General features: G+C 46.1%; 3 protein-coding genes and 3 long non-coding RNA genes across 14 annotated transcripts in view; 3 read left to right on the top strand and 3 right to left on the bottom strand.

Annotated features, from left to right (window-relative positions):
• The first annotated feature begins 14766 nt into the window (after positions 1–14766).
• LOC133107239 (uncharacterized) lies at positions 14767–16905 on the top strand. The gene is made up of 3 exons (XR_009704582.1): positions 14767–15140; positions 15700–15969; positions 16503–16905. It is a non-coding gene; the product is annotated as an uncharacterized LOC133107239 (long non-coding RNA).
• Positions 16906–18278: 1373 nt separating this feature from the next.
• fhdc4 (FH2 domain containing 4) lies at positions 18279–34729 on the bottom strand. Of its 4 annotated transcripts, none has more exons than XM_061217550.1 (12): positions 34514–34729; positions 32944–33371; positions 28283–28344; positions 26271–26373; positions 24409–24494; positions 23692–23792; positions 22420–22490; positions 21792–21899; positions 21390–21460; positions 21181–21298; positions 20751–20915; positions 18279–20361 (listed from the first exon to the last, which is right to left on the bottom strand). In XM_061217550.1, exons 2-12 carry the CDS (start codon positions 33154–33156, stop codon positions 19033–19035), a joined length of 2427 nt encoding a protein of 808 aa, XP_061073534.1. In that variant the 5' UTR covers positions 33157–33371; positions 34514–34729; the 3' UTR covers positions 18279–19032. The 4 variants fall into 4 exon arrangements, with proteins under 4 accessions (XP_061073534.1, XP_061073533.1, XP_061073532.1 ...); XM_061217549.1 differs by having other exon boundaries at positions 32944–33549; XM_061217548.1 differs by having other exon boundaries at positions 32944–33667.
• Positions 34730–37392: 2663 nt separating this feature from the next.
• LOC133107825 (arfaptin-2-like) lies at positions 37393–57831 on the bottom strand. Of its 6 annotated transcripts, none has more exons than XM_061217034.1 (10): positions 57662–57831; positions 55047–55154; positions 52303–52335; positions 50482–50590; positions 47916–48002; positions 47306–47421; positions 46684–46905; positions 45648–45805; positions 43123–43297; positions 37393–40474 (listed from the first exon to the last, which is right to left on the bottom strand). In XM_061217034.1, the coding sequence occupies exons 2-10, from the start codon at positions 55143–55145 to the stop codon at positions 40319–40321; spliced, it is 1155 nt and encodes a 384-aa protein (XP_061073018.1). In that variant the 5' UTR covers positions 55146–55154; positions 57662–57831; the 3' UTR covers positions 37393–40318. The 6 variants fall into 6 exon arrangements, with proteins under 6 accessions (XP_061073018.1, XP_061073017.1, XP_061073019.1 ...); XM_061217033.1 differs by having other exon boundaries at positions 52279–52335; XM_061217035.1 differs by lacking the exon at positions 52303–52335.
• On the top strand, positions 56456–104067 carry LOC133107826 (uncharacterized). Its single transcript, XR_009704628.1, has 4 exons — positions 56456–56775; positions 60445–60500; positions 87584–87648; positions 103949–104067. It is a non-coding gene; the product is annotated as an uncharacterized LOC133107826 (long non-coding RNA).
• Positions 56783–58340, top strand: LOC133107827 (uncharacterized). Its single transcript, XR_009704629.1, has 2 exons — positions 56783–56874; positions 57852–58340. It is a non-coding gene; the product is annotated as an uncharacterized LOC133107827 (long non-coding RNA).
• A 13558-nt stretch (positions 104068–117625) lies between the features above and the next one.
• Positions 117626–144179, bottom strand: part of dchs1a (dachsous cadherin-related 1a) — a 115292-nt gene continuing 88738 nt past the window's right edge. Inside the window, exons 2-20 of the mRNA XM_061217031.1 lie at positions 140535–140723; positions 138420–138651; positions 137883–138119; positions 136529–137554; positions 135172–135359; positions 134989–135085; positions 134572–134729; positions 130974–131823; positions 128413–128652; positions 127073–127198; positions 126548–126757; positions 124052–124918; positions 123546–123659; positions 123007–123218; positions 122490–122641; positions 121988–122118; positions 121397–121683; positions 120638–120779; positions 117626–120243 (exon numbers count right to left, since the gene is read on the bottom strand). Coding sequence (XP_061073015.1) covers positions 117626–120243; positions 120638–120779; positions 121397–121683; positions 121988–122118; positions 122490–122641; positions 123007–123218; positions 123546–123659; positions 124052–124918; positions 126548–126757; positions 127073–127198; positions 128413–128652; positions 130974–131823; positions 134572–134729; positions 134989–135085; positions 135172–135359; positions 136529–137554; positions 137883–138119; positions 138420–138651; positions 140535–140723 — 8076 coding nt within the window. The remainder of the gene's footprint in view (positions 120244–120637; positions 120780–121396; positions 121684–121987; positions 122119–122489; positions 122642–123006; positions 123219–123545; positions 123660–124051; positions 124919–126547; positions 126758–127072; positions 127199–128412; positions 128653–130973; positions 131824–134571; positions 134730–134988; positions 135086–135171; positions 135360–136528; positions 137555–137882; positions 138120–138419; positions 138652–140534; positions 140724–144179) is intronic.

Consider the following 144179-nt stretch of genomic DNA (forward strand, 5'->3'; position numbering starts at 1 on the left):
CGCTCGTGCATGATAGGCTGGGTGGTGTCTAACGGCTCATCACTCGTGTATGATAGGCTGGGTGGTGTCTAACCGCTCATCACATCACTCGTGCATGATAGGCTGGGTGGTGTCTAACGGCTCATCACTCGCACATGATAGGCTGGGTGGTGCCTTCATCTGCATTCCAGTCATTTAGTGTCTCTGAGCCTGTAATCCAACCACAGAGAGGTGGGAGTGTGTGCATGAGTATGCACACCTGTGTGTGTGTGTGTGTGTGTGTGTGTGTGTGTGTGTGTGTGTGTGTGTTTGCGCGTGTGTGTGTGTCTGTGTGTGTGTGTGTGTGTCTATGTGTGTGTGTTTAGGTTCGGAATAAGCATGACTGCACCAATATGTTCATCAGTTTGGACTCATACATTATTTAGGCATGTCCTCATTTTGGAATGAAAGGAGGGTGTGGTTGTTAGGCCCAGGGAAATGAGCCTATGAAAACAGCACATATTGTAAACTATTCCATACAGAAAAGCCAACAATGAACGGTAACCCCTATAAGCTCAAGACCTTGGCTGCAAATACATAAACATGCACACATCAACATGCATGCACACACACACACACACACACACCCACACACCTATACCAAGGTCTGTGTGGATGTACAAACAAGCCACTAGTCACAAACGCAGGGCTTTTTCACAAAGCTACGATTAAAACCACTTCATACCTCACTGCTCACGCGGTTGAAAGGCAGGGCACATACCGCGACATCTCCCACGGTTCCATTAGCCCGTGAATGAGGCCTATGAAAGGCTGTGCTTCTCACTCTGATTGGCCAGCACGGCCTGCTTCTCCATCACACCGACTGAAGGCCGTTCTAAGTGCTGTGCCCAGGGCTACAGGAGCGAGGGCCTGCTGGCTCCAGTGCCGAATGTGAGGTTTAATTCCCGACAAGCTGGCGAGAGGTGAGGAGGAGAGCCGGTGGAGCTGCAGTCGATATGTTCTGACGTCACCGGGAAACAGGGCGTCACGGAATTTGCAGGCATTGCAGATTTTTCCGTTGCAGCTGCATGGCATTAGTGTGAATCCTGATGGAGCTAAAGAGGGGCTTTCGGGGGCGGGACGGATCTGAATGGAGGCTCAGTGCTAAATTCACAGCTACGCGCACTCTTTTTGTTCTCGTTCTTGCAACACTGGAGAAATGAGAAACTGCAGGAGCCCTGCTCCAGCCTGAATACGGGAGGTTAACTCAGACAGCCTGCTCTCTCCCAGGCACGATGGGAAGCAGTACTATTTAGGGCTGTGAAGCTGGGGGTGTAAGTGAGCGGGTAGAGCACCAGATAGTGACGGATGCCGTTGTACTGTTTCTCCTCTGAAAGCTACATGTGTAGCACTTACTGTTCAGCACTTACTGTGTAGCATTCTCTGTGCAACACTCACTGTGCAGCATTTAATGTTTAACATTGACTGTGCAGCATTAACTGTGCGACATTCCCTGTGCTGCATTGGCTGTGCAGCATTCACTGTGCAACATTCCCTGTGCTTCACATCCTGTGCAACATTGACTGTGCAGGCAGTGCGCTGTGGGACAGCGCCCGTCTCATTGCCTGTCATGGAGGTGCTGGCTCTTCATTAATCCCCCTCTGCGCGGTGGGGCAGAAACGCTGAGCTGTCCGTGATCGCTGAAGGACGCTTCACTGTCACGTCACCGTAGATCACACGGATCTGGAGACGGGACGGTTCTTAATAACGGCAGCCTCTGCACCACCCCCCCCCCCCCCCCCCGGAATGAGTAAGCACTAGCGGACAGGCAGAGAGGAATGTGTGCAGACTGACTGATGGCTTCGCAGAACGCTCCCGTGCTCCATGGGCAGCTGCAATCCGAGGTGAACCCAGAAAATAGTGTGCGCCTAGTGATTAATAAATAAATAAATGGATAAGAAACTTTGGCTGGCCTCTTTAAAAAATAGTGTGCCAGAATATCTCATCCTGCTCCAAGCTGTGCAGAAAAACCTGCATTCTGCAGTCCAGAGCTTTCTCTTCTTCTGCAGAGAGAAGGATTGTTTTTTTTTAACTCTTAAGACATTAAGACACGGCTGCCAAACCCTGTTCCTGGAGATATACTGTCCTGTAGATTTTCACTCCGGCCCTCAATAAACCACTCCTCATTCAACGGCTAGAGATCTTGTTGAGCTGATAATTAGTAGAATCAGGCGTGCCAAACTAGGGTTGAAATAAAAACCTGCAGGATAGTAGATCTCCAGGAACAGGGTTGGGCAGCCCTACTTTTAGGTGTGAGGTTAATTAAACATTTTAATGCTGATGTAACAGTCACTGCTGAACATCATAATCTCTCCAGGAAATGAGCAACGTGATCTTAAAAAATGAGCACAAAATGTGGCTAACAACAGCAAAAACAGAAAATGAAAACTGCTTCTGCAACTTGATGTTAAAAGTGAAACTGACAGTTTATGATCAACTAAGTAGTCTGGTTAGTTACTTTAGTTAGTTAGTCATAAATGTAGTTGACCTTGGATTTAATAAGACACTCAGGGAGTGTCTTTAAATATAACGATTGAATGCAATATGCTGATCTTATAATTTATTAAAATAGTAAAATAGCAACAATCTATAATGGCTCGCTATTCAGAACAATAGCAGACGCGAGTTTGTTTCCCCCTCAGAAGGCTCCGCCCACATGACTATGATGCGTTGCCGACTGGATCTATTGAAGCCGTATGGTTCTAGAACAATGACGTGGAACTTTAGAAAACATTCCAGAACGCCCAGCAAGGGGAGAGGCGGTGCTATGCCTCGACAGACCCATTCATTCTCTCCCTGGATTACCGCCGAAAGGAGAACGACAGCCGTAAATATCGGAGGGAGGGTAAGGGAAGGTGAGGCAGCGGAGATGAAATGGAGCCTCGTGTTATAATCTCTGCCGTTAAGTCTGTCCAATGAAGCACATTTCTGAGACGTGAAAATAGCTGAAGTAATGCTCGTCAGGGTGAATTAGACACTGGCAGAAGAGTAGCATCTCCAGCCAGAAGATGTAGGCGTTTTTCATCAGACGGCAGTATGTGAGAATGTTATCTGTCAACATTTTGTGCACGATAATTGCAGACTACCCACAAGGAGAAAGAGAGACAGAGAGAGAGGGGGGGGGGGGCAGGTGGGGGTGGAGGGATGAGACCGGGAGAGGGAGAAAGAGAGGGAGGGGGAATAAAGAGAAAGAAAGGAGAGAGACGGTGGAGATGGAGAGAGGGGGAAGCAGGGTGGTGGAGATGGAAAGGAGAGAGTGTGGCAGAGAGAAGGAGGAGAGAGTTGGGAAGAAAGAGAGGGTGGGGATGGAGAGAGAGGGGAGGACAGAAACGGACAGCAGTGCCCATTGGAACGCACAGGGCGTCATGGTGCATGACAAATGTGTTTGCTCAGCAGGATGTGCGCTAACCTGACAACACATTCATTATTACAATACATTATTGGCATTCGGCAGATGCTCTTATCCAGAGCGACGTACAGTTGATTAGACTAAGCAGGGGACAATCCTCCCCTGGAGCAATGCAGGGTTAAGGGCCTTGCTCAAGGGCCCAACGGCTGTGCGGATCTTATTGTGGCCACACTGGGATTCGAACCACCGACCTTGTGTTTCCCAGTCATTTACCTTAACCACTAAGCTACAGGCCGCCCCTATTCACCAGTGTTTCCCGGGTTCACAGAGCACCAGCACACCCTGAGCTCCCGCGCCTGTTTGGGAAGGGAGTAACCCCTACACCCGGGATAGTCACGGTAGTCTCAGGTAATTAACTGGAGAATTACTGCTGCTGATTGGCCGCACTGTCTTCACACCTGCCTCCCAGGTGAGGGTGGGGTGGAAAAGCAGCAGTCAGCCCTGAGGAGCGTGATTTGAGGAACGGGGTCAACACGCCGAGTGCCAAACGGCCCGCGCTCCTCCAGCAGGCGGTAACGGCGTGCGTTTATCGACGCGGCAGAGATTGATGGCCCCGCCGGGCCTAGGTCTGCTGCTCAGATTCATATGGAGATGAGAGCAGCTTCTCTCTCCTTTCTGCGCTTTCACGAGGCCTGTCTTCCGCCTCCATGGCAAATAAATGACTGACAGCTTCAAATACGCTTCGAATACAATTTACGTTTTTTAAATTGCGGGACGGAAAAATGGCTCTGTCCAAAATGAACGATTTACGATTTAATATTTTGAATAAAAGCACTTTTGTTAAAAGACATGTCCAGCCTGTCCCATTTCATGATGGAATGGGTTTACATTAAGCCAACCCATCGGACAGAATATCTTAGATTCTTAAATACCTTGAGAATTGCTTTTGACAACCTATGGGTCACTGTCAGAACAATGTAATCACCATTATTATCACAATGTCCTTCTTAAGCGAATTACAAAATGGAAAGAAATGTCAGTTTTGAGCACTAAAGCTCCCGAGATTATTCTCTCCGTTCTTTCCTGTGCCAGCCATTGAGTTTAGTAGTCCATTTAAGATGTAAAACAAAGTACTTCCAGTAACGGATCTCTGGACTTAACGATGGCTGGCACATGCCCTTCGGGGTAGTCCACCATCTTGGTTTCATTATGCTATATTTGAGTCTTTCATTTGCTTGCATTGTTACCCAGTATTACCAGTGTCTTCAGAAAAGTGTCCAACAGTGTGTGTGTGTGTTTTACCCCTTTTTTAGGTGAGCTATACCACAGTTTGTGGAAAAAACTGGATAACCTTAGACTCATGATTATAAAATAAGGAAGATGAAGTAAAGATTAAATCGCTCATTTAACGGCTAGGCTAATAAAGCTGCTAATGCTAAAATCACCACTTTAAATATGGATCAAATTAAATCCCTTCTTTAAATAGCATTACTTATCCCAATATTCAATCTTTTTCATTATAATATTAAACGATGACAAAGAATAAATTTACCAGGAGGAAGAGGCTGGTCATAATCTCCCTTAAACTAAACCTTTGGTTGCAATGAAAGATGAGAAATGTGTTTTTGTTATCCATGGGTTAGGTAAGGTGCCATATGAGATGTGAGCAGGTTACTCATTGGTCACTCATTGGTGTCTTGAAGGCTGTTGTACTGGAGTTTGACTGCATTCACTGGAGTTTCACTGCATTCACTGGAGTTTGACTGCATTCACTGGAGTTTGACTGCATTCACTGGAGTTTGACATCTAAGCCATCAAAAGGAAGCGCAAATAGCAGAAGCGAATGCATTAAATCGGAATGCGCTGCCGATCAATCAGCTGTCGGCACGGTGATGTTGAACAAAGGCGGTCGATGAAGAGGATTGGCTGCTTGGCCAAAGGTTACGTTTCCTGTATGAAGTCAGCTGCATCGTGCAGCCTTTATTTGTCAGCTTTGAAGACGCAAACCCCATGACCTCACAACGCTTACGGCCATTTCATCCCATCAAGGTTGACCTCAGGGAGATACAAATCTCTTTTATCGGGTTGGACCTCAAAGACGGTAAATTATTTTCTGTTTCTCATTCTGCCCGAGATTGAAGCCATGCATTTAGACATCCAGGCCACGCTACTCAAGGTCTGCATCATTCTCACTCCGTGAAAGAAATGGCAATCTCTTCATGAATCTGTAATTTATGAAACTAGTGATTTTATCCATTTTCTGCAGCAGTTCAAATTGGACTGTGCAAACATTACTAATGCAGCCACCAGCATGGCACACAATTATCTGCTTTTTGTCAGCGAGCACACCGCTATGCTTGGGGATATGGTGTTTTGCAGGGATCAGCCTGTTCATTTATATGCTGTCCTATTCCAGAGCCATGGGATTTATGCCCCAACTATGAAATGTAAAATGGAGGGAAGAATTCCCATGGTCCCCATAGGCTCAGTGTCAGCGCCGACAGCGCTAAATGTCATCCTGTCATCCCGTGACATGTCCTACCGTGGGAGGAGGAGCCGCTTCCTGCCAGTCTGAGGCTGGCTGGGGATGATCAATGCCGCCATATTCACAGATCTCCGCCGTCAATAAAGAGCCGCCCCCCAGGCTAGCAACTCCCCATTACTGCCGCCCCATCTGCCGTCAGAGTGCCAGGAGGACACGCACAAGCACGGTCTGTGTGTGGAACGGGCGGGGTCGTGGTGAGGCACGTCTAGGCCGGGGGTTCAAAGGTCGAACGGGCTGCTCCTCCCCACTGCAGCATTCCAGCTGAGCCCGCCGAACATTCCACCCCCTGCATTCCGCTGCCCCTGGCAACCAGTTACCCTGCTCTTACATATACCTGGGCCATGTGCCAATCAGCACGTGCCTACGATTGGGTATGCTAGTTGAGTGTACTTTTTTTAAAAGGCTGTTATGTGATCAAAATTTCTGAAATTTGAAAAAGTACCCATATGAAATACTTACAGTATTTCTGCATCTTTGCCATACTACTCTGGAAGTACTGTAAGTGAACACCCTGGTCCCTTAAATACAAAAAAAAATTGTGTCCATCAATCGAACACAGATGGCAGTGATGCCGGGACTGCATTTAAGTCACAGTTCTGAGGTTTAAATGTATGTGGTTTACTTTTTATGGTTTCCTTGTTAAAACTGACCTCACTTTGCTTTGAAAGGGCTTAATGTTGCCCTTGGCTAAGTCAGAGTGTGAACTACACAGGTGCAGGATGATTTATGGCACTCCAAAAGTATAGCTAGAATAGTATGGTGGTATTTTCCACATACTGCTTAGTGGACAGTACGTACTTTAAGGACAGACCTTTTACTATGTGATTCAGTGATACGTTATTGGCTTCCTTTGTGCTGTTTGACACATACTGTTTGTCAAATTGCCCACTTTTTCCCCAGTAAGGTTTGGGTGCCATCAAGTTTGATACCCTGAGCAATCGCTTTCTTTCTTTCTGTCCTTCTTGCTTTCTTTTTTTCATAAAGTCCTTCTTTCTTAAAACAGGCTTCATAGAGCGCAGTGGTGGCGCAAGGCTAAGGCGTCACACTTTCGTGCGATGCAGTTGCACGCCGAGGCAGGCAGCGTTCACACGTGCGTGCACGCATTCGATGCAGTTGCCCCGGTCCTGCCCGATCCGAGAATGGCCAGCACATGAGGGTCACAGGGGTGATTGAAATAAACAGGGTACGATTGGCCACCAAAAGGGAGAAAATGGGAAAATTAATAAAATAAAATAAAAAAACAGGCTTCATAGATTAAATGTAGGGCAACCTGTAGCGTAGTGGTTACGGTGCATGACTGGGACCTGCGAGGTCGGTGGTTTGATCCCTGGTGCAGCCACAATAAGATCACAAGGCCCTTAACCCCCCCCATTGCTCCAGGGGAGGATTGTCTCCTGCTTAGTCTAATCATCTGTACGTCGCTCTGGATAAAGGCGTCAGCCGAATGACATTAATGTAATGTAATGGGAAGGGCACTCAGTAGAGTAGAGTGGGCGTGGCTGGCTGTAATTGCCTCTGAATGTGAACGTGGACACATTTCACTACTTACTGGCACCAGCGTGTCCATGCTATCGCTACAGTTGGCTTACAATGATGAGGGCACTGTCTGTTGAACATGAGCAATCGTCTCAGTCTTAAAATGATACCCATGAAAGTCACAGCTTGAATAGGCTGAATTTTTTCTAACAATTTTCATAATTTGCCCATATTAAAGTGCCATTTGTGCAGCTACACAGGTTTAATGTGATTTACACACCCACCTCAAGCCTACACACCATCCTATTAAGGTTGATTTCAAAAATCGCTCTGTCTCCTTTAATCTCTTTGTTTTAGCTACGGTGCAGATTTGTCATTTATTACCAGTGCCTGGTGACAGATCATTAGCCAATGGAAATATAATTTAGCAGCAAAAGAAAAAAAAAAAGCCTGGCCCTACTGCATCATTAACCTTCACAGCAGAATCTGCAGCAATCAGAGAGTTTCCGAGAGTTACAGTCCGGTTTCTCCTCCCCCGCCCGCCACGGATGTAATGAGCCGTTCGGGGTGAAACTCCCTTCACTTCAGCGATCGATCCGCCGTAGCCTGTGGCCGTGGCTGGATGCGCGTCCCTGATTAAGACCCTGCGTGCGTCTCCCGCGCCGTGCCCGGCCTGCGTGTGGCAGGGCCCCCCGGCCTGACGCAGTACAGATGGGCCCGACCGTCGCCACGGCGACCTACCCGTCGCCGCGGGGCTAGCCGCGCCGCTAACGACCTCACCCTGAGACGGGAGCGCTATGGCACGGGAGGCACACACCGCACAGGGCCCTCCTTCCACACAGACCAACACACCACACTGCAGTCTGACGGAGGCGATAACACGGTTTACAGCTTTAGCCTCGCCGTTGTTTTTTTTTTTTTTTTTTTTTTCGCAAACTAGCGATGCCAATTCGGACGTGGCGGGCTGCGGTTTGCGGGAAATGAATGCAAGCTGGTTTTCTATACATGGTTACTGACTGAGTGTGTGTGAATGTGTGTAAGTCTGTGTGTGTGTGCGTTTCTGTTTGGAAATGTGCATGCACTGACGAATCAAAGACAGCCAGAGCATGGCAAAGCACAACTGACCTAAATTATTTTCGAAACCGTAGCAGAGGACGGAGTGTCGTCCCAGGGAATGGAGGAGCACGTTGGCGGGACGTTACTCAGCCAGGAGTCCCAAAAAACGGGAGAACAGTCCCCCCTCGCCCCAGCCCCAGCCGCAGTGTGTCACACCCTCCTGAGCACGCACACACTCGCAGCGCACAGCTCCAGCACAGCCCAGAGCGGCCATGAGCCCACAGACAAAAGCAGAGGCTCTGTATTCCTCTATTCTCTCTCTCTCTCTCTCTCTCTTTTTCCTCCATTTATTAACACCACACTGTCTCTGCGGTGGGAGCTAGCTACAGTCACCCAGCACCCACCCCTCACACCACCCCCCCCCCCGAGCGCCCTCACTTCTGGGAATAACGGCTGTCTGTGCAGCACAGACCAGACCGACCGCGCCATGAATTATTCATCCTTCCCATAAAGCCGTGCCCCGCGCTCGCAGACGCGGCGGAGGAGAGGGGTGGGGGGACGGAGAGCTGTACTCACTGGAGCTTTTCCGTTAGGACGGAGTCAGCATCCCGCGCCGACGCCGCCAGAGCCCAGCATTCCCCGGAAAACGAGCAGAAATCCAGGCGGAAAAGGCAGGGAGCCGAGAGTGAGTGCGAGAGAAGGGAGAGGAGGTAAGCAGAGAGAGAGAGAGAGAGAAGAGGAGAGGAGAGCAAGCAGAGGGGGAGAGAGAGAGAGAGAGAGAGCCGGGGAGAGAGAGAGAGAAGCAGAAGGGAGCTTCGTGGTTATTGGCTGTGCAGCCAGTGGGAGGAGCGACGGTGTCCAATGGCGTGAGGAAGGAGCCGAACAAACGGCAGCAGGCCCCGCCCCGCAGGAGCATCCTCCAGCGCACGCCCGCCCTGCATGTGGACCTGCAGCCGGCCTACTGCCCCCCCCGCCAGTGTGACACGCGGCGTGGAGCGGACCGTCTCTCAACCCGTCTGCGGGCTTCAGCGAGCGGCGAGCTGGGGGAAGGAGAGGGGGGGTGGCGGGGGGGGGGGAATCACGAGGGCGTCCCGCAGGGAGGAGGAGACCCTGAGGCGTGAATGCCTGACGACTGCGGCTCGTCTGGGATGCCATGGAAAGTGCGGGCGAATCGCGCAGCTTCTGTCTCCCCGTGGCGCAGGGTAGGCGCCCCACTGTGACTATGATACCCCCCCCTCTCCCCCCCCCCCCCTTTTCTCTTGGAGAACAGTCCTAGAGAAGCACACTGCTTCTTTATGCGCCTAGTCAGTTCAGAGGGGGAACAAGGCAGGGAGTGAGAGAGTAATAGATGTAGATGAGGGAGAAATAAGAGAAGGGAGAGAGGTGTGTGTGTATGTGTGTGTGTGTGCATGTGAAAACAGTAAGGGAGTCATGGTCACATAAGCCAGCAGACATCAGGCGTGTGGGAGAGACAGAGGGTGGGGCCTTGGTGGGAGGGGGGAGGGGGGCCCTCAGAAAACCTATAAATACTCTATAAAAACCTGGAATCCTGTTGCATTTTAGCTCTTCCCTGTTGTCCACCAGCAATAGCCCAGCATTCATCATCCAGAACTGTCAGAATAAAAAGAGAAAGCACAGACAGAAAACCAAACAGGTATTTTGAATGGAGGTGAACATGCACACGGCTATGCTGACGAAGAGTTCGGGGGCTGGGGGTGGGGGGGGGCTGCAGACAGTCATCTCAGGATTGTATTGTGAGAGGCTGCGGTTGCCATGGAGACTGCATCCAGATGGCAGAGTGCGAGCCTCCGTCTCCAATGAGCAGCCTGTAGAGTAACCCACACGCACAGGTGTGTCACTGTGGGTCTAATCCTCTGACGCACTGCAATTAGTGTGCAGAAAGAAGGGGGTTTAATTTGCACTGTGCTGATATTGCCATTTTTCTTTACTGTAAAGCGGAACACGTGGGAACTTTGTTTTCAATTATTCCCCCCTAATAACCAGCTTTGGCTCATTTGCTGCGGTAATTTAAATGCCCTTTGTGGGCAATTAAGTCCAGTTTTAAATAAAAAGATGTTGATCATCTTGGGGTGAAAGGAAGCCAAAACCAATAAACTGGGCTTTTTCCAGTTGCTAATGAAAGTCATCAATCCTGCTAGTAGTTACTGGGTGTCATCGGATCATTTTCTATGGGAATGATCAATCTGGGTTAGCCGATAGAAGGGACATCACACAGTTGAAAGTAATTCTCTGCCTTTAGCCTATTCACTGGCTGAGTGAATTGATTTTTATCACATAGCACAGAGGCCCAGCTTGATCCTGTAGTTAGGACCACCCCTCATGATGTCACAAAGGAACAATAGCACTTGGATTTAATGATGCAATGTTCAAGTAATGTTCCTAAAACCCCTTCAATGCTTTTTTCCCCCCCCCCCTATGCTCCAATCAAATATGCACTTTGTTGTACGTCGCTCTGGATAAGAGCGTCTGCTAAATGCCACGTAATGTAATGTAATGTAATATGCCTCCTTATCAGTACGGTGGATGTAGGCTGAGCCCCATAGCCTCATTGTCACAGGTTTTAGCCTGGGCTATTACATTAGCTGACTATGACCAGGCATCACGTCAGCCAACCAGGATGTCACACTCCGTGACACACCCCCGGGGGCGGACAGAAGAGATGGATACAGGGAGGTCTCCTCCCTTCAAAATAACACACTGAAATAATAAAAGCCCTGGTCTCAGCCACCTACCGTGGAAAGAGCACACATTTAAAGGCTCCTGGAGTGATTTATGTCATGTAGTCCAGGTGTGTGCCTGCTGAACCAGTAGGCGTGGTCCTCAGACTGCCCTGCCTTCCCGCAAACCGAGCCCCACTTGCCACGCAGGCAACCACGGTTAACCATTTTCTTGGGGCACCACCACGTGACCTTTGGCCAATGAGCCACCAGGTCGCTACATCCTGCCTTTGTTCTACATGAGGTTGGTACAGCTCGGTAGGAACACCGTCATCGATAGAATAGTGACTAAGAATAGTGAATAGTGGCAAAACACGGCATGAGGCGTGACAACAGAAGCAGAAGGAAATCAGAGACAACACACAAAGTGAACCAGCCAGCCACTCTTCCATGGTTTCAGGGCCCTCTGCACCTCAACTGCTGATCAGACTGCACAACACGTCTCACGCCACAACCTACACATCAAGCAGAGACGAATTGTAAAAGCGTGGCCCCTTTTGAAACAGTTGTGTGCTTGCTTGTAACACTGTCAGAGCGTACCCTTTGTATGCTTGCTCTCTATTCCTATTCACAAACCTGGGGCACCAGCGCAGGTCAAACTGGCCTCTGCGCTAACGTTAACATTTTTTCCAAGGACAAACTTAAGAGCACACGAGTGCATCCCGATTAGTAGACGTGCTCCTGAATTATTTTTCCTGTTAGCACACATCAATTTTCAGGAGCAAATGCTCCTAAAATGGGAACACTGTGGAGCCCTTCTAAGGCCATCAGACCTATCCATCCATCCATTATCTGAACCCACTTATCCTGAACAGGGTCGCAGGGGGGCTGGAGCCTATCCCAGCATACATTGGGTGAGAGGCAGGAATACACCCTGGACAGGTCGCCAGTCCATCGCAGGGCACACACACCATTCACTCACACACTCATACCTATGGGCAATTTAGACTCTCCAATCAGCCTAACCCGCATGTCTTTGGACTGTGGGAGGAAACCGGAGTACCCGGAGGAAACCCACGCAGACACGGGGAGAACATGCAAACTCCGCACAGAGAGGCCCCGGCCGACGGGGAATCAAACCCAGGACCTCCTTGCTGTGAGGCAGCAGTGCTACCCACTGCACCATCCGTGCCACCCCATCAGACCTAAACATACCTAAAACAGCATTAGCGTTTGCACTCTGCTGCACGTGTTCCAGGAAATTCCGTCCTGTGTCCTCCTGCACCAGTGGCACCAGATAGAACAGTGTAATTACAAATTAATTTACATTTCAAATCAAATCTAAAACTTTATTTGAATAGCTCATTTGTTTTTCAAAAGTCCTCCAAAGCAGTCACAGCACTGGATGAATGAATGAAGGGAATGTGTTGAATGATGCAATGGCTTTGGCTGTATTCTCAGTGCCATTTACTGTAGGTGTAGGCAGACACAGAACCATTGAAACTGAGGTTTTCTTTTTTACACCCAGTAGCCAATATTGAGTTCCAAGATGCAATTGCTTTTTATGCTAAAATCAATGTGTTTTTTTCCTCTTTTTTTTTACACAATGATCTCTTCTCGGGGGGAAGAAAATTGATTTTGATGGTCCCATTTTGCAAGACAATGAGTTGAACCGTCTTTGGTTTTTACTGTATTGGAGCTTCTGTCTCAATGGCTTCAGCCCACAAAGAATATATTTAGAAGTAAACTATTCAACAATATTTTGAAGTGGTTGAATGTTCATTTACATTTTTTTCTTCTGGGCCGTCTTAGTGTTTTGATTATTCAGCCAGTAAGACGTATTTTGTTTTTGTCTACATATCACAGCTGTTCATGAAAACATTTTCCCTTTAGTGAAGTTTTTTAATTGTCTTTTTGAAATACAAGACTCTAACTTTATTATTAAGAATGTGTAATTTTCTGTATGCAAAGAAGAACATGAGTTCAAACATGGCCTTAAAAGTAACTACCTTGTTCTTTTGGATTACATACATCAAAGGTTATTTTGTTTTCTGATAGATGGTAGATAAGCATTATTATTTGGTGGCAGCATACAAAAACTGAGAGTCCATTTATGTTTTCAATTATTTTCTGTGTGTGGAAATATCGATTTGTGTATGGAAGCATTTCATTACATTAATGGCATTTGGCGGACGGTCTTATCCAGAGCGACATACAATTGGTTAGACTAAGCAGGAGACAATCCTCCCCTGGAGCGATGCAGGGTTAATGGTCTTGCTCAAGGGCCCAACGGTGTGGATCTTATTGTGGCTACACCGGGGGGATTGGACCGCCGACCTTGGGGGGATTGGACCGCCGACCTTGTGGGTCCCAGTCATGTACCTTAACCACTACGCTACTGGCCACCCTGTTCAATTTCCGCCCTGTTTCAATATAGAAATGCTGCCCAGTATATGCTTTTCCTTTCTTCCTGATGTCCAAACGGCTTGTGTTTAATGAGAAATGCACAGGAAGTGAAATATTAATCGATGTGGCCCCCTAGTGGTGTAGAATTGCATGTCAATACAAGGATGGGCAAGACAATAGTATCCAATGTGATTGAACATGCAGAAGTACAGAATATTGCTTATGCCATACAAATGATTATTAACATTTCCCACTTGAACAGCTGAAGGAAGGCCTAATTTAAATGAATCATGTGTAGGAAAGAAGTGCTATTATTTGGTGGAAACTGTAAAAAAAAATTGATTTATGAAGCATCATCCACATATACTTGTCTATGCTGTTAATAAAAAAATATTAATATACAAGATGCCTGTCTGTTAATAAGCTCAAATTTGAAATTACATTTAGTTTCATAACAGTTATTCTGATTTCTTCACTGTGTATGACTTGTTAAAAAAAATTTTTTTTCCAAGGCCAATACTGTGAAAACACTGAAATTGCCTACTCCCATTATCCCTTGGGTGTGCCCTGCACCAGAGAATAAGCATTGGAAGCATGCCTCATTTCATGGCATCTTGGTGCAGGCCGCATCTTGTTCTTCGACATGTTTAATCAAACCTCAGTAAACTCCAGATAATTTACCATCATTAAGATCTCACATGCAAGTCAAGCTTGCTTCATAGAGTTGGGGTCAATTTAAATTGAGCCAATTAGTTTCTTGAATTTAAACTCACTTTATGAATTTAAAATTATGTTTTATTTCCAAGAATTGTCACCAACCTGGTTTCGCCATTTAAAGTATTATATTTACTTACAACCTGAAAAGTCAGTATTCAGTAACTCAGTATTATTATTATAAGTCTGGACATGGTCTCACTGACCAGACTTTAGCAAATCTTTATCCTATTAAGCAGTATTATTTCAGCAGTATCCCACGAGAGCAAGTGCTGTTGTTGTACTGTATATCGTCATGGCTGTGGTTATCGTGACAATATGCAGTACAACAGCACCCTCTCTCTCGACAATCACAGCCGTGAACATATACAGTACAACAGCACTCCCTCTCGTGGGATATTGCTTAAATAATGCAGCTTAATAGAACAGCCATGTCAGTGAATTCATGTCCAGTTTAGAGTTTAGATTGTTTTCCTTCAAATCTTCTGATCAACACTCCAGTCCAGCTGGTGGCGGTAAGCTTGTTTCAAAGCGATATTAAACGTCAGAAGAAGATGCGATTTAGACTTAAACATAGCTATGTTGGAGTACAACTGTTCGTTTTTTCCTGAAAAATATTTTATTTAAATTCCAGTTCAGCAATAGTACGTATAAATACAGCGTTAATCCAGATTTATAATGGTTAGTTTTTGCGCAGTTGTTGGTTGTTCCAATCGAGCTGATAGGGAAAGAGACAAGTCGTTCTTTCGTTTGCCAAAGACCATTAGACACCAAGGAGAACAAACGCTGAGGTTTTCAGAGGAAAGAAGAGCTAAGTGGATATCCTGGATAAGCAGGCAAGATCTGACACCTAAAAAAATGGAACATATAAGAATTTGTTCGGATCATTTTGTCACTGGTAAGTTTACTTTTCATATTCAAGCTAACGAGCCGGCGAGCTTCAATTTAAATCCCAGGGGTCAGTTGCACCTGGTGTTCTGTTCAAACTAACTAGCTAGGCTTAGTGACAAACTACTGCGTTAGGCTAGTTAGTTAGCTAGCTAGTTTGTAACCAAACCAGCTAATAAACATTGTTGCGCCATGCTTACTCCGGGCATATTTTAGCGAACTAGCTAGCTAATTGAGTGGACAATCAAGGACCGAGAGTTCTCTCGTCATGGTTACCGAGCGCATCATCTTGCGGACTGCCACCTGCTTACTGTTGTGACTTTTATGATTTACCTGCCGAATGTAGGTGTAGGCGGTTTAGTTGTTAGTTACGTTTTAGGTTATTTCTATGGTGCGGCCTCTTTTTTTTTTCTATTTATTGTAATGCCGAAATCAGAATATAGTCTGAATTGAAGTTATATTAACTAGATTACGTTTGAATGTAAGTACGGTTGGTGCAACCCAGTCCTACAGAGGGCACAGAGTAGTGGAGTAGTAAAGTTAGATATGCGTTTTCTTGTGTGTTACAGGTCAACCATCAAAGCTTTATATGAAAACCGATATTGACTGGGTACCATCAAAGCTGCGTGGACATCAGAAGATTGACGTGAAAGGACTACAGGAGGGCAATACGAGAATTGGGGGGAGAAAAAGGAAAATGCCTTTGTTACCACTCAAGGATGAGATTTTTGAGATTGTGATAAAGGAGGAAAATGTAGAAGCGCCTTGTAGCGAGCAACAGTTTATTGAGGTTTATGAAGATACAACGTTCAAGAATGTTTCGGATCATTTTGTCTCTGGTAAGTTTCCTACTTTTAATACGTTCTATCCTATCTCTTCCTCATGTTCAAGCTAATATAACCGGCGAGCTACAATTTCAATCCCAGGGGTCAGTTGTACCTGGTGTTCTGTCCAAACTAGCTAGCTTGTAGGCTTAGTGACGAACTACTGCGTTAGGCTAGTTAGCTAGGTAGTTTGTAACGAAATACGCTGATAAACATTGTTGCGCCATGCTTACTCCGGGCATATCTTAACTAACTAACTAGCTTGCTAGTTTGAGCGTAAAGTCATTAAGACGAGTGGACAATCAATGATCGAGAGTTCTCACGTCATGATTACTGTGCGCATCGGCTGGCGGACTGCCACTTGCTGTTTTACTGTTAGTGATTTTTGTGATTTATTTATATTTATTGTAATGCAGTAATTTGAATATAGTAGGAATTGAAGTTATATTAACTAGATTACGTTTGAATGTAAGTACAGCTGGTGAAACCAAGTCCTACAGAGGCTTACTGGAGTAGAGAAGTTCGATATTTCTTTTCTTGTGTTACAGGTCAACCATCAAAGCTTTATATGAAAACCGATATTGACTGGCTACCATCAAAGCTGCTTGGACATCAGAAGATTGACGTGAAAGGACTACAGGAGGGCAATACGAGAATTGGGGGGAGAAAAAGGAAAATACCTTTGTTACCACTCAAGGATGAGATTTTTGAGATTGTGATAAAGGAGGAAAATGTAGAAGCGCCTTGTAGCGAGCAACAGTTTATTGAGGTTTATGAAGATACAACGTTCACGAATGTGTCCTGTCAGACTGAATTAACCTCCAGAGACATTTCAAGTATGGAGGACGATTTGTCCCTTTAAGCAACGTTTATGGAATTACTGTAAGTGCACATGAGGTATTTCATTTAAGCTAATATTTTTTTAATAAAACTACATTTGCTTTAAAAAAACACTTTCTTTTCATCCTTCTTTTTCCTTTTTTAAACGGGTCTCATTTTTAATAATCTGGGCAATAACATTACCACTGGGAATTCCTACACAGTCAAAGTGAAAACATGATGGTGGACAATAGTCAATCAGTGGTCTTCCTTCCTCATATGTACATATGTCCCCTTCTGTCCCATATTTTGCTTCACTGCAAACATTGAACTCTGAACTTGGTAATGGTATGCAGGATCTTTTGAAAGCTACATCTTGCCAAAAACAAAATGGGCATTTGACCTCAACACATCCCTGCACTGCAGCTACATTTAGCAACACCATCCTGAGAATCTCAAATCCAGACTCCCAACACAGCATCTGCATGCTTTTTTGCCAATCTTGATATGCACCAAGGCATGCTTTTCATGATCACCGCCAAATATTAATTGTCTTTAATGGACATTTGTAGTTATTTGGGTAACAATTTTCTGTAATCAACGATTGAGACCGCAGGTCAAGGTTATGACATAGATATTCTACCTGCTTTGTAAAGAAACCAGCTCCATGAATATGACGGTTTCATTTTCAATCATGCTCTTTTGTAAGTCTGCATTTCCTCACCATGTTTTGGCAAGTCACTGAAATTCAGGACAAGTGTTTCAGGATCAGTCAGTTCTGACAAACCTGTTTCCTCATCCTTTGTTAGCAGCAGTGGCCAATACTTGGCAGGATATAGTGGGACAATGTGTAAAATGGCAGGCTGGCAGTTATTGTGATTAAGTCTCGCGAAAAAACAAGAGTCACATCATCATAGGTTTGGGAACAATATCGTTTTGTTGCTAATAGTACTCTTTACCTGCTCCCCTCTGAACGTCAGCCAATCGCCTCCTACTTGTCACCTCTTCAAAGCCTCCGTAATCCCGGTAGATCCTTCAGCATCTCATGCCCCTTCCACCTTTTCTCTCTTCCCCCTTCCAACATGTCACTTCTCTTCCAGCTGTCTAAAGATGGACCCGCTTTTCTTCTACAGGTACACATACACACAGTCCTTCTCATTTAGCAGTGTGGTAAAGGTCCTCTTTACAGACATTCTGCTGAAGTGCTCTAGAGCAGTAAATGAAACATGCTGGTGTGATGATTTGAGGCACTGAATGCTATGCTCCGAACCCCTGGGTGCTGTAGACTTGTTATTCCAGGGTGATGTTCAGGATGTCATAAAAGCTATTGGCTGTCTTCAAGTATGGTACATTCAGTTACATACCCATGTTAAATGTTTACACGGTCCACCATCTTCTCATGGACTTATTCATTCAGCCAGACACAGTGCTTCCACAGCCCTACCATACATACCGGAAACATTTAAAAATGAAGACAAGGCTAGGGGAAGAATGTTTTTAATAAAAACAAAACCAGCAGCATATTTGTCACAGAATGCAGTTGTTTTTTTATTTATTTATTGCTAGTGAGTGACATCACACACTCGAAAAATGCAAAACATGAAGTGAGTAGATTCACAGATTTAGTGTCAAAATAATTGCATACATGTCAAACCACATTAACTAATTAAATGTCCTGTGCAAGTTGTGGGCTTTAAGGTGGGGATTTCCCAGTTCTCTGGTTCTGCAAGAAGCAAACTCAGCCAGAAGATAATAGAGAATTTATAAGTGCATTCCAGAGAGATGCGTCTCCTAGCTCTGCATTCTGTATCCAGTGCGGTCTCATCTACTCTGGCATTAGGATCTTTTTATGACACTGACAGTATCTGGAACATCTCAACTTGAGCTTTAATTACGCCTCATTCTGTCCCCCACATCATAAAAAAAAATATACATTTTGAATTTAAGTCAACACCCTGTTCAAAAATAACTTAATAAAAATAAGAACGGACTGGTAAAATAGCACATTTTATTTTAAATATAAAAACATTTACTCCTGGGAGTGGAACCTGTTTAACTTGCACTCTAATTCCTACTGTGAAATGGTTAATGAAGTTTGTCTCAACACAACATAATTGTGATTCCTTCATGGTGCCAAGGAGCCAAATTTTCCTTGGCTTCCTGAAATACTGCAGGTCATACAGAGAGAGATGATCTTTTATTTATCCGTTACTCCAGAAAACAAATGAAACCTAAAGGGCTGAAGCCGCAGGGCTCCTGTCAGCACTCAGTGCTCCGGGAGTCCATTTCCTTGTTGGGCCTGTTCTTCTCACTGAAGAGCTTGAACAAGGAGAAAAAGACTGAGGTCTCCTGCTTCTTGGGCTTGGCCTTCTCCTCGGGCGTGGCCTGTTCCTCGGCCTTCGCCTTTGCGGACTGTGAGTTGGAGCGTCTCTGGAAAAGGCTGCCAAACTGAAAGCTGGGGGCCAACTCCAGTGTCTTGCCCTCTTTCTGTGACTCCTCCTGCCCCTTTGCAGAGGTCTGCCTCCCTGGAGAGTTCTGCTTCCGGAAAGTGTCAGAGCGCGTGGTGGGGCTGGTGCGGTTGGCCAGGTCCGAGGGTCGGACGGAGAGGCCTCTCGGCTTTGAGGAGCCATCGGCTGGTGAGGGCGAGGTTTTCCTGCCGTGGATCTCCTCCACCTTGGAGAGCATATTGTCAGCGGACCTCAACTTTCCCAGTGCCCCTAGGTGAGGGTGATGGCCGGAGACTTTGGGCAGCATCCACAAGTCGTCCTCCTGACTGTCGCTCTTCGGAGGGATGGAGAGGGTGTGACGGCGGCTCAGGGAGGTGGAGGTCATTCTGGGAGTGAAGCGGGGGCTGAGAATGGTCCGGGGAACCCCGTTGGCAGGTAGGTCCATTGAGAACTTTTGGCTTCGAGGGGAACCGAGGGAGGAACCGCTTTTGGGTGTCCGCGGGTGGTCCCCGATGGAGTGGTCCCCAGATGAAATACTACCCCTGCTACCCTGGTACCGCAGGACCTTACGGGACACCTCCCGCATCTTCTGCGCCTCTTCCTCATTCTGTCCCTCCTCTTCCTCCTCACTCTTTACTGACTTATGTCTCTCTGTAGAAGAGACGCAGCTGTTCTTTCTAGAAGGCGTTTCCAGACACTTTTGGTTTAGGTTTTGAGGGGAATCCATAGTGACTAACGGCTCCTGCTCCTTCACAATGCTCTCCCTCTTCTCTGCCTTATCTGAAGGTGCAGGCTGCACCTCCTCCAGAATACAGCTTTTGGTTTGCTCCTTGGCCAAGTTACGTTCGTTCTTTTGCGCCTCCATGGCTGGACTGCCGTTAGCCACCTCTGGTTCCTCCCGAAGGCTGTTCTCCTTAATGGCAATCTTCGCCACATTGCTGCTGGTGGGTGAGGGTGTCCCCGCCCTCCTCTGTGACCCACGGTTGCTCACAAACCTCTGCAGGATGGACTCCAGAGCCCCACCCTCCATGTCCTTGTCCTGGATGGAGCAGGTGGCGGTTGATCGGCGCTTCACACTGCTGTGGACCCTCTCTCGTCGTCTCCTCTTTACCTCCTCCGCTATCTCCCGTTCACGGTTCTCCTGTAGGGGCCAAACGGCAGAGGTTAGAGTCCCAGACTGAGAACTAATGGCTAAGAGTACTGACTACTTCATACGTCCAGCCCCCTCCAACTGCTCTAAATGTTATATTAGGCAGGCATATTTTCCCTTTGCCCTACTTTCTCATATGAACTTTACCCCTGGCCAAAAACAGAAGAGCAATAAGAATACACAATGATGGGACCAGGCCACTGGGCTCAGCATGTACAAACTGCTGATTATCTAGCACTGTGTCAACCCTGGACTAAAGGACCCTGAGAAGCTTTTATACAGAATTTCCCACCCCGTTCCCACCCACGTCCTCGTGTTCTACTGATGTCAACCTGAACAACCTTTCCTAATGCACTTGAAAGGTCAAAGGTCATGCTCGCCTGGATGGCCCGTATAAACTTCTGGCAGAAGGAGTCAAAGATGGTGCAGCACTCCTCCAGTTTGAACTGGTTGGGGTCCTCGCAGAAGTATTCCGCCACCAAGAGGTTCACGGCATTGAGGGACTGAAAGGAGGCCTCCACCTCGGCCAGCTGCATCTCTGCTTCCTGCAGAAGAAGGGTCAGAGGTCACGTTCCACACCTTTATTACCCAGAGCTAATTATGGAGAATCTGCAGTGTTGACTGGTGTTCCTGATAGAGGCTGAACCACAAGGCTGAGCGACAGTGAACCGATGCTTTGAATGAATGATTTCCCTCCCTATTTCTGATGGTGCTCTTAGTCTCCAGAGAGCGGAAAATCTGCTGTATTATACTGCAGCAGGACTGATCCAAACATATGCCTCTGAGAAGAGCAAGACATGTACATCTCACCTCCAGGAACAACTTCATCTGAGCTTCCAGATCTGGCTGTTTCCTGGCGTTTTTCTGTGCCTCCTCCACTTTCCTCTTCTCTCTCTGGAAGTCTGCCTCCACCTCCTGTTTCTGGATCCTACACAAGTACAATTTCCGGGCATTTAAACTGGCAATACAGTGTGGATGCCATGATTTAATTAAAAGGGCAAAAACTCCACTTGAAATACCTGGCTGCTGTGCCGATGTGTTGCAGTTGATCAGGGAAGTTGAGCAGGTCTCCGTCGATCTTATGTGCTTGCTGTAATAAAAGGTGGAGAAGTTAAGTGAGGAGGATCCAGGATTGTATGGAGTATGAAATAAAGATGTTGCTGGGATGAGGGCGAGTAAAGGCAGCCTAGCCTTGTGTATTCTTTCACATTAATGAGACAGTGGGAAAGCTAAGGGTTACTTTAAGCATTTATTCCAAATAAGCTCAAATGAAACAAGTGTGCCAGTTCTCCTTTAAAAAGATAGAAACACAGTATAGAACAGTACTGATTCTTCACTGGAAATCAACCCCCCTGACCGAGCAGAGGGATGGTTTGAGAGTCTGCAGCCCTACGGACTGAGTCCAGCGGAAGGGGTCTCACCATCACCACGTAGTGCATGAGATTCATCCCAGGTTTGTTTGCCTTGGTGTCCACCAGCTTCAGGAGAGAAGCCATTTTGAAACCAATGGCGCTGCCAGCATAGCCACCCTGCAAAAACATGGGAGGATGTGATATTTAAAGGGCTTTCCTCCTGTTTAATGGCCTGGTTTTTAGGAGCTTTTTTGTTTTGTCCCCCCCCCCCCCAAAAAAAAATCCAAGTCAGTGCTTTCAATCACGAGTAGTGATTTGTTACATCACATATTTTTGATCCTACATACAAACAGGTTAACATTCTAATCACATTTATTTGATCCTACATACAAACGGGTTAACATTCTAATCACATATTTTTGATCCTACACATGAATGGGTTAACATTCTAATCACATTTATTTGATCCTACATACAAATGGGTTAACATTCTAATCGCATATTTTGATCCTACACACAAACGGGTTAACATTCTAATCACACATTTTTGATCGTACACACAAATGGGTTAACATTCTAATCACATATTTTGATGCTGGACACAAACGGGTCGACATTCTAATCACATATTTTAGATCCTATGCACAAACAGGTTAATGGCCTTCCCATGCCAGCCCTGCCTGACCCCTGTACTCACTGCGTTCATGTAGTTTCCAGTCTTCAGCACCAGTCGTATGATAGAATGAAGGTCATCACAGTCCAGCAGCTCTAGAAAGGTTAAGTCAGAAATACGTTTAGTGGGGCCTGCTGCTCACTAACAGTGGCTTCAGAAAGTATTCAGAACCTTTCACTTTTTGCACACTATTCTGTTGTATATTTTATTTTAAATGGATAAAATTGCCAATTTTGCCCATAAATTTACACTCAACCCATAATGACGAAGTGAAAACATGTTCTCAGACATTTTTTGCTCATGTATTAAAAATCTAAAACTGGGCCAGGAAGGGTGCAAAATTGGCCAGAGTCTGGTCAGGGGGTTGGAGATCTTTTGTCAGCAGGCTATTCCCCAACTCAAATATGCAACAGGCAGACTCCTCTGGTTAATCGGACAAAGAGTGCAGTTCTCAGGCTGAAGGCGGAGCTGTTAATGTGAGAAACGGCTTGCCAGGCCACGTAGTTGAGGCAGAGACCCTCAGTGTTCAAACTCAGACTCAATGATACGTGTTTGCCGTTGTATTTTATGGGTAAACGGTGAGGCCAGTTGAGCTGAATGGCACGTTATGGCTTTGAGAATAACTGTGTGTGCAGCATTGGAATGGGTTCAAAAACTGAACCAGTATAGCAGAGTCTAAAATGTGTTGTTTTCGGTTTTTTTCAGTTCCCCCTTTGTGAAAGAGATTTGAATCTTAATGGGGGTGTAACCAGTAAAATAATTGAAATGGTAAATAAATCAATTGGATCGAAGAATGCAGAGAGCTGAGAACTATTTTAGCATTAGCAATTTAGCATTACTGAGCTGGTTCTAAATGAGAATGGTGCTTGATGTTGCCATGGAGATGAGTTGGCAGAAGGAAGAAAGCAGGTGAGCTCTGATTCTTGTCGCGCGTGTGATTCATGCATTGCAGCACTCATAATTAACTGTCAACTGGTAGGCTAAGTAGTCTGCAAATTCTCAATTATTCGTTTTATTAGTGACAAATTACCTTCACATGCACTTCTCCCTTCCAGTTCCCTCAACTTGGACCATAAAAAATTCACACAATCACTGTTTACTGTTAAATATTAGAAACCGGTATCTAACAACCGGCGGACTGAGGTAATGGTGCTATGTATGGCTTTTTTCATAATGCGACAGTGTCAGTGCGACAGGGTACAGATTTGTTGTCACTGTCCTTTAAACTGTAAATACGGTTCGTCTTGTGATTTGTACGTGCAGTGCGTTCTGAGACAACATTGTTTACTACAGTACCTCTGGCAGCTGTGGTCATGGTGGCAATAGACTGCTTCATCTCATCCATGAAGGGGGAGAACTCCTCTCTGAGGACTAAACTTCTGAGTCGTTCTTCATATCTGGAGAGAGAGAGAGAGAGAGAGAGAGAGAGAGAGAGAGAGAGAGAGAGAGAGAGAGAGAGAGAGAGAGAGAGAGAGAGAGAGAGAGAGAGAGAGAGAGAGAGAGAGAGAGAGAGAGAGAGAGAGAGAGAGAGAGAGAGAGAGAGAGAGAGAGAGAGAGATGACTCCCTATACAGCCCTTTTGTTGTGGGAATTATTCGGTCCATTTAATTGAAGCAAATGTCACGTCCAACGCGGTCTGACATTCTGTTACAATTCAAAATGCCAAGTATTCTACGTTCATGACACAGGTGTGGGCTTTCGGGATTACGTCAGACGGTATTTCAGGAAACAAATGGGAACACAAAAACAAACAAATGCAAGTGTCATCAGGAAAGCTTGCATTCGTGACAGATTACACGCAGCTCAGATGAAAGGCACCAGCTCTCGTACAAGAGACCCCAGTCTTTAATGCATGTAGAACTCAAAAGAATCCTTAAAGCCTTTGAACAATTACTCCGTCAATGAGGAAGACTAACAATGCAACAATGCTAAACATAAGGGAACGCTGACCCCCCCATTGAGGGACTGAAATGGCTTGTGATGACATCACAGAGCCCCAGTAACGCATACTCACCCAGGTACCCTCACCAGCAGGGCCATGAACAGGTCGGCCTCCGATAGCAGGGAGAGGTCACCTTTGTAGGCGAGAAGCTGCTTCACCTGAACCAGATCCAGACACAAGACCCACACTTTAGACATCGTCTCCGTACGGCTGGCTATGCAACATCAGAGCACAGGCCAACCGTAACTGTCCAATATCAATTTTATTCCATCGTTGAAGTCATAGCCAGGTTTTGAACTGTGATGTGTCTATCCGCATATTTGGGAATTGCTGCCGATGTATTACTTTTAGTGAGCATTGTTATGTGGACATATCATTGCATATCAACTCAAATGAAGAGAGCCACAGCATCTCTTCAATTTCTTTCATTTTTGGTGTGATGGTAGGCAATGATGAGGAACTGAAATCCTGAAAATTTGAGTTTCATGCACTGCTTAAAATCTGATGTCAAAAAACCTTTTACTCTTTTCAGTAAGATATTGGGCCTGAAGTGATATTTTTTGTTCATAAGAAGCCATTTGAGGGATCATATCCCAAAAGGTAAACACATTTTTCTCCCATAAAAAAACAATGAACAATGAAGATAGAACCAATGAAAAATGCATTTAAAGTCAATTTATGCATAATTTTGACACCCCTGAAAAGCGCGTCAGAAGTTTATCATCATCCTGAACTTTGGATATGCTGAAGATTCAATCAAGATCACCTTTCATGAACAAAGTCATCATGGTGTCTTGATAGGTTTGGTTTCTATGGCAGCTTAAAAAACCCTAACCTCTTACATTAGTATGTTATTTTATTAGGTGACAATGTAACTTTCAAGTACATTGTATTTTTTAAGAAACTTGCAGATAAAAACTGTCTAAATTCATATAACCATGGACTTTTCAATCAATTATATTTATGTACCATGCAGTTTAGTCAATTATATACAAAAAGACCAGTTCCAGAATCTGATACATTTATAAACCGCAGGAAAATAAAGTAACAATGTTATGATTAATATGAATTACTGGTATCCATTTTATTCAAGCATGGAATTTCTGAGTCTACAGATTTTTAGTTAACTCCTAGAGCAAGAAATTAATTTCATGTGCCTGCCTTCTATTTTTTCATTTAGATTTATTGTTGCTTCATCAATCCGATAATCCCTCCCACTTCTCTGCATTAATGTGGAACAGGTACATGGTAAGACTTGCAAGAAGAGCATCCCTACAAGCAACAGTAGAGAACCATACCTTAACACCACAACAGCTGTACAACTGAACATCAGCAAACATCAATACTGTACACTTCTTCTACGTTCCAGCTGAAGAAATCCAAGCTCACAAGGGGAATAACCGGAAGCCCAAGTTTAATTTAATGCAGAGAAGTGGGAGGTATGATCAGCTACATAAAGCAACAACTGAAAAAAATAGAAAGCAGTCACGTGCATTTCATGTCTTGCTCCAGCAGTTGAATAAAATGGTGTCTGTGGGTATTTGGGATTTCCTTTCAATCAGCAGCCAGTTCAGGCCTTGAGAACACAGCGAGTGGACTTTCTAGCCCAGGGGTATCAAACTCCAGTCCTGGAGGGCCGCAGTGTCTGCTGGTATTTGTGGTTTCCTTTCAATCAGCAGCCAATGAAGGTTTTGAGAACAAGGTGTGTGGACTCTTTAGCCAATGAAAGTCTTAAAAATGTATCTCTCTGAAACACAACAAAAACCAGCAGACACTGCGGCCCTCCAGGACCGGAGTTTGACACCCCTGCTTTAGCCAATCGATGACTCAAATTAATCACTCGTGTTGAAACGCACCAAACGGCAACAGACCCTGTGCCTGGCCAGGACTGGAGTTTGACACCCTTTCGGTAAAGATTCTGCAGCATCACTGACCTCTCCATCTTCAGGCAGCAGTTTGAACATGTCCTTCAGTTTGCCTCTTCCAAACGACTCTCCGTTTCCTTGAGAAATATCCTCCACCATCTCTCTGACTGGCCTGTAGGGGGCAAACAGGGGCCATCAGCCAGCTATTCCAATGCTTAATGACTTCAGACAAGGTCATTAAAAAGACATGTGGCACAACAACCACAGCAAAAGTCATCACAGAATACAAGAAAATCAATCTTTTTTTTTGGCACAAGTTTGGAATCACCTTGTCTTTTTATGATTTAATATTTTATTTTCCTTGTTTGTAATTCACACATGGTCAAAGTGCAGACTCAGAGCTTAAACAATATTTTTTGGTAATTACAGCACTTTTTATATGTAGTCCGCCATTTCAATGTTGACAAAAGTTTTGTATTCAGTTGCTTATCCTTTGCATGTCGTGACTTCCTGATGTCTGTGACCCACCAACATCATCAGGACAACCTGGAAATAAGCTATCCAGGATGATGTTGATAGGCCACAGGAAGTCATGGCATGCAAAGGATATGCAGCCGAATACAAAACATGGGTTTTACTTTACGTTTTGTTAACTTGTCTCAAACATTGAAATCGGAGACTAGATATACACTCAGTGATCACTTTATTAGGTAAACCTGTACACCAGGTTGTTAATGCAAATATGTAATCAGGCAATCATGTGGCAGCAACTAAGTGCGTAAAAGCATGCAGACCTGGTCAAGAGTTTCAGCTGTTTTTCAGACCAAATGTCTGGGATTTTCACGCACTAGAGTTTGCAGAGAATGGTGCGAAAAACAAAAAACATCCAGTGAGCAGCAGTTTCGCGGGCAGAAACTGCCTTAATGAGAGAGAGAGTTAATGAGAGAGGTCAGTGGAGAAGGGCCAGACTGGTCAAAGCTGACAGGAAGGTGACAGTAACGCAAATAACCACACATTACAACAATGGTATGCAGAAGAGCATCTCTGAACACACAACACCAATAAGTCTTAAAAAAAAAAATAATTAAAAAATAATTTAAAAATCTAAAAATACCTATTAAAGTGCTAACATAGAAGTGCTGTAATTACTACATGGTGAAACCAAAATGTATAAAAATACCTTTTAATAAAAGAAAGAGAAAGGGATACACACTCCCATTTTTTCCAGTTTGACTCAGTTTCAGTTTGAATCCATAACAGATTCCTTACAGATGGAGGTAGAGGCCCTTGAAAAAACATGTTGGATTGTGCACACAGTTCACTACCTGTCATGTAACAGTTGCGGCAAGTGCGCACAGGAAGTTGGATTTCAGAAATATTCGTGCATTACTCATACTGCACAGTCCAACGTCCCTCCCTGGCAACAGCCCTGCTGTTAAACACACCCTAAACTCGGCGCAAACCACAGACAGCACTGCAGTGCAACCTGGGAAAGCCCCCATTTGCTGTAACCACACCAAAACACTGCTGCCTCTGATCTAAACGGCCTTAATTCCTAAATGAGACTTTGTTCCGACAGCGTACCGAACACTAAACTCAGTAAACTCACTAAAATCAGAGGAAATTGACTGGTCAATGTTATGGAGAAGTAAACTGATAAAAAAAAAAGGGAATATGGACCTTGGGACTATAGATCAGGTGAGGATTAAACCTCCAAGATCAATAAGCACAAGCTGTTGTAAAGAACGCCTGCCAATCCTCAACAGTAAGTCAGCGCTTTTTTGTTTTTGTTTTAATGCCCTACGGGGATTATGGCAGTTTGTGTTTAAATTAGACCTTCCCAACGAAGAAAACTTCCAGAAAAGCGGGGGAGGCGGGAGAGTAGAGAACGTCAGCGTGCCTCTCTTCACTGTTGATCTGCGGAGAGGGCTGACCTGTTTCTGCGCTCTGTCACACCTCGCGCTGGCGTGTACGGACACGCAGGAGAGGCAGCGCTCCGCGGACCGAGCTCCCCGTGCCTGCTCACCGTCTCCACCGCGCACCCCGACCACGCCCGCCACGGCACGCGGCAAAACGCTCACCTCTTGAACTGCTTCAGGAAGATCCCGATGTTCATGCTCTTCTTTGCCTGGAGAATGGACACCTGGACAGTGGCCGAGAAGAGAAAGGCACAGTCAGCAAAAACAGCCAATCGGGCGACGAGACGGCGTCACATCGGCAATAATGGCAAGTGGAAGGGTGACGCTGTGCAAGGCCCGTGCCCTTTGTCCCGCTGTATTGACCTGCGAAGGACACACACTATCCCTCTTCAGGAGTGCAGACTCCAGACTCCAGGCTGAATGACTCAGATCAGTGTATCTAAACCATTGTCACATCCATAAGGACAAAATTGATTCCAAAGAGTTAAAGATTGACAGAAACCCAATTTTGTTCAACAATATTTACATAGTTCATTGCAACAACAAACAAAAAAACAGTATTAAAGGCGTTGAGCCAATTATGTTATCAGTTATTATTATATTATTTGTATTATTACTATATTATCTAATACTGTGAGCATGTGCAACTTTCATTCATTATATAAATGTAAATATAAAATATATATCTTATCAAATGTACCAAACCCCACAGTACTCTAATTTAGGAGATTCAGAGATCACATTTCAATTGATCTGCCCTCAAATCCGATCAGATGCATGTTGATATTGGCATTTTTAATTTCACTTTTGGAAAGCCCTTTGATTGTGATGGATTTTTTATTTATTATTATTACTTTTATATTTCAAAAGAGAGCTCAAAAGTGGCATCTTGCCTGTAGGATCAGCACATGATGGAGATTTCTGATTTCATGAAGGAAGCTTTTCCTTGCCCTGGACTTCAGCTGATTATGAACCGCCTGGGCCATCCCAAAAAATGTGAAACATGGGAAAACTCAAGAGCTGTATTTGGGCTGTACACCTGCACACTGATATTGTTTCTCTACTAAAGTACTAAACTAAATTAAAATCAATATACTGAATCTGAATATGTAGCCCAATTTTATTCAGTGCACTGTTTTTGTTCACATTCGATATGCATTTGTACTGTGCTCATGGATCAAATTTAAGGCAACCCTGGTCCTGGAGCGCCATGGGGTGTGCTAGCTTTTGTTGTTACTCAGCACTTAATTGATCAATTAAAGCAGTTGATTACTCAGTTAACTGGCCTCACCTGGTTTCTTGGGTATGAATCAGTTGCTGGTATTAAGGCGAAAACAAAAACCAGCACACCCTGCGGCTCTCCAGGACAAGGGTTGCCGACCCCTGGCATAGATGAGCAAACATGATAAATCTATACTAGCCCTGAAACTCTCTCAGTTCACTCCTACTGAAACATTACATATTATTCTTAAGAACACACGCATGTTAGAAAGTTCTTCAGACACATATCTGTAAATAAATTAATAATAATCTTGACATTATACAGACATATCAAAAAACAAGCCTTTCGGATTAAATTGCCATTCGAAGTAAAATATAACTTCCTCTAACTGCTCAAATATTTCACGCACGCATATACCATCATACTACAGCATGAAGAGCGTGGAACACTCACGGCAGCCATTTCAATGGGGACCGAAAACAGCAGAGTCAAAAGAAACCTCCTTTCCAACCACAGCCTATGACACAAGGGTCACAACATTTGGGTAAACAAAGCGCGGAGGACAACTATGAAGACCCCACCCAAACACGCAGGCAAAACACCAATTAACAGCACTTTACCCCGACAATAAGACTGCAGATCAATGCACACCTTGTATCAATCTCCGCTTAAATGCATTGCACTTCACACTTCGGCTTCAGCGTCTTCATCTTTAGGGGGATGAAAACTAACATTAAACGACTGTAAACAGTACTTCATGGGTACAGCTATTCATTAGCGGGGGGGGGCAAACATTACAATCAACCTCTATGAAGAGCTCAGAAAACCACAGCTATACCACACACTGGAGGCCAAGGATAATTTGTCCAGAGAAATAACCAAAATATCCTCGCTTTAAGGAATCTGCATTCCCCTTTACACATATTTACAGTTCATCACATTTAGTAATACTGTAATTGCATCATTTAGCAATTATATAAACATTTACTAATGGCTCCACTATTCCTTGTGGTATGTTGAAATGTGTCGACTGTGTAATTGGGTTCAATGGGCAAAATGCCCTGAATGGAGAAAAAAAACAAAAACAAAGTCAAAATAAATTAACTGTTGGAAAGAGAAGGCCTTGATATCTTGGCACATTTCAAAGGGGAACAACTGACCATTCAATGACTTAAAACTCTTCCTCAGAGTCAAACCCTTTCAAAAGCAAATTTTTTTTTGCCTGCCTCTTGCCATCTGGGTGGCAATCTGGGTTTTAATTATTGATAAACAGCTAAGCCAGTTCCCCGTTTTCCGTTTGCAGTTTTCCGTGGTCAGGATCATTGGGGGGGCTATCACAGCATTCAGTGGGCTACACCTTGCCTCTGACTCACTGCATATTCAAGGATTTTTATACTTATTTTTTTAAATTCTGTATGTAAATACTTTGATTGATTGTATGCTGTTTATTGTTATTTGTAACGTTTGTCTGAACTGTACCTGTCGGTCTCTATGCCTGTATGTGTTTTTTTTACCTATGTACATAGGTCTCACTTGAAAAAGAGATTCCTATTCTCAATGTGACCACCGATAAAAATAAAGGATTAATGATAATCACAGGGACTCCACCAGATCTCATCCGGTATTTCGCTGGAACCAGAACATGTCATCCATAGAAAACTAAATTCCCTAAAAAGATGGGCCAGTTTTCACATGTCATTATTGACTTTTCTTGACGATTATCATTGCAAAAGCACCACCACTTCACAAGAAATTCAGGTCACTAGAAACTGAAGCGGGCGTTGATTCATTTTCTCCAAAATGAAATGCAGACTACATGGTATTTACATGCATCACCCTGATTACTAGCAGAAATATTGTGTCACCGTCGTCTTTCAAAATATCGGGAAATCTCTTGTGGTCTTTCACAAGGACAATAAATCAGCGGTGAAGCAGCATGGCCATGTACAACCTCATTTTACAAGTACAAAGGTAAGATTTTTGTGTTAAAATATTGTTACAAAACCATTGTAAATCCCTTCTTATCATTGAAAAAGGCTCACTGACATGTGACTCACCCTCTGCCTGTGTTTATAGTCCTTAAATTCGGGTTTCAACAGGCTGGCACTCTACCAAAGCATCGTATAAGCTGTACAATAATTCAAGCTCATCGGTTGAAAATTGGTTCTAATTGCCACAGCCAATGGCGTGTCAACTTCAGTGTGTTCACAGAGAAGGGGGAGGGATAAACAGTCTTGTGTGTTGAAGTTGTTTGTTGCTGCAATTCCTCTCCTGACCGTTAGAAGTCCAAAATTACCTATTGTACCTTTAAGAAGTGACAAAATAAGTAGTAAAATCAGACGACATGGCTCAGGCAGTAAGAGCAGTCGTCTGGCAGTCGGAGGGTTGCCGGTTCGATCCCCCGCGGTGTCGAAGTGTCCCTGAGCAAGACACCTAACCCCCAAATGCTCCTGACGAGCTGGTCAGGGCCTTGCATGGCAGCCAATCGCCATCGGTGTGCGAGCGTGTGTATGAATGGGTGAATGGAGAAGCATCAATTGTACAGCGCTTTGGATAAAGGCGCTATATAAATACCTGCCATTTACCATTTAGAAAAGAAAATGCAGTGACCCCGGAAGTTGAGTTTCTTTGAAGTTATATTCTCCATTCTGGAAACAGTAAACCAACACATACCATCTCCAAATATGCGAGTTATGCACATATTTCTACAGGAAAGCTAAACATGATGAGGCATGCCGCAATAGCAGGCCCTTCAGAATGAATGCAAATGCTGCCGGCTCCACTACCAGGCAGTCCTCGTCCTGAAGACGGGATCAACTTAGGGCTACATAGTACAGGGTGAATATCTGAAACCATCTCCCGATTGTCATCAACATGCCAAAAGAACTGAGCCCTCAGGCCTGGTCTCACACAGTACATTGCACTGTCATCCACCTGGACATCAAACTCTGTGCAGACACCAACCGTTAGGAATCGGTGGGTGTTGGCCAGGGGGCTCGAAGATTTCATGTGAAATCATGAAATGTTGCTTATGCCCAGTTTCCAAAGAAACTGGCAACTTCAAAAACTGGTGTTTCTTGTGCTTCCCAAGTAACTGCATTATGGGAATACAAGTACGTACGTCAGTACTTGTTGCAACAACAGGCTGCAGAGATTTCACCATTTGAACATGTATGTAACATGTATGCACATTTTTCTGGGATATGAGACTCTCAAGGATAGCCAAGGAATGGGTTCTCTAATATTAGGGCACATAGTTTAACCCACCATTATAATCAACTGAGTGCTTCCATACAGCGAACCACACAGATACTAGGTGATCACCTACCTATTCCAATACCACTGAAAGCTCGGTCTCCATTCTGCTGCTACAGAGACATCCGAATTCGATCCTTTAAAAATCATTGGCAGGCCTGGCCAAGTACAATACTGGGGCAATGGGTGTGTTTGGCACTGTATTACAGAAAGGCTGCTCTACAGGACAGGACAGAAGTACTGTATGTGAGCAGAGTATCTGCTGGGCCTATATAATCTGTGCTGATGGCCATAAAAGTACAGAGGGCTGTGGTTCCCTCCACGTCGGGCCGCGGGGCAAACTCACCGGCTCGCCTCCCTGCGCGGAGGAGGGCAGTCCCCTCACGCTGCTGCGCGAGGAGGCCTGTTTCTGCTGCTGGCCCGGCCCGCCCTGGCTGAACAGCTCCTCCATGCGCTTGGTGTCCAGCTGAAACTCCTCCGTGGACTTCTGCACCGTCCAGATGTTGCGCTTTCCGACGACACTCTGCTTGGGGATGGTGACCCAGTTGAAGTTGCGCATCCGGGAACGCCGCTGGGCGCTCCTACACAGGCCATGGCCTCCGCCGAGGGGGGGCGGAGGAGGAGGGAGGCCGGGGGGAGGTGGAGGTGGAGGAGGAGGAGGTGGAGGTGGAGGTGGAGGTGGAGGAGGAGGAGGAGGTGGAGGTGGAGGTGGAGGTGGAGGTGGTGCTGTGGTTACAGGAGGGGCTATGGGTTCTTGTCCATCAGGAGCAGAATCTGATGGGCCAAGGGAAGAGGGAGTTGGAGCTGTATCCATGGTTACGTCACCGTCCATCTTTCTTTTCTTTTTTTTAAAAAGTTTTTAGCCCGGACGTCCTGGGGATTTGGGATCAACCCCAAACTGAGCTGGGGCGGCGGGTGATGAGGTTGTGGCCAATACTAAACTAATTTCCACCTGTGGATTGACAATCCCAAATCGGGTTTTAATTCGTTTTAAAAATGGGTTTAAAAGTGACAAATGTTTTTCAATCTTCTACAGCCAGGGTCTGTGGTCCATCTTTTGTCTGTGATGGCTGCTTTTGAAAGAAAATAAATCACAGAAGTTGGCAATCAGTTGTATGATTCTGAAAGTTGTATCCATCTCTTTTACAAAGTAATGGACCGCAAAATTTTGGTAAAACAGAGGTTTTATTCAGATTAACTGCAACAAGTATTTTAGATAACGGATTCAGACTGCCAGGCAATAAACTCCATCAGGTCAGTAACACAGCACTGAAAGAAACACAACAGCTAGCTGCCAAATATGCGCATATGTAACCCCTACCATAAAATAATGTTTTATGAGAATGTCAGCAAAATATTCAATGAAAACGCATGTCGAAGTCAGGACAGCTGATAAGGAAGTCAATGGACAAAAAAAACAGACACAAAAGAGCGACTTTTTTACGCTTTGGACTGAGGTACGAACTGGTGGAATTATGCACTACGGTTACTGAAAGGCCTTTGATCCTTTTATAGTAGGAAAAAAAATAAGTTTAATTGAGACTAAACATATCACAAACGGCAACGAATAATATAAAAGTTTCCCAATCAGGAATCATTCATATGGGAAGTAAGCTTATGCGCCACTACCCTATTCACTACCATTAAAATTGCTCGATTAAATTGGCTACAGTTTATGGAACCATTTCACATCCTGTTCCTTATTTTACTCGTTCAGGTTTTACTACCAATTACCTAAATGATCTAGCCATTTTGACGAAATAAATAGGATACGTAATAAGTAATAAATAAACAATCAAGAGCTTGACCGTTTAGGAAGCATTTAAATGTGTATGTCGAAATAGGCAACATCTTGAAGGCATATCTCGTTCACTACAGCTACGGCTAGAGTAAAAAAAATAAAGTTTGCAAGTTACCACTTCGAAAATAGATCCGCTTGAATCACAAATCATCCGAACGTCTCGCTCCGTGGTTAAATAATATTCGCTAAAGAATGATCATTCCAGCGCAGCCTCCCGCAAATCAGACTCTTGTCCAGATAGTCCTCTTGCTGCCGTAGTGTCCGGACGATGTTGCAAACAAGCTTCACACCTGCGCCAAAGTCACACGCCCAACTGTTAACCCATGCACTTCCAGTCTGCAGACACAACGCACTTCATGGCGTGACCGCAGTTACCAAAAGAGGGGTGGAACGATCGGCTAGACCACTATAGCCCAATAACCTACATGATCTGCTCATCCCACGTAAGCTACCAACAAGGAGTAACTTTACTGAATTCAAAAGCAAAAAGTAGCATGCAGTCAGCTAACCTGTCAAATGGATAGAAAAATCGGTTGTTTATATGATATTGATTGATATAAATTACCCAGATTAGTACTAAAAGAAAATGTAGGCTATTGGCAAAATATAAACATATATTTTTCATAGATGTTATGGATATACTTACAAATATCTATTAAAAATATCTAAGTGGTAAAAAACGATTCACGTAGTCTACTAATCAGTAACGTTATTAGACGTAAACTGCTGGTATTTTCCCGACAGCAGCTCATGGTACCGTTTTCAGAAGCGTAACTACAAACTTTTGAATCCATTTACGTTATTAAATTATTAACATAACTAAAGTCAAATTTGCTGGGAAACATCATTTGATGACAGCAAGCTCCCTCTTGTGCTTATCCGTGGTATAACTGACCGACAAATACCTGGTGAGTTTTGGATTTTAAAGCACTTAAAATATTTCATATGTAAGATTCCTGAAATAAGACACTGGGCAGATTTTTGAAAACATGTTTTTATTTTGTGTGTCCTGGGAGCTCACACATTCCTGGCCAATGTGAGAATTCATGGAAAATATTGACATGAACCGGACTTTGGTTCCATTTTCAGCATCTTAAATATTAACATGAATATAATTCATACACTACAATATCACAGAGCAGCCTAAAAAAATAGATTGTACGCAAATCATATTTCATATAAACCTTCGGTTTCATCCAATAACTGAGACCACTGAGGAGTTACTTCAAATGTACCACATAATTAGATGGTAAAACAAAATCCTGATTCAGTAAGATTTTGAAAAGTAGAAACAATCAACTCAATCTATAATTACAATGGGATCAACCACTGATGGGACCTTAAAGTGTCTATACTGTATAACAACAGATAACCTGGGATACACCCACTCACAAAAAACAAACACAAATCCTTTCAAGTCTCGCTTGTCTTTCAAGTTGAGCCACTCTTATAGGTTATAGGGACTGGTTGCATAAATCTTACCAACACAATTTTTCTTTGCATTGCCCTCAATCAACGAGCATACTACTTCTACCTTTAATATAGTCCGTCTTGCTCAGGTCGGAGAGGCTGGACAGTTAGGTGACCTCTGCTGTGGGAAGTTTCAAGTAATTATATTTTTATAGTATTATATATTATAATATTTTCCATAGAAATGTAATTTTTTCTCCCCCGGGTTTTCCTTTCCATAGCCACAAAGCCCAGTGCAGAATCCACACAGACCACACACACATTGAAAAATACCAGTTCATAATCTCTGACTGTAAGACAGCACCTGAATAGATGGCAGACCTATTCTGAATATTCATAAGGAAAGCAGTCTGGGCAAAATAGAGGATGTCATTCAGCAATTTTATCGAATAATCTTCTGTATAATTAAGCAAAGCTTCCTTCCAATTTTGTTTCATGAATGAAAAAAGAATGAATTGCTCTGAACTTTGCAACTGCTAAGGCTGTTATTGGAAGGAAGTCAGACGACACTACAATTGTTCCACTACAGAAAGGACAGGGAAGCACTTTTCAAGAAATATCTTTTTTCTGGAGAGTTGGCCTGGCTGCAGTCTGCGGGAGACTATATTTGATCAAGCACGTACAGTTAGCAAACATTTTTCACACCGAAGCCTTCGGTAAACACCACCTATATTCTGGCCATGACAGCTACATTAACGCAACAGGATAGCGTGTCTATATCTGGTAAACAGTTTGTTTTGGAGTTGTGCCTTAGGTGCACATGTTTCAATGCTCGTGCTTTGGGTGGCAGTGTAGGGGAGAGGCTTGGGAGCTGGGCTTCCAACCCTGAGGTTGTGTATTCAGTTCCTGGGCGGGACACTGCTGATGTACCCTTGGGTAAGGTACTTAGTACTTAGATTTACTTCAGTAAACACAGCTCTATGAACGCAGAGTACGTGCAGAGTCTAGCTGTGTGACATGCTCTGGATAAAAGCATTTGCTTCAAGCCTAAAATATAAATACAAGTGCTGCAGAGAACACAAGGACAGAAGAGAAATGTTACACATTCAGAGACTTTCCACCATGGCCAAAAGGAGTCTTCTACAGGGCACAGTTAAATATTCAGTGTTACAGAGAACATATGGCCCCTATTAAGAGTCAAGTGTACTTTGTTAAGAGTTGAATTAATACTGGACATTTTGCTGGGTGTACAGATTTTTGCATAAGATCATATTGCGTATGATTTTGTACCATCCACATGAAATACTTTATCATCCAATCAAGAGCTGTAGAACAAGGTACATATACACTCAGTGAGCACTTTATTAGGTATTTATTAGATTTATTTTTTTAGACTTAAGTCTTCTGCTGCTGTAGCCTATCCACTTAGAGGTTTGACGTGTTGTGTGTTCAGAGATGCTCTTCTGCATACCACTGTTGTAATGCGTGGTTGTTTTGCGTTACTGTCACCTTCCTGTCAGCTTTGACCTCGCACATTAAGGATGAGTTTCTGCCCACAGAACTGCTGCTCACTGGATGTTTTTTGTTTTTGAGCCCGTCTGGCACCAACAATCATGCCACAGTCGAAATCACTGAGATCACATTTTTTCTTCATTCTGATGGTTGAACATTAACTGAAGCTTCTGACTCGTATCTGCACGACTTTATGCATTGCACTGCTGCCACACGATTGGCTGATTAGATAATCACATGAATAAGTAGGTGAGTGTACATAAGATTGCAACAACAACAAAAAACCAACATCACCACTCAGAAGGCATATTCGGAGTGAAGTGTACAGATTAGAACAGAACAAGTTTTTTTTTTAACCTTTTGTGAGTTTTGCGTTTTTGGATCTTGTTAACAAATGTGGTTCAATCAAGCAGCAAGACGATGGCCAGAAAATAGTGAACCTGACATCAGACAAGAGTGACCAAAGGGTAACCACGGATGATCAAGTCTCGATGGTCAGGACCGTGTGTTTGGTGAAGACAGTCTTAGATGTAGCATTCCATATGTAGGACGGCCTGTAGAGTAGTGGTTAAGGTAAAGGACACGCAAGGTCGGTGGTTCTAATCCCGGTGTAGCCACAATAAGATCCGCACAGCCGCTGGGCCCTTGAGCAAGGCCCTTAACCCTGCATTGCTGCTGCTTAGTGTAATCAACTGTACGCCAATAATGTAATGTATGGAAGCTGCGAGATGCTGTCAAAAGCCTTTCGGCAATATGCATCTTCTCAAACCGCAGTCGGAACAGTGAGTAGCGCACAAACAAACAAACAAACGGCTGACCGCCCAAGAGCAAACCAGAGCGCTAATGTACATATTCATCAAGGGTGAAACATTACGATTAGTCACACTGTGGTTCGAGCTGTTGTTCAGTTAAGAGCTCAGATATTTTGGCTGAATAACAATGCCTTCCTAAGCATGCCAGCTACTATGTTAAATAGAGTGAAAACAGACATGGAACAAGGACAGGATACAGTGAGACTAAACAGAACACAACAGATATGTCATTTTTGAAAACCCTTATTACCTCCCCTTGTGCAAAAAGGCTAAAAGCTCAGAACCATCCGGGTGTTCCATCAATCACATTTTTGGGGGCTTTTCTTCAAAAAAAATAAAAAATAAAAAAATAAAAAAATAAAATCGATCCTGCCTTGGGCCTGTGCAGCTTCTATGCTATATTTCAGGTTCTGAAACGAGTTGACTGATAATCAATCAAGAGGAGACATTGCTCGTATGCACTGCAAGCGATACGTTATCCAAATTGAAACATAGACCGACCGGATTCTCCCTTTGGGTTCTGATCGCTGCACTGTTTTTATGCACAGACCTTGGGTTAGTGCTCATCCGAGTCAGCACCCATTAAGACTTTATGACCCTGTGGTTAAACCAAGTTTAACTACTCTCATCCTCGATGCCGTGATGCTCAGCTAAACATTAGGCACAGGGGACAGGCGTCTGGGCAACTCCAATCAGACCCTGGAGACACAGGAGGTGGAGTGACACAATGGCCATGAACCAATAGGAGGACTGAATTCTCTACCATCCAACCGCACTGCGGTCGAAGACTTCCTGCCTTACCGTATATATGGTAAATGTCACATAAAGGATAGCCTCTCTGAATCCCAACAATGCTTAGAAATGGAACCAAGGACAGAGATGAAGGGTGTGTATTTTAGATTTATAAGAGAGGACTTTGAACCAAAAGTGCACTGAGCCTTTCAGCAGTTTTGACTGGACATGCTGTGTAATTTACTGTTCTATGTATTGTATATACTTAAAAAACTTTTGTCCCCATGTGTTTTAACCGAAGATTTTACCAAGTACTCATTTTCCATTTGAAATTGGATTTATCTCACAAATGCCTATAAATAACCTTACTGTATTTTTATATGTTTAATGTCTATGGAGTACTTTATGTTGAATATAGTGGATGCTTAGTTTTTCCATTATCAAAATAATTCCATCTAATACTCAGCTAAAATACCTCTGAATCTTTCTTGGGTTAATGCTTCATGTGTTAAAAATAAGGCTTTAATACCAAGCCTCAAACCCAAAAGGTATTTTATGGTGCTCACTGTATATCACCCAATTTATGGTTTGGGACGAGTTGCATTTATATTATTATTTATCTAAATATCATGTGGCAAAATATACACAGAGAAGACAGTCCCTTCCTCGTGCAGATAAAAAACAAACAAACATACAATATAGATTATATTATCATCTGTGGGTTAAAAAAAAAAACATGGAAAAAACAAATTAAAACATCCCGCATTACAAATAATTCCACTCTAGTAAGTCCATGTTTCCTCTTCCTGTCAAATACCATGCAGCTGCCACATTTAGTGCTCTAAAGTCTCCATTTCCTGTAGCGTTTTGACCTTTTTAAAACCTGTGAGGAACATGATGACAAGATGGCCGCTCACTGGCCCATTCCGAGACAACAGGAGGGGAACTGACTGGAGGAGGAGCGCAGTCCTACCGATCTTCTGGAGCCCCGTAGACCTCCAGCAACATCCACTACTTTACTACAACACAACAGAAGAAGCTGTAAGCGTCTGTTATTCACGTTTCATGAGATTGGGGACCCCTCTCCAAAAAAAAAAAAAAAAAAACGAAAACCCCAAAAGAAAACACCTTTCAGCACTGACACGTAGGGATGGAGTGTGCACTGTAAACAGAAAGATGGAGAGATCCCGGAGAAGGGAAGAGGAGAAGGGAGGCAGAGAAAAGGGGGGGGGGGGAGAGACGGACGGCGAGTCTCGTTCCCTCGTCGATGGCCTCCTCCCCCTGCGACTGCCGCTGTCTGTCGCTCTGTCCCGCGTTCATCTGTCCGTCTGTCCGTCCGTGCGTCCGTGCGCCCATCGTTCCGGTCCGTTAGCGTTCTCGGGTCCCGGGTCCGTCACTGCTCCTCGTTTCGGTCCGTATGCGTTTCCCGGGTCGGTCGGGGGGGGGCCTGAGGGTCACTGCTCCTCCAGCCAGGACGGCTTGTCCGATCCCGGCGGCCGCAGCTTCACGTTGAACTGCTTGAGGGTCTGCTCCAGCTGCTGCTGGTTGCCGGCGAAGTAGGCGGAGATGGCGTTGTGGAAGAGGAGGAGCTGCTTGTGCATGACCTTCACCTGAGGGTCAGAGTGCAGGAAACGCACAACTCCATTACATTACACTACACTACATGTCATTACATTACATTACACTACACTACATTACACTAAGTTACACTAAGTTACATTACACTACACTATATTACACTACATTACATTGCATGTCATTTGGCGGACGCTTTTATCCAAAGCGACTTACAGTTTATTAGACTAAGCAGGAGACAATCCTCCCCTGGAGCAATGCAGGGTTAAGGGCCTTGCTCAAGGGCCCAAGGGCTGTGCGGATCTTACTGTGGCTACACCGGGGACCGAGTCACTGACCTTGCGTGTCCCAGTGCCAGACATGTACCATGTACAGGTGTAGTGGTTAAGGTACCATTGCACTGGTATGCTCATCGAGCACTGTCACGTTCAACTTGTATCCTCATCTTGATGTTGTAGTTTTTACCATACCTCTTGTAATAATGCCTTGCTTCTAGCTTCACACGGCAAACTGACTTAGCCTAATATACTTACCGCGTGTACTAGATTTGACTTCCATTGCTATGGATAATTGATACTTGCGAATGCCTTACTGACCTGTGTTAGGTAGTTGTTCCAATGACCTTTGGTGTGCACTTACTGTATGTTGCTTTGGATAAACGTGCCCGCCAAATAAATGTGATGCAATGACTCAACACTGATAAACACTGATGCTGATATATCATCAAATTCAGTCCTGTATGATAACATTCAGAACAACCAAAGCTGTATTCACCTGTTCAACACTGAACACTGTCATTTCTATAAAAGAACAGCATTAGGAATATCAATTTTATATACATCACCAATAGCTATAATATAGTATGAAATATTAGTTTATGGAGAGAACATGGGCAATTGATAACAAATGTTAATTTATAAATGAAAAAATAAGGAAAGCATTAAATAGTTATCATCAGGGTAACTGTTTGGTTTTGCCCGTATATTTTTTTAGGATTTGACAACCCATGATATGGCCACTAGGGGTCAATCAAGAGCTATATTCCTCAGAGCAATCTGTGCCCCTTACCCTGTCCTCCAAACCTTGGGTTCCAGCTAAACTGTAATAGCCAAAGATAATTGTGAAATAATTATGGATGACTGACAAGATCAATTTAAAGGCTTCTCTTTTCAAAAATATATCTTGTGCATTGTCAAGCCTAGTCCATAGGCTGCATAGCAGCAATAAAAGCAGCTCTCACTCAATATTGACCAGTATATGTTCCAAGGAGGCTGCACACCTCAAGGCAAAACAAACCCGAACTGTCTGAGATTTGCAGCTTACCGACAGCATTCAGAGAGGTTTGTGCGTTTCCATAAAGCTGGAGGAAAGTAATGACCCAGCTACACAATTACAAACAAACGAGCAGGTATAGCGCTTGTGACGTCCATGCGCCCCCTGGTGGTAAAACATGGACATAACCAGAAACAAAAGTTCCAGAAAAGTATCTGCCCAGACTGGATGGATCAGGAATTGCAGATTCATATGTAAATCAAGGAAATTGCTAGGCTCTCTGTCAGCGGCATATTCTAAAGGCCCCATCTGTGCCTAACCGCCTCAGTATTTAGAAACAAGAGCTTTAATTATCATGTCTTCTCAGAGATTGTATCTCAGAATTAAGACAAGCCCAAATTAGCACATTTATTGGTCAATTGCTTTAAGTGTTCACTCAGTGCTCTGCCTCTGAGTAGCTTATTCTAAACTATTAAAGTAATCTGCAAAGTTTTATTACCAAACATTATTCGTTTTATTACTTAATAGTACGTAATTGCAACATTTATTGCTTTAATTACTTTTTTGCTTTTAAATAAACCTATTATTAGGCGTGTTACTGCACTATAACTGTTAATTGTTATTGCATGGGAAATTCACTTAGGAGAGGCTGAATTTTCATCCATGATTTAAAGCGATACGCGCTCGGTATTTATGGCTGCATTAGTCTCTGGAGATGGATGCCGGGATGCACAGATGAGCAGCCCTGTCTGGCTCAGGGGGAAGCGACCAGCGGGTTGCACACTGCAAAAAACACAGCCAGTGTTTTAGTTCTTTTTCCCTCTCAAGCAGGAAATACTTTTTGCTTGTCCAGTGAAATTGTCAACCCCATTAGCAAATCTTAAAATGAGTCAAACGGTCTCACCTCATTCGGCAATATTTTTGTCTTGTGTAACGAAAAGTAATACGGGTGAGACTTCTAGAGTAAATATCCATCCATCCATCCATCCATCCATCCATCCATCCATCCATCCATTATCCTAACCCGTTTATCCTGAACAGGGTCGCAGGGGGGGCTGGAGCCTATCCCAGCATACATTGGGCGAAAGGCAGGAATACACCTTGGACAGGTCGCCAGTCCATGGCAGGGCACACACACCATTCACTCACACACTCATACCTACGGGCAATTTAGACTCTCCAATCAGCCTAACCTGCATGTCTTTGGACTGTGGGAGGAAACCGGAGTACCCGGAGGAAACCCACGCAGACACGGGGAGAACATGCAGACTCCGCACAGAGAGGCCCCGGCCGACCGGGGATTCGAACCCAGGACCTCCTTGCTGTGAGGCGGCAGTGCTACCCGCTGCACCGTCCGTGTCCCCCCCGGGGTAAACGTAAGACGTGAACACGCGTCGTTTCGGCGGCGCACCTTGTTCTCGTCCAGGAACTTGAGCTTGATGGTGACGTCGCTGCGGAGCCTCTCGTACTTGTCCTTGTGGATCTGGTACTGCTGCTCCGCCGTGTCGATGCGCGCCAGCGTGGCGGCGTCCCGCGGCCCCATGTTCAGCTCCTCCAGGTCCGCGCGGTACGCGTCGAACTCCAGCCTGCGGACAGCACAGCCACACGCCCTCTCATTGTGGGGCTGCCCCTGAGAAACTCCACACACACCACACCACACCACACCTCACCACACCACACCACACCTCACCTCACCACACCACACCACACCACACCGCACCTCACCTCACCACACCACACCACACCACACCACACCACACCACACCACACCACACCTCACCACACCACACCACACCACACCACACCTCATCACACCACACCTCACCTCATCACACCACACCACACCTCACCACACCTCACCACACCTCATCACACCTCACCACACCTCATCACACCTCACCACACCTCATCACACCTCATCACACCACACCACACCACACCACACCACACCTGGGGCAAATCTTTTACATTACATTAATGGCATTCGGCGGACGCTCTTATCCAGAGCGACGTACAGTTGATTAGACTAAGCAGGAGACAATCCTCCCCTGGAGCAATGCAGGGTTAAGGGCCTTGCTCAAGGGCCCAACGGCTGTTGCGGATCTTATTGTGGCTACACCGGGATTAGAACCACCGACCTTGCGTATCCCAGTCATTTACCTTAACCACTACGCTACTGGCCGCCAAATACGTAACCGCTTTGGATTCAAATACTTTTCGAAGACTGATCTTGCCCGGTGGCAATTGAGCCAACCAAGAGGACCAGAACGTGGGATTTACAATTATTTGTGAGTATCGCATAGGTTCCAATACACCAGACAAGCTCAGTAACGTGAAGAAAAGGATTTGAATGGAAAACAAGGACACATTTGACCCAGGTCTGCAGACCACACCCATGTTTCGGGAGCTGAATTTCAATTCATTTCCTAAACTCGCTGAACTGAAATGGAGTTGAGCCCAACCCCGCTGTTCATATTGACAGAGCGCCATTTTAAAAACCACATATATTTGTTTTGTTCTGTTCTGTTGAACGCAGCTGAAGATGCAGTTTCCCCTCACCTGAAGTCTGTGCCTTACAAACATATCAGATCATAACCATGGTAACGATTCCTTCCTGTGTGCTAATCGGAACACACAGTACTACCAACTACCCACAGGAATGTGTAGACCACACCACACACTTATTTACATAAATATACAAAACATATAAGAGGAGGATGGAAATAGGCTGATTTACATAATCTGAGAGTAATCGTGCCTCATAGGTACACAGGTAAACAGACCCCATTAATGGCGGTGCTTCAGACAGATTTCCTAAATTAAAGACAATGGAAGAAGTTCACCCAGAATCAGTGCAAATACAGTCTCACGTTTGCCTACAGGCAGGCTGTTTGCACACACAAGCTGCTTTATGCCATCTTTGCTTCTCAGTTTTAATTAACAATGACTGCATCAGTACAGGGAACAGTTAATCACAGGAACAGACCTGGGGATATGTGATGGGTGTATGGGAATCCAGCCAGCTAATGACAGCGTACATTTAAACAAAAGCCACCGAAAGAGTAGTTTTCTGAATAAAACAAGAGTGTATTAGCCATATAGGGCTAGCTTCAAAGACACAGATTAAGCCTGGTCCTTGAGTAAATTAAATTTGAATCGAAATTATCCAGCAACAAAAAGAACAGACAAATACGTGATTAGAATGCTCTTAACTGAACCGCAGACTAATAGCTTGATATCAAGCGTCTCCCTCCATGGATTACAACACACTGCACACTGGATTTATGTTCTTCACGATGGCAGCATGTATCCACACTGTCCACACAAGCTCACCCCAGCAAAGTGACTGGATAATTAATAGTCATTGCAACTGAAAATGACAAGCTATACTCATATTCTCACACTAAACCCGCATTCCAGTGAACCGAATGCTCGCCGGAGCACCAGGAGATACCAGCCGCACTCCAGTCTGTAGGCCTGCAGTGTAACAGACTCGGGTTGGATCGATGGAGAACAATGCTCTACGAAGCAGCACAGGGAGGCTTCTCAGTCAGTTATAACAAATAGCTGCTCAACCAAATGCAATAAAACTTCCATTACAGGTCTCCCCGAGGTCTCCACTGAACCAGCGGCAGCATCTGCAGCAAGAATCGCGCTCAAGCGGTCGTGATGGAGATGGATGGGGCACAAAGCACAAATCGGCTTCATTTCTTTTTGAAAATTCATTAAGACCTTACAGACATTTTTAGTGTTCAACTGAAGATGATCTATTCATATTTTCACCTTTACTGTTAGATATTCAGAAGCAGTAAAAAAAAAAGTGAAGCTGCAAGTGATAACTTATCTACTGGTTACTCCAACAGCCTTCTTTGTCAGCTAAGGGGGAGTTCACGAGGGATTTCGAGCAGACCTAAAGAGAACCTGCTGGTTGGTTACCTTGCGTTCTCGTACATCTTGATGGTCATCAGGGTGTCCTCCATGGTCTTGTTGACCAGTGTGTTGATGCCGGACACGAAGAAGTTGATGGCGCCAAGCAGAGTCTCCCCGTTCTTACACAACAGCTTCTGTGTCTCTGCGTTGTACCCAAACTCATCCTGCCAATCACAGACACATTGCACAACCCACAAATCCAAACGCTTATACTGCATTTATTTATTTATTTGTTTTGAAATCCTACGGACTGGAAAAACTTTTGACAAAACTTTTGTAGGGGCGACATGGCTCAGGCAGTAAGAGCAGTTGTCTGGCAGTCGGAGGGTTGCCGGTTCAATCCCCCACCTGGGATGTGTCGAAGTGTCCCTGAGCAAGACACCTAACCCCAAAATGCTCCTGACGAGCTGGTCGGCACCTTGCATGGTTTCCAAACCCAGTCTTGAAGTACCCTTGTCCTACACATTTTCGTTCTAATTCACTGAAGGGCTTGATCCTGTTTGGTTGAGTGGTAAACAGCCTGTTTGGTTGAGTGGTGAACAGCCTGTTTGGTTGAGTGGTGAACAGCCTGTTTGGTTGAGTGGTGAACAGCCTGTTTGGTTGGGTGGTGAACAGCCTGTTTGGTTGGGTGGTGAACAGCCTGTTTGGTTGGATGGTGAACAGCCTGTTTGGTTGGGTGGTGAACAGCCTGTTTGGTTGGGTGGTGAACAGCCTGTTTGGTTGGGTGGTGAACAGCCTGTTTGGTTGGGTGGTGAACAGCCTGTTTGGTTGAGTGGTGAACAGCCTGTTTGGCTGAGTGATAAACAGCCTGTTTGGTTGAGTGATAACAGCCTGTTTGGTTGGGTGGTGAACAGCCTGTTTGGTTGGGTGGTGAACAGCATGTTTGGTTGGGTGATAAACAGCCTGTTTGGTTGGGTGGTGAACAGCCTGTTTGGTTGTGTTGGATTTGGGCGTGTGCGATCGGAGATGACACTAAAACGGGCAGGGCAGGGGGTGCTGGAGGACAGTGGATGGGGAAACGTTGCTCGAGTGGACACGGTACCTGCAGCTCTGGGGACTTCTGGCTGAGGTCGGCGAAGGTGTCCCCCAGTGCATGCTGGGTCTGCACCATGTTGTAGAAGTGGTTGGTCAGCGCCCGCGCCAGCCCCAGGATGCTCTCGTACTTGCACTTGGTGTCACGCAGGACGTCGATCTGGGCCTCCAGCTCCAGGTCCACCGTCCGCGAGCCCCGCCCAAACCGCTCAGAGATCATCTGCTTCGTACACTGAGAGAGGGAGGGGGAGAGGGAGAGAGAGGGAGGGAGAGGGGGAAGAGGGAGGGAGAGGGAGAGAGAGGGGGGAGAGGGAGGGAGAGGGGGGAGAGAGAGGGAGAGGGGGGGAGGGAGAGGGAGGGGGAAGAGAGGGAGAGGGGGAGAGAAAGAGAGAAAGAGAGAGGAGGAGAGGGAGAGAGAGAGAAAGAGAGAGAGGAGGAGAGGGAGAGAAAGAGAGAGAAAGAGAGAGAAAGAGAGAGGAAGAGAGGGAGAGAAAGAGAGAAAGAGAGAGAGGAGGAGAGGGAGAGAGGCGGGGGGTCACTGCTGCGTGCAGTCGGCTCTAAATGATTCATAAAGACAGAAGACGATACTCATAGGAATTGCCTGAACTTTGGGGTCACGGCATTATCGCTACCTTGTAGGTGTTGATGCCCCACTTCTTCATGATGTCGAACTTCTCCACGGCAACGCCGCGGGAGACCTCCTCGGCCGTCATCGATTGGCTGCTGCCGCTGTGATGCATGCTGGACCCTGGGTGAGCAGGGGGGAGAGTGGAGATATGGGTCTGTGTGCACTCTCTGAGTGAAGAACAGCAGCCAAATCAATCAATAAATACATCCATTAATACAAGGCAGCAAGAGCTTGAAAATAGTAAGGACTGTCTGTGTTCTTTAATTCTGCTTTTTTTTGTGCAGCAACTTCCATGTCTTCCGCAAACTTCTCTGTGTACCTACCCTTTTGTTCCTACCCTTTTTTTTTAAATGATCTTCCTCTGCATTCTGCAGCTCCAAATTCAAAATGAACATTGCCACGGAATCACCCCGTCTCATGAACACAAACGCAGTAATTACGCAGTAATTAAGCAGTAATTAAGCAGTAATTCCTGACTCTCAGAGCAATGTGTAAACACACTGGCGGGCCAGTAAGAAGCCCTCAGGTGTCCATTAAATCAAACTCCTTGTGCAGTGAGGTGCAATCAGAGATGGCAATGAGTGATGGGGCGGGGCTAGTGGGCCCAATGATACCTCGAGTGTCCTTTGATTGGCTGGCTATCCAACTGGCTGCGGACTGGCTGGGAGGGATGCTAAACCCCCGGGGCTTCATGCGCAGGTCTGGAATGGGCACGGACAGGGATGCAGAGCGGTTGGTACAGGTAATGATTATGGTTTGCAGTGGGGTGTGGCTGCTCAAGGGTGGGTTGGGTTGGGCAACGGAAGATGGTTGGAAAACTGCAGGGGTGGGTTAAAGGCTACTGCACAAGGGCTAACCAAATTCTTTAAAATTCTAATTCAGTGTTCTACAACTCCCTTGCTTTCAGTTACCAGCAGTACCAGTAGTGACTGTGACATCAGCATTAGAATACTACGCAAAGAACATCCCAATCACACATGTGTGTTCTTAAAGGGTTAAAGGTTGAGGGTGTTCCGCTGTGAACTGTGTTGATGATTCTACTATGCGATGGTGGCAATGCGGGTGAGAGTGATTTGGCCAATGAGTGGGGGGATGGAGTGAAGGGGTGAAGATATGGGGTAAAAGGTGGAGGAGGAGGAGGAGGATACAGGAGGAAGGAGGAGGAGGTACAGACAGTGGTGTCCACACAAGATCAGTACACTGAGGGCACATTCGACAAGTTAATGACAATGTTAATGATGAGAATTAGTGCACATGACTGGAATTTAACAGCAAGGAGGAGGAAATGGGGGGGAAATGGTGCCATGTTTTGATGCGACTGATGATTTCAAATTTAGTAAAAAAATAAATTGCCGTTACTGCTCCAAGAAGCAACATGCACTCAGACATGATGTGAAGGAAAAACAGACAAAACAAACATACAAACAGTAAGAACAGGCTCGTTCGAGGTTGAAAGTACAGGAAACAGCCCTTGCAGGTTCTGTTTCAGGCAAACGTGTTCCATCCCCTGAAAAAAGCCAAGACCAAATGTAAAAGCAGCTCAGGCTCTGTTAGAAAGGGAGGGAAAGAAGAATTGGGGAGGGCGGAGGGGAAAGGAGATTTAAAGGGAGTAAACAATTCCGCTGGGAGTGGGATACGGCCACCTTGTCCAACAGCGGGGCCCCGTCTTCTGTCCAGATACGCGGGGTTGAAACGGATGGCAGGCCCTGGGAAGAGGGGGTTTGTCAGGACAGCGAGAGAGAGGTGAGAGGTTCATGAGCTTCAGTCCAAAGCCAGAGACGAGCAGGACCTGCGCATGACTGCCTGACGGGTCCCAGCTGTACAATACTGTTTCCCCACAACACCTGCAGAAAGCAACTGCCGTTAGCCTTTAGCCTGAATTAGCCTGAAGGTCCAGAGAGGATGAAGCAGGTGCTCCAGGGGTTAAGAGAGACTACAGGAGTGCTAAGGGCGGGTGTACATCATACGACTTTATCACAGGTTACGCCATCGGGAGCACCGATGGCCTCCTACACTTCGCAAGGTCAGATTGAAGACCTGATCGGATGACAACATAGACTATATCAGGACTACCTCCTGATTGGTCAGCGGGACTCAAAACCCTGGATCCGCTCGCAAGACCTGATGAATTTGAGCTGACAGTGCCCAAATTTGTCAAATGACAATCGGGAGCCCATAAACCATCAGCTGGAAACGGTGTCTCATACCTAGCGAGTAGTGACATTAAGGCCTAAAGTTTTTTTTTTTACGCTTTGGTGACGATCTGTAAAAAAAACTAAAAACAAGTTGTATAATATACACCCACCTGAAGAGAAAAGGGGTGACACAAAAGTTTCATTGGTTTTGAGACGATCAAAAAGTCACTTTGCTGTAAACATACAATATAATATGTTAATCCATCCCGTCAGTACAGTAGGTATTCAGACTGAAAAGCTGTTCATTTATTTTTATATCTTGAGAAATTACATCTGTTTGCCAGCGACCATCCACACAAATCCCAGAGTACATTCCTCTTAAATGCCAAGAAAGAGCACCTGGTAGATCATGTTATTGCTCAAGAAACGATCTTGATCATGTAACAATCTGTTATTGATGTGGATAAAAGTCTGATTTATTGATACAGTAATACATTAATTAGCTAAGAAAGCTATTTCGGAGAGGAAGTAACGTGTAGATGCCAAGAGAACAAGAGTGCAGGCTCAGGTCTGAAGCTCCATTATGACAAGCCTGATCTTTGGTAGAGAGGAAGAGCACATGAAGTAGTTGGGTCAGTGGACCAGGTAATTATGTAAAGCCTCCTCTGACGATTTCCCATGGAACGGCCACCTTTGTCACGATAGCATCTGTTGTACCCATAGCCCTGACCGGACGCTGGACAAAGCAGCTCACGCAGAGTGCTAATACCCTGAACCCATCCTCTTCTTGCTCTTCCTCTTCTTCTATGACCTTTCATGACCGGGAAAACCCTTAAAACTGGTATATAATAACTGCCGACACAAAGAGTCGCTGGCACAAACACGTCAGTCGGCTCAAACCGGCTTCAACTGCCCCCTCTCCAAAATGTGCAGATCCTTGTTTAACAGGAAGAAAAAAAAAACCTCGATGTGTGAAGTGGATTTTTTTTCTTTGGCTGGTAATCTCGAGAGGCTGGGATCTGTAAGCAGGGGAAGGGGGAGGTACCTTTGATGGAGCTGGTGGCAATAATGCCCTCGGCCGTGCCTCCATAGCCCCCGGAAACTATGCTGGTCTCATTCAGGTTGGGACCGGACACCATCACCTGCTGGAGGTCCTGTGGCGAGCCGATCACATGACCGCACACAAGGGTGGAGAGAGAGAGAGAGAGAGAGAGAGAGAGAGAGAGGGAGAGAGAGCAGGGACTAATTCAGTCTCGCCCCGAGGGTGCTCCAAACTCCACACAGTAAAACCCCATGTTAATTAGTCCAACGCTAAATGCAGTGACTATATTTGAATGGGTTTGTTCCTTTGTTTCGATAATTAGAGATTCAAGTGTCCAATTTGCGTCATTCCCTGGAAAGAGAGAGAGAGGAGGAAAAAGAACACATTCCGGGCCTTCATTTGGCCATTTCACTTCAAATGATGTTTTCGAAGACATTAACAGCCTGATTTGCATCCAAATGCTTACGCCTTAAGAAAGCACTGCATGGGATTTTGAGTAGTGACAGGTGTCCCGCAGCGAGTGACAGAAACAGAATAAAGAGCTGACTTTCATTTGAACTTCTATTCAAGACACTTAAACGCACTCAATGTAAAAAAAGTTTTTTTTTTCCATTTAATGAATCAAACGCGAGTGAGAACAGCGAAGGAAAAAATAAGAGACTACAAAATCTAGCGCTGAGCTATTGATCTATTGAGTCTATTTATCACTGAACAGAAAAAAAAAAAATCATATAACAGGACTCTGGCAAAGGGATAAAAGAGTGTGTATAGTATGATCAAAGAATGATAATTTATGCAAATGCTTCCAAACAGTTTAAAAAGATAATATGGATACAGTGTATCTGACGAAAGAAAAGAAAGCAGGAAAAGTGGGTGTATTTTCCCATAAAGTTTACAGCCCATATTTTTTAAGAGACTTGCAGCTATTTTAAAGGCCAGCCTACAAAAAAGTAATCTACCGTGCTGAAACACAGTTTTGATAAACTCAGGCTGTGTAATAAGTTTAAAAACAACACTGAGAGATGCAAATATTTGTGTTGGGCTGTGGGCACACTGTCATTTCCTCCCTGGTGTGCATTTCCATTATGTTGTGTTTTCAGATACCAATCTATGCTCACAGTGATGTAAAACATACCAACACTAATAATGCTGCAGTCATTTCATCTTTTATAACGAAAAAGACAACTACACATGTGAGGAATGTTAAAACCACAAGGTGTGGCACCATAGTGTATATGGTAGTTTATGTGTATGTCTGTATACAACAAACGTGTATCTAGCAAAGGCACAGATGAGTGTTTACAGCCTGAACGGTCACACAATCACAAGCACACGTCTGCTTCACACAAGATTAAAAAAAAAAACATTTTTTTTTGTAGTAGGAACAACAGAGGTTTTTGTGAGTGTATAGCAAACGGTTAAAAGATACTAGTTTAATTAGGCTCTTTTGTCAGGATGCTTTTCAAATACTCTTATTTGGCATTTTCTGCCGGTCAGTGTAAACACTAAAACACTATACGCATTACAAATGTAGCGCTTTGGCAGAGCTTGCTAAACAGATCATAACAGTTTATTCAAGATGTTCTGCAGAATAAACTGTTAATATATACTGAAGCCAGGTCTCAGCTAAGAACTGGAGAATGTCAACTTAAAAATAGGGAGGGGGGGGGGGATTTGAAAGTCATCCTGAATCTGGAAAGGCGTTAGTGACAGGCCCATGCATGTCAGTGAGAGTCGGTGTGGGGACACACGCACGGTGTGCGCCCCGATTTCAGGCGATTCCCCAAACCCCAATCTCACCCTGGTCAACCTGGGCTGCCCTACCTTCTCATCTAAGCTCCATTTTATCTGTGCAGCCTGCGTAGGAAATGAGGAAACAGAAACAGAAAAAAAGGACAAACATAAATCTAAAAGAAAACAAATGAAATACTCAATTACAATGGATGGAAAAACAGGCTAATGGCAAAAAACAACTGGCAGATTACGGTACAGCGCTAACCTCACACAGCTACTCACGTAGCATAACGATATCCATCTACTCCTGATGGCACTGTTTAATTCACCATGACCGATACTTCATTCCTCACAACCCACAAACCACACATTTGATCTCCATGAAAATGAAATGGTTGAGTGACTGATACTCCGGAACGCTTGCGCACCGTTTTACTGCACCAGATCGTCTCCGGCAGGGAAGATGACATAATGCACATGTGTATTAAGCTCTCGTTACGGTTTTTACGCAGCATTGAAATTAAACAGCGTGTAAATCACTTTGTGTACACAAGGGATTAATGGCGGCAGCATCATTGTGCAACACTGAGTCCACAGTTTTGACTACCAGACAGCAGTTCTCCCATCAGCCACTGCTCAAACTGTGTTTCCCTGGTTATACCTGTCCACTACTTAGCGGTTTAGTTGGCCCCCTCACCTATATCAGCTTACACTCATAAAACACCATAGAAACACCGAAGTGATTTGGCAGCCTGTAGCGTAGTGGTTCAGGTAAATGACTGGGACCTGCAAGGTCGGTGGTTCGATCCCCCGTGTGTAGCCACAATAAGATCCGCACGGCCATTGGGCCCTTGAGCAAAAGGCCCTTAACCCTGCATTGCTCCAGGGGAGGATTGTCTCCTGTTTAAGTCTCATCAACTGTAAGTTGCTCTGGATAAGAGCGTCTGCCAAAAGCCATTAATGTAATGTAGTGTAATGTAATGTAATGTAATTCAGGTTCAGGACCTTACTCAGGGGTAATACAACGTCATCTCAAATAGATTTGAACTTTGAACTTTGACACTCAGGTCACAGTCAGGTCCATACAGCCTCCAGTATGCACCATATTTAAAGATGCCATACTCTCTATGGTCCCCTGCAGCAAGGCAAGTTCCTGCAGGCAGAGTCCACCATTAGCAGAGGGAACTAGAACATATTCATAAATGCCTTTGCTTGACGACCAATTGCACATGATGTTACAGAATTAAGGCCACAGTTTCAATTCCAATTCAGATTTGTTTAAATTTGGCAGTGAGTTTGATAGCCACTCAGGCTCAGTTGCTGAGCACTTATCTGCACCCGCAGATCAGCTCTGCGTTGCTAAAGGCGATGCAGGAACGGTCCCCCATGACGGTTTTAATTAAACTGGTTGCCAAACCGACGCGATGCAAAAAAAGCCCACCACCATCGCCCCTGAGCACACTTACAGGGAAAATAAAATGCTGTTTTACTTGAAAATATTTCTTTCGAGATCCACAGCACTAACAGCTTTTAGCACTGCCTCTAGGCCTCTTGGCTGGAACCACTGTTTCTTCTTTGGTTAAGTATTCATTTTGGTTTTCGAGGAAAGAGACACACACAAAAAAAAACAAGCAAACAAAAACAAAACTAAATGCACACGATGACGATGTGAAAAAACATAGACAATCCAATGGAGAAGGCTGGCAAGTGTTTAACAATAACCACAGGAAGCTACCCCTCCAAAATGCGATCATGAATGCAAACTGTTTGTAGATCTCCTCTATATTAAGTGGCAATTAATATTTGAAACAATATGTGCAATACACCAAAATAAATTAACATCTATGCCGTCTATCCCATCTGGACTGCAAAAATCTGTTGTCCCCACCCCTTCTTGTCAAAACTTCCTGGTGACGGACTGCCCTGCTGCTCAAATCAAAGAAACAAAGTAAACAAAACGTGTAGGCCTATGCTTGCAGTGAGCCCATTTGTCTTTTCAATGGTGCATCGCTTGTAATACTGTGAGGGTTCATTCCAATTTTACGCTCAATGAAAATACAACAATTCAAAACATAAAATAAAACAGCAACGTAAACAAGAGTAAAGAGCAGAGGCCAGATACAACATATTAAATCACAAAACTTTTTCAGAAACCTCTTGAGTATACCATCCTAGCATTCCACATTCAAATCAAGCAACATCTTTGCACTCAATAGTCTGAAGTTAGACCTTACTTTACCTTCACAATCCAACCACAATCCCAAATTTGAACAGTCCCTTTTTATTCTCCAAGGTGACCCTTTGGCCAAAGTCAACACATAATTCTTACCCACCTACCACTACAGCTCGAAGGCTGCAGGAAATGGCAGAAAGTAATTTCATGTCCAGTGTTCTTACTCACTCAAAGTAAGCATACATTCCCTCAGACAAAATGCTCCCATGGGCATCTTGCGGAGTCAAATCTACAGCATCAATTAACAGAACCAAAGAACACTTAAAGTGGTTTTATTATTGTAGTACTAAACCCTGCTGAAATATGGCTATGCATGCAATGACACATTGAACAGACCCCCCCCCCCCACACCCCCACCCCCCACCATGAAAAACAAGATAATCAATAAGAAATATGGCCTCTGCAAAGCAATATCTGACTTTCGTTCCGATCGGATATGGAGATACAAATGAAGTTCGTAAAGGAGGCTTCATGAAGGAAATTGCCTCTCAGGGATTAAGCCCATGAGCTGTCTATTAAGACACTAACAATCTCTAGACTAACCGAAAATGCAAGCGGCGAAGCTTCAGGCGGCAGCTAAAAAAAGAAAAAGCGAGAGAACCTGTTCCAGGCCGTCGTCCTCAGGCAGGGTCCCCGTGTCCCCGTTGCTGTTGATGGGGATCTCCATGGTGGCCGCTTTGCTCATGATGCTGTCCGTCATTCCGAGCGTCTGCGGAGGAGAGGGGGAGGGACACGGGGGTGGTGAACGGGACCTCAGCGCCGCGTGGGCAAGCGCGGGCACGCCGGCACCACACACACACACACACACACACACGTGACGATCGTCATCGAGGCGGGGAGAGTGCGCCCGTCAGCGTTCGGCCCATTTCGACGGGGGAAGCGGCTGACATCACACCGGCTTCAAGAGTAAAGCTGGCCAATCCAGATTTGGACGAAAGCAATGAAAAATGAAGGATGAAAATAGATTTCACAAAACAGCAAAGTAAGCCGCAATTGCGCTGGGCGTGCCAGCTTGAGCTTTCTGTGAAACGTCAGCAAACAGACGCTGAGTGCACCTGGCAGTGCCACAATCCTTATCACTAGAAATAGAACATACCTGCACACACTTTGCATCATGCCGGTTTTAATAAATTAAGCCATTTATTTAAGATAAGCAAGATTCACAGTGTGCAAATGCCTTTTCTATTTCTACCGAATTATTATTTTACCCCCAGCCCTAACCCAATCCATGACCTTTTACACTCTCACCCTCATAATCAACCTGCCTTGTATATAATAAAGGTTAAAAAAAATGTTTATTGAAATATCTATGCCATGAATCTTTGTCCAATGTATTCTTTAACTCCTACGAGGGACAGTGAGAGAACATATTTTTAAAAGATCACTTGCAACAGTTTGAGTCCAGAATGACTTGAATTAGCCTCACACTACACTAATGAAAAAGAAAATGCAAAGTTATTGGAGCAAACATACTGGCTACTTTTTCTAGTGAACAGAGTTACCGAGTTGTGGTGGAATGGATTGCTGCATGTAATTCATCTGCTAACAAGGGATCCCTCCTAAACGTACACTGGGATATAATTGCACATTTAACTATGTGCTTTGTCAATACTGCTTAGACTATGCAGACCCACTGACAATGGCAGTTACCTGTCATTGCACTGTAGTCTGGCTGCTATATAAATTCAACTTCTCATTTCTTACCCTTTTTACTTCCCAAAAAAACCCCATGAAACTTGCCATATGGAAACTGGGGCTTGGGAATACACTCTATATACTACCCTAAAAAGTGCCAAGCTCACAATGTTGGCAACCCATAAGACGCACGCATCTTATGCTACATCCAACATGCTCAAGGGAGGATTTCCCTCTATCCCATGTTTTGGCCAGCTCTGAAAGTTATTAAATATGTAATGATTACTACAATTTCATCCATTGGACGCTCACAAACTTATGTTTCTTGAAATAGAGTTTAGTCCTCCATTCACTTGTTAATGATGTGGACAGCGGACATGTGACCAGTTGATTATCTTCAGCTGTGAGTACTAATTCAGGGTGGTAGTAGGGATGCAGTTGTCGGGTGTATATGCAGGACTACATATTCTGAACATGAGAGAATATTAATTCGCAACATGTAAGGTCAGACAACCAAAAAGAGCAACAACAAAAAAAAGGTGGTCGATTAACTGCTGAACTTGGATAAAGAAGGTGGCTTGCACAAATCTACTTCAACGGGGGACTATTTGTCGCGCACCTTTCCATTCGTCTCAACTGCGAGCACGCGTACGGTCGGTTGCAGTGTCATCACACAGCCGTTTCCGTTTAAAACGGTGAGTACGCAGAACAGTGATGAAAACGAGATAATGCAGCAGTGGAAAGGCATGGAGTTACTGGTGACATTCCAACCACACTTGCTGGCGAATGCGATTGTAACAACTGCGTGTAGCCTACCACGAGCTACTGGGAACAACGTCTCCAGAACAGCATTGTTCGAGAATCTTTTCTCTAAAACAACAGCTGCAATTTATTGCACAGGTCCTATGTTTGGCAGCGCCAATTATAATCTAGCAGTGGTTGCTTTTGTGCCATCACCTGGGCAGCGGTAGGGCAGGTTAGTTAGACAGCGATATACCGATAGCATAGGATATTGTGGTAATTTGAACAATCGAAGGATGCATTGAATGGCATTCGAGTCAGCTAGTTTCATAAACGCTTATTTTTATTAGGCTCTTCTTGGTGACTGCGTGACACGTTTGCTAGACAATCTAGACAAGGTGGATTTCCGCCTACCGGGCGAGTTATACATTTATGCAGCATTATCTGTTTAGCAAGTGTATGCGACGCCGTTATCTCTCTCCGTTAACTGAGGATGGGGTGCATTGCCCACATAGGGTCAGCTTGCAAGTGCCATCACGGTGTCAACTGTCGTACTGAACCAAAAGGCCCACACGTCATTATCCCGTTGTGCAGAACTCGCAGCCAGCACTGCTGCGCTTAAAATCACTTGGGAATGTGGGCAATGGATCAAATTATGTAGCTGCAAGCTACCGACAAACGAAAATATTTTTGGTCCACCGTGGCACGTACGGAACGCATAGATGATCGGCTAGATGTATTTGCTAAAACAGCTAAGGTTAGTTGACAACTGACAGCTATTGTATTGCAGCTAGCAAGACCGCTAGCTGACTGTATTACCTAGAAAGATGACAGTCTTACCTGTGAGAGCGTCCAGTATTCATGCACTGTAGCTAGTTTACTAAATAGTCTGTCAGTGCAATTTTTTTTAAACAAAATGCCAGCGCAGTGTGATGCTGTAATATTTATTGCATGGCTAGCCAACCGTCCTCAGTTCCCAGCTCCCGTTAGCTGCTGCTAGCCACCAATTGGTGTCTCCTCCCCCTTTCAGATGGAAATGTCGAGCGGATCTGACGACATACCGACCTCAAGAGCAAAGAACCGCACAGCCTAGTTATTGTTTGTTGGATCGCGCAAGAATGCAACGGAATTCAATGACTCAAAAGGCTCATTCATATTTATCAGATTTTCAAACTGAATAACTTGCAACCTTTGCAACGTGTATGGTTTATCTTCCTGAAATTCCTGTATTATTCCTGTATTTAAGATGACTTAATGAAGCGGTCATCACTTAGCAAGACTATGGTTATTGATTATCACTATCGGAAAAAAAACAGTTGTTGATTAAATGGCTTTGGTGGCAATCTGGTTAAGTGGTCATTTGTGGCTGCCCTACTTCCTGGTTGGTGATGCTGTTTTTGTGCCTGATTGATTATATTTTGGTGATGTGATTGGCTACTGTCCTGCACTGTGCATCTCAAGCCTGGTGAAAAAAAAAATGTAAAAAAAATAAACCGTCTGTCGAGTGGTCGCAAATTGATCAGTTACAGTGAGTGATGTTTTCTTTGAAGCTCATACTATGAGCGAACATTAAAGCAGCGTGAAGTAAAACAATTGAAACCATCAATACAAATGTCCAGTCCCAAGATTATTCGTATAGCCAGTAATGTAATCAGCGGTCCCACGATACGCAATATTGTTGCCCCGTGGTAACTGCGCTGTTCTCTTGCAGGCATTGGGGTGTTGAGTCCTCTTGTGGTCAGACGGTGTCAGTATAATTCAAGGGAAAATGGGGGTCAGTCATACAATTCATGTGGAAGACTGTAAGCCTACTGAATTCAGTCCCACTGTATCCTCCTGAGACCGGGCAGAAAATGCAATTTTGGTTTTAGAATAAAAAATAAAATGTGTTGCATGATTTAAGTGTCTTGGATGGCACAAATTAGTTGAAGTGAAAATACGTTCTAAAATGTTATTTTCTTTTCTTTTTATCGAATGGCCATTGTACTCTAGGTTTCAGCAGAGTAGAATAATATTTGCATATGGTTCTTCAGATTAAGACCAGAGATCTATACCCCATACCGGAGAAGTGCCGGGTCTTAGGCGGATATACCATTCTTTTCAGCTCCTTTCACGTTTTATTTTGTCTGTCGTGTTGCAATATATCTAGACAGCATGGACCAATGGAGCACGTCTTGTAATCCACCACGCTTATTAATAATTGTTTGGGAATGCAGATAAAATATTTGATTTATGTCATACATTACACAATGCAGCCACCAAAACCTAAAACGTCAAAATAAAGGAAGATCATCATACAACGGATACTGCTTCCAGAGTCAATTAAGCAATTAGCATCCTAGCTCCGGTTTATGCATACAAATTTTGGGCAGGCTGAATTGCACATTATTCTGGCTAACTCGGTTAAGGCTCGGACCGTGCCAGTGCCGACTGTGGCTGGTAGCCCCGTCGGACGACGCGCAATTGCGATTGCGCCCAGGGTGTGGGAGTCTTCAGTTGGATACGGGTCAGCATTTTTATTGCTCTCTAGCGACCCCCGCTGGTCAACCGGGCGCCTGTCGACTACTAGTCAAATGCCGCACATGAAATGCCTTCCTCCATCTCCACTCGAAGCAAGCTTGACTGTGGTCTTCAATCTGAAAAGAAGCGGCTGAGTGGCTCCACGGTTCGGATGAGAACTGGAGATGTCTACACTCCTCCTAATCGGCGGTGGGGTTTGAATAGGACTGTGCAGATGCAGAAAATTGGACGTTCCAAATTAGGAAGGGAATTGGAGAGGTTCAGCCTGTGTTAGGTGCCAAAAAAAAAGAAAAAGAAAAAAATAGTGGTTATTGGGGTACATGTGCCAGAAGCTTCTCTGACTAAGACTGCTAAATTTGCTGATGTTCCATGAGTAACGATGGCCATTGAAGTTTCTGGGAAAGACATTAACTATGGGCAACTGTAGCCAAAAGTGCATACTCCTCAACTCCGATGTGCATGTATTGGTTCAAGATCTGGGGAAAAACAGATGAGCAACTATGAATCAGTTGACAGCAAATATCAATCTAGAGTGTGAGTGGGCAGTTTCATCGTGAATATGTCCACCAAGAATATTAGAGAAAGCTGGTGTTTTTTTGGGTTTTTTTTTTTTTTGGCAGTTTCCTGTATCATCCTTTTCTCATTATGGCCATACTTTTGACAACATTCACTTGTCCACTTCAGATTATGGGTATTGTTGCAAACAACTGGTCACTGCCTTATGTCATTGTTGCCAGCGTTACCAACCAGGGACTGATCCAGCATAATAAACTGCCATTGTCCCCAGATTTGTGTAATTTGATTATCAAATCAAGATTTTGTAGAAGTAAGGATAAGGATTCAGTCATACGGCCAATACTTGGCAGATTTCTCAAGCATTGTCTTTCGATGTACTTTTCACCATAGCAAAAAAAAAAAATCACCAGCCATTCAGCTTAAGAGCTTTATTATTGTCTGCAACCTCTAAGTGTCTGTTGTGTTCTTCCATGTGACCTTTTGGCCTCTGGTACTTTTGTTTTCCTACAGGCTCTCTAAGCCCCATTTTTCATGTTTGTGCGTTCTCAGGGGGTCGTGATTGTTTAATCTTTTCCTCCTCTTTATAGGTACAGCATGCAGCTGAACTGCAGTCACCCCTGGGCTATGGAGTGAGACTGGAACTGTAAGTGAACACTCCTTTTGGGAATACATTTAAGCGGGGCCTGTGTGGTACTTACTTTTAAGCTTTAAAGTCTGAAAGATTTAAGAATTTACAGTGAATTACAGTTCATAAGTCCTGTAGCAAAGTCTACATACATTCTGTCTCATATTTACTCTACACTTTACATGCCTCTCTCTCTCTCTCTACCTCTCTCTCTCTCTACCTCTCTTTCTCTCTCTCTCTCTACCTCTCTCTCTACCTCTCTCTCTTTCTCTCTCTACCCCTCTCTACCTCTCTCTCTCTCTATCTCTCTCTCTACCTCTCAGCACATGCCTAGACACAGGCACACATACATTCACATGTATTTCACCTCTCTGAGTAGGTCGGATACGTCGTAATGCACCTCTGCTGGGTCTGGGTGATTTTAAAATATAGAAATGGGAGGATAGTATAAAGTGTAGCCCTCTACCCAAAGTAGAGCTAACTGGGTATAGCTTGATTATGCCTTTTAAGCCTATTATGAAAACAAAGCCCAAGGCTAATACTTTCTATTACTCATGTGGTGTTCGGTGGGTCATATTGGGCTTTGGAGGTGATTCAGTGTGTTATGTAATTTGACCTGATAACTTTCATACCAACTGTCCTGCTGGCACTCCATTGCACATCACAGGCAATCATTTTGGATCCTTCAAATGCAAACCATTTTGTCTCCGCTTACATGGAAAAGGAGGCTGTGTTTTTTTTCCCAAAAGTGCCTAAACCATGGTGATGAAAGGCACAGTTCTGACCCCCCACCCCCCACCCTCAGGCAATGATTGTGGCATTCCAAGGGTTTTATATGGGAACAGCGCATATGCGACCATCTTGTAAGGCCTACGGTCAGGTGTACAGATGTGTTTATAGCAGGGCACGTTGACACTGGTAGAGGAAAAAAAAACTAAAATGTTTATATCAGGCTACACAAAATGTGAAACAAAATCTGTGTGTACTATAAATTGAAAACTACCAAGTGAGTAGATTGCCATTCAACAAGTATATTGTGTTACAGTTTTGGCAGTGATACTTGTGGATCATGCCGTTGTACTGCTTTGGGCTGGATTAAGGACATTTACTCAGCTCATGTGAGTCAGACTCGCTGAGTGAAAAACAACAGCTTAACGTGAGTCAGGCAGTGCCCCATGCGTTTCTGGTCTGCGAGGTCAAACAACGATCCCAAGTCATGTCTGGTGGTTCTCCTTGTTTTGGGTTTGTGGCGATTTTGCCAGTCTTTGAAGATGGTTGGGAGGTGGGGGTGTGGGGGGGGGTGTGTGGGAGGGGGGCAGGATGTATTTGGTATAGGCATCCCCCACTATGTCATGCCCATTTGCCCAAGCTTAAAATATCAGCTCAAACAACAGGCCCGAGCCGAAAGGAAGCAAGCCATCCCCGAAGATGAAATGCGCCACCAGAAGATTGAGAAATACAAATAACAGGTGCTCCTGGAGTGGCCATTCCAAGCTTCGCACTACTCGAGCCAATTCACAGGACAGGCGTACAGTTTCACCAGGGTGGTCTGCTCTTCAACTTGTCTTTTAGAATGGGGCGGGAGAATGCCTCATAGTAATCCACTGCCCTGGCCAGTTAGTATCAGGAAAGGAAATGAGATATACCAACTCAGCTGGGAGCAGCCGGGTTAAATAACCTCTGAAATAATATTTTCAGAAAGGGGTTTTCAGGTGATTTATCAGGGAGTTTATTTTCCTGACCTCAGTTTTACAACCGTGGCCGTGAGTAGCTCCCAGAACCGTGGTTCCCTCTGTTACGGTAAAAGTGATTCTGCTTTTAAACAAAAACAGATCCCCCCCCCAAACCTAAACCTTTCACGCCAGGAGAGGAACTTTCCAAAACAGGAAGAGCGGCACAGGCCTTGTCCGTCCGTGGGCCGCATGTTGCGTGTGTGTGTGTATGTGTGTGTGTGTGTGTGTGTGTGTGTGTGAGAGTGAGAGTGAGAGTGTGAGAGTGTGAGAGTGTGAGAGTGTGAGAGTGTGAGAGTGTGAGTGTGAGTGTGAGTGTGAGTGTGAGTGTGAGTGTGAGAGTGTGAGAGTGTGAGAGTGTGAGTGTGAGAGTGTGAGAGTGTGAGAGTGTGAGAGTGTGAGAGTGTGAGAGTGTGAGAGTGTGAGAGTGTGAGAGTGTGAGAGTGTGAGAGTGTGAGAGTGTGAGAGTGTGAGAGTGAGTGTGAGTGTGAGAGTGAGTGTGAGTGTGAGTGTGTGAGTGTGTGAGTGTGTGAGAGTGTGAGAGTGTGAGTGTGAGTGAGTGTGAGAGTGAGTGTGAGTGTGAGTGTGAGTGTGAGTGTGAGTGTGAGAGAGTGTGAGAGTGTGAGAGTGTGAGAGTGTGAGAGTGTGTGAGTGTGAGTGTGTGAGTGTGTGAGTGTGTGAGTGTGTGAGTGTGTGAGTGTGAGAGTGTGAGAGTGTGAGAGTGTGAGAGTGTGAGAGTGTGAGAGTGTGAGTGAGTGTACCTGCCGCTGACTCTGGGTCGTTGGACAGGGCCTCGGGAACCTCTGCCAAACCCTGGAGAGTCTGGATCACACGAGCGTGACTAGCGTCACCGACAAAGCCCCGAGCGAGGATTCATTAGCTTATCCGACCTCCTGAGAAAACAAAATGGCCTCAAAGAGATTCCTGTACAAATAGCTGGCTGTGTACCACATACTCTAAAAGCCTGTCCTTTTGTGTTTGTCGCTAAACGGTGCGATCGTCATAGGTCAACCCATAGATCTGATTGGAACTATCTGTGCGCCCACATTTGTTGCAGTACCGGGGATCAGCAGCTTGAGGCCCGAGTACTACTGGCTTCTCACCCTCCTTTTACCTGGGAGTCAGGTGTGGAGGCAGTCTGGGAGGAAAAATAAAATTAATTTATAGATTCAGTCTCATTATAAGAGTAAAACACTTAAGAGAGACTTCTCTCTATTGCACTGAATACCATTAACTTTAGCGTTCAAAAAAGACCAACCCACTTGATATTCTGAAGCATGCAACGTGGCTAGATGGTGGATACAAGGGGAGAAAAATGCGATCAATAGCATTTTATTTGCAGCCATCACTGCTTCTATGATATGTTTGCCTATAAATATTCCTGCAAGACTTCATTTTCTGTGTTATGGTTCTTTGCCCTTTTGAGAATACAGGATTGGTCAGAATATTTGTAGACAAAGATTATGGCTTTGCAAGATGTCATCTGGAAGGATTTTGTGTTGGGGACATGTATCAGTATGGAACCATTTCTTTTTTCTTTTAAACTTGTAACAAGTTGTGTGATCTAGTATGAAACCTATACTTCACTTCCAAAATGCTGTGCTTTCCGGTTTAAATGCATCGTTCTCTGAGAACGGAAGTACAGTACTTTACATGTGATGCTGTGGTATAAAATGCACGTGTAATACAAAGCACAGACAGAAAAATAAACATCCAAGTGCTAACCTAACCACGAGGAAAGCCGTTGCATTCAAGTGTAAATGAATATCCTCATCAATATTAATTTGTTAGAGTTGGCTGAGGCCTATACATAGTTCCGGAAGGTGACCTCCTGTGGTTAAAAAAAGGCATTGTATAACTGGCTGGGAGTCTGAGGGTAATGAATATTAATGCAGAAAGATAAGCATCCTATGTCGGACGCCTCCTGTATCACATGAGATTTGCTTTCTCTGCGGGTCATTTTTCAAAGCACACAATCTAAAATATAAACAGAGACCGTGGTTTGGCCGTTTCAAAAGTTCACATACTAAAATATTATGTAAAGTGATATTCTGAGGTTTGCCGATGACCTGGAGATACTGAAGAGAACAAAACCCGTGTCAGAACCCAAGAGAACAAATTCAGCTTCCTCGCCCACTGTAGGCAACTTATCTCATTATCTGGCTCACCGTGTTGTGGCATAACACTGAACACGTACAACTCTCTTTAACAGTAGCCACTGGCATCTTTCAGATCTCTCAAGATGCAGACAAATAAATGATGTAAAGACAGAACCTTGGAAGAGTGGCAGTCTGCGTGCTATTTGAGTTTTAAACTCTGTAAAGGCTACACCTTTATTGACCTATATTGTGTATTTAAAGCCGGGCAGCTACTATTGTAGCTGAGAAATCAAATGAGGAAGTCCGTAGACTCTGAGGCACTCTGCAGCATCAGCTGAAATGGCCACAGGGAAGTGAGCAATGAAACGAGCCTTCCAGTAAACATCTAGCTCTGTCTCCTGAGCACTTCATCAAAAGCTCCAGACAAAATTACAATCGTCAAGAAAATAGCTGAGGACGCAAAGTCTCGGATGTACCTGCCTGCCAAAAACCTGGTAGTGATTTAGCCCCGTTCTGTTCCCATACCCTCGACAAATTAATCAAGGGCTCACAATCAGGTGAAATCTCCGAAATCCCAGACAGATGTCACTTCTCAGTGAGCGGGAGGCTGCGACTGTCTGTTGTGTACATTGGCACACGCGGTGAATCGACTGATCTTTGGGTAGGTCGTCCGTTACAAATGGCTACCGCAGTCAGAATGTACATACTGTACAACATGAGAGCTCGAGCCTAGCGTACGAGGTTATAGGGTAACTGTGGTTATTTACTAAAACATCAACATTTCCCACATACATTTATCATTTGGCATGTTTGTCTTCGTGGGGTTTTTAATATCCTCTGTCCCCGCTAAAAGGGTTTGGAAACAAACTCCAGAGTAAGTGTAGAGGAAGTCAAGAGGGTCAGAGCTCATGCCTTTGATGTTTGGCATGTCTGTTGAAACACCGTTGCTGGATAGTACTTTTTCTTACTTCCTGCCTGGGTCATTTTTAAGCCCCAAGTCAGACCGTGACACAGGGGGAAAAAAAAAAGCCACACGCAGGTGAAAAGTCTTGCATGTAAATTTACAAGCGACCCTAAATTGTGTGTGTGAGGCCCCATAAAATGTATTGGCTCCATGTTTGGAACCCTCAGAAGGGTGTGTGTCACAGGGTGGTTAGTCGTCTGGGAGGAAAGTGCGAGACCTCTTCAGAACCCCCCCCCCCCCCCCCTTCCACCACCACCACCATTTAATAAATGTTTAGGCCCAAGTTTTAATGGTCATTAAGCGTGCTTCCAGATGTTGGCAGCCATTGCTCCTTCACACGGCTCTCTGTGTGTTCAAAGGAAACCGGCACTCCAGTGAAAGGAGGACGAGGACCCTCCAAATAGAGGAAAAAACAGAGAAAATGCACCACGCTTCAGACTTCTTTACTGCCATGTCATTATTCCCCCAGAAAACAATTACGAATGCTGCTCTCTTTTTATAGCACGGGGCATATGGGCCTGATCCTTTATGCATTTTAGTTTTTGTACTGTGCCCTTTTCAAACAAGCCATCAAATGTTTTTTTCTTTTCTTTTTTTTTTCTGTCATCTTCTGCTGTCAGTGGTGTAATTAGCATCCTATCCCGGTGCCTGCTATCCGCTGTCCTTATGGGTCCCTGTTATGCATGACTTCAAATATCACACTTGACAATCTCTCCGATTGAACGCAGGAAAAAAAAAAGAACTGCAAGGGAAAAAAAAATGCTTTATCAAAACCCAAATGTATAGCCCGTGTTTTTTTCTCATATACTCCGCATTTACATCCCATATTTATCAGTATCAGTTTACAAGTCTAGTTTTTGGCATTAAAACTGAAAATGTGTTTTTCCCTCAAAATATGACTCGAGAAAGGGATGCAATTCCCTGTGAAGGGGGGAAGGAGTTACAATTTTTTGCTTTTACCACAGCATGCGATTCCTGGTAGTTGCCGTGCAGTGGCTGATTAGCTTTATGACTAATGAGCTAGCAGTCAGCAAACAGCAGTCTGGAGTTAGCATGAGTCATTTTAAAAAGGAAAAGTGTTGGGCACGACTGGGATGGTGACTATTACAAGCTTGGCTGTGGCTGCAATATCTAGATTTCACTTCATTAGAATCAGAAACTCTAACTCCCCATTTCCCTTGCGTTGGTGGGATTGTCCAGATTCTATGATTAATAAACTTGGATCATAATTTGCAGTTTTGCTGTAGATGTGTTGGACCAACATCAGCTGAGCTAGCACTTCTGCCTGTCACGGGAGCCACCTGGAGCTCAACCTGAGAGAGTTACTCCGGAGTCCAGGTTATACTGCAAAGGGAACTCTTATGACTGTTTTCTCTGTGCCAAATCCTGCCCATTAGTAGAAGGTTAATTTGTTGCTTGCCTAACCTACTGCTGCCTCAGGCTCTGGCTATATACTACAGTGAATACTATGGACAGATGACCTCTTCTTTTCTCCCCTATGTGAGCAATACACAGTGCAGTCTGTACGTATATTGTATAGGTACATGACTGGGACCCGCAAGTTTGGTGGTTTGATCCTCGCTGTAGCCACAATAAGATCGGCACAGCCGTTGGGCCCTTGAGCAAGGCCCTTAACCCTACATTGCTCCAAGGGAGGACTGTCTCCTGCTTAGTCTAATCAACTGTACGTCGCTCTGTAATGTATATGGACAGTGACACAATTCATGTTGTTTTGCCTGATATCTCGTCGCCTAACTGAACGGCATGAAAGACTGTAAAACTCTAATTGTACTGCAGGCAACAGAAAGCTCTTAGCTTGATCTCCAGCACAAGTATGTAGCTCAGAGCCACTTGATGAAAGTGCATCTGTGGTCTCAGATTTGGGTACCTCCGCCTGAATGTTCTGCCAGTGAGGTGTGTAAGTGTGGAAGTGTGTTGCAGAAGCCCTTTATATATATATATATTTTTTGTATGTGGTTGGGGGGGCTTGTTCCTAGTCCTGTTCATTTTGGGTTAACACCTATATATAGTTTAATATACTTTAGCTCCTAGACTCCAACATGCTGCTCGTCCCATTGGGGGCACAAATGTTCTCATTTGACCCCTTTTTCGTCATCTGCGTTCGACTTAGCTGCTCAGATTTGTTGCTAGCACGCCAGAATACGCCGTCTCTTCCAGTACACAGAAGCCGTGAGAGGGGCTGCGTGCTCGCCCCGCGGCTCGCATTTGGAGCGTCGCCCTCCCGACGAGCGAAGGAGACATGCGCTGGTTGTGATTACGGCGCGAGAGCCCCGCCGTTCCCGCCTCCGAGCGCTCCGCGTCCTGCCCAGGCACGAGACGCGCGGCTCGCGGGCTCGCCGCGGACACATCGCGTGTCCCGCCGTATCACGCAGCCCCGCGTTTGAGCGGCCGGTCCGTGGGGCGCGGGGGTCAGCTGCGGAGAAGATGTGGGCGTCGCGGCGCGGCGGTAACAGAAACCAGAGCGCGCCCTAATCACTCCCACATTCCGCGTAGCCTTCAGCCAAGGCACCGGCGCAGGAAGCCGGAGGACGCCGCCGCTTACATTTCGCAGAGACGCGTCTGTTCTCACACAGTCTGGAGTTGCTCCTTCCGAGCTGATCGGCTCCGCGCTGCGCTGTCCAAATGGCCGGCTAAACCACGTCAGTCCTGGGGGACAGCGGGCCCCCTCATTAACAGCTAAAGATGTATTGATTCGTTATTGATGCAGCAACTAGGGCGAAGCACAGGGTGCACCAAGCAGGAGCCCCATCCATATGGTCAATGGCAGGCCTGGTGCCATTTTCTCACTTGAGTGCTTTTCGATTATTTGTCACAACCAATGAGGGATCCACTGAATCCTACCAGACATAAATAATTATATCAGGCAATCAATGCAAGAAGAAAATGTTCAGAATTTTTAATGTGATTAGCATAACACAACTCTTTTGGATATTCAGTTTTCTTGTATGGTTGAACCCCTTTGCACACAAAGAATGGCGTGACAAAACTCACTGCTCCAAATTCCCTTTGACAAAGCACACAAGTGTGCAACATGGCTTTTGACCTCTGGTCAAGAGCTATGCACAAGGGACCTGACCGTTGACTCTCTTTGATTATTTTAGCCATGTTTTTTAATTAATGTAGAGTACACACGTTGTACACATATAATATTTTTAGAGGATGTCCGTAATATCTTTATGCATTTTGTGTTTTAGCTTTTCGAGTTTAAATCGTTTTTTTTTTTTTTGCCAGTGCAGGGGGGAGGGTGTCTGTTTACACAATCTTTTTCCGTCCTGCCCTCCCCCTCTGATCTCCAGAGCCTCTTTGCATGTGGAGTTTAGACCCAGAACTACTGGGTGGAAATGGGATTTGCTCTTTTATTACAAATCTCAGATAAGTGAGAGCGGAGCAAGGATCGGGACCGGGACTGGGCAAGAGTTGAAACAAAAATCGGTAATCAAGGTGAAATCTTAAAATCTCTCAAAATATAAGTATTCCACAAAAACACGCTCCAGCTGTGATACTTTCTTTACCCCCGCACACAATCCCGCCTGCCCCTTTCAAGACCGGGAGTGGGTTTACCGTTTAGATACGTACGAAACGTTAGAAGCGTGCACAATTAGACCGGTGGCTTTTGCTGCGCGGATATCCAAAGCTGGCCGCGGCTTTTCACGCGGCTCCCGTTAACATGTGATGGTGATTTTGTAGCTGCCGTGAGAGGCGGGTGATCCTTGCAATTCCGTGAGAGCAGCAATGACCGTAAACCAAATCCAGAGGAAAAGAACAGCAACTTTGATATTTACAATTAAACTCACCTGCGGAATCAAAGGATCGGCCACGCAAGCTCTCAAACAAACACAGAGGAACCCATCGTAAACCCAACGAGGCTGTTGGCATTGGCAATGAAGTGTTTAATCATTTAGTAATTTTTGTTTTCGTGAGTGCTACCTGCGAGCGAGGCTGCAGACACGACTTGCGTGCTCAGCGGAAGTTTTTTTAAGGGGGGGGTTTATGTGTTCGATTTAGCTGCCATTTCTTCAATTGCTCTCTCTTGATATTTTTAATTTACAACACTTGGAAGTCACGGAAGCAAAAGCTAAAAACCACATCTGCAGCTCGCACGTAGATCTGCGGCACAAATAAACCACGTGTGCATTACACTCACGCGCTCGCGTATTTCCCTGCTGAAATGAGAACGCTAGAGTCCTTGAAGGCAAGAATGTAGTCATCCATATCAAAGGAAACCAATAACCTGCCGAAGTGTACCCCAAAACAGTATTGTGCGTGTGTGTGTGTGCGCGAGCTTGTGTGTGTGTGTGTGTGTGTGTGTGTGTGTGTGTTGATGGCCTATGATCAAAGAGGGCTGTTTGAAATTAGCAATAAAAGTAAGTGCACCATAGTGTATACTCAAAAACTAGAGAAATTAATCCTAATGCTAATATTGTAATATCTCAGATATAAGGTTTTTATCTTTCCGAAGTGCTCTCTAAAAACACTGTATGCCATTGTCATTTGCACCCTTGCTCTTACATGCTTTTAATACCCTCCCTTTGCAAGAATACCGCCATTTAGTAATCTTCTATTGTGTTTTACCAGGCCTAGCATCATTTGGGCTGTTTGGTCCATGCCTGTGGACTGTCTACTTCAATCCACACCACAAGATTTCAGCCTGTTTCAGGTTTTGAGACCGAGATGACTGTTGCAAAACTATAATTCTGTGGTCAGGTAGCCATTTATTGGTTGATTTTGAGCTAAGCCTAGGGTCATTGTCTTGCTGAAAGATTCATTTGAGGCCAAGTTTGAGCTTCCTGCCAGGCAGACATGCACACATGCTCACACGCACACACACACACACACACACACACACACAGACCCCATCACATAGAAGGCTGCAATTGAAGGGTTGGGTTACATTTGGCCTGGGGCAGCATTAAAAAAGTGCAGCTTCTCCAAATTGTACTTTTCCAAATACCACAAACCCAAAGGCCTGGCATTTCACCATGTAGAAATAATACCACTTTGTCACTAAATTTAGCTCCATTCACAACTCATTCACTGCCGCGCGTGTCTTCTTGAAAGAGCAATACTCGATGCTGTCAAAACATACTTCCGTTGAGCCGACCAAAATGGCAATTTTCAAAGCTCTAAACCAGTTGCTGTGCACATTGTTATCCCACAGTAGCTACTGAATTTTTTTTTTCCACAAGTAAAATAAAAATATAGGCTATATGAGAAGTAAAAACAGAGGTAAAACGGGCAAGACTCAATTTTGTGTGTTGCTGGACAGATGCAGAAAAATATTCTGCCTGTAGGTTTGTATTCACACTGTTTACCTTTAAATGTTAATGGGACTTCAGATGAATTATAGGTGTGATTTGCATTTAACAATACTCTGTATAAATGATTTAATGTTCTCTTGGCCACACACACACACACACCCACAACCTGAGGAAACCATTAGACAACCAACCATTTGTGTGTTCTTTGTTCTCTCTTGTTTTATCTGTAGTTCTCTATCTTTTATTCAAAGGGTTGTTTTTTCTTTTTGGAATAAGCTGGATCTATGACAGACACCAAGTAAATTTTGTGAAAATATATGCTGCAGAACAAGGCCAGAATGTTTTTGAAGTATGAAAAAAAAACATCTCTTTACAACTTCCGAGTCATTTTGAATGGCAGCGGGAGGCATGGTATTGTTGTTACTATCCAGCAGAGATATTGTGTTGAAGCCTTATTTCACTTACTGAAACATTGTTTGATTCCAGGTAGCAAAGGGCTGAAATTTGGAACGTCTGTTGAAATAACCTGCCTATGTTGCCATTCTTAGCATTTCAAAAAATGTGTATTTTAAGAAATATTTCGCTCAATATTTCACTTTAATATACACCCTCACCACTTTATTAGGTTGACTTTTACACCAGCTTGTTAATGCAAATTTAATTTGATCAGCTAATCATGTGGCAGCAACTAAATGCATACGAGTATGTAGAGATGGTCAAGAAGTTCAGCTGTTTTTTAGACCAAATTTCAGAATGGGGAAGAAAAGTGACTTTGACTGTGGAATTATTGTTGGTGCCAGACAAGGTTGTTTGAGTAGCTCACAAATTGCTGATCTCCTGGGATTTTCACACACAGAAGTCTCTTCTTGCAGAGAATGGTGCGAAAACCAAAAAAATATCCAGGGAGCAGCAGTTTTGTGGGCAAAAATGAGAGAGAGGTCAGAGGAGAATGGCCAGACTGGTTGAAGCTGACAGGAAGGTGACAGTAATGCAAATAACTTCACATTACAACAGTGATATGCAGAAGAGCATCTCTGAACACACTATGCGTCAAACCTCTAATTGGATAGGCTACTGCAGCAGGAGACCAATTAGTCTAATAAATACCTAATAAAGTGCTCACTGAGGGTACAATTGATACAATTTAACATGATCAAATAATTATAATACAATAAAATTGCATGGCTTATTAAACTCAGTTGTGCCACTTGGTGGCGCTGTAACAGAGCATTCCGGTGAAGCTGTCCCAATTGGATTGGTAGGATTTCCTTGTATGAGCGGGGCTGGTAATCCTATCTCTTTTCTGAGACAGTATTAACAAAGAGTTCTGTGCATTGTGTATATACAGTATGGCTATACCGTAGTAATATTCCTTCTTCCAGGAGTGTTTTTGATTTAACTGGTTTCATTTTTCAGGTAGTTGGATCTGTGAATTCAAAATCAAAGTAAGCACAACTCAGCCGTTCTGGTAGTTCGAAATGGCATTGACGGTCAACGGACAATAAAACCCGTTGTCCTCTTGCCATCTCGTACACAAGAGGTGTACTGTATACGTGCAGTGAACCAAACTGGAAATGCCTGGATAAGTATAGAAAAACAGGGCTGTGTGTAAAAATGCTGGATAGACCTAGTTATTATGACTAGCATGGCTGCAAGAGGAGACCTCAGTCTTTTGGAAAAAATGGAGACTTCACAGGAACGTCACAGACTAAGATGGATCATCTTGCTGATGGTGTCGAAGGTGATGTCAGCACCTTTGAGTTGCTAATGATGCAAAGGCCAATGGCAGACAGAAGCTCATAAGTACAGGATCAGGATATCCACGCATTAATGAATAAAGTTCATAGCAACTGCTGATCATTTGATTTCAACCTGAGAGACAGCGCAGCTATTTTTACCCAGGCTGGGTGGTGGCCCAATGCCAATTAACTGACATTTTATTTGTTCTTTGGATTAGTCAAAATAAAATGAAATCCAGTAGCCCCAAGGAATTACATAGGATGTTGAATATAAAGATGTCTTCCTGTAGGTTGACTCAAAATGGAGGGTGTTTCATGCACGGGAGCGGAGCCAGGGCTGTGAGTGGTTATTATTACAAAAATGGAGAACATTTCCCCTAAAGGCATCATGGGTAAGAAGGGATAGCTCGATGGATTCACAAAGATGTGATCAAGCGATTGTGAGCATTATTATTTGATAAGGTAGCCACTTCTGGCCAGGATAATGGAGGTCTCTCGTTCCTTCACCTCCTTGTGACTCGGAAGGAGCTAACTGACTGCCATGACGGGGAACATTAAAAAAAAAAAAACCCCACCAGTGAATGGTACAAAAAACTTCTCCTTTGCAGAACTGATTTGGGTTATATGTGATTGCAAGTCCCACAATGCTTTGCGTCCAACATATGAAAGGTTGGCGATGTTAGTACATACGCAATAACTAAGGAGGGAGGGAATGACATATACAGTACATTTCATTAATATAAGGAGCAGTGGCAAGAGCTGTGCTGTACGGACATGTGGTAATATCATAAAAATAGCTTGTAACAAGTAAAAGACAAGTGAATCAAAGCATCGTTTTTAAACAGGCAGTTATGACTATTTACATTGTGGAATTGTTACAAAGTGCTATTTACAGTAGAATTTAATTTGGATCAGAATATAATCAAATTGCAGCACCATGGCAATTGCACCATCAGTCCTGAATGAAGGAAAATGGTGAAAATTATGGAGTGAACAAGGCCAAATTCTTGTGAACACTAGTCACTTCCAGTTTCCTTATGTCTTCTACCCCCCCCACCCCCCCTTTCCTTGTGAAGTGATCGTAAGGAATCTGGGAAAGGAAGCCAGGTACGGAAACAAGGCAGACATAAAGTAGTCTAGCGACTAGAAAGTGTGGTCCCATGATCAACATCAATATCATCAGACTTCATCCCAGCCCTGGAAGCCGCGCAGGCCACAGTTCAGCTTGGCCCACAATGCAACAGGCTTGTTTCACGTGCAGCAACCACTGAATCTTTGATTGATTCTCTTCTGTTTTTTTAATGTCTCTCATCAGGATAGAATACATATTTGTTTGTGTTAAAGGCACAGAATCTGGAAGAGATGAAGCCCCGGGCTGGTTTCTTTTCTTCTTCTCCTGACCAAAAATCAATAATAGCACAGCCTTAGAAGCTAAAGCAATAAGCCTGGGGAGAAGAGCTGATCACCTGCTGACTTGGAAGAGTTTGGGTTAGGAGTTGGATCTGACTTCCCTCCTTGTCTGTTCACATAAATTCAGACTTGCTTTCTCCTCACAAAATGAAGCTATTCCCTCTGTGCCTTCTCCAGGCCAGTGAAGCAGTGGATCCTCACATTTCATTTCATTTGAACAATAACCCCCCCCCCTACTAAAAGCACAAGCACATTATGGAGTTTTGAATAGCACATTCCAGGTACCTTCTAGTTTTATGATTTAAACTTTTTACATTTCATTGCAAAAAAGGTTTTTTGCCAGGTTTCACCGAAAAAGCAGGCCAGGGGAAGGACACCAGTGTCAGAAGCTGTGGGGTACCAAGGGTCAAAGTCTGACACGGGTGTATGCACGCTGGCTTTTCTTCCAACCAGTTACCTTTGTTTTAGTTTTCTGACCGCTCTACAAACTACGTCGGTTCTCTCCAGTGCTTGGGAACAGTAAAACCTCTTGCAGTCTGACTGTAGCTGGTACTTATAAAAATGTCAGATCAAGATATGATTGAGATATAATGAAATAATTGCAAGCAGAAGTCGCCACAGAGTCTTGAAAGGGATCGGCCCTCGTTGCGCAGCCCTGTTGTAAGGAGACGGGCTACCAAAAGAGTCCGAAGCAACGGTAGTGGGAGACCAGAGGTGGAAAGTACAGGGGTCAGAAAGTAAAAGCCCACACATGGACTCACTAATAATACCTCCTGGCTGAAGGATCATTGCTAATTAGCAAATCCAGATGATGGGAGCAGAATACTGGGGAGAACTTTTACTTTCTGAACCCTGTTTTTTCCACTTCTGTCAGAGAGGCAGACTGCCGCTGCTCTGGGAAGGCATCTGATCAAAAGCGCGCTCGCAGCTTTTCTACGCCCACCGTTTTCTTCTTTTTTTTTTTTTCTACGTTCCTCCTCGATTTATTGCAGGTGAAGGATCTCGGTGAGGGCTGGAGACACGTTCGCTCCGCGCTTTCATGGGTTGTGAGAGCCGTTTGGCTCGGCTCGAGGTTCTTGTTTCAGAAATGCCCACTCCAACAAGAAAGAGAGGGTACCTTGGGACCCCCACTCATGGGATTACAGCTATTGAACGTATCACAAACCGTGCAGCGCAAATGCAAAAAAAAAAAAAATGTCTGTTCTGTTTTTACCCCAAACAATCACTGTCTGTGATTTGCAGTTGACAGAGCCATTTGACATTATAGAGTGCTGTTCGGCCACAGCATGGTGAAAGGAGTAGGAAAATGAATCATTGTTGCGCTATTATGGTACAGATGTACAGGCCCGTGTCCCCAGAGCATTGTGTCAAGCGTAATCCCTTGCTGAAGATATTTTAATCATGCATTTAGACCTGCTGAAAGGGTCATACTTTTCCGAGACTTTGGTTGACGACAGGATCAGAAATAAATTTGTATCTCACGGTTTGTGATTTGGGCGGGATTTGGGTGTGACCAGACCAAAGGGGGGGGCAGAAAAAGAAGTGGTATTAAAACCGGCGTAGACGAGACGCGCGGAACTCCCGCCGGACCGAACGGATTTCCACGCTGAAAGATTAAACGCCGAAATCAAACGGTGCGAGATGACGAATGGGAGCGCTGCTTTTCCCACGCCCATTTTGGAACGAGCCGGGGAGGCGCTGACGTCTCCAAGTCAGCGGCGTGATGAAGAGCCCTCTTCCGGGCCCTGTTCCGGGCTGTTCCGCCTGCAGCCAACCCCCACCCCGCTCCGCCCCCGCTCAAACACTTCCCCGTTACAGGGCTCTGTAGCTGCTGATGTAGGAACAAAAAAAGCAACTAAGCTGCCCGTCGCTGTGTTCTCATCTTAAAGGTACAATAGGTAATTTCATTACATTGCATTGATGGCATTTGGCAGACGCTCTTATCCAGAGCAACGTACAGTTGATTTGACTAAGCAGGAGACGATCCAATGCAGGGTTAAGGGCCTTGCTCAAGGGCCCATCGGCTGTGCGGTTCTTATTGTGGCTACACCGGGGATCGAACCACCGACCTTGCGGATCCCCGTCATGTACCTTAACTACTACACTTCAAACCACCACACTGTTTATCCCTCCCCCTTCTCTGTGAACTCACTGACGTTGAAATACCATTGGCTGTGGCAATTATAACCTATTTTCAACCTATGACCTTTAATTATTGTACAGCTATACAATGTTTTGGTACAGAGTGCCGGCCCGTCAACTGCCTATTTTGAAATCCGAATTTAAGGACTATAAACACAGGCAGTGTGTGAGTCAACATGTCGGTGAGCCTTTTTCAATGATAGGAAGGGATTTACAGTCTTTTAATAATGTTTTAGCACAAAAATCTTACCTGTTGTACCTTTAAAACATGTGAGGGGGCCTTGAGGGAAACATTCTGGACGGCATCCAGAGTTTCCCTTGGACTCTGGAGGTGCGCGGTGACGTCCCGCGTGGCCGTGTTTGGCTGCGGCTCCAGGTCGGAGGGCCACAGACGCACACGTGCGCGGCTGGAAGAGCATCAGAGAGGGCGACCCGGGGTCCCTCGTGCGCGACCCGCCCTGCTTTTCCAAAAGGCACGCTGGGACACCACACTGCTTCCAATTACTCCGGTGGGGGAAAACCGAAATTCCTCCTCCTCCTCCCGATCTGCATCTGTGCTCTGCCGTCTCCCCCCCCCCCCCCTTTCATTGATGTCCTAACTCTCAAAATATATATATTTTGAGAACCGACATATGTCAGACATTATAAAACCACCTAGTGTCTGAGGTAATGGGAGATGCAGATAGAGAAAGAGAGGGTGTGGGCTGATGTGTTACGAGCAGAGCCACTTTGAGTCATCCAGAGCCTGTTTTTCACTTCTCCCTGCAATTAACAGGCACAGGAAATGAATTGAAGCTGGTCGGGTGGCGGTTAGGCCTTTTGTTCTGATCTGACACGAGAGATTTCCCTCGGTGGGCTTCGCGAAAACACCACCGCTCTCAGAACACGCCCGAGAAACAAATAGACAACAAGTCGACGAATGGTTTCAGTTGAACATCAAGCTCTGATCACTTTGTTGCGAACAACATCTTTTAATGGAACTCAGTCTCCTATAATTTAGATGTTTTGAAGACTATAAAGACACTTAAATGCTAGCAGATTGGACGCAATTTAGTGGGAGTTGTGAAGCTCCTGGCGATTTCATAGTGAAAGTGACCAGCTTGTTAGTCATGAGATACAGGCTCTGGGCCAGAGTGGCATTAAGCTCTCTGCCCGCCCGCGTTTATCGCTCACCGGGGGGCTGCTGGGTAAATTACAGACACTCCCCCGAGCCCCTCTGAAGCTGACGGGGATCCGCAGGAGAGACGTGAGGTGAGCCCTAACTCCAGGCCTGACCTTCGCTTCCCTTCAGTCGTATGGAAACAGATGCCATTTTAAGGGCCTGCAGTCCCCCCACCCCCCATCCCTCAGAGCTGCAGCACCTGCGGGCCCCCCCCCCCCTCCCATCCCCCTGCGTCCCCCCCGTACCCTAAATCACTCCGGCGGGGCCGATGTGATGAGGGCTCTTCGCCTGGCCCTCGTCCACCTCTCCCCTCCCCTAAGAAAACGGGCCCGTTTCATCCGTGTGTGTCCCTCTACCCTTGGCGGCCCTTGCGAAGTGCACTGTGCAGCGATCCTTCGACAGACATCCGCCATTACCGTGCTGATTTACCGCTGCGGGTGACGTCACGGCCCGTTGCATCATGCAGACAGAGAGCGTCTCTGGAGGGCCAGGGCTTCCTGTGCTTTTATGAGGTGCGACTTTACCGATGCCAAAAAAACCTACAGAAGGCATCGTCTAAAAATCCACAGGGGACCGTGTGATGCCAAAACTGTAACGACATTAGGAAACGATAAAGGAAACCATTGACTGAGGAATAGACTCTGATGGCAGGCTGTACTGTAAAAAAATAAAGAAAATAAAAACTAGCCAACGAGGAACGCTGGTGATGTTCCACATTTAATCAAATGATTTGGCTCAATTAAGGCCTTGTGAGCCGGGGCGTGGAACAGAAACCAGGCCATCTTGGGTTCCTGAAGGACTCTGGGAGAGCGTACATCGCTGGCGAAGCTCGGCTCTGCTCGCACGAAGCCTGCGTGTTTCTGCGCCTGTCACTCCCAGGGGCCCGCCTCACACGGCCGTAAATCGCCCGTGCGCCCCCCACAGCCAGCTGCGGACGCCGCGTGCGTCCGTAAACTGCTTGCTTGCATGCTACTCTTGGTAAAAGCGAAGATTGCCACATCGTGTAAATCCCACGCTTCCTCCCCCCTCATTCCCTCGCCCCGCTTCACCTCGGATCTGCCTCAGTCAACACGCATGAAGTAAAACGACAAACGGCCTCCGAAAGTCTAATCGAACCTCTAACCTCTCGAGCAGTGTGATTGCAACTAGCGGTGTCTTCAGACGATGGATTTTCGCGTTAGATTTGTGCACCGTTCCAAATGTACTTAGCATTTTCTCCTCGTTGCTTGAAGAAAAATACTGGCAGCATATTGGCTATCTGATTGAATGATGCGAAACAATTGTTTGTGAGGTTTTGTTCACGCTGATTATGTGGAAAACTAAACTTAATACGGCTTGGGTATGGTCCTAGTTGCACATTTCTGTTGTTAAACACAAAGCCCAATGGCCCTGTGGCTTGGACGCTCTCCTGTGGCATTCTGGGATTGTCGGGACCGCCAGTGAGGAGGATTTACAGCTGTGACTGCAGGTGGACCCTTGGAGGACAATCAATGGAAAAGTAAAAATGTTCCCATGATCAGAAGGCAAACAAACCGGCGGTATCGTGGGCCACTCCAGCCCCTGCTCTTAGTAGCTTGGCCAACATATGCTCCCTCCGCGTCTGTCGCAATTATTACTGGCCCACATACTGTAAGAAACAGAATCCTGAACTTCCAAAGAAAAAAAAAAAAAAAAGCGAGAACTTTGTAGTGAAAACTGTGTTGCCTACTCAATCGCCTGAGAGGATTTAGGACGATGCGTTCTCGCAGAACTTTTTTTCTCAGGGCCGCATATATCCGCTTATGCCTGCTTAGAAAGTTCCGTAATTCCACCATGTCCTTAATACATCCTGCTCAAAGCCGCTTTCTGGCTAAATTATCTGTCCATTTCCAGAGACCCAGCCAGGCAGAGAGATGTATTTGGATTAATTAACTGTTCTATTTCTGCACCTGATCACTAATATTATTTAAAGTACTTATTTCTGTAGATTAAACTTCGCTTTCAGGTTGGGGAGACTGAAAGGACCTATTCATTTCCGATGTGTGATTAATATATACTCACCGAGCACTTTATTTACTTTATTACACCTAATTATTCATGCGATTATCTAATCAGCCAATCATGCTTACATCAACCATCAGAATGGGGAGAAAATGTGATCTAAGTGACTTCGACCGTGGAATGATTGTTGGTGGCAGACAGGGTGGTTTGAGTATCTCAGAAACGGCTGATCTCCTGGGATTTTCCACACACACTGGTCTCTAGAGTTTGCAGAGAATGGTGCAAAAAAAGTGAGCAGCAGTTCTGCAAACAGAAATGCCTTGTTAATGGGAGATGTCAGAGGAGAAGGGCCAGACTTGTCAAAGCTGACAGGAAGGTGACAGTAACGCAAATAACCACGCATTACAATAGTGGTATGCAGAAGAGCGTCTCTGAACACACAATGCATCATAATTCTTAAATGGATAGACTACAGCAGTAGAAGTCTAATAAATACCTAATAAAGTGCACAATGTTGAACACTGCAAAAACCAAAAAGAAAAATCTAATTAATGGCAAGTATTTCATTCTTAGACTTATTACTAGTAATATTACTATTACTTTTTTGTTGTTGATGCTAATTAAGACAAAATATTGCCAATGAGGTCTTCATTTGAATCTTTAGTGGTTTCTTTGCAAAGATAAAAATGAAATATTCATTGTAATAAAACTGAATTTAATATGGAATCCAGTCTATAATTAACATATTAAACTTGGTGGAATTACAATGATGGCATTGCTGTTAATTCCGTCTTTTTCAAGTGTCTTTCCTTTCCAGTTGAAGGTCAAGTTGACCAGAATGTCTCATTTTGTGAATCACAGCATTTGGAGAGACAAGGATGTGCCAGTTATTTACATTTCCTGCAGACTGTTTGTCCAGCTCTTCATTCAGTGCATATTTATTTATTTATTTTCTTTCACATAAAAATAATTAATTTCCAAATTCTTTGGTAATGGGTTTTGCAAAGTATATTTTGATACTTATCATATTGGGGTCATAGAGAATGAGTACATGAATGAGGATTATGCTGTCCCTGGTCATCTACGCACATTTATCAGAACTTCAGAGATTTTGTGTTTGGTTCCCATGTGCCTTTGCGCCGATTTGTTGTGTTTGAGTGGTTACTCTGTGGGGTCGGTTGTGTGTGTGTGTGTGTTTCCTTGTGTGTGGTGGTGTACTTTGTGGTACTCGTGCAGTGTACCGTGTCCTCCTGCTTACGTTTTGTGTTCTCCCACAAACTGAACCATTGAGGCTTTGTTTCATGTTCTTCTGAAACATTGCAAAACTTGGATTCTGAAACATGGATATAATCTGGTCCTTGAATCAAAATCCAGCCCTGGTTTTATTTTCTTCCTGGTAATTACTTGAACAAACAGCGCTACTGATTGGACTGATTGGAAAACCAGAAGTTCTTGGACTTTGAAGAATATTTTTTGAGTTCTAAAAGCTGATTCTTTGTTTCACATCCTTCTAAAAGCTGATGCCGTGGGCATGTTTAGGTTTGGTTGTCAAAGTAGAACAAGAGTTGGAATGATGATTTCTATTCTGACTCACACATATTCCAAAAATACGTTTTGGTGTGTTGGTCCAAAAGTATTAACAAGTCATTTTCACTTCCCTGGGAACAAAGTTCCAGTATTTTTTTTTTTTTTGTTGTTGTTTTTTTGGGAAACGTCTTCCCTCACTGACACATTTCAGGTGATTAATCGTTGGTTTTCCTTTGATGCCAATATCCAGTTTCTCCTCCTAAGATCTCAAAAATGGCAGCAATAACAAATCCGAGACTTTGCCGACCATAAATCTGAAAGCAGTAAATCTTTTTTTTTTTCCATTTACAATGTCCTATCACACTCAAGCTGCAAACTCCATTGCTGATTTAGGAGAGTGAAAAGAAGCTCTCAGCTAAAGCTCATGTCTGCAGCTGCTTCAGATCGCACCACTCATCACAAGTCAGGGCTGGAGGAAGTCACTTTGTGTGCATCTTATCAGACAAGCGTGCGGATGGGCAGTCGACCAGTGTGGGTCACTGAGGAATCCGGAGAGGCGGTCATTTTGGCCGAATCCCTGGGTAACGTTCGACTCTGTTGTGTATTGCTCCTGACATAGTCCAGATTCGATACCACACTGGGGGGTCTAACAGTCCAGTAACTGGCTTCATTACCTCTCTCAGTATACACTAAGCATGCCCTGCTTTATGCCAATACCATATGAAATGCTTCAAAAATATATGTGGAATTGAATTTGTCCACCAGCGGGCAGCACTGGCCGTCCATACAGGTGTGGCAACAGTTGTGATTCATTTATATCACTGTAGCTGTGGCTAATGACCCAATTATTGGTTAACATACTGTAGGATGCCTGGTTTTCAGGCCTGGGGGAGATTTCTGTTTGGAACTGACTAGGCGTGGAAAGACTGGTGAGTTGTTGTCTATGGGCTTTTCCCCTTGTTGTGAACGTTTTGCGTCCCTTTCCCTTACCCTAGTATTTTTGCTTGCAGAAGGGCGTTAGTTCTTGATTTAAAGTTTGTGTTTGTTTGGGTGTTCTCTTTAATAGATGGCAGGAAGCCAGTTGTTCTCTAGAGTTTTTGTTGTCTATTCACTGCGTGAGCAGTGGCCACCCCAAGCCCTGAATCGCAGATGAAAGATGCCAGAATTAAACTGCAGAGAGGAGAATGGACCATAAACCTCTCATGGCTACCTGGCTAATGATATAATTTGGACCTTAGTGGAGTGTTACTGCTTGCAGGGAGGGGAATGGGTGAGGGGAAGGTGCTTTAATTTCTACAGGTACAGTCTGTTGCTCCTGTGATGTAGGGTAATCCACTGCATGAGTCTTCATATGCTAAAATTAATATTAGAAATAACTCATGTCCAAATACAGTGCAGCCTGTAAGTAAGTCCACAATGAAAATTGGTAAGACGTTTTTATTTTGCAGAGAGGAAATGATCCCAACTCATGGCTTATAAACTGCAGACATGTATATTATATAATAATATGAACACAATTATTTCGGCACACTGCTTCCAAGTGTATTTATGTAACCGAGAGCATGCCTGATAATAACTTTATAATAAAATCATACATACGATGTAGAAGAGCAGTTAAAAAGTTTCTACAGTATCTTCCAGTGATTGATAAGAGGCACGGCTATATGACATATTCAATTATAAGTCAATTAGACTAGTGCCACAGCCCCGTGTAGGCTAATCTTTTCTTAACCTCGAGAGCCATTCTCTGGAAGGCTTGAGATTTTATTCCACATGAAAAGGAGCCCAGATCTTCTGCTGATCCATCCAGGGCTGTTTTACTCAAAATCAAAATGGAGATTACAGCAGGATGAAGGGGTCAATCTGAAAAGGATAGCAATCTATCTATCTGTGACTGACCTTCTCCACAGCACTGGGGCTGACTAGACTACTAAAGGACTTTCTGGGCGGGGAGGGGTTTGAAGAGCTGCTGATTGACGATTCGAAATGGCTCCCGCGTGACCTGAACGTAATGTCAATGGGGAAGCCGATGGGGAAAGGCGTGCTGTAGTAAGTTCATAAGCCTCTCCTTGTATACACGCAGAAACAAGAAGAAGAAATTCTCCTTCCCAGTTCTCAGACTAATCGAAGACAGATGCTTCAGACGGTCGAATGTGGAAGCCTCGCACATTCGAGAGCATCCACAGTGGCTGTCCCGGCGGCTTTGCTTCATTCGGGTTTTTTTCCTGTTGCGTTTCACCGAGAACTGAAGCCCGTCTCTCGCCCGAACGTTTGGCAGCTCAGGCCGTGCGCAGACGGTGCCTCGGCACGTCTCCTCTCCGAGCGTCGATCCGCGGACCACACAGCAGAGGAAGATCAATGGTCCTCCGCAGCCAGTATGACAGTGAGCAAAAGCCTCCAAAATCCCCTTCAGCTTCCAGGTCCCCCTAAAAACAAACAGCTTCTGCAACCGTCTGCTCTGAGTGCCTGTTTTTTTTTTTTTCTTTCTTTGTTTGATTTTTTTTTTTTTAAACATGTGGATGGCAGAGTTTTTATTGACTGGCACCAGGCAAACTGGGAGGTAGCCCGCCCAGCCGGGGGCCCTGACAAAACATAGTCTTATCAACCCTCCCCCACAGTGTACCCACGGGTCCGCTCTTCACCACATGTTTACACCATTATGGGATGGATTTCACATTTTGTTTGTTTGACTGCTCCTTTTCCCAATTCCACCTTGGCTGTCCCCGGCTCTCTCCCCCCAGTCCCCCCCCCCCCACCACCACCACTCCAAATATGTAGCTTTCTCACAGTTGTACCGCCTCATCCAGGTAAAGACATTACGTTTCCCTGTGCCAGATGACTTACCCCCCAGCCCCACCCGCCACCCGGCCCACCACGCACTTTGTGCGTTGACAAAGTGAACCGTTCTGACTCAAGCACCCACCATTTATCAAGGGCCATTTTAACAAGCTAAACACAAGTTTAGGTGCTGACTGGCCATTTATAACCAAGCACCTGCCTTCTCTCACGAGCATGGGAAAGTTTGTGTTTCTTTCCTTTCCCTTTATCCTTCCCTCTTTCCTGTCTGCTCTCTTCCTCTACGCTTCACCTCGGTTCCACAAGCCTCATGCGGCCTAGTTTGGCTTTTATTTGTCAGGAAGGCTTTCATTTGCTTCCTCCTTGACATTCACGTGTAACCATCACCCTGGAAGGAATCTTTCATGGAAATGTCTAGCCCTGAAGGTCGAGTCAAATGTGTTTTGTTTTTCCCCCTACTCTCTCTGTCACCTGGAGCGAAATGTTCCACCTCATTGTTACATTTGTCTCCAGAAGATGTGGAAGATTGATTGGAGATGTGACTAGCTGTTTTTTATTTTGTTTTTTTTACAAAATAAGGAAATTGAACTATAACAAAATATTATTAGTGCCTTGCAGCAAATGCAAATTTTTATCTCGATATGGATGCGGCATGATAAATCTCTTTCACATGCATCCTCCAGCATCATCCCAGCCAAAACTCAACCTAATGTCTGTTCACTGCCCTAGATTGAAGACCCTTAAAGCAGGTTGTTCTTCAGGGATATGTGTAAGAAGTAAAGGAATCTCGATTGTAGTTATTTAACACAGTAAGGCTTTGCTCCGTGGATCACTGAACTCATTAAGATTAAGGCAGGTTCTGTAGGTCTTGTTACTCCTGTTCCTGAGTCGTATTCAGAACTTTTCTTTCACAGACGTCCCGTCTTGGCAGTTTGAAGCACATCTTCAAAAGCAGGATTTTCACTGGCTCAGCTACAGTAAAGGGTGGTGTGTGTGGGGGAATCAAAGCAAAATGGGGGCCATCTTTGCATATCTTTATGTATATAAAAAAATAAACTTTGGCAGTCAGATTAGTGCACAAGCTAATTATGAAAGCACATGTTCAAGTCTGTGAGCATTAACTGGAGTGAGTTTCCATATTTTAGAAGCGCTAAAATCAAGAATGCGCCCAGCGTTCTAAGCTCCTTATTTGTTTTGTGAGTCATCCGCCATTTCTGATTCAGATTCCAAAACTCTCAGAAAGACATCAGCTACGATTTCATTACTTAAGGAACAAAATGGCCATTATCTCCCACCATATGATTTGTGAGTGCTTTTTGCTTGCTGTAAATACAACTGCTGAGGTAATATTGTTGCTATTGTCAATGTTGACTATGTTTAATCAGGCTTGCTCCTGAGTGGCAAAGATATCTACTTAATGATCGAGTAGTCGTGTCTCATTTTACAGGTCTTTAATGCACTGAAGTACAATTTTCCACTTACTGTACGGAGTGAAAGCTACAGAGAGATAAAACCACTTCAGTTATTAATTGTACATTTCGAGTGGGAATGGCTAATGTGCTGCAGTATATAATAAATAAGTAATAAACATCGTAATTTGTCTGATGCCATGTGCACTCTTGGGTTTGCAGAGTTTATTCCAGCCATTTGCGCAGGTGTTTAAGTAATCATGACAGGGTGTTTTCAGACCTAGAAGGGCAATCTTCTTGGGAGTTTTCTCTGTGATTTACAATCGAGCCACACGTAAAAAAAGTTTTCATTAAAAAAAAATTCTTTCTTTTGCCATTTTGTGTTTTATTGTTCATCCAGCATATACAGTAATACAATAAGAGGATAGGGGAAAGCAGAATATTCCAGACGAATAAAACACCAGAGAGAAGGTACAACCGTGAACCAGTATTTTAAACCTTGTTACATACTATGACTTTATTTTATTTATGTATTCTTTCCTCAGAAGATATGGGATTTGGATACTTTAAAAAAAAAAAGAAGAAAAAAGCATAATGCATAAAACATTTTAGATGGAAAATACCTCAAATATGCTAACATATAACTAGACCGCTCCAGGTTTCTCTCATCACCACAGTAACTAATCACTGTCCCTCTCATTCCTTGAACTAGATATTAAAGGGAAAAACAAAATGAGAAACATAATCTTTATGAGATACCAGCTGCAAAGATACTTTTGTAATATCATGTTTCATCTCTCCTTTGCTCCTATTTCGTGCTTTGGAAATTGCAAAAGGTCTTGAGCTTAGGCAGTGTCGACTATCGACCAGGGCCTTTGCTCGTGGGATGAAAGATGGTGACGATTCTAGGGGCCCACAGCTGCAGATGCCCCACACAAAGTCCAGTTGTCTTATTAAAAACAGGGGGGCCAAGAGCAATATTCGTTCAGCCGGGCCCCAAATTCTGCTGTAGGGAGTCAAAACGGATCGCTGCCACAGAAGGTCCATCGATAGTTTCCTTTCAGTGCTAGCAATCTCATCTCTGTGATTTTGAAAGCAGTATCAATTGAGAGTGTGAGTAGAAACACCCTTTCCTATCTCATTATACATATTACATATTACATTTTTGCGGTTGGTGACCTCTGCGTATCTTTTCGGTGAACTCCAGGGGGTTGATCCTGGTCCCTTCCCCCGCATGCATTTTACCCCCCCTGGGTCCTCTCTTGGGAATGTGAGGTCTGGATTAAGGAGGCAAAGGGAGGGGGGGGGGGGGGAGTTTGGACCCTGGAAGTTGTGAACTCCCTTGGTGAGGAACGTCATGATTCCGTCCTTCCTCTTGGGAAATTATGCTCGGGCCAAGCAAAATAATGAAAGGAAGTTCAATCAAGTTCTGTCTCCTGCCGGAGGACAGCTTCGAGGAGATGAGTGAGCACGTCTCCGTGGAAACCGCTGAGGTGGCCGTGGACGCGGCGCTGTGATTGGCTCAACCGAGGCAGCGGTGCATCGGATTCACGTTACTCTGAGTGACAGCGATGGACACTGGAGGACCGTACTTTGATGCAAGACCGACACTTTTTCCAATCAACCCTCGAGCCGGGTGTGTGTCGGTCTTTCACGGACATGGAGGATTTCACTTTTGGCTCAACCCACCTCTCTCACAGTCATTGATCCAGGAATAGTCTGTAATTCATTGTGTCTGGGTAATATAAAGCATGCCAGCCGTCTTTTATTCCGTTGCCAGATGGACATCATCCCAATCGCGCCAGGTCCATAGACTCCAAACACCACAAAGAGCTTAGCATGCATTCTCCCAGACCACCTGTGAACACGATTGAGTGTTTGGAGATATTACTCGACTCTCACGGCAGAGAAATTCATGAGTTGTTGATGCTAATTACGCTAGAGCCGGGCTTGTTTTTCATTAGACTACCCCTGCTTTCTTTCAAATCTCTTCTGACAGATTAAAAGCTGGCACTGTGTCTTAATTAAAATAAAACATTGGGTGAGTGTGAGGATTTGGGCAAGGACCTGCAAGGTTACGTACTGTAAGGGTGTTTAAAAGAACATGATGAAGAAAATGTTTCACTTGGTAACTGTCTCTCGGTGCGTTTGATGTTTTATTTTCATTCTCTGTAACTGCTGGGTACAGTCAAGGTGACTTGTTTTTAATATCTCCCTTCCTCCCCCACTATCTGTAATTAAAGCCCACCCCATTGCTGCCGTGTCCTCGGTTGGTTCAGGACGTTTCACACCATTGTAGTGTCTGTCACCTTGGTTGTACTGGAACAGCCATATTTGTATTCACTTTAAATCTTAATTAATATCTAAGCTATTTGCATTTCACTATGATGTCTTTACATTTGTATTGTGTTCAGTCTTCACTAGATATTTTAGTTCCTGCTTTCATGCTCCCCTGGGAACTTAATTAGAGAACACCCCTGTGTATGACTAGCTGTTGGGCGATCGCATTGTAACGTGCTAATATGCTACTGCTGCTGCCATGTAGGTTACTTTAATTAAAAATGCCAAATAAATGATACCACTGTAGCCCAGTTTATTATACCCCAGCCACGATAGAGACTTGGAGAATGCCATCCCCCAAATATTAGGGCTACAGTAGCATTAAAATAATAATAATAATAATAATAATAATAATATTTTATTTATATAGCACCTTTCATACATAAAATTGTTAGTGAGCAGTCAGAAACCTTTATACTGTATAAGCATTGGGAATTCCCCATCAACTGAATCCCTAGATTCTTTCCAATTACCTGCTTTTACCTACCTTGCTTCCATTTCTGAATTCCTTTCCTTGCTCCTAGATCCGCCCTCCTGAGGACGCAAGGAAAGGACCTGAGGACAGAGGAATCAAGGAAACGTAGATTAGGTAAATGGCATGTCTTTGTTCTTTCAAACGTCAGTTTCAAGCCACGTCGATTCCGGACCTGGCAGATGGAGAGAGTTGGGTCTGAGTCCTGTTACGTCATGCATTCTGAAAAACAAACTCGGCACAGGGTGCACTTGTATTTCCTTGCTCAAGCATTCTTCGGGAGCCTCCCAGCTCCTCATACCAAGCTCCTTGAATGAGAATTTGGTATGTCCTTAAAGATGGCGGAGCTCGGTCGATTTCTGCGTCAGTTGATGCCAGAGGAGACCAGGCTATGCCTAAAGATATCATGTCTCATAAAATACCAGGCTACAATTGGCAATGACGTAGACAGGATATACACTTGCCCATGGGGCACATCAATATTATGAACTGTCCCGGGAGTAATATGTTTTAATAATGTTTTTGAGGTGGTGAAAGAATAATGAAATGATACAAAATAAGAATGCAAATGCTGCTCCAGAATGCAGCTTGACAAGAAAAGCAGTAATATTCTGGGCAAAAAAAATAAATAAATAGAAATTTTATTCAGCTTCCTTTATTCAGGACAAGAGGCGGAATGCCAGAAAATCTTAAAGCTCCAAGTTCATGTTCTAGAACTCCCACTTTCAACGTCCAGCTGGGATTCCTATTCCACACGCTAGAATGTGCCCTTAAGAACATTCTGATTACACACTTGTGATCATACACCTGAAAAGGGTTAAACTGGAACCCACAGAGAAGGGAGAACATATTTGTCCGTAGCCAATAAAAGGACAAGGCTATGGGACATTTTCATCAGTTAAAACCCTCAATGTCACGGCAGTGCTGTAAGTCACAACGTGCTTCTCCCATCCGTTTCGCTGAACAGCACGAGAGGAGGGGGAATCTGTAAGTAAACAGGAAATGAAAGGCAGTGGGAGGAAGTGACTTTCATAATTCAATTCTTTTACAAACGCATAAAATCTACAGATATAGAAAACAGAAAACACCTGAAATGCATTCAGTGATGCAAGCTGCCCCTTCACTGGTTGCTTTGTGCTCGATTGGGGGGGAGGCGGGGGGGGGGGGGGGGGTTGCGTTCGCATTTACATACTCGTGATTGCTTGCTGTAATGTGGCTTCAGAGAGAGGAATACATAGGAAGAAAAATCACTAATAAAAGTACAGAGAGGGGATCTTTATTTAGGTGGGGAATGGAGCTCCAAAGTGAAAGCAGATGGGACCGTAGGCAGAAATATTTTCCACTTGAAGTATAGCACTTCTGCTGGGCCTGGTCCAGAACTTCGGCTCCGTCTCCAGCCCAGCCGGTGTCGGACAGAAAGGTTAATTCAGAGAAAATGAGGAAGGTTGGTTATTAAGCTTACCCCACACCGAAATGAGTGTAAATCCAAACGGCATTAGCAAAGGCGTTTCCAGAGGCGAAGACGTGCGTCTTCAAAGCAGCGTCATGCAGGGGACGGCAGGACTCGGATCCAGCGATATAAAATAATTGGGAGAACGACTGTCATGAGAAAAAACAAACCATAATTTTTATAACAAAGGCTGTATATAGGCAGATTCTGGCAATTTCTAAGGGTGGTATTTCCAAAAAGGCTTCATGCTCAGTTCACATCACACGTGCTGAACATGCCAATAATATGAGTTCACACAAGTACAACCCCACGTAGTGCCGACCGGGGGGAAAAAAGAATAGGCCTCTGTTCGAATGGTCTCCACAGAACCCCTTATGATTTATACTTCTTATCTTCTGTTTGACAGCATCTGCACATATTCTCTGAATACGAAAAGCGGTTCTTTGTAAATTTACCGCATATTACACGCTGGGCTGTTGAAGTGGCATTAAAGAAATTTGCTTTATGGAATCTGTTGAGCAGCAGTCCCTCAGATCGACGCGTTTTTGGCCGCAGTTTCGCCCTGGGGCTACTTTACAGCGCGTACCTGTGCAGGTGACTCGTGGTTACCAGGGCAACCGCAGTCTGCCTGCATCGGCTGTATGTCAGGGTCAGGGGGTACATGAAAGCGGTGTCATAGGTCACAGAAAAATACATTGTTATTGACGTCAAATTAAAAGGGGGTTCCGACACCTCGCCAAGCAGAGGACTGAAGACAAGTTGCTATGGTGACGATGGGAGAGCATTGCAACTTCGTAGTATTGCTTAAAAGAGCTGTGAGCGCTGAGAACTAATGTTTGTGGTCTCGCATCTCATCAGGCTTGGAAGTCAGTTGAAGGAGTTTTATTTTCAGAAAGGATTTTCTTGCCTACAGCGTAGCGTGCAAGTGTTCCTCCCTGGTTCAGATTTTGCCTTTCTGAATGCACCAGTGATCTGCACTGATTTCCTGGTGTGCTACAAGTTTTGAATAGTTTCTTAATATAAACTTGTAAACAACACTTTTAAACTGATGGGCACTGTTGTACGTTGTCAGAAGATGTTGCAAGCACCAGCCGACCAAACATTATTTGCTGCAGGAAAGTCTTCAGTTCTCCACCATGGAAAATCAGAATTGGCAATCTGCTATTGGTACAACAATACAGAACATAAGGAACAAGCAAAGTTTATGGAAAAGGCCTTCTGAAATGTGACACTTTCTGCCTTATAGTTGATTCCATACCATTATAGTATAATGATCTCTGTTTGGTCTAATGGTCTGCATTGAATAAAATTCAGTCTTCCAGGAAATGCATACAGTACCGCTTGCAGATTAAATAAATGTTGTGAATGCGATTTAACTCTGTAAAAAAACCCATCACAAATATATGATTTAAATGAGCTGAACACTCTTTGAATGTTTCCTTCACAGTGTTAATTGAAGGAAAATAGAAGTGACTTCCTTGCCTCATTACACTGAAATCTTGATCGAGAGAGAGACAGAGCAAGAAAGAAAGAGAGAGAGAGAGAGGCGCTAACATGATGCGACAAAGGGCAACATGTGCTGAACGATAGAAGTGCTACAAGTATTTATAACCGCCTCTAAATACAGGCACAGTCAGCAAAGGCTGGAAATGCAAACAGGCCTGGCTTAGATGGATAGTTTGCGGTTTGGCCCTGCAGACAGACAGACAAACAGTCATTTCCCTTCCATCGTTTCTCGTTGTAGTGACCCCTTGACTCGCCCACCACAGTTACATGCAGGCCAATAACACTTTATTTGGCTGAGCTCAGCCTGTAGCATTAAATATTCTCCAGTGGGCCATGCTATTTATTTTTGCCTCCTGATAATGGCCCCACTTATCCAACAAACCTCATAGTTTCCACCAACGTATAGATCATCCCTTGATATGATATGAAAAGCCACACATTACGCTGTAATTACTTGGCAGATGTGCTTACCCAGAGCAACTTACATTAGTGTCATAACGGGAGATTTTACATAATGTATTGCACGAGGAGGGAGGAGGGAATAGATGTTGAATAGCTGGCACCGTCTCAGTCAGAAAGCTAAGGTCGTAAGGCTCATAAGTTCTAACCTTTAACAGTCAATAAATATTCATAATTTACATGAGCAAAATACATTCAAATATTTGTTGTCACAGCAAGAAAATACCTATTTTGGATTCTGGCCAAGGGGCAGGCCTTTCTGTGTGGAGTTTGTATGTTCTCTTCATGTCTGTGTGGGTTTCTGTTAGGTACTCTGGTCCTAACACATGAAGTAGGCTAATTGGAGACTGTTGCCTGTAGGTATGAATGTGTGAGTGAATGGTGTGTAGGCCCTGCAATGTATTCCTGCCTCTCACCAACTGCAAGCTGGGACAGGCTCCGCCCCCTACCCCCCAACAAGCCTGACCAGGAATGGATGTTTGCGTGTTTGATGTATCATACTGGTCATGTCATCCACATTTTTTTTATTAAATAAATTACTCATAGCTCCATATGCTGGATAATTGAATGCTTCCCCACATTAGTGATTTACTTAATGTATCTTCATTTGGATAATAAAAACAACACTTTCATTAATGTCTTAAAGAATAGTCCTTTATAATTCAATTACAGCAGTTTTGCAGTGTAGGAAAAAAAAATGGTGATTAAAAAGTCATCAAAAAAATAGTTTGTATGGTGCCTGACACAATAGCTAAAATATTAAATTGTTGGTAAAGCAAAATAAAACCAGGAAAAAGCAAGCAAAACTTATCAAGCCTCCTGGATCAGCAAATTAAAATGGCATAGGTAATGGAACAATTGGGACCCTTCAATTATTCATAATCAGCTTTAATTAGTTTCATAACATAGATTTTGATATTACTGCTGCTGACTGCAATTATTTTGGGAATTTGGTAAATCCCCTGCCAAAATAAACATTCTTTAAAAGATGAAGTTTTTCTTTCCCCGTCGATCTCATGTTTGGCAAGACAACACACTAATCTTCTCGTGTCGACAAGTGAGAGGCAGTTTTTGAATAAAAATAGTAATAAGAAACCGTTATTGCAATCGCAGATTTTTCTTTTTCGGCATCCATATTTATTATTCCTGAAGTCAAACTCGCATGGAAATTTTCCGCCTCTTGTTTAGTTTAATTTTTTCCCCTCCACTCTGTGTCCACATGTGACCCATATGCCTGCAGTGTTGAGCTCATTGTTATGGTAGTCCACAGGCACGGACGCTGAAGCATTTCCTTTATCAGACGCCGAATAAAAAATCCTGTGGCTTTCAGAGCTATTCGTGGGACCGCTCCTTCAATGACAAATAAACCACCGGCTTTTCTCCCAAAAATGGTTCCCATGCAGGGATTAGCCCTGCTCTCTGCCTGACGCCCTGGCGTCCCCGTTACCGTACAGAGATAAGCGGCTGCCGCGCAGTGTTGTTTAGGAAGATTTGCAACTGTCACGTGAAATATAAATTCTGTCTGACTCGGCCTTGGCTTCTGTCGGAATTCCTCGGCAGGATCTCTCTCTTTTTTTTTTAATACGCCGTTTCTGTTTCAATTTCTCCGCTTTTCCCAAGTTTTTCCGTTGTATTTCTCAGGGGAAGAGGGGGCTGAGATGGCTGTCACGGACAGAAGGGGCAGATGGGAAAAGGTGTGCGTGTGTAGGCGTGCCTCTACACCAAGCCTCCCCTGGAGAGTTGCCCACTCGGTCCTAGATGAGCTGGTCTGGCCCCACGCCACCGGTCTGTCCGCACTTTAAAAGGCCCATTACCCAGATTGCAGCGAATCCCTCCAGCCTTTCATAATGACGCTTGCACATACTCAGCGGTGCTTACCGTCAGCGTTGCTCTCCCCATCCCAGATAATGATCGCTGCTCACTGCAGGCCACTCTGCAGATTGACTGTACGGGGGGGTTTGGGTTTGATGCCCTACTTTCAAAATGGTCCGGTTCCATGAACCTTTCTGTCTTGGCAGAGAGGAGGAATACAAAATCCACTACGCTGCTTTTTTTCCCTCTGCGTAATGAAAGACAGTTCAGGTCTCACTTCATCTACCGGCCTCCCGACTGTAGCTTTTCCTGCCGCCTGAAACATTTTCTGGAATTCTGCTTATCTAAACTATGTCCACCACAAACCTGGAGTGGTTTTCTAACTCACAATTCTCATAGGGAATGGTGATAGAATAACTTTTGGCATTGCCCCCCCCCTCTTCTGGTATTGTTCATCCAAGAAAATTGTTTGAAAAAAGCACATTCGAAGATAACACATGCCTTGTTTGCCACAATATTTCTTTGAGATACTTGGAACGAGTGAGGCAGGGAAGAATGAGCAACTACTGTATTTCCCAGCCCTTTAAGGGGCTATTTCACAGAGTGGCGTGGTGTTGGGTTATGTGTGTGTGTGTGTGTGTGTGTGTGTGTGTAGCATGGAGTGGTCTAAAATTATGTATGTAGTGGAATGGTGTAGGGTTATGGGTGTGTTTAACATGGAGTGGTGTAGGGTTATGTTTGTGTGTGTGTGTGTGTGGCATGGAGTGGTGTAGGGTTATGCGTGTGTGTGTGGCATGGAGTGGTATAGGGTTATGCGTGCGTGCGTGCGTGCATGCGTGCGTGCGTGCGTGCGTGTGTGTGTAAGTAACATGGAGAGGGGCGGCCTGTAGGGTAGTGGTTAAGGTAAATGGCTGGGACATGCAAGGTTGGTGGTTCTAATCCTGGTGTAGCCACAATAAGATGGGGGGGCCACACGGCTCAGGCAATAATAGCAGTTGTCTGGCAGTTGGCAGTCGGAGGGTTGCCAGTTCGATCCCCTGCCTGGGCTGTGTCGAAGTGTCCCTGAGCAAGACACCCAACCCCCCAAAATGCTCCTGATGAGCTGGTTGCTGCCTTGCATGGCAGCCAGTCACTGTCGGTGTGTGAGTGTGTGTATGAATGGGTGAATGAGAAGCATCAATTGTGCAGTGCTTTGGATAAAGGCGCTATACAAATGCCAACCATTTACCATTTACCAAGATCCGCACAGCCATTGGGCCCTTGAGCAAGGCCCTTAACCCTGCATTGCTGCAGGGGAGGATTGTCTCCTGCTTAGTCTAATCAACTGTACGTCTCTCTGGATAAGAGCGTCTGCCAAATGGCAATAATGTAATAATAATGTGTAGGGTTATGTTTGTGTGTGTGTGTGTAACATGGAGTGGTGCAGGTTTATGGGTGTATGTGTGTGTAGCATAGAGGGGTGCAGGGTTATCTGTGGGTGTAGATGTATATCTTCACTTCATCAGTCCATCTGTAAGGCTGTAAAGTGCAAGGAATTCAGAAAATCGGAATCGGAAACGGGAGAGGCTTACAGTACACGGCACTCTTTCCCGACATCATTCTCCAACAATTGAAATGCCTGAAACCGTCTTACATGTTTTTAGTGATATGAATGGCTCACCCTGCATTACATCTATCATTACATCAGTACTCTTTTTTTTTTGTCTGGTTTCAGATGCTACAGCTAAATTTGCCATTTGCGCACCTGAATTTCTGTTTCTCCTCAGCTTTCAGTGAGACTGTGTACTGAGGGTCGTACGTTAGGGAAGATGTAGGAGTGAACCCCCCCCACTCCCTCAGGCAGGGTCAGGTCCAAGCATAGGGCACAACAGCAGTCACCTGAGCTGCTAAACGAAGGGAAATAAAAATGAAAATCCATGTTGTTGTATCCATAATAGTCAGCAACGCAATCGCCACCTCATCCGCACCCCCTCCCCCCAGTCGGTGATGACTATTCCCGCTCAGACCATGTCCAGCACACGTGGCGTGGTGGGGCTCTGGACAGCACCGTCTCCTCACAGGAAGGGGGTCCCCGGGTTCAGGTCCTGGTCATCCCCGTGTCCACGCGGGTTTCCTCTGTGTACTCCGGTTTCCGCCCGTAATATGCGGGGTGTTAACAGGGCTTTGCTGTAAAAACAAGTGTGCTCAGTCAACCTACCCTGTATAAATAAAGGTTAATAATAAATAAAATACCCCATCCCCCCATGTCTATTTGGGCAGGTTACTGTCTCGCTGTGTTATGTGAACTCTGAGCTGAGCCTGCTGGGTAGAGCTGGAGGTGTGGAGCGGATGTTAAATCTTTGAGAGGTGAAGTGGAAGAGATGTTCTTCCCCTTCACTCTCCATAGAAACAGCCGGAAATGTGTCACTAAATAATGCAGAGTGACAGGAAGAAGGATCGGTATGTGTTTGCCATGCACCACACCACACAGGCCTGAAGGCGGTCCGAGGACGGTAGCTTCTGTAAAAATCTGGTGTTTAAAGTTAATTACTTTGGAAAAAGGTGGAGAAATGGCTTTGTCCCAGTCAATGAAGTAATTTAGAACACACACACACACACACACACACACACAGAATAAAAAACACACAATACGGATCCTTTAGACTGAGATGAACTAAATTAAGTTAAGTTGTATTGCCAATGTCTCTTGAAACATGAGAATACCTGTAGTTTTCCCATACGTGTGAACATAACATTTACACTCACTGAACACTTTTAGAACACCTGTACTTAATTAATGTGATTATCTAATCAGCCGACCGTGTAGCAGCAGTGTAATGCATACAATCATGCAGATACAGGTCAGGAGCTTCAGCTAATGTTCACAATAACTATCAGAATGGAGAGAAATGTGATCTAAGTGACTTTGACCGTGGAATGATTATTGGTGCCAGACAGGGTGGATTGAGTATATCCGAAACTGCTGATCTCCTGGGATGTCACGCACAGCAGCAGTTCTGCAGGCAAAAATGTGTTGTTAATGAGAGAGGTCAGAGGAGAAGGGCCAGACTGGTTGAAGCTGACAGGAAGGTGACAGTAACGCAAATAACCACACATTACTGGAGAAGACCATCTCTGAACACACAATGCGTCACACCTCCAAGTGGATAGGCTACAGCAGCAGAAGTCTAAAAAAATAAGTTGAATGAATGCCTAATAAAGTGCTCACTGAGTGTAGATCATTATCTGTACTGTTTACTAAATACAGCCTTATTTCTTCATTTTCATCAAGGGTGCCAATAATTCTGGAACCCACTGGATGTGTGAAAAACTAAAAACAAGAATGACTGTTTAGACGTTTCATAGAAATGTAGTGTTCACATGGAGACGATGATGAAAGCCATAGAGAAGGGCCTGTCTACTCTTTTAACAAAAACTGCTATTCTGTAAAATGGTATACAGCATATAGGCATGTAAATACCGTGAAATCAAAGGTGATTGTCTGTATTTTTTGTCTTATATTCATCTTTTGATCTCAAATCCAAATGCTTTAGCTACTGTATAAAGCAAAAAAATAACTTTTCACTCTACCAATTTCATACTTTGGAAGGGCACTGTATATTGCGTTGCTTTCTGTTCTTCCACGTCTTTGTCAACATCTGTGTAATCTTGTAAATACTGTGGCAATAACGGCTTCTTTATGGAGGCCAGTCATGTCTGTCCAGGGCGATGACGTTTCTGAAAATGTAGCTCTCCCTCGGTAATCAGACCCACATTCATATTATTACATAATTAAACAGCTGCACTAAAAATGCTGGCTGGCTAATCTGTGGTTCATGCAATGGCTTCATAAAATGAGAGGCAGTAAAAGGCATCTTTGTTCTCCTGCTCCTAAGAGTGATCTCCAGCACTTTATCATAAAAGTATTTTATTCCACTACTGAATCACAGAAGACCTGTATGCTAGGTTTTTCATTAGGAGAAGTAATTATTCTTAAAATCCTTCATGTTTTTTTTCCCCTACAATGAAGAGTTTTTTTTTTTTTTTTTTGTAATGTGAACTTTGAGTCTGCCAGCCAGGCAGACTTTTTTTTTTTTTTTTAAGTTTAGCAAAATGCCAAGCCGCATCATAAAAAGACAGAGAAATATTTTTTTATGTATAAAGGGACAGTTATTTCAACACCCACCCCCCAGAGTGAGCAGACCCACAGATGCGATGGGAGGAACGGACGCTCTGGAGGGGCTGAAACGGACAGACACCATTCCCTGCTCCTGAAGCAGGCCTTGCCCACACCGCCTGGGAGAGAGCTGCTGTGCTGCTCTCCGGTTCAATGCCGGGAGTTTCCCATCAGCCACCAGTCTTCCACCCTCACACTCCATAACTCTTTCTCTAAATACAATAGCAGTTCTTTTAAAATTCTACAGCAACAGGTTTACGCCAGTAAGAGCAAAAAAAAAAAAAGCAAGCCCAATGTTTATATCAAAGGGATACACCAATGGCTTGGCCTGATGATTCATATTTCACAATGCATGGAGCCTTCCCTCTTCCCCCAGATCATTACTCTGTTATGAAGATGGAGTCTTCTCTGATAAGTCGCACACATCTGCAAATTGTAACTAGAATTTATTTTTCTTCTAAATGTTTAAGAATCTGTTAGCCAGTACTCATTTACTTGAGTAAACAGTCCCTCCCAGAATTAATATGAAAGAAAAGCTACTTCTGTGCTCAATATGGATTCATAAATAACCTTTCAGTACTTTTGTCAAATAAGGAGTGCAATTAAGAAAATATTTTGCTTATCATGCATCTGGTTTTGCATTTTCTCATTTTCTATTGGCATACATTGTGCGCTAACGGTTTAAGCGATCGACTCTGTTTACTAGTGTAAAATGAATGGGGAGTTATCGGTCAAAGCCCTCCGTACGACAGCCATTTCCCAACCTTGGCTTCAGCCAAAACCTCACGTTACTCACAGCAGATTCCGCCCATGTAGGCTTTCCCAAAAAACATTCTGTTAACTGGAAAGAACTGCACAGCACTCAATGCTAAATAAGAGTAATGATGATTTCCTATCCAGAAAATAACGGAGCGTGCGCTGTCCTTTCACGAGCCTAGCTTCATTTTACAGCTCAGAGTAAATGGTGTGTGGATATTGTAATATATATTTTTTTATTTGAACACAGTTATTTGGCCGATGTAAGACCGACCATGTGTCCAGCAGCTCTGAATGGAATCGTTTACTTCCTTTTCCAAACAAAAGATTTTACACGTCAGTAACATGCACTCATTATTCTCACTGCTAGCACGTGTGTCAGGCTGAGGACTATCCATGCGCACAAAGTGCATATCACAGTCTCCTAAAACCAAAAAATGCAAAAATGGCAAAAATCATCATTTCTGCATGTTGCATACCGCCGCTTGGCTAGGCTCCTTTCTCTGTCATAGTTTGTGGAACATTTTGTGTGTGTGTGTGAAATGTTTTTGCCGTACTGTAGGTCAGAAGCCGCGTCCATTATCACCCGCATCCCAGCGAAGAGGGTTTGTATTGTCTGCGCTGCCTCATTATACGTTTTTTTGGCACATAAATCTTTGGTTTTCGGAGAAAAATGGGTCCTGAAAAGGCATCTGTTTTCCCCCTTTATTTCAAGCAGACAAAGGGCCCCTACCACCAAGTACACATTTCTGATTGAAATATGTTCCTTATTTGTGGTGGCGGCAATCACTTTTGGCAAGCGGCAATAAAGAAGCAACAGTCTACATTTTGAATTACTGAAGGGCTTGCTACGTTTATAAAGCAATATACACATACACTCAGCACGCTGGGACCAGAAGCCTGAGACGGTCACTGGCACCATTGGCTGATTTGCAGCGATACTAACATTTACGCTGCATTTTTGTCTGTTTTTGCTTTTATCCACTACCTAATTACACAGCCATGCCGCCATTTTGAAATCTCCAAAGCACAAAGTAAACCAATCCTGTCTCATTTACAAAGGCTTTAATCTCATTTTGCCCCCTAAATGTCTGTTTATATAGTTTTTTTTTTTTTTTACCCACTTAAAATGATATGCAGACTGGTTACAAACCCTCTCAAACAACAGCTGACGGAACATTATTTAGGTAAGATTTAAATGAGATGTGAATGGGATGTAAAATACGATTCCCCAGGAAAATAATGTTTTTTTTTATTGTAGTATTAGGCTCCTCGTTCTTATTATATAACTGGTGCCTTTTCCTTACATAAAATAAAAGATTTAATGTACCACACAAGTAATTTATTTTTCTGTTCAGTAAGCTGTTTTTTCCAAACTTGCCAACTTTACACCGCCCTATAGAAGTTAAGAAAGTTAAGAAAAAAAAAAAATATATATTCCATGTGGAATCCAGGAATGACACGTTTTTCTTTTTTACATCGTCTTTTAAATCCTCAAAGGAACATTTGAGTAGAGATTTGCACACCATATTCAGAGGTAGATTTGTGACATGCTTCACGGGTGGTCTCTGGTGACAGTATAAAGAGAAATATCACCAAGAATCTGACATCTAGACGTGATAAATAATCACACCAATGATCATAATGTAGGAGGTCTCTAGTGTTTCCAACAACTGATTAACTGCTTTCATTGATTTTACAGAAATCAGTGTTTTTTTTGTCTTCTCTAACTACATACCCAGAAGATGGAGAGGGCTACAGTTGGAGATTATTATGAGAAAACATTAGGATTACTCAACAATGTGTTTTCAGACAATTGGTCCACTTGCTAATCAAGCAAAGTGACTTTGAGCAGCTAGCATCACTGTGAGCATACCCTTACTACTTGCACATGCTATATACAGTAGTGTGTAAGTAGTGAGGGTATATGTGGGGAAAATGTGGGCACCCCTGGTCAAAAAGCCTTTTACACTGAATATCTAAGTGAACAGAAGCAAACCTGACCTCTAAATATTACATGGTTAAACATGACACATTTCATCAAATGTTACAGGATTATTTCCTTTTTTACACTTTCAAGATAATAAAAAAAAAGGAAAAAGGCCCTGTGCAAAAGTTTGGGAACAAACTGCCAGTTAGTACTTTTTAACTTTAACTATAACAGCTTGTAAATGCTTCCTGTAGCCAGCTAAAAGTCTTTCAAGTCTCGCTTTTGGAATTTTTCCCCATTCTTCCTGGCAGAACACAGATTTTCAATAATATTCAAGTCTGGGGATTGTGGTATGCTTTGGATCATTGTCTTGCTGGAATACCCAACCTCTCTTCAACTTCAATGTCTGAACTTTGAAGATTACCCTCTACAATTTCTTGATATTTGGTAGAATCTATTCTTTCTGTCCTTCCAGGACAATATTTCCTGTGCCCCCCGCTACCACACAACCCCAAAGCATGATGGATCCACCTCCATGCTTCACAGTTGACGACGTGTTCTTCTCTACAAAGACTTCCCCCTTTTTTCTCCAAATATACCTTCTTTGGTGGTGGCCAAAAAGTTCAATTTTGGTTCCGTCAGTGCATTGTTCCAAAAGGCTTCAGGCTTCTTAATGTTTTCTTTTGCATACTTCAGATGCTTAATTTTGTGTTGTGGTCATTCTCTCTGGCAACTCTGCCATGTAGGTCTTTGTTGTTTAAAGTATGTTGTATTGTTGTGCTGTGTTTCTCAGTTCTCAGGCCATTCTATCTGATATCTTCCAGACCTTGTCTTGACTTCAACTGTTCTATTTATGTTCTAATAATGTTTCTGACAGTGGAAATAGGTCGTTTTAAACATGAAGAGTTCTCCTTCTGGGTGGAAATGCACCATCTTCATTCTGACATGCTTGGACAATTGTTTAGATAGAGGAACCCATGGTTGTTAACACCAGACAGAACAGCCACTGCAGTTGGATAATTTAGAAGGCATGGAGTTACTTCAGAATAAAAAGTTCAGCCCTGGAATTATAATCACCTGAGTCATTGAAGCTCTAACGAATAAATCACCTGGGTCTTAGTAATAATCTTTCTATAAAGTAAGAAAGAATAATCCAAAAGGGTTCCCAAATTTTGTGGTTTTTGCACCCCACTGCACAGTATGTAGCTGAAATGTTTGGAATGTGTTGCCACCGAAAGTACCAACACACTTTATTTGGTAATAGTAAAGAGAGATGTTGTATTGGAATACAGTATGTGCCTTTGGTGAAAACATAGAAACAAAAACACATTAAAGATTCCCCTATGTTGTACACGGTAAGGGAGAGAGAGAAATGAGAGGGAGACAGAGAGAGAGAGAAAGAAAGCAATGATTATATTGTATTTATTGTGGTGAAAGACTCTATGTAGAAGAGCAGGGGAAACAGTGAGGTTGAGTTTTGAAACTGTCTCTGTTTTCCATAAACAACTTTGCTTCAGTTGTGGTGACTGAAATTGTTCTACCCTCAGGTCAGGGAGTCAAACAAAAATCCTGAAATCCCTTTTATCCCAGTCCAGAACACTTCCAGGGATTTGTGAAGGCCGAAGAAAGATAAAGCTCAATTCACTGTAACTTGTTGATTTTGAAAGGGCGAACGCGGCAAACATATTTCTCAGCAACAGTTTGTTATAAAAGAATTTGAAAAATAATAATATTGAAATAAAAAGCGCAAAATCATATAAAAATATATTGCTCAGCAAAAAATTATGTACCAGCCATTGTAATAGAAAAGACTGAGCCACAAGGAGCTTGTTAAAACCAACCACAGACCTTTTCATCAGCTCTGCGGCTCCAGTCACTATGATTATTTTATTCTTGGCCTCGGCTTGTCAGGCCCGTCTATATACTGTATAGCGTCCATATATCTTCCAGCTTAAGCACTTTTTGCTGTTCCTTGCAAATCATGAACAAGCTTTTGAGTATGCTCGATACATGGCAAGGCTTAGCAATTAATTATTCATCAAATCTGTCCTTCCAGGATTGTGTAAGCATAGTTAGTATATTATTTTAGTACATAAAACCTGGTGATACCCTGTATGTCTTGGTTTCTTGTTTCCACAAGGTGGGCTTTATTGCAGATTAGCACCATATAGTGCTACCTTTATGGCTGTTGGTGAGCAGGATGTTGGCATGTCGGAGCATCGTCTGGAGGTTAATTCTGTTTAAAATGGATCACACGTTATCGTTATCACACCCTAGACGTTGGAAGCTCAAATCTGAGCTGGCTCGTTTGCTGATACTCACACAGAGTCAGCAATAGCGGGACACAGTTGCCTTTGTACTAATAGGAGTAAAATGAGGATAAGTTGGCCAGTGTTCATGGGTACGGCTGCATTTGCTCCAACAATCTGCCAGCCACCAGCTTACCAGCGCTCGTCAATGAGAGATATGGCTCTCCTTTGGCCTGTTGTGTTGTGTGGCCAGTAGCTGGGAAAAATAAGCCACTAGCTCACGGCATAAGGGAGCAAATACTTTGGCTACTTACACTGGTGGTACAGTGGAAACTCAAGAGCTTCTCCTGGCGATTCCCTGCTGGGAAAATCACCAGTAGATTACCCACTTAAAATGATCTGCAGACTGGCTACAATCCCTCTCAAACAACAGCCGACAGAACATTATTTAGGTAAGATTTAAATGAGACGTGAATGGGTTGTAAAATACGATTCCCCAGGAAAATGTTGAAACTTATGTTGAATTTATTTATTTTTCATAATTATATAGACTCAAAGCTATTGTATAGCGTGGATAATAGTGTTTCCTTTTCACTTTATTTCCTTCATTGGACAGGGTTGTGTTACAAAGATAAATTGTAATTTCTTTTCTAGTTTTCACTAGCCACTGTTCATTTCAGGTGAATTGAGAGTAGTGTGAATATAAAGATGGTCTTCTGGGCCGAGGCTGACCCATTAGTGTATTTTTAACTAGACTGATAACTATACTTCCTCAAGGGCAATATTGCATCTTGGTCCCAGAGCTGACTATCACTGGGAAACTGCAGGTTTCTATGACCAAAGTAAGAATCTGTGATAATGATGATATTGCCAAGACCCTGTGAATTATGGGAACATGGATATCTTCCTTGGGTTTTTGTAGTTGGAAACAGTACTTTCACTTTGCTTGGCAATAACTGATGGCAGAGATGTGTTGTGGTTAATTTATTTGTGACAGAGCTCCGCACCATTGTGTGACCTGTATACTGAGCTTGTTCATGCCACTGGACTCAGTATCTCTGAGATATCCTTTCAGCCACACTGGGATAGACTTGGCTTCTGTTTTCTGCAAGAATAAGGAGGCTCATTCTCCAAAAACACACAAAAGCACCCGTGTACTTTTTATGCCTCATGTCCCAGTGGGTGGGACAATGACACTGACCGTTAGTAATCTGATGATGATGATTTTATTAATGTTATCAGCATCCATGTCACAGACACAGCTTCGAGATGGCTGGTGTGAGATTGGGAGAAGTCCTCAGTCAAGAGGAACCTGCAGAAGCTGGCGGCACCCTTAAAGAATATGAATGAGGCTGAACTACAATGGCTCATGGCTGCAGATCTATCGCAGTGATGGATGCATCGAGATGTATCAGAACTGGAGACAGCTCCCCCTTACCGTTCAGTGCAGTCCTATGGGAGCTGCTCAATGGCGCATGAAGCCAGTCCATGGAGGCTGTCAAGTTTGACTATAAGGCTTTTTGGCACTCGAGCATGTGTACTGGGTACCTAAAGGGATCAATAGGAATTCAAACATATTTTATATTCTTATGTGCGGCTCAGAAAAAAATATTGGTCCCTGGAATGTAATCGGTTCAGTGTGAAGAAATTTTAGAATTTAAATGTGCTGTCCAGAATAGGATATTTTCTCCAGGGTGCATTTATAGTTCTGAATGGGCTTCAGTGGGGGAAATTCGTTTTTTTGGCACCAGAGGTCGAATAAATGGCTATACCTTCGGTAGCCACTGGAGTTCTGCGAGCTTCTGGGCGAATGTCAGTCCCTGGTCCCCTGGCTGTTCTGGGCTGGCACAGAGTCCAAACGCCAGCGGTTCTGAATGTGTTGTAATGGACACACGTGGGCCGCGCTGTCGATCATAGCGACGCGATCCAAGCAAAGGAGAGGACAAATGTGCCCGTGCTCCAGCACGGATTCGCGGAAGATCACCTCCTCCTACATCCGGTGTCAACGCAGTGGAATTCCTCTGGGCTCAGCCATATGTTTTGCTTTACCCTCTTGTTCTTCTGCCCGAATCTGTCATCTCCCCGTGTTGCTATCTCAGGTCTGGTTTGTCCTGAAGAGGAACGGGCCGTCCGAATCTGGCCCTGGGTCAGGGGCCACTCTGGGGCCACGCCGGCCCCTGTCCGAGAACAAACACAGAGGCACTCATGCCGTCAACACCGCTGCTCGCTGCAATCAACAACAGAAACATTCAATCAGAACGCAGATCCCACCTTAAAAGGCTATTCTCTTGGAATAATATTTAGTCAGAAGCCAGACTGCAAGCAGCAGGCCTTCTTTAATTTTCTCCCCCCCTCTCTCTGGCATCTTTATTGCTTTTTTACTGTGCTACTGTGAGCAGATGTTTACTGAGATAATCAAGAGCCTTGGCTCGCTAGCTCTATCTGTCTGTCTATATCTGTCTATCCATCTCTCAAAATATGACGGATATGGTGATTTGCACACACACACAAAAAAAATGCTGCTCATGTGTTGCGCTCTTCACATAAATATGAACCAGACAACTGACACAATTTCTGTACTTATTGTGACGTTTTCCTAGGAAGACTGACAATGCACAAGATTTTTTTTTTAAAGATGTTCTGCCTATGACTGCTGCTACACTGCTCCCTTCAATATGATAGATACATCTGACTGAAATTATCTATGCCAATCTATGCATTAAAGTGGTGCTGAGACACGCCTGATGTCTGTTCTTTTTTAATATTATTACCAAGTGCATATTTCAGAAGTTAAATTCCGAACAAATTGCGGTTATAAACGCTATCTAAGCTGAAGATTTGATATAATGCAGCAATTTGGTGATTCCCTTTGCCTTGAGTTGGTTTGAAAAGAGGGGGATTTGTACAGTCAGGCTCAATAAAATGAAGGAAGGCAGCCCAGAAAGCCTCCTTCTCTCAGAATAACTCCCACCATGTTCTGTGTACTGTTACCTTCTGGGTTTTATGGGCTGTTATCATGAACTTTTTATTAGGCTTAACACTGCTATGGCTATTCCTGCTGCTGCTGCTACTACTACTACAACGGCAGCTAGGACTGCACAATGCATTTCACTATTCTACATTCACCCAAACTTATTATTGTGTCAGAAAACAACAAAAAAGTAATGATTGTAGCCTGTGGTTTTCTAAGGACAATTCTATGTATTCTATGTATTTTTTTCTCCACAAAAGGCTAGTTTTTACCATGCAAAGCTGGAACCAATGAATGCAAAAATGACCATATAAATAATAATTAAAAAATGCATTCTATAGCTAATCCCGTATATAGAAGATAGATTTTTTCCCCTCCATAGCTGACAGTGTACTGGATTAATTACAACATGGGAGAAATTACTGAAATCTACCCAAGATCCACACTGCCTGCTTCATCTTTCCTGTAGGTAAGACAGAAGTCGTTTTCTGTTCTACTGTTCAGCCAGGAAACTGTTGCAGCGACAATGATTCAATTAATCTCCGTCTTCTGCATGTGAAATATCTGCGTGTGGCGCTCACTCATAGTCAGGACCAAAGCGCACCGTGCTTATATTGAACAGAGCCCTCACTGTGCCTGGTGAGTTGAACGAGCTTTTCCTATTTTTCTTATGCTCCGTTATTACACGCCGAGGCCAAGAAGGATCACCGGAGTTCAGGATGAATAATGAGCTGGAAAAAGGCTGAACGGAGGCGGGAGAGAGCCTGGCCTCCCCCGCCTTCCCCCCGGTTCGGTCTGAGCTTCCAGAGACCCAGGCCTGCTGGTGTCCAGCCCTACACCTGAACACACACGGCTCGTCCACACGCGCTAGCCCCCGTTTCACAAACACTCAGGCAAGCACGCTGATTTATGCTCATCAGAGGCCAGCGACAGAGAGCGCCAAATGACTATAAAAGGCCCAGAAAGATGGTGGGGTGGGGTGGGGTGAAGTTTCTTGAGATGGTGGGATGGGGAGGTTGGATGGTAGCATGGTGGAGTTTGTTGCAAAGGTCATTTTGGAATAATAATAATAATCATAATAATAATAATAATAATAATGTTTGAATTCATAAAGTTATGACTAACATCAGTTAGTGAGAATGTTTAGTTTTTTTTTTTTTCGCCCCATTGTTTGTGTTTGGCCCTCTTTCTTCAGTGACGGTTAGAGAACAGGAGGTCAACTACCACATGTGGGATTGTCAATGTTTAATGGCTGCACAAGGCTACAAAACCACCTCCGATTTTCCTCCGAGATTCGCCGTGTCTTGTAGCGAGCTGGAAAGCGTCCGCGTTCACTCGATCAATCTCGCTCTCTCCCCAGCCTACAGCCCTGTGGGTCCCACAGAGATACTGAACTCAAGAAAATACCCCTGCTTTCACCAGCAAGGTTGGATCAACAGAGTACACTACACAAGATAAACAACGAGACAATAAAACATTTTTTTCCTCAACTCCAAACCAAGTTTTTTTTACTGTAAAAGTAAAATATGGTACCGTAAAATACAGTGAGAGTACAATGCCTTAATTTTCTTCCAATATTTGTTTCAGAAAGGGTAAGATGAACTACTAGCTTTAAGCACTTCATGTTGACTACCAGTCTCACATCAATTTTAATTGCCTACAGTCCCTAAAACCCCGCACTGTTCGGAAGGAGGTCAGTACTTGGAAGGATCATAACTATGTCAAACATTATCCTTAGCTGAGTGTCTGACTGAAAATGATCCTCACACAAGGGGTTTGCTCTGAACGTCCGTTAAAGATTCAAACTTTGCAGCTCAAAAATTTCTTAAATACACATAATATCCGCAGAGTTTTCTGTCCATCTGTTGTTTGGAGATTTCTAAACATTATGTCCAACTATGTTCCATAATTTTCTTTTTTTGGAAAGAATTATAGAGTTGAACAGGTCCGAGCCACAGTTTTACACACTTGAACATCATTTCCCATCGACTTCCATTTCAATCTATTTATTATGCAAAGGAAGCACATGGGTTTATGCTAGGATCTTTCATGAAAGGGATTTTCCAACTTCAATGCTTAGCTTGGGTTGTGCTGCCATCCTTGCTGGTCAAATAAACATAGCTTCTACAAACTGCCTGTCTATGAACTTGCCTCCAGCGGAAACTCTTTTTTTTTCCCTTAATCAGAAAGACAGTAAATAAATAAACCGGGTCACCGGCACACGTGCCAGACCTACGAAATCTAAACCGATCTAGATCTAAACTGCCACTTACAAACGACCGTGTTGCCTCGCTGCATTAATAAGTCTAGGATGCATTTGTTTTGACTTACTACACATAGTTAAAGACCGTGTGTGGTTTGAGGGTTTTGACAAAAACAGAACAAGATAAATAAAAATTGAAAAACTTCCTGAAGTCACGGACATTGTTCTCACGTCAGGGAAAAACTGTGTCATAGCGGTGCTGGAGGAATTCTGTAATGCATTATCCCACGCGACTGTGTGGGTCCTCGTTCAGATCTCTGCTTTTGTTCTGCTTCGCATACTTGGGGGTTCGTGCTGACTCCAACATCCTCAGGCTGCCCTGGTTCCTGCTTGAACCTGCGCCACAACACTACCCAGTACCTGTCTTTCCAATTCAAATAACCCCGATAAGTCCTAAAAAGTCACACAAAATGATGAAAAAATCATGGACATAATCTTTTCCTCACAATAAAAACTCGCATTCTTAGGGAGTTCTCCCCGCAATTGCGTGTTGCTGTTAAGTCAATTAAATGTCTCCCTGTAACTAACTGCTGTGTGTTTTTTTTGGGCTTGGGAAACTATTGGCGCCATCTGTATGAGGCAATTAAGTCAGTTCTTCCATCCATTTGTTGTATTGTTCTTTCAGTTAAATTGTAAATGACTTGTGACATTATACCAATATTTTGCAATATACAGTATCTTTGCTTGATTAAATATTAATGGATATTATTTGTCCTATGTACAGCAGTCATGTGTTCTCCAGTGAGATATTTTAACATACGTACTATTGGATCAGTTTAGATACAATAGCTGGAGACTTCCAGCTTTTGCATCTACTGGAGACTTCTATCCAAAACATATGGTGCCACTTTTGTCATCTCTACTTATAGAAGAATTGTCAGTATCACTGTTCAGCCAGGAAACTTTTGTTTATACAAGGTTGACATGGGCTCCGAACGTGAGCATATTCATCCGATTATAACGTGGATACACAGAGTCTACAGTGTGTCACCCATTAAATCATTCATCTGCCATTTCAGGATGAGGAAATCACAGGCACAAATACTGATGGAGACATGCAACTTCAAAATGTCTCCAAAATCAAAACCGTATCACCATATGATGTTTTCAATAAAAGAAGAAATGATAACTATTGAGTTGAGCATCTATGGAAGTGATTTATATTTATATATATATATATATATATATATATATATATATATATAACCACAACAACTAAATCTGCAAGTGTTTATGTTAACCTTGATCATTTCTTTCTAAGTATATTTGCATTATATACCATCGCAGGCACCATCTTTCATACATATGTGAGATGCTGTGAGTACTGGTCTGTATTGGCATCCCACCATGTTGAAATATCGTGTTCATAGCTGAAGTCTTGTGAAAGTGCATAGCCATATGGTAACATGCCACATATTTAAAAACTACAAGCAAATATCAGAAGGCTTATGCGTATTCAGCATTAGACCTTTGGTCACTATTGCTTAACAATTTGGAAAACTGCTTTGAACGGCAATTAAAAAAAAACAACTAAAAAAAACACAACTAACAACAACAAAACAAAAACAATAAAAATAGCATGGACAAAATTGAATTAAATCCTTCAATTGTGGTCAGTATGATGCTGAGGTTGAAAAAAAAAAAAAAAAAAAGAGTAAAACAAAAAAAAAAAATCTAAACAAAACACAGTGCAGACGCCTGAAACACAAGCAGCTGTCCCGCTAATGGGAAGCAGGTCGCGGAGGTTGCTAAGTGACAGGAGCTCAGATGCGGGCCCAAAATTTGGGTTGGTCTGTGCGGTGAGAACACACCCCCCCCACACCACTGAGGCTCTGACGTTGGCAGGCCTGAGCCAAAATGAAAAACAGACCCGTTTACCCCTGCTGCCTTTTTTCTGTCCCATCTTTTTTTGTGTGTGTTGTTTTTGAAGGGCAAAAAAAAAAAAAAAAAAAGAGCAAGCTCCAAAAATAGTTTTAGGGGATCGCGTGCCAGTGGTTTTTCAAGACCTTTTTTCACTCTTTCTAGTCACGCAAGTAGCCTGGCAAGACCTTGAAAAGAAAACAACAAGAAAGACAGAGAAAGAGAGGCAGGGAAGAGAGGAACTCCTTCCACAGAACTGCCGGCAGAGTTCGGGAAACTGCGGACGGGAACATCCCCGGCTCAAACTCCTAGTATGGGACAGGGAGGCGGCTGACGTGCAAGCTCCAGGTACCAGGGGCTTATGGGTAATCCTCTGTGCGCTGGAAGGCGCTCGCTGAAGCTCAGGCCTCATTTGAAATGGAGAGCCCCTTTTCCTTGGCCAGAAAACGGTCTGATCCCCTCCAGAACGCCTGCAGACAGTTCAGCTATCCTACTCCGGTGAACACAAACACAGAACGCACGCAGGTCACTATCGCCTCGGCCAGCGTGGGGGAACACGCCGCTCCAGTTCCTGCTATTTTTAAAGCCTCACCTGGACCTGAAATAATGGATGAGCCACGACCTCCACGTCTCCATCCTTTGTCACTGTGTGCGAGTAATGGCAAAACAGGCAGACTGCCCACTCCCTGTTAAATTAGCAGATCTGGCCATTTGCCCAAATGAGTTCACCACATTGTAAAGAAATGAGTGAATCACGGGAATCACTCCCGCTTATTAACATTATTATTACGGTTAAAACTGTAGGCCAGCCCACCGTTGAGGATGAGTTATCTTAGGAATTATAAAAGCCACACCGCTCTGCCACATCTGCACAGGGCATGTTAAAACCATCATTTTCACCACTCTTTCAAGCTATTGCAGTTTCATGGCTTTATGGGTCTCCGCCAGTGGAAGAGAGCAAAAGCACTTCACTGCAACTGTCCCAAAGACTGTGTTTAAAAAAAATAAATCATTTGTTATGACAGTGCAGTAGGAGTCTAAAGTTTTTAAAGGGGTTGAGATCAAGTACGTTCTCTGAGAATAGTTTCCCACACCGACACCATCACCGGAGAGTTATCTGGTATTCAGTTCTAATAGCTGTGTGTTATTGATTTTTACAAAGTGAAGAGCAGTGGTTGTGTAACTGCCGACCTTCAGCTCATGCATCATGACTCCATGTCCGTGATCCTTCAGATGGAAAAAAAGAATGCTTCGTGAAGTGTGCACTTTGTCATTACAAATGCTCTTAACATAAGACAGATACAGTGTAGTTTTTTTTTTTGTTTTTTTTTTAACAAATATTTCAATGAAGTTTATTAAGGCATCTGTTATCAAAACAATGGCACCAAAAACACATTGGCACTTCTCAGCTCAAGTATAAAGTCTGGGGGGGGAGGAGTCTACGGAAGGAAGGCCAGCTCAAATGTACAGCTACAGAACAAACCTGCAAGAACACATGCAGCTTCAAGAGTACATAGGAAAATAAGAGCTAAGGACCAAAACTGGTTTTACAGCATATGAAATATAAATAACAGGCTTCCTTCCCACTTGTCAACATTGTATTTCCCAATTTGCTGAAAACATTCCTCATGAGGCTTTGCCTGGGATAGAGGGGGGGGGGGGTCTCTGCGGGCACCTACACACCCAGGGATACAACCGAGATGAAGATGACCCTACATAAAAAAAAATAAAAAAATAAAAAAAGGCACTGCAAAAATGTTATGACTGCACTTTCCATACATATGAACTGTGCTCTCTACAAGCTCTTCTGTTGAAGTGAAACCATATGATTTATTCTGCTCACTCACGACTTAAATTCAAATGTTATGATCTGGCTTCAGAGATGATCCGACTCATATCGCAATGGCATCTGGGATGGCTATCATCTACGTTGTGTGCACTGGCCAACTGACTCTGTGGAATTACTGCATGTTACAGCAGCAGGTTGGGTTTGTAAGGTTTTTTTCCGCCGCGTCCCATTTTGTCGCCCTGCGTCCCTCCGGACTATATCTGTCCCATGCCAAGGGCCCGGCCCAAGCAGAACAGGGCGTGTCCTTTTGAAGCGGGGTTGGGTTACAGCGTAGGCCTCGGAGCACTAACCAGGACTGCTTTAGAGGCCGGATGACTGTACCCCACTCCTCTCCCCGATTGACCTCTCTGTCCATGTGCGTGTAATGATATAAGACGTACAAGTATTAACACAGGGAACACAAGCTGACCCGACCGATAATAAATAAATTATAATTTTGCCAATGAACTGCATAAAAGCGGATACCGGCGAGAATGGGGAATTTTCAGCGTGGGTCTTGAGGACGGCCTTCCCGATAACTTCCGAGGTCTGACACCTGGAGTCATGCGAGTCACCTGGAGTTTGATGAGAGAGGACCGTTTCCGTTAGAGTCTTCCGAGAGGCCTTACAAGTTAACGTTCTTAAAGGGACAGGCCGCATCCCAACCTCGGATCATACGAGCGCCCCACGAAAGCCCCTCTGTTTTGCACGTCCTCGTTTCCCCCTCACGTGAAGCCACAGCCATGCAGACTCGACCTCCCCCAGACCGGGAACCTAGCCTGCCACTGCAGCACACAAACAGTGCATCTGGGTTCAGTCTCTGTGTGAACACGCCAGCCAGAAGACGCAGTCCATTTGCACACATGACGTAAACGCAGCAACACGGCAACCAAGCATTTATCCTACGTCATTCCACTATTCGCTCTTGATAGAAGTATTTGGTGTAACTAAAAAACTAAAAAAAAAACAAACAAAAAAAACATTTTCTTTATTCTGTCTCCAGCATATGGCCTTGATTTGTACAAACAAAGCTTGCAAGGGGGCTCCGAGGTTTTAGGAAGAGGTCATGCATACAAAGCGCCTTTAAGGTAACTCTAAATCGCTTTTTATTTGATTTGCCGAGGTGTCCGTTTACTGTGCATCGGCCCTGCTGCTCTGCATATGTGTCTGCTTTAAGGGGTTACAGTCGGAGCAGAGGGATACGGCACCCATCCAACAGGGCCCTGAAGTCAGTGGCTCAGATTATTTGAGGCCGACTTCATGCACAACATTAAGCATCGCAATACACAGAAAAAGCAGCTTGACTGGTCAAGGAGGAGAACGAAAGCAGTCCATATATACCAGGGGTGTACAACAAGGGTCAATCCATTGCAGGATTTTGTGCCAACTTCTGCGCTTAATCATTTAATTCAATCCCATCTTGCGCTGATATTTGTAAAGGCACCAGATACAGCAGGCTGCAAGTGTATCCTGAAGATTTGACTGTCTTTTACTGAAAAGTGAACCATCTAAATCTAAGATAATTGGCTGCAATGAAAAGCAGCATGTAGACTGGGGCTAGACCCGGACCGAAGTTGTGCTTGCCTGATATACAGTGTATACTGACAAATCTCTACTGGTCCCAAATTTTAGCGTTACCTGGATTGCAACGTTATTTTCATGTTTGGCTGGGGATAATTTATTACAGTTAGAGTACAGGCAAGAAGCAGTTCCTGTGTTCCTCTCCCTGGTGCTCTGCGCTAGCCATGACTGGGGCCACATATCCCGCTCACTCAAAGGCCCACGCCGAAAAACGGGCGCTGTATATCACGCACGCACAATGAGACGCTGCCGGTCTGGGAGGAGCAGTCACTTCCTGCGGCTCTCAGGAAGGTCCGGGCAGGGCAGGTAAAGAAGACGGATGCTCCGTTTACCCCCCCACTGCTGCGCCTGCGATGGCTTACAATGAGTTTCCACTTTTTCCTAAAACCGAATAAATTACTCCTTTAAATTTAAATGATGTGGCTTTCGCTACTGTGATTGTATATAAAACATTGCAAGCTACGACCATTCAAGCCAGCAAACCGCAGGGATTTATGAAATGGAATGGCATTCCTCACGAATGTTAAATTTATACCGCTCTGTCCTATTATTCTTTTGGACCCACATCTGCACTTCATTTGGGTTTTTTTATTTTTTATTTTATTCACTGAGAAGTTTCAGAACCATGACAACATGTTAATTCCTCAGATCTAGATACCATTCCGTGCTAAATTCCTGGAAAGGTTTAAGTTTTCCATCTTTTTCCATTAGGAAGATAAGATGGGACAGAAGGTGTCTGATAGAGGACACATTGTCTGTGGGTTTACGTGTAAAATGAAATAAAAATTTGACTTGAATGTAAACAGGTGCACATCTGTAACAGAATAGGTGCACATCTGTAACAGAATATACTCCCTGCCTTCAGTTGTTGTTGTTTTTTGTTTTTAAACTGGATTGTATAACAAGGTGTTTCTGGGAGAAGACGTACAGAGCTTTGAGACCAGTGCACACACATTCTACTCCAGTCCATAACATGCTGATTCAACACTACATGGACATTGATATTTTGTCCTTTGTGGCAGAATAACTGAGTAATTATCTTTACAAAAGTTATGTAATAGAATAGCTTTCAGATTGTAATCTTGGGAATTCCACGGAATGATTCATAGCCGTGAGTGGGTTTGTGAGTGTGTGCGGTGTATGTGTGTGTGCGTGTTCGTGCGTGCGTGCGTATGGGTGGGGGGTGGAAGTGTATTTTCAGGCCCTGTGGAGGACACAAATTTGTCTGCCGCTGTTTGTCATTAAGTCTGTTGGGTTCCGAGTATTCTTTCTGGGAATTTGTTATTGTTATGAAACAAAGATGCTTTAACTCTTATTAAAAAAAAAAAAACCTGATAAGGAAAGAAGAATAAATGCATTTTAATCATTTTGTAGAAACTACTAGTAATAGATTCTTTAAATTATGAGTAAGGAATTTGAATCATTTAAATGTATTCCCAAAGACCACAAGCCCACAGGGTAGACTCTAACCAGACCTGCTCTCTGCCATATTTAAAACGAAACAATGGGTTCTGCAATAAATGAGGTCTTGCTGTTTCAATTTAAAATAGTTTTAAACCCACTTCTTTTGAGTGAGTAAATACCTGGATGGTCAATTTACTCTGAAGGTTACAAAAAGTCTCATGGTTTTTGGACGGAAACAAACTGGAACAGTATTTTAAGGATGTAATCAGCCAACAATTTACTGCAAAATTCAAGACTCACTCTCTACAGTCTCTTGACTGCTGATTTAGAAGCAGAATATGACAATATCTGTGGCTTTAATTAGTACAGCATCCAGCATATCCCAATCCTGAAAAGGGTGCAGTCCCACACATTCTTTCAAGAACTTTCGTGGAATGTTTCCTTGTGGTTTTGAAACATTTGAAAGAACTGAGAGATATCAAAATCCTAATTGTCATACCCAGAACTCCACTGCAAATTAATACAGGTCAGTATTTTTTTTTCTGCTAATGTGTTAACAATTAAAAATGAAACTTTAGATCCTAGAACCATCAAGGAGAATGCCGTCTGACAACTCCAGGGGAAATGGAGTTTCCAGACTTCTTCCATGGCAATTGCTCAGATAAGTAATAAATACAATCTTACACTGGGGCCTTTTGCAAAGGTTGCCAGAAACCATTTAGTTTTTGTTTTGCTGATCTCGAGGGTTATACCAAGTTTAAGCAGTGCACAAACGAGGAAGCCAGTGGAATCTGAGAAGGTAAATGAACAAATAGCATAATAGAAACCTTGGGTATCCCATGATTCAAGTGGCACTACCCAAGATGCAATGCAGGAGATGGGCATGTCATTATACAACCATTAACCAGAGAAACCTGGACAGCAACAGTGGCTTAGTACAGTATACAGGACATATTTACACTGGTCTTTTTCAAGGCTTGTAGTTTGGTTTACACCTGGACAGAACAGTTGTGGGATGTAGACAGGTGCATAAATAGAAGCTGGCTAGGGGAAGGGGCAAGGTCTTGGCTGCTCAATTGGAGGTAGACTAACTGAGGAGCGACTCAGGTTGATGAGAGAGAACATAGCTTAATTGTCAAGATGGATGGACGTTGTGGTGCTTTGATCTTCAGTTTCAGAACCCCCTTAATACAGGCTTTTAGGTTTGCTACGGTTACCACACAGTTCTAGAATGCTGCTAGCACAACGACACTGTTAAGGCGAAACATCAACACTGTTCTCTTTGTCTAGTGACAGAAAAAAAGTTTTTTGTTTTTTTCTTATTATTATAATACAACAACAGTCACTGCGTACCACTCAGTCGAAGCTGAAGATGTCTTTTCACCAGCCTCCGTAGTGAAAAGACACGACTACAAAAAAGTTCAACAAACCCCACAATGTTTTTAGAGGAGAAACGGAAAAAAGCAAAAGAGAGAAGGCAATATTATCCGATTAATTTTTTTTTTCTTTTATTGCATTTTCTTGTTCTTTTATTCTGCATCAGTTCAGTCCGGTTCCGTCTGCTCCAGTCTCTTGTGTCATTCCGACAGCTCCATTTTTCTACGGGCGCGTCTGGAATGGAAGAATCTTATTGCTTAGTCCGCTCTCATAGTGAAATGAGGCAGAAATCCGTTGCAGCTATGTAAACACACCTGTTGTCCACATGAAGGAAAGGCGTCCCTTAATTACTGAGCTACGTCAACATTATATACATTCTAATAAGTTTCCCCCCCCGCTCCCGACCAATTAGGATTACATACTGCAATATTTAGTGTCCTTCAGAATGTTTCAGCTCAGTGATATTTAGTGGGAAAAAAAAGGCTATTTACATTTTGATGGCACAGGTCAGTTTGACACCATAAAGAAAAAGTTCCAGTTTATATACATAACACGTCTGTTTGTTGCATTCCAGCATAGTCAGCATTACTGTTCTGACGCGTTGCTTTGCTTCTTCTTTTTTTTTTCAATTAGCTGCCAACAACCATCGCTGCTCTCTGACTGAAGTAGTTTTGGTTAGCCTTCAAAGGTAGCCTGGTTAACGGCTGCTCCAGCGCCGGTCTCTGTTTTCTGCCCAGCGCGTAGGTATATACAAAGGTCTTGATTTTTATTTATTTATCATTCTCACTCCAGATTCAAACCCAGAAATTAGAGCGGACCAGTTTGGCAAGAAAACAGACACAAATACACTTTCTTAATTTTGACATCGAAAGTCTGCACAAAGCGCTCGTGTGCTTTGATACAGGAGGATGGCTTAAACTGGATGATTTCTTCCCTCTCTGTGTCCACAATAATGGTGCACGGACTCCCAAATTGACTTATCAGATTGCGATTGTGTCTTCTGGATGGCTTATTTCCCCCCCGAGGCTGAAAAGGTAGTGGCAGCCACACTCTTCATTGAAAAACAAGCCGATATCTGATCGCCATTAATTAGGCACATATCAATGCCGGCAGTCAAGTGAGCTGTTATTGGCTGGCTCGAGCCTCCCTAGTTTGGAGCAATCAGTGCTGACAACGCAAGTACTAGCAGCACGACGTAGGCAGCACTGAGGATTAACACATCCGCATGCCAAAGTTTCACCATCGCCCCCCTTTCCCAATACAGAATTATCCAGCTCAGACCCCCCAGGCCCCCCCCCCCCCGCAGTGACAGCCAGCTGAAGAAGGGCTTGATTATGAGCCTCTTGTATGCCAGGCAGTTGCTTCGTGTGAGAAACTCTTTGTCGAAGTACAAGCAGCAATCTCATTCCCTGCTGAAATGACCTGAAGGGACCACGGGTTCAGGGTTCCGACGGTGTTTGAAGAGTTTTCTTTTTTTCTTTTTTTTTTTGCAGGAGCAACATTCCCTGCGGTTCTCCCGGTTCTAAAGCATGGGCAGTTCTTATTCTGTCAGAGTTGGGGAGAGGAGCGACTCTTCTGCACTTTTTTTTCTTCTTGTTTTTTTCCCACAAAAAAAAGGAACTTCTCCCCAGCCAAACCCCAGCCTTCCTCATAGCTTTACTGACATCTTGAAAGATCTCCAAGTCCACAAGAAAATATCAAATGAAACTACTCAATTGTGAAAACTGAATTAGTATATCTGTTCTTCTAGCGAGCAATTTTCTCTCTTTTTTTATAAATACTTATCAAAACACAAATGTTTCCCATTCACACATCACAGATGCCAAGAATCTGCAAATTCCACGAACACTCTAAATAATCCTAAAATCTAAAACAAACATAATAACATACATATCCATTGCATACACACAAATATACATATATGCATACATAAACTACTGCAATGGCAACCTCTTGACATATGTGAGTCATAAAACAAATGTTGGTATAAAAATATATAAACCAAAAAAGTGTTTTCTTTTGTAACACTTTGCCATCTGTCTTGGCTCCCCTTACAAATGTGCAAATAGTTTTTAGTCTTCAAAACACTGATAGGTATTTGTGAGAGCGCAATCATCAAAGATGCAATGGCGACAATAACAAAATAAAAAAAGGCAACAGCAGCCATTTTGGCCTAAATTTTTTACACTGAGTAGTTCAAGAGCCTCCAAAGGTCAAAGGTCAGCCAAAGGAACGGCCGGCCCTCGGCTCGCTGGCCAGCCAGTGAGACGACACCACTCGACGTGGTTATCTACACACATGTAACACTGCGATGAGTGTTTTACAGCTCAACAGCTTGAGTTAAATCCCCTGCAGAGTCTGGGATCCCGTGTGAGGCAGGCGGGGGGGGGAGGAGGAGGGAGAGGGGCCTTTGTGCCACTCGGGGCTCATTTCACCGCCCCTGCCTTTGTGTCCTCGGCGGTCCCTCACCTAGCGGGGCGCGTGGGCAGAGTTTAAATCCTGAGCTCCGCCTCCTCGCTGTGCTCGAGGGAGTGCTCGGTGGTGCTGATCACGGAGGCCGAGGGCCCCTGGGTGACCCCGAAGGGGGAAACGGCGGGGGAGCGGGTGGCCAGCGGGGACAGCGACGGGGAGAAGCTCGGCGACATGGCCGCCGAGGAGATGGAGCCCTCGTGGCTGATGGGCGACCGGCGCAAGGACGCCAGGTGGGGGAACGTCCTCCCGACAGCGGGTTTTGGGGGCACCGACTTGGCCCCCGGGTGGGCCACGGAGGTGATGAGCGGCGGCGGGTCTATGCGAGGCTTGGGGTCAGCCTTGGCCTTTGGCTGGAAGGGTCTCCGGGGGTTGCTGGGCGGGGCGTTCTCGTCCTTGAGCCGGGCGATCTCGGTGAAGACGTTGGCCAGGGGCTGGAACTGCGGGCACCAGTTGAGCAGGTAGTCCCAGTTGTAGCTGCCGCGGAGCTCCTCGTCGCTGGCCACGATGGCGGTCAGCGAGCCGTCCACCGCCGGCTTGCCGTCCTCGGGGAAGGCGTAGTCCTTGGGGTGGGAGATGTTCAGGCCCCGTCCCACCCCCAGGTACCCCCCGCCCTCGTCCCGGTAGATGGGGTGCTGGCCGGACAGCAGGGTCCCACTCAGGCTTCCCAACTTCTTCCCCTTGAACCACTGCCCCGCCTCCATGCCGGGCTCGCAGGAGATGTCCGAGAGCTGGTCGGCGTCCTGCTGGATGCCCGAGTCGGGCCCTCGGGCGGAGATGTGCTCCTGCATGGAGGAGGAGATGCTCGAGACGCGCGGGTACTCGTTAATCATTCGGATTTCGTCATCCTCCGCCGCCTCCGCCTCCGCCGAGCCCCGCCCGCTGGAGTGGGAAGGGTCCAGGGATCCCCCGCGGGTGTAGGGCCCCACGCTCGACGCGGTCTGGACGCTGGCATACCCGGGCAAGGTCTGGTGGTAGATCCTGTCGCTCCCTGCCGGGACTTTGGCCTCCTCCAGCTTGTGGAGGACGGTGCCGGGGGCGTTCGCTCGGTTGCGGGCCTCCCGCTCCTTCTTGCGGCGGCGGGAGCTGGCCAGGAAGAGGGCGACCGCGATGACCGCCAGGATGACGATGGCGCCGAGGGAGGCGGCGACCGCGCTGACCAGCAGGACGTTGACATCCGTGGCCAGGCCGAAGGAGGTGCGGGTGACGTCGATGGTGAGGCGCGTGGAGGCCGAGCGGGAGGTCTCCAGGGGGCCGCACGCCGTCACGTCCAGCGCCATCTGCCGCACCTCCCGCTTCGAGCGTCCCGAGCCGCCGTGCCTTCCGGAACTGTCCATCTTCAGGGAGACGACGCCCGTGGTCCTGTTCACCTCGAAGTAGGGCGAGCTCTCGGCGAGCGAGTACAGCACGATCCCGTCCACGCCCCCGTCCTCGTCCTTGGCCTGCACCTGCCCGATGCTCTGCCCTTTCCTGGCCCCCTCCGGCACCTCAAAGGAGAAATCCGAGGAAGCAAAGACCGGGTCGTACTCGTCCTCTCCGGTCACGTAGACCTGCACGGTCACCGTCGCAGAGTAGTTCCCCATGTCCATGGCCAGAGCCACAAAGCTGAAAGAATTGGACTTCTCAAAGTCAAACGTCAGGCGCGCTCGCACCTCCCCTGAGGTCTGGTTGATGAGGAAGGACTCCTTCCCTGCGCCAGCCTTGTCCACCATGTAGTAGCGCAGCTGCCCGTACACGCCCCTGTCATAGTCTATGGCGTGCAGCACGGTGACCGGGGCGTTGGCCGGCCGGTTCTCGCGAATGCTGGCGGTAAGAGTCTTCAGGGGGAAGTAAGGCCTGTTGTCGTTGACGTCTTTGACCTCCACGGTGACGGGGGCCAGAGCGTAGTGCCCCTGACCATCTGAGGCCTGCACAATGATGGTGTGGTGAGGCTGTCTCTCGCGGTCGAGGGTTCGCTGCAGCCGGAGGGAGCCGGTGTCCAGGTCGACGCTGAAGAGCCCCGTGTCGTCCCCGGAGCTGATGGCGTAGCGGATGTCGGCGTTGGGGGCGGAGTCGGGGTCAGTCGCCGTGAGACGCAGGACCTCGGTGCCGGCGGTCGCCCCCTCGCTCAGAGCCATGGCGTACTCCGCCCGGACGAAGGCGGGCGGGTTGTCGTTGGCGTCGGTGACCGTGATCACGGCCGACACGCTGGAGCTGCGCTGAGGCACCCCGCGGTCCGACACCACCACGGTCAGGTTGTAGCGCTGCGTCGCCTCGAAGTCCAGCCCGTCCACCAGGATCAGCGTGCCCACCGTCTGGAAGCCCCGGCCCTCCAGGAAGCGCACACTGCTCTCCACCTGGAAGACGTCGCCCACGTTGCCGCTGGCGATGGCGAAGTCGAAGCCGCAGTTCTCGCGGGACAGGTCCCCGTCCACAGCCTCCAGGGTCAGTATGGTCGCCCCCGGCAGGCTGTCCTCCGCCACCGTGGCCCAGTATTCGGACTGGGGGAACAGCGGGGCGTTGTCGTTGATGTCGGACACCAGAACCTGGACGGTGGTGATGGAGGACAGGGCTGGGGTGCCGGCGTCCCGGGCCTCGATCACCACGGTGATGGATGGTCCCTTGGGATCAAACTCTACCTTCTGGCTGAAGAACAGGGTGCCTGCCACGAAAGAAAAGGAAAGGAAACAAATAGTATTTTAATCCCTCTGCAGAACGGCTGTTCTTCCACTCACGCTTCAGTGCTCAATATTTTATGAACTGTCCAGTCAGGATAAAGTTGGTATAAAATATAGATACAGGAACAATTTTTCATTTTTTATGAACAGTTGTAAGAATTCAATCTCACTGCATGCATGCCTATTTGTATTAGCATGCACAGTACACACTCTAAATCCAGAAGGCTACAATTTGTGCCACAAGATCAAATCATTCTCATAAGCTGGTTTCCTTCATTGTGTCCACTGCACAGAATGGGGTCTTAACCCCATTTTACAAACCCTGGTTTGACCTAGGAAGCAACATAAACCGAAGAACGAGGGAGAGCTACCCCGTACCATTGCTGGGGTCAATGTAAAAGCCGTCCTTTGTTGATGACATCACTCTGTAGGTGACCTTGCCGTTCTCCCCCGAGTCCCGGTCCGTGGCGGTTACCGTGACCACCGGACTGCCTGGCGAGGAATGCTCCAGCAGCGTTACCTTGGAAACCAGAACACACCAGTCAGACGACGGAACTCGGACAAAGCCGCCGTACCACAGCGCCCCCCTTCCAGTATCCTGTCAAGCAACAGCGCCGGCTCCAGCCAAACTGCTATGCTTTCAGTGCAATCATCATTCTTATTCCCCCCGTTTCCAACCCCATGTGAAGGCGGAGGTCACTTTCTGGATTGTACGCCAGGGTATACTGGATGGAAATGCAGGTGCAAGCCCCCCCCTGTGTGGTCTGGATTCACGGCATATTAACAGCACAGCGTTTAATAACTGTCACGTTACGTGGGCTGAGCGCGCCCAGAGGACCAGCAGACCTGTTGACGCGCACATTTGTTAACCTGTCTATGAAATTTAACTGAGTGTGAACAGCCATTAAGGTAATTGCAGATGTGTGTCATCAATCTGCATAAGGTGATGCAGTTACTGTAGATGACACACATAAATCTGCATTTGATGATGCAGTTAGATGACACCCATCGATCCGCCTATCACAAACCTAAATTAATAAACCAAACCATGTCCTCAGCTTGTCAAACGACATGGATTAATCTTTAGAGTTTCTGAGCTAGCTGGATAGAGTGAAACCCAGTGACTCGCGGGGTCACCTGGTACAGGTCCTGGGTGAAGACCGGGGCGTTGTCGTTCACGTCCTCCACCAGCACGGTCAGGTTGGCCTCGCTCTGGTGCCGGGAGTCGGAGGAGCGCACGGTCAGGGTGTACCAGGTCCTCTCCTCGAAGTCCAGCGCGCCGGTCAGGGACACGGCCCCTCCGTAGCGGTGAATGCCGAACTTCCCCAGGCCGTGGGCGTCCGGCCGCAGCGTGTACGACAGGGCGGGGCCCGAGTCCACGTCGTTCCCCGTCACCTGGGTGATCTCTGTGCCAATCAGCGTGTCTGTGAGGGAGGGAAGGGAGAACAGGAACAGTGAGCTGCAGTATTCTAACTCGGGTAGAATCAGGTGGGCGCATTTCCTCGTCGAATTTCAGCGGAATCACGAGGGCATTGCATCATGTATAAAAACCCCATTGTGTACACTCCTGGGGGGTTTGGTGTCCTGGGATGTGGGAGTTGTAATTTAATCCACATTGCAGGCGATGTGATCGGATAGAAGGGTCTGATGCCACAAACATAACAAAGCCACAGTGGTACACCTCCCCTGACAGGCTCCCGCGGGGGTGAAAGGTCAGATCGCACTCACTCTCCGGCACGCGGATCTCGCGGGGCAGAGGGATCGTCGGACTGTTGTCGTTCAGGTCCACGATGATCACCGTCAGCGTGGCAGAGCCCGCCAGTCTGGGGCTGCCTCTGTCCGTTGCCGTGACAACCAGCCTGTCGAAAAAAAAAAACACGGAGCTCATAGCTCTGACCCCCACAACCTTTTTTGGCTTTGTTTTTGCTTTTTTTTTATTAAAACATGTCTTCGCTTTCTTAAATTTCCTGTTTACTTTGTCCCGTGTTTCACGGGTGCCTTTGAAGGCGACTGTTCTGTGATTCAGCAAGGGCCCGGGAACATATTCATGAAGCGAAATGAAAACAACGGCAAAAACCTGCACCACATGGAAATGGCGGCCAAAATCTGTCTGACAAAGATCTACAGAGCGCTCCCACAAAACGAAACGTATTGGGGGGATCTGGAGAACGCACAGAACGCACTGCGGCACAACGGGGCCTCCATCCCTCAAGTTAAAAAGAGAGCTCACTTTGTCTGGGTCCAGATCTCCCGGTCCATAATGGCGGCCGTGCTGATGCTGCCAGTCAGGGGGTCGATCTTGAACAGGCTGCTCATGCCAGAGGACTTGATGGAGTAGGTCACCTGACCATTCTGACCCTGGTCGAGGTCATCCGCCAGAACCTGCGTGTGTGTGTGTGTGTGTGTGTGTGTGTGTGTGTGTGTGTTGGAGGAGGACGTTGAAAAAAGAAAACGAATCACAATTTGCAACAGCTGCTTGAGTGCAACGTGAGCAGTATTGCACGTCAACACAAGGTCGCCGAATGAACAAAAAAAGCAACAAAAAGCAAAGCGTGTTTTGAGGCTCGCTGGCATTAACGATGTGGGCGAAGAGGCATTTCCCTGCCCAGCTGAAAGTCTCCAGATTTCCTCTTCCATAAGTGTAATGTTTTCATTCTACAAACCAGTCACTTCAGCACACCTTGGCAGAAGCCAATCAAAATAGGGGTGGTGGTGAGGGGCGGGGGGGGGGCGGGGGGGCACCGCACCTGAATGATGGGGAAATCGTAGCCCTGGGACTCTCGGATGTACGCGACGTAGTTCTGCAGCTGGAATCGGGGAAGGTTGTCGTTGACATCCTGCAGGATCAGGTTGACAGCCATGTAGGAGCTGGAGGATGCTGTATCAGCTTTCACCACTAGGCGGAGTCTGGGGTTCTCCTCAAAGTCCAGGCCAGTGGAGCTCTGCACCCAGATCTCACCTGAAGAAAACCAGAGAGGGGAAAGAGAGAGTTGGGAAAAGTGAAATTATTATTAATAGTACATTACATTAATGTAATTTGGTAGACGCTCTTATCCAGAGCGACTTACAGTTAATTTTAGACTAAGCAGGAGACAATCCTCCCGTGGAGCAATGCAGGGTTAAGGGCCTTGCTCAAGGGCCCAACGGCTGAACCAGTGACCTCGTGGGTCCCAGTCATGTACCTTAACCACTACTGCTACAGGCCGCCCTATAATATTATCATAATTCTTATTATTGTAGTTATTAATTCACGCTCATCGGGTTAACCCTTTCCACGCTGGCGCACCTGTGGTGCTGCTGATGCGGAAGGACTGCAGCCTGTTCCCGCTGAAGATGCTGTAGCTGATCCCACCGCGGGAGCCGTCGGGGTACTGAGCCAGGGTCTGCACCACCGCTGTGCCTGAGGGGGCAGGATGCAGGAAGCGCAGCTTAAAATACATCTTAGTGTTTGCCGTTCGGTCTGCACCCCCCAGTTTGGAGTGCCGAGTCATTGTTGAAGACCTCTAGCGTCTTTCTCGCTCTTTCTTGCTGTTGCGTTTGGGAGATCGCACTTTGGACGTAGATTGGGTATCTTGGGAGGAAACGCCCCGTCAACTAACTCTACTTGACAAACATCAGCCCGTCTCCATAATGCATAAGTACATTCCACACATGCCCACTCATTAGTATGCTCAAGTAATTCTGGGAAATGTAGTTTTTATGGGTGCTCATCGCAAGAGAGCAGAAGAGATCGGCCCAGAATGCGTTTGAAACACATTTTCGACGGGACAGTTGGGCAGAGGCGAGGTGTACCTTTGGCGGCGTTCTCCTGCAGGCTGACGTCCCGGGCGTTTCGGGAGAAGCGGATGCCCCTGTACTCCTGCTCCCGCACGTAGACGAGCACCACCCCCAGGGAGGACTGGGCGGGGCTGCCCTGGTCCATGGCCTCCACGATGAGGGTGCGCTGGCTCTGGGACAGGGCCTGGTGCCGCTCGCTCACCTGGATGTCCCCCGTCAGGGCGTTTATGGAGAAGCCCGGCGCCGGCCCGGCGAACCGGTAGAACACCGAGCCGTTGGCCCCGAAGTCCCTGTCCTCCGCCCTCATGGTGGCCACCACCTGCCGGCCGACCACCGTGCGGCCGGACACGTTGATGACCAGCGGGTCCTGCACGAAGAAGGGCGCGTTGTCGTTGACGTCCAGCACGTGGACGGTCACCATGGCGCTGGAGTTGCGGGGCCCGGCTGGGGACAGGTCCGTGGCGCACACGCGGAAGCTGTAGGAGGCGCGCTTCTCCCGGTCCAGCGGCGCCGCGGTGCTGACCCGGCCCGTGTCCGGGTCCACGGCGAACACGCCGCCCGCCTCCCCGCTCAGGAAGTACAGCACCGCGCCGTTGGGGCCCGCGTCGGCGTCGGCCGCCGTGGCCTGCAGCACCAGGGCCCCCGGGGGGGCGTCCTCCGGCACCTCGGCCGTGTGGCTGGCGCTGGCGAAGCGGGGGCTGTTGTCGTTGACGTCCAGCACCGACACGTCCACGGTGGCGGAGCTGCTGAGCGGGGGCTTGCCCCGGTCCTGGGCCACCACCGTCAGGGAATACCGGCCCGTCAGCTCCCTGTCCAGGGCCCTCGCCGTGGAGAGCACGCCCGAGCGCCTATCCAGCCGGAAATCACCCGCAGGGTCTCCGGCTTCAGGGGAAAGACACACACACACACACAGAACACACACACACAGACACACAAACACAGAGAACACACACACACACACACACACAGAGAACACACACACACACAGACACAGAGAACACACACACAGACACACACACAGACAGACACAGAGAACATACACACACACACACACACACACACAGACACAGAGAACACACACACACAGAGAACACACACACACAGAAACACACACACACAAACACATACAGACACACACAGCATAGATTTGTTTCAATGTCAGGCTGTCATTCACTGTCAAGCTGTCTCCTGCTCGTTCGCCTTCTCATCGTCTGTGTCAAACGGCTACTCTAAAATTCATTAGTTCACCTGCCCATATTCAGGGACAATTCCACAAGCTTGAACTGTAATTTACAGTCAATTCACCATGGGGCCCACTCTCCATGAGCCTATAATTGGAACTCCAAATCATTCCACAAGCTCATAATTGAGTGTCACTGAAATCCGGGCATACGGACCACGCAGGGGCCCAGAATCAATTATTTGTCCTTCACAATGCAAGGGTTCGTTTTCCTCAACACAAACTCCATTTCGAAAGAGGAGAACCTTATTTGTTAAGAAAAACAAAAAGTTAACCATGGCCTTCAAAGGAGAGTCAAAGTTAAGGAGACTGGATTTATTGGATTGGATCGACAGGGTCCTGGTAAGGGCGGGGGCACATTACATGAGTTGCAGGTACAAATGGTTAGAAAATGTCAGGTCTTAATGTTGCCACGCTGTAGGAATGAGAAACCTTTTGCGAACTGATCCTAGTGGTTTACGGGCTTTCAGCCTGTGAGTGGTCTGGCGAGTGGGTTCTGTGTTTTCACTCCTGTCGAGGTGGTTCCGTGAATGACATTTATCTGATCTGCGAGGGAGCCCGAATAGTCTATGCTATCATCCTATTGGTTGTCACAGTCTGACCGCACAAAGTAACTCCCAAACGTCATAATCCTTGAAAAATTGTGTCATTTAATAATGATAATAATAATAATAATAATAGCTACAGCACCTTTCTTACATTAAAGGGACAATAGGTAATTTCAGACTTCTCACGGTCAAGAGAGGAATTGCAGCAACAAACATGCTCAAACCACAACACTGTTTAACCCACCCCTTCTCTGTGAATGTGCTGCCATTGAAACACCATTGGTTGTGGCGATTAGAACCAGTTTTCAACCAATGAGCTTTAATTATTGTACAACTATACAATGTTTTGGTACAGACTATGTTTTGCTGACCCGCCAACTGCACATTTTGAAACAAGAATTGAAGGACTATAAACACAGGTAGAGGAGATGTCAGTGAGCCTTTTTCAATGATAGGAAGGGATTTACAATGGTCTTGTAACAATGTTTTAACAGAAAAATCTTACCTATTGTACCTTTAAATGGTGTAATGTAATAATAATAATAATAGTAATAATAATAATAATAATAATAATTACAAAAATAATGATGATGATAAATAATAATAATAATAATAATAACAATAATAATGATAATAATAACAATAATAATAATAATAATCATTAAAGTAAGAATGATGCTGTAAGTCATTTAAGGTACTTAAGCCGCGTCCCTGGGATCTCACCTGTGATGCGGTACTCCACCTCCCCGCTGGTGCCCGTGTCCTGGTCCCTGGCCCTCAGGGTGAACAGCTCCACCGGCCCCAGGTTCTCGGGCACCTCCAGGGCGTAGTGGTGCCGCCCGAAGGCGGGGGCGTTGTCGTTCTCGTCCAGCACCGCGATCCTCACCGTCGCCTTGGCGAAGTTCGGCGGCAGGCCGCCATCTTTGGCGTACACTGTTAGTATATTAGACGCGGTTCAGCCGGGGGAGGTGGGGAGAGGGGAAGACAGGGAAATGGATGAACCATTGATTTATTACAATGCTTAGTGGCCAAGAGTTAAATAAATGGAATAGAAAGGGAGGGAGGGGGTGAGAGAGAGAGAGAGCGAGAGACTCCACAGAAAACCTGAGCAGCCAGCTCCCTGCCCCTCATCTCTCGCCCTGGTATTTCTGCATTGTGACAGCAGGGGGCGGGGGGTGGGGGGTTACCTGTAACAGTGTAGGGGGGTGGGGGGGTTACCTGTAACAGTGTAGGGGGGTGGGGGGTTACCTGTAACAGTGTAGTGGTCCTGCAGCTCCCTGTCCAGGGGGCGGGTGGCCGATATGATGCCCGTCACCGGATCGATGACGAAGCCCTTCTCTGCTATGCCTCCGTAGGTGACCAGGCCGTTGGTCCCTGGGAAAACATCGGGGAACAGGGTTGGCTTCACGTCGCCGTCGAGCGAACGCGGCCTCCACACGCCAGCCACACTTACAAGCATCCTCCTCACGCGACGTCCCCCACGCCAGACGGTGAAAACCCTCATTTTCCTTTAAACCGCTTGCAGCACTGCTTTACGAGATTCGCTTCTCTCACGTAAGAGGCAAAGGCAGCGCAACCGCTTGTTGTGTTGCCTTGTTTTGTTTGTGCTTTATTTCGCTGCCTTGGCAGTCGGAGGCCGCAGCTCTGTACCCGGAGACTGATTGCCAGGTTGCGTGCTAACGCAGAATATTCTGGCACCATCACCTGTTTACTCCACTAATTGGTTCTGGAGAGAGAGTTTATAATCCCTCAGTTTTATGGGCTCCTGACTCAGCCCAGGAACATGTGTACACGCCCCACCCCCCACCCCCTTCTGCATTCTGCGTCCGTAACGATGAAAGACACGTAGTCCTGTCCTACGTGCCGCCATGAATACCGCGCTGCTAAGGCTGCTCCTAAACAAGATGAGACATCTGGCGGTAACGCCATGAAGACTAGCCATAAAGACGAGCTCAGGGAGGTAGGGGGAAGAAAAGCTGATTCACAGAGTGCCCGGCCTCCATTTTGCACAAAAAAAAGTGTACACTAAAAATGTCCAAAACGGAACGGGGGACACGTCTTGGAATGCGCTGTCATGAGCAAATGTTTTCACTTATTTTTATGGGTGTGAAATAAGCCGAAGGATGCAATAAAAGGGAATACAGCCGGGGAGCACAGAGTCGCTCGTAAGAACACAGAGCGCTGCAGTATTTTTTGGAAAGTAACGATGCGACTCCGGGCGTGGTCTGAAACGCGAGCCACACGTTCGGGGCCTTACACTTTTTATGAATGAGGTGACGGTCATTCACAAAAGCAGCAGAGCATTTTTACATTATATTAACATTATATTAATGGCATTTTGGCAGACGCTCTTATCCAGAGCGACGTACAGTTGATTAGACTCAGCGGGAGACAATCCTCCCCAGGAGCAACGCAGGGTTAGGGGCCTTTGCTCAAGGGCCCAACGACTGGCTACACCGGGGATCGAACCACCGACCTTGCGTGTACCTTAACCACTACGCGACAGGCCGCCACTATACTTATGTATAGCGGCCCTTGTGGTCGCACCGTGGTTGGACATCCCTGCTTCAGTGTGTGGGTCAGTGTACCTTGGTCCGGATCGGAGGCAGACACGGTCAGCACTGGGGATCCTGGCGGCTGGTTCTCCAAGATCTCGGCCTGGAACTCGGTCTGCTGGAACCGCGGGGCTTCGTCGTTCACGTCGATCACCTGCACCGTCAGCAGCTGCGTGGCGGACCGCCGCGGCGTCCCGTGATCCTCGGCGACGACGGTGAGGTTGTACAGCTCCTGCTGCTCGCGGTCCATGGGCTTGAGGATGGACAGAGAACCTAGACGTGACATAATAAAAAAATTATTATTCAAGTTATTCAAGTTCCTTTAATTGGCTGCGAACATTTAAATACCAACAGACCTCCCCCGCGGGCGGATGTGTGCTGCTAAGCGCGGCGGGGGCAGCAGCTGTCGCCCCGCGTTTCCGTGCCGGCGTGGGATTTGTGATGACCGCACGGAGGTCGTAAAAAACGCCGAACCACCCAGTGAGGGTTCGGCCTCGCTGAAGACAGGCGACGTGTGCGAGAGTCTGGGAGCCTGGTGACAAGCCCTCACACCCCCGCTGGAACACGCCTGCGCGGTCTGGCCCAAAATCACGAGCCTTTCCACAGGGAACGCCTCAGAGGTGGTGAACATGCGCTCCCAGCATGCAGCGGGGCAAAACTGCCGTGCTCCGCTCGAAATTAGCCGTCGTTAACGTACCCTCCACAGCTTGACGCTCTTATTGACTCCGTTTCAGTCCTGCTGACGCAAAACCTTTCGCCAACGTTGAGAAGGCGCTTCCATGTGAGTATGCGCACCCCTGACACTTAAGGGGTTTGTTTGTTTATTGTCCTTCTTTCAAACACCCACGCAGCACCCCTCCCTGACAGCACTCTGGCTGGAAAGCCTCTGAGCCGTTACGTATTGACCCAGTGCATGCCAGGCTAGTGATGGAAATCTGGAGCTTTCCTTGCTTCCAAAACCATACTTCAGTGACACTGTTGTAACAACTGAGAGTTACAGTAGCTGAAGTACTGTAAGGGCAATTTGGCGCTCAATGCAACTATGGCATTCAGTTGTCAGTATAATAAATGTATATGAATTGCATCATTTGACATAATGTATAAATTGTGAATGTAGACGGCGCCCAGCATTGCAGCAACGCTTTTGGTGGGGGAAACCAGCGCTTGAGAACATAAACATCCTCCTGGCATCATGAGATCACTCAATCATTAAGGGAATATTGCTGAACACCAGGATGTAACACCGATTACAAAGGTGAAATCATAACGGAGTAAAGTATTAAACATCACATCTATTATTAGAGACGGACAGCCCAGTGTGTAGTTAAAAAATATTAAACCGGTGCTGCATTTTAATCTTGTTTTTATTGAGCTATAATGAGGTTTTAAAGGCACACTGTTATGGGAGAAGTGAATAAAGTGTTGACACATGACAAATTGAGGAAGCAGGATTACTCTGACCCAAATTAAATTAAAAGTCACATCACTGTGAAACGTTCAATGGGAAACTAGGAGGTAGGGGAAGTTTATAAGCCCTTTAAAGACATACCTAGCAATTGATTTGGTTGGAGGAAATTGCAATTTAATCAATCACAGTACACAGAGGATCAGGTATTGTGTCTAAATGCTAATTGTAAGGATGTATCTACTGAAAATGTGTATTGCAAATGCCATTGCCATTGACAAAGTTATATAAATGTACTATTTATTAAATGGCAATTGTAAATGATGGGAACTTTTATGAAGAATGAGCTTATATGCCCTTTCCACTCACAGAAAGAAAAGCTAGGGAAAAAGAGTAGAGATAAAGCCAATGAGTGATTATACTGCTGTAGGATTCTGCCAGAGAAGAGACCCGGGTGCTCCGGCCATTTAATCTGCTGTGTAGTTTTCTTTAATGAATGATCCGCTCGACTCAAACACGTTCAACATGACTGTGCTCTGTAACGCATGACATGTTTTCACTGTTTCCAACAGTAGCCTGGGCAGGGGGGATAGGGGTTTTGGGGAGGGGGGGTTGGGTGGGGGTTTGAGAGAGCACGTTTGGGAGTTGGGGGTTTCAGGGGGCTTGTTTGGGAGGGGAGCGTGTTTCAGGGGGCTTGTTTGGGAGGGGAGCTTGTTTCAGGAGGCTACAGCAGTTTTCACACACAGGCTCCTTGGGTAACAGGAGGGTCCTGTGCACTTTTAATGACTGTCCAAAAACAACGTGAGGAGCCCTGAGCCCTACTTTCCAGCTCTACGGGAGCAGTGAGGGGCGTGCACAAGTCCCTGGTGTTGGCAGGAGTGGAGTTTGACTTAAAAATGGAGAGAGACAAGGGCTAAAAAGGTGGAGGAGCTCCAGTTCTGTCGAGACTTCTCTAACAGCCTGGGCTGTTTAAATGGTGCTGAGTGAGTAAGCAGTGTGAGGGGGAGGACAAAATGGCCACTGAGCTACAGCACGTATCTCACAGGCTGCTACGAGATGAGGGGGAAGAACAAAATGGTGGCTGAGCTACAGCGCGTATCTCACAGGCTGCTACGAGGTGAGGGGGAAGAACAAAATGGCCACTGAGCTACAGCGCGTATCTCACAGGCTCAGAGCGGAGGGCACTCACCGGTGTCGGGGTTGAGGCTGAACGTCCCCCCGGCGTTCCCGGCCAGGATGCGGTAGGAGACGCGGCCGTTCTCCCCGCGGTCGGCGTCCCGCGCCATGACGTACAGCGCCACGAAGCCCGGCGGCTGGTCCTCCATGGCGCTGACGGCCGCGGGCGAGCTGAAGACGGGTGCGTTGTCGTTCTCGTCCGTCACGAACACGCGCGCCGTCACCGAGCCCCAGCGCCGCTGGGCGGGGTCCAGGGCGGAGTCCGTGGCCCGCACCACCAGGAGGAGGGAGGAGGCGGCCTCGTGGTCCAGCACCCCGCCCAGGGTCAGGACCCCGGTGACGGGGTCCAGGAGCAGCAGGTCGGGGGCGTCGGGCCAGCGGTGCTGGATGGAGTAGCGGACCTCGCTGTTGGGCCCGCTCCCGTCCAGGTCCTCCGCCTGGAAGGTGTAGACCGAGGAGCCGGGCTCCATGTTCTCCGGGACCACGATGGTGACGGGGTCCTCGGGGAACGTGGGCGAGTGGTCGTTGCCGTCCTGCACCTCGATGTCCAGCTGCACCAGGTGGCTGCTGGGGTAGGCGGTGGAGAAGTCGTCCACTTCGATGTGCAGGGTGTAGCGCGCGCCCTGCTCGTAGTCCAGCTCCCGCGCCAGGTACACGTCCCCCGTCAGGCGGTCCACCATGAACGTCCCGTCCCGGTCCGTGCCTCCCACCACCACGTAGGTCACCTGACCTGCCTCGGGCGCCCGCTGCTTGTCAGGTGACATGACGGAGCCAATCACGGAGCCCGGTTTGGCGCCCTCCTCTGAGTTGATTTTCATGGATATAGAATTGGGTTTTGGAGTAGACTTGCTCGAGCTGAGCACCTGTTCAAACAGAATTGACCACACAAATAATTAATACCGCGAATCGTTTACTGCAAACGATGCAGAAGAAAGTAAAGAATTCATTCGAACCGCAGGAGCGCCGTATTCGAGACTACGTGTGGTACTGCAGCTAGGTCCGCTCGGAGAACAAGTGCATCTACATTCTTGGTGACAGACTGACCGAAATGTTCCATTGCAACACCAATAACTCAAACAATTTGCGGCTATTAAACAACAACAGATTTGTAAACCGCTTTGTTCAGGAAAAGGAACCAAGTTTTACCGGTCCTGAACAGCATGCCTGTTAGCGTTAAGTCAGATTTAATCAGGTGGGCGATTTGTTGCCAGGAAAAATAATGAGGGAAGAAAGTAAACATAATCAGAACAGGAAATGGTTTGAACGTTCAACATTTCGCTATGGGCCCCATTTTTAAGAATATTCAATTGTACGCCGGCCGCGCGGAAGGCCAATTGGGGGGCACTTCAAAGCCGAAATGACTCTGCCTAATCCGGAGGCACAGACCTTGGGTTACTTTCACAGATGACATATTGTTTTAATAAATGCGGTTTTTCAGCCCCGTATTTAAAGAGGGATCGGGCCATTAGGAACCGAGACCCCGCATGCTGAGTTCAGTCAATCAGTGTGTTTGAGGCTCAGGCTGACAGTGATCCCAGCAGCTGCCAGCCCAACTGCTCCAGCGCATAATGTCTCCATCGCTGAGTTTCCTCACTAATGCCCAATTAATTACCACGTCAAGTCTCGCAGCCCCGTTCCCCCGGCCTGCACCTACGCACTGGCACGAGAGAGGCCGGCTTGGACCTGGTTCCTTTCCACGAAATGTAACACGACAACCGGGGTAATTGAGCGCGCGTTAAAGAGCAGGGCGCAACCCCTTGCTGAATGTTCCAGAATGAAAGCGCTCTGAGGTCACTTCCTGTGCTCGGCCGTAACTGGAAGCGATTCAGTTTTGGGCCCAGGACGAGGACACGCAAAAGCGCCGAGTCACCGCCAAAGAACAAAACAGCACTGTTTAATCCCATTATGAGCTAATTAAAAAACGTTTCTTTTAGTTGTGGGTAACGGGGAGGGGTGAAAATAGGAATCTGAGGGAATTTACCACAATCATTACAACAGGGTCTGTTTTCCCAGGCGTTGGCGTGTCAAGATTAATAGCAAACAGTCTCCGATTGTGGCTGGCAGAGCTCTGTGGTTAATTAAATATTAACCTGATTAACTCCGATGGTATGCTGCATGTGTGAGTGGAACCCTTCTTCTTGTTGAGAAGGGGCTACCGTATAAAAAGTGTAGAAGTCATTGGCTTTGACCTTGATCAGTGGAGCAATGCAGCTGGCATTCATCAACGCCCATCTGGCAATACTTGATCCAAAGGTGCTTTTTCCATTTCAAATCGAACTTTCCCTCGTGAAAAATAACACACGAAAAATTGAAAGGAACACCAGGTACTGACTGCAACTACCTTCATGTCCCTGATAGAAATGACATCCCTGCAAGCATCTACTTGTGCGCAGAAAAAGAGAGAGAGGTTTTGGCTTCGGCTGGGGGAAGCATCCTTGAAAACAGCAACGTCAGTCGCTCTTAGTGAGCGGCTCCCTCAACAGTGAGTGGCAATAACGATATTTCACCACTAGGGGGCACTACGGCTGGCAATCCCAGTTCACTTCATGTTCATGTTTTTTCTGATATGGGCAGTTTGGTTTTGGATTTTCCACAAATAGTTCCCCAGATTTCAGGGGTTTTGCACCTTGAGTTTGAATTACAGGATTTCACAAACTCACCCCTGGAGCAGGAAGTGCTGGCTAAATTATTTGAAATGCTGTTTTCATGGGCAGAGATTCAGCTCGGTCAGTCCGCCTGCCTGAATGGATTTAGCCATTTGTAACTCGGCTGACACGATTGCTTCTGAGGCTGAAAGCTGACAAAGTTTGACGTGAATATGTGAAAACTGAGACAAATTGAATGCAGTTGAGTGCAAACTAAGTCCAGACCAGGCAGTAATGTGACGGTCTGCTCGAGGCCTTGTTTTATTCATTATGGATATGTTACTGAACCCTAGGACCTGTGCGCTACACTTTCCATCACAACGCCGTGTCCTAGACCCTGTGCTTAACTCTGTTACCCTGTACATCTCTGAGCTCTAACCCCGTCATCCACCCGGGGAATATGGGGCTATGTTTTTATTCTGAGAAGGACTGGTGGTGGTGTCCACTTCTAATATGCCCCTGCTTTAAGCACTGTGCTCTGCCTGTGCTGTGCTCTGTCTGTGCTCCAGTCCCTGTGCTGTGTCTGTGGTGCTGTGCTCCAGACCCTGTGCTGTGTCTGTGGTGCTGTGCTCCAGTCCCTGTGCTGTGTCTGTGGTGCTGTGCTCCAGTCCCTGTGCTCTGTCTGTGCTCCAGTCCCTGTGCTGTGTCTGTGGTGCTGTGCTCCAGACCCTGTGCTGTGTCTGTGGTGCTGTGCTCCAGTCCCTCTGCTGTGTCTGTGGTGCTGTGCTCCAGTCCCTGTGTTGTGTCTGTGGTGCTGTGCCTGGGCTGTGCTCCAGTCCCTGTGCTGTGCCTGTGCTGTGCTCTGTCTGTGCTCCAGTCCCTGTGCTGTGTCTGTGGTGCTGTGTCTGGGCTGTGCTCCAGTCCCTGTGCTATGTCTGTGGTGCTGTGCTCCAGTCCCTGTGCTATGTCTGTGGTGCTGTGCCTGGGCTGTGCTCCAGTCCCTGTGCTCTGCCGGAGGAGACTGACCTGGATGCGCAGGGAGGTTGAGGAGCTTTGGGGCGGCAGGCCGTGGTCGGTGGCGGTCACAGTGAAGGAGTACTCAGCTCTCTCTGAGTGGAGCAGGGGGGAGGACGAGCACAGCTCTCCTGTACTGGGGCTCAGGGAGAAACGCTCAGCCCTGGGACCTGCAGGAGAGAGAGAGAGAGAGAGAGAGAGTCACACACTGTGGGGAGTCAGAGTCAAACACTGTGGGGAGTCAGGGTCAGAGTCACACTGTGGGGAGTCAGAGACAGAGTCACACACTGTGGGGAGTCAGAGACAGAGTCACACACTGTGGGGAGTCAGAGTCACACACTATAGAGAGTCAGAGACAGAGTCAAACACAGTGGGGAGTCAGGGACAGAGTCAAACACTGTGGGGAGAGTAACACAGTAGTTGTCCCACCTGACAGGGAGTAGAAGACGGTTCCGTTCTCTCCCTCGTCCGGGTCTTTTGCCTGCACTGTCCCCAGCACAGAGCCGGCTTGCTGGCCCTCCATCACCTGCGGGGGCACACAGTTAGGAGTTAGGACCTCTCCTGGCAGTGCTGGGGTGAGGTGAATTGGGAACGGCTCCCCGGTGGTCTGACCTGCAGGAGCAGCTCCCTCCCCGCCTGGCTGTGGGTGAAGGTGGGGGCGTTGTCGTTCTCGTCCAGCACGGTGATGTGGGCGGTGCCCGTGGCACTGCGGGAGGGCGTGCCCCCGTCCTGCACCACCACCACCAGCTGGTACCCCGACTGCTGCTCCCTGTTCAGGGCCAGCCTGGTGCTGATCTCCCCTGGGAGAGGAGGAGCAGAGAGGAGGAGAAGAGGAGAGATTTAAAACTGCCCTTACCGGCACGCTTTAGACCTGACAGAACCACACAACACATCATGTGTAGAACACGGCATGAGCATGTACAAAGCACACTACATAAATTCAACCACTCCCCTCCCCACAGACAGTAAAACTGAAAGCATAAAAACAAGAGGAGAGGAAAAGAGGGGAGAAATGGGAGGACAGAATAGAATAGAGAGGAGAAGAGAGAGGGAAAGAGCGTTAGAGTGGGAGGGTGGCACTACATCACCTTGGGCAAGAGATTAATGCCGCAGCCAATAGGAGACTGCAGCCCCGATTACAGCCAAGTGTGGAGCTGAACCAGCATCACTGCACGGCTCATTCTGGGACAGAACCGGGCTGATTACAGCCCAGTGTGGGACAGAACCGGCCCGTTTACAGCCCAGTGTAGGACAGAACCGGCCCGTTTACAGCCCAGTGTGGGACAGAACCGGCCCGATTACAGCCCAGTGTGGGGAAGAACCGGCCCGATTACAGCCCAGTGTGGGGAAGAACCGGCCCGATTACAGCCCAGTGTGGGACAGAACCGGAATGTGGGGCAGAACCGGGGCGTGGGGCTGTTCACTGCTGTCAGACACAGCTGACTGCCCCCCAACAATGCAGCCCCAGCACAAGCCCTGTGGGTGAGCAGGAGGGCGGGGGTAAATGAGCCACATCCACTCCATCTGCCCAACGAGGAGGGAGAGAGGGAGAGAGGGAGGGGGAGAGAGGAAGAGGGAGAGAGGGGGAGGGGGAGAGGAAGAGAGGGAGAGAGAGAGCGACGGGGAGGGGGAGAGAGTGAGAGAGAGAGAGAGAGGGAGGGGGAGGGGAAGAGAGTGAGAGGAGAGGGAGTAGAGAGAGAGGGAGGGAGGGGGGAGTGGGAGAGAAGGAGGGGAGGGGGAGAGGAAGAGGGAGAGTGAGGGAGAGGGAGAGGGGGAGAGAGAGAGGGCGAGGCGGGATAGGGAGAGAGTGTGAGGGAGAGAGAGAGTGGGAGACAGAAAGAGAGAGGGAGGGAGGTGGGGAGAGAAAGGGAGAGGCGGGATAGGGAGAGAGAGAGGGAGGGAGGCAGAGAGGCAGAGAGAGAGAGAGTGTGGAAGAGAGAGAGAGAGTGGAGAGAGAGCCCTGGCTCACCTGTGTGTGCGTTGATGTGGAAGTGTTTGTCGGGGTGTAGGAGGCGGTAGGTGAGCTGGGCGTTGGGCCCTGCGTCGCGGTCGGAGGCAGAGACCCTGCCGAAGCCGCTCCCCGGGGGGCGGTTCTCCCGCACGGCCAGGAAGACGCGCTCCTGAGAGAGGCGCGGCGCGTTGTCGTTCACGTCCGTGACCGAGACCCTGACGGAGGCGCTGCCCGTCCTCCTGAGCGCCCCGCTGCCGGAGGTCACCAGCACCGTCAGCAGGTACAGGTCCTTGGCCTCGCGGTCCAGGGCGCTCTTCACGAACAGCCAGCCGCTCTCCGGGGCCACGCCGAACCCCGCCGCGTCCCCGTCCGGCCGCAGGTGGTACTCCAGCGGCCCCCCGCCGGCCCCGCCCGCCTCGCGGCTCAGCGCCCGCACCTGCAGGAAGCGCGCGCCCAGGGGCGTGTCCTCGCGCAGCTCCGCCCGGTACGCGTGCGTGTCGAAGGCGGGGCCCAGCGCGTCGCGCGCCTGCACGTGCACGGCCAGCGTGAGCGTGGCGCTGAGCTGGGGCGCCCCTCCGTCCCGCGCCCTCAGCAGCAGGTCGTACCGCGGAGCCCGCTCGTACGAGAGCGCCCCCGTCAGGCGCAGCTCCCCGCTCGCCCGGTCCACCGCGAAGGGCCGCGGCCCCGCCCCGTCCGCCAGCAGGTCGAAGCTCAGCCGCCCGTTGGGCCCGGAGTCGCGGTCCTCCGCCCGGGCGCGGTACACCACCGCCCCCATGGCGGTGGCCTCGGGCAGCAGGAGGGACTCGGAGGAGGAGGGCAGGAAGGCGGGGGCGTTGTCGTTGACGTCGGACACGGTGACGCGGACGCGCGCGCGGCCGAACGCCGGGGGGGAGCCCGACCGCGCCTGCACCTCCAGCTCCAGGGCGGGGCGCGCCTCGTGGTCCAGGGGCAGGCTGGTCCGCAGGGCGCCCGTCTCGGGGTCCACCGTGAAGCACCCGTCCGGGTCCCCGGAGTAGATGGCGTAGGTGATGTCCTTAGAGGCCCCTGCAGGAAAGAGACGCCCGCGTTAGTCACGCCCCACGTCCGGGATACAGCCGTCTGTCGATTGTCCCTGAAACTCCCGCCAGAAAGTTCTGGGTGTCCGAAATCAATGCGCAAAAGACAGAAAGAATGAATTTTTGATGAATGTCATTTCTAAGTGAGGTGCGTGTCCTGGCTGGCTGCCTGTTGGCACAGCCGACGGTGCCAAGGCTCACAGGAAGCCTTCCGGTGCCACAGAAACGCGTGCTTAGTGCTAGGGGTTAGCATCGCTAACGGCGGGGGGGTGTCGCCGGGCAACAGCCAAGGTCGCACGGCAACGGCCAAAACCCACCGCTCCTGCTGCTGGCCCTGACCACGCCCACGTGGGTGCCGCGCAGGACGTCCTCGGACACGGTGAAGAAGTACTGCGCCTGCTCGAACACGGGGGGCGCCACGGAGCCCGCCACCACGCTGATGTTCACCCGCGCGTTCACCGGGGCCGCCAGCCCGCCCCCGTCCTGGGCCGAGATCACCAGGGCGATGACGGAGTTCGCCTTCCCGTGGAGAGAGCGCGACAGGGAGACCACGCCTGCAGGGACACACGCAAACAACCCAGCAGCCAATCAGACGGCTCGTTCAGGCACGTCGGCCAATCAGACGGCTCGTTCAGGCACGTCGACCAATCAGACAGCGCGTACAGCCATCAAATGGTACATTCATACTGCTCCTGCTACACTGCAGGAAAATCAGAGTTGTTTTGCTAACACCTGCCAACACCTGCTTTTATGACACAAACTATCCACAAACCAATGAATATTGCTCGAAGGTATTAGTATTTATTCCATAGTTATTGTGACTGCGCTTACTGTCGTGGCCAGTCCCCACGCACCTGTGTCTTTGTTCAGGGTGAAGTAGCTGGAGCCGCTCCCCGGAACAACGCGATACGTCACCCTGCCGTTCTTCCCCACGTCGGGGTCGTGGGCCGTCACCTTGACGACGGAGGCCCCGGGCGGGCTCTGGGCACTCAGGCTGACGGCGTACTGCAGCGGGTAGAAGCTGGGCGCGTTGTCGTTGATGTCCTGCAGGGAGACCTTCACATAGGCCACGGAGCTCAGACCACCCTGTGGGGGAGACACGGGCGGTGACCTCGTCAGTCACACTGCGAAACGTATACAAGTGTTTCTGGTCTTGTAAGTCTCGGTCTTGTAAGGCCTTTTTCTTTCATGTAGAAAATATTTGGTTGTTTACTGTTACTGTTTGCTTGACGACTTAAATGTTTTATCCCACTGGCAAATCTTGAAATGAGTCAAACTGTCTTACCTCATTGTGGCAATATTTTTGTCTTACTTAGCAAAAAAAGTTAAATAATATTTTAGATCTCATTAGACAAACTTAGTTGAGATTGACTTATGTTTTGGTATTTGCCGTGCAGTAAATAACCCCAGGCCAAAACCCCGAGACACTCCGACAGAGGCAGGGCGCGGTTCAGCTCTTAATCAAAGCGATTAAAAATGTGGCCCCTTTTCAAAGGTCGTTGACGAACACAAATTCGGCTGCGTCACCCCATCCAGGCTGTCCCAGCATAGAGGACGTGTTTGAGGTGGGGCAGGAGCCAGAGCACTGGGGGGGGGCAGGAGCCAGGGCGCGGGGGGGGATTATGGCACCTCTGCACTCACTCACTCTTCGCTGGCTGTTCACTGGGACGGAGCACCCACAAGCCCCTGTGCGTGTCAAAACGCAGTGAGCGTGAACAGGGCAGCCCAAGGGGAACAAATGGCCCAAAGCTCCCGCTAATTAAGCCCCGCGGGCCCGTGGTTACCTCAACACCACCGCAGAGACTTCCTTTCATTTCTCTTGGCCTGCCCTTTACCGTGTTACCCTTTACCACCTCGCCGCAGCGCGGGGCACAGGACGCAGAGTCTGACTTTCCCCTCCGTCGTGCTCCTCGCGAGAGTGCGCTGGCTGCTCTGTGGTACTGGCCTGCGCCCAAACCAGGGAAGGGCATGTATTTGATAACTAATTCAGGTCGCTTGCGTATTTGTATTGTATGTTTTATAGTTCTGTGCCACCCACAAAGCAAATGCATAACTCCGCTATTTAGAGGATTGTTTATGGATACATTTATCTGGCAGGTATTCAAAACTAAGTACATGTTTTGTGTATTTTTTCCTTGAGTAAAAACCCTCCCTGCCCCTCTATAATGGTTTCCTTGTGTTTTGCACTTGTGTTATATAGGGGGGAGGGGGGTTGTTAAGGTGTTTCCACCTACACACGTTTGTGTTATGGTGTGTTTGGTACAGTGGTAATATCCCCTACACGTGTGTGTTATGGTGGGTTTGGTACTGTGGTAATATCCCCTACACGTGTGTGTTATGGTGGGTATGGTACAGTGGTAATATCCCCCTACACGTGTGTGTTATGGTGGGTATGGTACAGTGGTAATATCCCCTACACGTGTGTGTTATGGTGGGTTTGGTACTGTGGTAATATCCCCTACACGTGTGTGTTATGGTGGGTATGGTACAGTGGTAATATCCCCCTACACACGTGTGTGTTATGGTGGGTATGGTAAAGTGGTAGTATCCCCCTACACACGTGTGTTATGGTGGGTATGGTAAAGTGGTAATATCCCCCTACACGTGTGTGTTATGGTGGGTATGGTACAGTGGTAATATCCCCTACACGTGTGTGTTATGGTGGGTATGGTACAGTGGTAATATCCCCTACACGTGTGTGTTATGGTGGGTTTGGTACTGTGGTAATATCCCCTACACGTGTGTGTTATGGTGGGTATGGTACAGTGGTAGTATCCCCCTACACGTGTGTGTTATGGTGGGTATGGTACAGTGGTAGTATCCCCCTACACGTGTGTGTTATGGTGGGTATGATACAGTGGTAATATCCCCCTACACGTGTGTGAAACGGGGGGTTTGGTACAGTGGTAATATCCCCTACACGTGTGTGAAACGGGGGGTTTGGTGAGGTTGTGGTTATTTGGGCTCACCCCATCCACGGCGGTGATGGTGAAGTCGTAGCTGGGCGGGCCCTGGTCTCGGTCCAGCCCCTCGGAGGTGCAGATCTGACCCGTCTCCCTGTCGACGGTGAACTGGGAGGGGGGGGTGCCGCTGATGCCCGAGCCCATGGAGTACGTCAGAGTTCCGAAAGAGCCGCCATCCGCGTCGGTCGCCGTCACCTGCGGAGAACGACAGGAAGAGGCGGGGTCAGGCACACTACACACAGGAAGAGGCTGGGTCAGGCACACTACGCACAGGAAGAGGCGGAGTCAGGCACACCACACTGTGGGTGTGTAGCGTAGTGGTTAAGGTAAATGGTAAATGGTAAATGGTTGGCATTTATATAGCGCCTTTATCCAAAGCGCTGTACAATTGATGCTTCTCATTCACCCATTCATACACACACTCACACACCAACGGTGATTGGCTGCCATGCAAGGCGCCAACCAGCTCGTCAGGAGCATTTGGGGGTTAGGTGTCTTGCTCAGAGACACTTCCACACAGCCCGGGCGGGGGATCGAACCGGCAACCCTCCGACTGCCAGACGACTGCCCTTACTGCCTGAGCCATGTCGCACCCTGGCACCCTGACTGGGACACGCAAGGTCGGTGGTTCTAATTCCGGTGTAGCCACAATAAGATCCGCACAGCCGTTGGGCCCTTGAGCAAGGCCCTTAACCCTGTATTGCTCCATTGTCTCCTGCTTACGTTGCTCTGGATAAGAGCGTCTGCCAAATGCCAAAAATAATAATGTAATACACACAGGAACGGGTGGAGTCAGGCAAACTACACACAGGAAGAGTGCACTACACACAGGAAGGGGTGGAGTCAGTCTCAGGACACACATGAGTCAGGCCCATGCCGCCTCAGTTCCTGTGGAAAAGCTTGTGTAACTTCTCAAATTGAAATGTTAACTGATGTTCTAAAGATCATCCCCACATGACATAAGTGCGATTGATTATGTAAAACCAAGAGCAGTTCTCCATTAGTCACGTAAAGAAGTCCCTGTTGGTCTGCTGCTCACGTTACACTCTTTGAGATTTTGGATTGGGGAGCATAACCCTCCCAGCACATGCATACAAACACGCAGACCGCATGCACACACACACACACACACACACACACACGCAGAGTCACACATGCAGGTACACACGCACGTATTCACACACATGCACACTTGCACGCACACGCACACACACACACACACACACACACACACCGGGAGCATTAGGAAAGTCCTGGCCCCCACTTCGGGGGCTGTGGGTCTGTGAAACGGTGCCAGCACAGAGACCCATCTGGTCCCGCTTGGCAGGCGGTGGTGCTGGGTGTTTCGGAGAGGAGGGGGGGGGGGGGGGGTCGGCTGGATGGCTTTCACAGACCCCCGCGCTCCTACGAGGCCTGGGCCGCCGCCAGGCCGGGTGGAAGGCGGGGCCGCCGGCGGGACGAGGCGGTGACAGGACCGGCCCGATCACAGCGAGGTTCGGCGCTGTTCGGCTCATGTGACGCGCTCCGCACGGCTCTGCCTTTCGTACGCGGCGCGGGTCCTGATGCATGCTGGGATTGGACGGGGGGGGGCTCCGGAGGCCCACTGTGAGGGGGCGGGCTCAATTACCGCCACGGCTCCCTAGGCGACGCTACGCAAACAAGCCAATCAGAACGCACCGCTGGGCAGCGGCGGGATAATTGTTTGCAAGTGTTGCCCCCTCACTGGAGCTGGAGGGAGATTACATCTCTCTCTCTCTCTCCCTCTCTCACCCTACTGCTCCTTTCTCTCTCTACCTTTCTCCATCTCTCTCTCTGTCACTATCACTACACACGCTAGAGAAGTGTTTTGTCTGGTCTAAATTATACCCAAACAATGGGGCACATGACCGGGACACGCAAAGGTCGGTGGTTCGATTCGCAGCGTAGCCACAGTAAGATCCGCACAGCCGTCGGGCCCTTGAGCGAGGCCCTTAACCCCCACAAATGGCTCAAGGCGGGATTGCTCCTGCTTAGTCTAATCAACTATAAGTCACTTTAGATAGAAGCATCAACTAAATAACATGTAAAAACAGGACGCATTCAGCAAACAAACAACACCAAACCTGTGCCAATGCCATCCACACGCACCATAGCTTGTGCTATCCACATGCCAAGTGCCATAAACAAGCACAATAAATGAGTTAATAAATACGAATGAACGGAGGGGATAATCAGGAGCGCTGCTCTTGACAGCAGGTATCAGGGTGCCTGCAGTCAGACGCACGGTGGCTCATTAAAATGGACGCCCGGGTGTGGCAGTAAGGGCACGGTGTCTGTGCGCCCTGGAGGGACACGGGTCTGAGAGGGGGCCCCGGAGTGCTGAGAGAGGGGAGGGGGCCCGGGAACCGAACACAGAACCGGGGACGAGAGTTAGTGCAGCCCGGAACGTTCCGCCGCTGAAGCCAGAGCCCCCAAAGCGTGCCCAAAAAATGCTTTCAGATCCAGGGAGGGGGGCAACGTTATTAATAAACATGGCTTCTTTTCTTCTGCCTTGCGTGACAAAATCTGGAGCCGGGAGAGAGAGGGGCGGGGGGGGGGGGAGGCTCGCGGTCACGGACTGGGGGGGGGGGGGGGGGTTCAGAGATCTGCTGTGAGAATGGATGCGTTTTTCCATGAAGTCCTGGAGCGTGTAAAGAGAGAGAGAGGGGGGAGAGTCCAGAGATCTGCTGTGAGAATGGATGCGTTTTTCCATGAAGTCCTGGAGCGTGTAAAGAGAGAGGGCGGGGTGGGGGGGGGGGTTGTGGCTCCTGTGGGGTTGTCGTGTGCAAGCGAGCAATGAACACCCCCTTTACACCCCCCCCCCTCCCCCTCCCGATCGCATTCTAGGAAAAATGTCCTCTCTTGTGACCAAGCCTGATCGTGGCAGGTCCTGAATGTGTGCCCCATTCAAATCCTTTCCATTTCAGCTCAGGAACGGCCACAAAGCGCTTATTTTCATAGGCACACCGCTTTCATAAAACTTTGGCTTGCAGACCGTGTTAAATATTTATGATATGACAGCAAAAAAAAAAAAATGTAGCAGGAACAATCTCGCACCTGGAAGTGTGGAGAGAAAGAGAGAGACCTGTAACTGAAAATGGACGGGTGCCCGTTTCTTTTGTTTTTCTGGTTACCTCCTTTTTTAATTTGCAAACCACGCTTAAACACAAAGAAATAACGGAGACTAGAAACGCATTTTTACAACGGATCACTTCCTGATTACACGGCGTTCGTAGCACTGATGAAGGAGACCGATGGGGAGGCCAAACCGGAGAGATGGTGTTTGGAGAGATCGGCGGGAAGACACTGTAACGGGGTGGAAGAAAGCTGACTCTCTGCTGGAGAGGTAAGAGTAGAGTACAGATCGGGGATTGACAGATTTGCGGAGGTATGTATGCGGGAGAAATTGAAAGCGCTGGGTGCTTACGGGGTGAGTTCATGTCGAGTTCAGCCTAGGCTCATCTCCTTTATTGGGGTTTGCGAGCTGACACTGAATATGCCTTTGAATTGTGGAGCTTCAGGAGACCCAGTCAAGGACACTGGGCTGTTATCTGCAATGTTATCTTTTTCCCCGCAAAAAAAAAAACCTCACTTCCAAAAACCTCTCTGTACCTCATCAACAGAGCTTAATGT

Source organism: Conger conger, chromosome 13 (assembly GCF_963514075.1).
Source record: "Conger conger chromosome 13, fConCon1.1, whole genome shotgun sequence".
NCBI classification, from domain to species: Eukaryota; Metazoa; Chordata; class Actinopteri; order Anguilliformes; family Congridae; genus Conger; species Conger conger.

Bases quoted from the DNA above. Each gene is read 5' to 3' on its own strand.
- fhdc4 (XM_061217549.1), bottom strand. From the start codon at position 33,429: ATGGACGGTGACGTAACCATGGATACAGCTCCAACTCCCTCTTCCCTT. The intron at 24,495-26,270 runs GTCAGTGATGCT...GATCTGGTTCAG, and splicing joins TGCTGCCTGAAGATGGAGAG to GTGAAGCAGCTTCTCGCCTA. The intron at 20,362-20,750 runs GCGAGCATGACC...TGGCCCCTACAG, and splicing joins AGTTTATACGGGCCATCCAG to GAGAACCGTGAACGGGAGAT.
- LOC133107825 (XM_061217033.1), bottom strand. From the start codon at position 55,145: ATGACGGACAGCATCATGAGCAAAGCGGCCACCATGGAGATCCCCATC. The intron at 52,336-55,046 runs GTTCTCTCGCTT...TTTCCTACGCAG, and splicing joins AGGACGACGGCCTGGAACAG to GCTGCACAGATAAAATGGAG. The intron at 50,591-52,278 runs GTGAGATTGGGG...GGCTCGCCACAG, and splicing joins GGCAGCCCAGGTTGACCAGG to GACCTCCAGCAGGTGATGGT.